This window comes from Pholis gunnellus (genome assembly GCF_910591455.1).
Source record: "Pholis gunnellus genome assembly, chromosome: 10".
NCBI classification, from domain to species: Eukaryota; Metazoa; Chordata; class Actinopteri; order Perciformes; family Pholidae; genus Pholis; species Pholis gunnellus.
The window spans coordinates 17,223,818-17,366,379 of NC_136537.1; the positions used below are offsets into that span (position 1 = coordinate 17,223,818).

At 41.3% G+C, this 142,562-nt stretch overlaps 9 protein-coding genes across 13 annotated transcripts; 3 read left to right on the forward strand and 6 right to left on the reverse strand.

Annotated features, from left to right (window-relative positions):
• The first annotated feature begins 7,903 nt into the window (after nt 1-7,903).
• On the forward strand, nt 7,904-24,690 carry bcorl1 (BCL6 corepressor-like 1). 2 transcript variants are annotated; one of them, XM_079168121.1, is made up of 12 exons: nt 7,904-8,002; nt 11,445-11,529; nt 11,631-14,234; nt 14,517-14,649; nt 14,985-15,449; nt 16,414-16,601; nt 16,859-17,125; nt 17,230-17,396; nt 18,665-18,810; nt 20,472-20,549; nt 21,704-21,875; nt 22,653-24,690. In XM_079168121.1, exons 2-12 carry the CDS (start codon nt 11,524-11,526, stop codon nt 23,002-23,004), a joined length of 4,578 nt encoding a protein of 1,525 aa, XP_079024247.1. In that variant the 5' UTR covers nt 7,904-8,002; nt 11,445-11,523; the 3' UTR covers nt 23,005-24,690. The 2 variants fall into 2 exon arrangements, with proteins under 2 accessions (XP_079024247.1, XP_079024248.1); XM_079168122.1 differs by having other exon boundaries at nt 14,520-14,649.
• Nucleotides 24,691-35,975: 11,285 nt separating this feature from the next.
• Nucleotides 35,976-37,842, reverse strand: mid1ip1l (MID1 interacting protein 1, like). Its single transcript, XM_079167636.1, has 2 exons — nt 37,704-37,842; nt 35,976-37,263 (listed from the first exon to the last, which is right to left on the reverse strand). Exon 2 carries the CDS (start codon nt 37,167-37,169, stop codon nt 36,666-36,668), a length of 504 nt encoding a protein of 167 aa, XP_079023762.1. The 5' UTR covers nt 37,170-37,263; nt 37,704-37,842; the 3' UTR covers nt 35,976-36,665.
• A 1,679-nt stretch (nt 37,843-39,521) lies between these two features.
• On the reverse strand, nt 39,522-44,908 carry tspan6 (tetraspanin 6). Its single transcript, XM_079167798.1, has 8 exons — nt 44,673-44,908; nt 42,558-42,746; nt 42,394-42,468; nt 42,206-42,310; nt 41,780-41,935; nt 41,555-41,638; nt 40,398-40,482; nt 39,522-40,226 (listed from the first exon to the last, which is right to left on the reverse strand). The coding sequence occupies exons 1-7, from the start codon at nt 44,757-44,759 to the stop codon at nt 40,414-40,416; spliced, it is 765 nt and encodes a 254-aa protein (XP_079023924.1). The 5' UTR covers nt 44,760-44,908; the 3' UTR covers nt 39,522-40,226; nt 40,398-40,413.
• A 1,301-nt stretch (nt 44,909-46,209) lies between these two features.
• Nucleotides 46,210-52,355, forward strand: srpx2 (sushi-repeat containing protein X-linked 2). Its single transcript, XM_079167985.1, has 10 exons — nt 46,210-46,394; nt 48,660-48,737; nt 48,910-49,101; nt 49,518-49,694; nt 50,002-50,125; nt 50,215-50,336; nt 50,433-50,612; nt 50,725-50,858; nt 50,975-51,096; nt 52,170-52,355. The coding sequence occupies exons 1-10, from the start codon at nt 46,349-46,351 to the stop codon at nt 52,348-52,350; spliced, it is 1,356 nt and encodes a 451-aa protein (XP_079024111.1). The 5' UTR covers nt 46,210-46,348; the 3' UTR covers nt 52,351-52,355.
• A 22-nt stretch (nt 52,356-52,377) lies between these two features.
• sytl4 (synaptotagmin-like 4) lies at nt 52,378-62,726 on the reverse strand. Of its 4 annotated transcripts, none has more exons than XM_079167982.1 (18): nt 62,638-62,726; nt 62,475-62,539; nt 60,587-60,772; nt 60,065-60,280; nt 59,596-59,705; nt 59,339-59,453; nt 59,088-59,255; nt 58,303-58,372; nt 58,091-58,181; nt 57,892-57,986; nt 57,158-57,250; nt 56,512-56,690; nt 56,031-56,133; nt 55,376-55,537; nt 54,578-54,683; nt 54,399-54,504; nt 54,110-54,318; nt 52,378-53,484 (listed from the first exon to the last, which is right to left on the reverse strand). In XM_079167982.1, the coding sequence occupies exons 3-18, from the start codon at nt 60,706-60,708 to the stop codon at nt 53,348-53,350; spliced, it is 2,082 nt and encodes a 693-aa protein (XP_079024108.1). In that variant the 5' UTR covers nt 60,709-60,772; nt 62,475-62,539; nt 62,638-62,726; the 3' UTR covers nt 52,378-53,347. The 4 variants fall into 4 exon arrangements, with proteins under 4 accessions (XP_079024108.1, XP_079024107.1, XP_079024109.1 ...); XM_079167981.1 differs by having other exon boundaries at nt 58,258-58,372; XM_079167983.1 differs by lacking the exon at nt 59,088-59,255 and having other exon boundaries at nt 58,258-58,372; nt 62,638-62,721.
• A 1,671-nt stretch (nt 62,727-64,397) lies between these two features.
• trmt12 (tRNA methyltransferase 12 homolog) lies at nt 64,398-67,451 on the reverse strand. Its single transcript, XM_079167673.1, has 7 exons — nt 67,301-67,451; nt 66,932-67,100; nt 66,625-66,823; nt 66,373-66,523; nt 66,124-66,233; nt 65,715-65,872; nt 64,398-64,762 (listed from the first exon to the last, which is right to left on the reverse strand). The coding sequence occupies exons 1-7, from the start codon at nt 67,351-67,353 to the stop codon at nt 64,412-64,414; spliced, it is 1,191 nt and encodes a 396-aa protein (XP_079023799.1). The 5' UTR covers nt 67,354-67,451; the 3' UTR covers nt 64,398-64,411.
• A 2,931-nt stretch (nt 67,452-70,382) lies between these two features.
• Nucleotides 70,383-95,401, forward strand: zdhhc9 (zDHHC palmitoyltransferase 9). The gene is made up of 10 exons (XM_079168115.1): nt 70,383-70,837; nt 70,933-71,132; nt 80,086-80,246; nt 83,667-83,825; nt 85,613-85,750; nt 86,205-86,251; nt 87,400-87,504; nt 90,863-90,966; nt 91,201-91,309; nt 91,891-95,401. The coding sequence occupies exons 2-10, from the start codon at nt 70,969-70,971 to the stop codon at nt 92,071-92,073; spliced, it is 1,170 nt and encodes a 389-aa protein (XP_079024241.1). The 5' UTR covers nt 70,383-70,837; nt 70,933-70,968; the 3' UTR covers nt 92,074-95,401.
• Nucleotides 95,402-97,603: 2,202 nt separating this feature from the next.
• Nucleotides 97,604-104,847, reverse strand: sash3 (SAM and SH3 domain containing 3). Its single transcript, XM_079167301.1, has 8 exons — nt 104,668-104,847; nt 102,727-102,822; nt 101,156-101,290; nt 100,596-100,731; nt 100,125-100,282; nt 99,517-99,729; nt 99,271-99,415; nt 97,604-98,402 (listed from the first exon to the last, which is right to left on the reverse strand). The coding sequence occupies exons 1-8, from the start codon at nt 104,722-104,724 to the stop codon at nt 98,134-98,136; spliced, it is 1,209 nt and encodes a 402-aa protein (XP_079023427.1). The 5' UTR covers nt 104,725-104,847; the 3' UTR covers nt 97,604-98,133.
• A 4,262-nt stretch (nt 104,848-109,109) lies between these two features.
• xpnpep2 (X-prolyl aminopeptidase (aminopeptidase P) 2, membrane-bound) lies at nt 109,110-120,832 on the reverse strand. The gene is made up of 21 exons (XM_079167144.1): nt 120,592-120,832; nt 119,918-119,973; nt 119,526-119,636; nt 119,356-119,419; nt 118,535-118,639; nt 117,884-117,970; nt 117,572-117,715; nt 116,288-116,389; nt 115,296-115,377; nt 114,929-115,130; nt 114,106-114,195; nt 113,691-113,800; nt 113,450-113,527; nt 112,619-112,690; nt 112,465-112,525; nt 112,151-112,220; nt 111,836-111,940; nt 111,025-111,084; nt 110,802-110,878; nt 110,594-110,683; nt 109,110-109,592 (listed from the first exon to the last, which is right to left on the reverse strand). Exons 1-21 carry the CDS (start codon nt 120,641-120,643, stop codon nt 109,392-109,394), a joined length of 2,019 nt encoding a protein of 672 aa, XP_079023270.1. The 5' UTR covers nt 120,644-120,832; the 3' UTR covers nt 109,110-109,391.
• Nucleotides 120,833-142,562: the final 21,730 nt, after the last annotated feature.

A 142,562-nucleotide genomic window follows, 5' to 3' on the forward strand; every position in this document is an offset into this window, starting at 1 on the left:
TGGCTAGGCTTAACCACCCAGCGAGGGACCAAGTGTGGGCAAAGTCAAACTTGTGATTTGTTTTCTTCTTCTTTTTGTACAATAGCAGAACACTGTCTGGTGCACCTTACCATCAGTGGTTACCTTTTGTCAAAAACAAAGAGCTGTCATGAAGCTGTCCGACACATTCCAGAAATTAAACTTGACCATATTTCATAATTGTAGGGCTACATGACCCTTTACCATATTTAAAAAATAACAATCCCATGTAAAGGTTTAAACCTTACCCAGACTAGACCTAGAATTTCTTAAACACATTCATAAAGTTGATCAACAGGTGTAAGCTCCATTGTTTTAGGCCAGTTGAAATAGTTTTCTGACCTACATTTAGTGCACCAGCCACTTTGTCACCTTTTTTTTAATGCAAGGTCATTAGTCCAGCTCCGAATTCAGGCCGTAAACATTGTAGTGGAGGTATAGATCTGCATCTTGAACGTCTCCTCATACAGGTTTCTGTTTGCAAGCTGCAGAACTCATTTCTCAGAGCGTGATTCTATCAGTTGTATCTGCAAGTGTTTCTGCTGTGGTCTCTGGATCAAATGGATCTGTTACGAGTTCAAAACTGAATCTTGGAGCCTCACAGTCACAATTGTCCTGCTTATTCCTGCTCTGATGTTCAGGCTGCATGTTAGTTAGTTAGTTTACTGGTGTAGGGGTCTGAAATCAGTGATGGCCTAATCAGTCCTACAATTTTTCTTCTCCTTTTGTCTCTTAAAATTGTCCTCCTTCGTTCGTCCTTCCATTTTTAGCCATTTTGACTGTATCTCTCTGGCTTCCTTATAGTGAGGGAAGGGCAGTAAGGCTGCCTTGGTAAAACGTGGGGATGACAGTTGCATCTGTTTAGCATGTGGGGTACAATAGCACGCCTTGAGAGACAGCCAGAGCTTGTATTCTCCCTGATCCTGGCTCAAACACCGCAGGGCAGAATTAATAGACGGGGCAGATTCATATGTAGAGGATCAAAATTCAATCCTGTGCTCGATCTACTCCACAAGCTCTGACTGATAACATGTACAATACATACAACTTGTGACAGTGATACTAAGCAGTAATGATTTTTAGCTGTTGTCCTATATCGTATTTGGAATTCAAAATGAACATTTACTGTTAAATATTATGATCCAAGCAAACGTAAAATATCCACGTAGAGCTGCATCTTACAAAGTTAGTTTAGATTCAGTGTTTCTCAACAAAATTGTATCCTTGGGGTCATTTATTACAGACATTTGTAACGCTGATTTAAAAAAAGAAATAACAATTTAAATTGTGCATTACGTTCGTCCATATTTGCTTGTCGTCTTCTTGTTGTTGTCTTTGTCGGTTTGTTTGCACATTACCTTCCCCGGTTGTCAATCAGTGGGGGAAAAAAACGGGATGTCAAAGGTTCTCTTTGACCTCTTGCGCTACAAAACTTGCACTCGTGCATGTGCGTCCTCGTGCACACGCACAATACAATCAAAACATGACCCACTCTGGAAAAAAACTCCACTGAGTACCTTTAATACCCCATTCAGACCGATGCAGAGTCGTGATTCAAGCCCGCAAGAGGGGTCGATCTGTACGGGTCAACCCACGTCAGCCTCCTTCTGACCCGGGATAGACACACGATAAGGTGAGCTTAGCCTGCCTTGTTTAATGCAGACCAGTGCACTCTGTCAGTGGGACAGAATTTATGTTACGGTGGGGCACTCGTGTGCGGTGGGTTCCCAGTTTAACAGGGTACACCACTTGCTGTTACACGCCATGTGGCCATCTTGATGGCCCTCTTCTTGCACACACTCGTGATTCCAATAACGCTGTAGACCCCTGCAGAGAGAGGCTGGCCTGCAGGGACTATCTCAGTCGACACAGAAAAGCGCATGCCATCTCCTATCAGTAGCATCTGCAGCCTCCGCTCCTGAGTGTCTACTATTACTGTCTGTGTGCTCTTACTACGAAGCAACTTAAGAATGATAACCAGCCTTTCAGTTTACTAGAATTACACAAAAGCATTTCATCAATCATCCCTAGTGACGTCTTGCCATGCAGGTCATTTTCAATTTGATGTGCTCGTGTTTTCAAATACCCAACGGTGACACTTCTGAACCCACCTCCAATAGAAGGACGGTGAATGCAGTTTTGCCTGAGCTGCTGAAAGAGTTTGAAAATGATTTGTAAAACTCAGCTGCAGTGCCCCAGTTACTCAGGATAATCCACAGACCTCACTGTCAACAGCTTCCACAGGGTCTGTTTCTTCAGTAGGAAGTATGCCCAATGAAACGTGCTCACAGGTCTGCAGGTTATCCAGAGTAACAGGGGTGTTGTTTCTAGAAAGAGACGTCGCTTTTGAGTTTTTCAATTTATAAATTAAATGCGCTTCCTTGTGTCGGGATGGCAGACGCAAACATGTCAGATGCTGGGCACATAACAGCCAAACTATCTGCATGGCAACAAGGGGGGAATGAACACATGTTGTGTTGTGTTTTGGGTTAAATTACCACAAGTTCAGCGACAGTGATGGTGTGTGGAAAAATGACGGCTTGTACAGGTCAACCTGCAGAATCCTTGCGCTCTCCTCAACGGGGGGGGGGGGGGGGTGGCTTTTAACTCCGCTTTAATGAAAGCAATGTCCATTTATGGCAAAGGACGCTGTCCTAAACGATGTGCTGTATCTGGTTGTCTGCAGACGCCTTCAGCTTGCTGCGGTGCCTCTGACAGCGGTGCTTCGTCAGAACCTTCAGGGAACATCTCAGGTACTTCTCCAGTTTCGTCTCTTGAGGCGCAATGAGCGGTACTCAGCCTGACCAGTGCAGAAGAGCTTCAACAGGCTAAAGAGAGAAAGTTCACTGTGTCAAAAACTTGTTGCACTGGGACATGGCAAGCTCCATCTGGGCCTTTGACTCACTAACAGCGGCCTTGATTTGTTCACTGACTCGGTATCTCCGAGTGTCTCTGTAAGAGATCTGTATGTAAAATTACTGCAACATTATTAGACAAAGAAATACAAGAAAACCTGATTCGGCCGGCGATTATTGGACTTGTTTGTGTTCCAGTGTTTTGTTCAACTTCTATATTTGTAGCTTACTTCTGGAACATCTGATTTGTCTCGTTCGGGTCGTCTGTGCCATGTTGCCAAGAGAACAAGCTGTTTCTGATCTGTTTATCATACATTCTATGAATCACCAATGACAAAACAACACAACATAGACGGATTATTAGACAATTTTCCCCCCTGGATACAAACACCTTAACGCCCTCTGCCCCCCCCCCCACCCCCCACCTCAGAAAACTGCACTTGCACTTTGATTCACACAGGAAATGAAGAGAGGCTGTCTGACACATGTCCAGCTTCCTGCCACAGCAAATCCACACCGACAGCCCTCTGCAAAAATACTATACTAAATATACACAACACTACAAAATGTGTGAATACGCTATAGATTAGATCTTGATGCGTAGGTGGCACCTATTCTCTGCCATCATGTGTATGATGACATGTTAAAGCGCTCTGACCAGAAAGGCACGATATCATTTCTGAAGCCCAATCGATAGAGGAGTTTTGAGGCCGATATTGATATTTGAGAGTATAGGTGGAGTGTTTATTTCTGATGGTATGGATAGATACTCAGTATTGAAAGACACGGATCAGTAACAAAAAACATGTCCAGACATACCTATAGTTTGCTTGTTCACTCTCCAACAATAAATGTTGGTAACAGTCACTTCAGACAGATGCTCCGTCTTTGTTGCCCCCCTGACGTGTTGGCCCCCTGAATCTGTGCCAGGCAGGCCCATTCAGTAATCCAGCCATGGTAATAAAATACCAAACATCGAGGTAACTGTTGCCTCAGTTTGGCTTTAATATTCCAGTGGGTGTACCTACTGATTGTTGGACACTTTGATTTTAAACACGTATATTATCTTTTTTTTTTTTTTCACAAAGATGGCCCCATTTGAATTTCAATTTGAGTTGTTGTGCCATGATAAACTCGTGCTGTGTTTCCATGATAATGTTGACGACAGACCATCAATATATTGTAATGTCTCCCTCAGTGTAATTGGACTTGAAGACATTATTCTTTTCTTCTTCTTTTTTTAAATCCTCCAAGCAGAATATCTGAATCTTTGTTGAACCTTTTGGGGGATAAAAAACTCTGCCCTATAAGGACTATTTATCCGACTCCAGCGAAGAACCCTGCAATTAAAGATTCAGACCCACCGAGCAGCAGTCTGCTTGTTATTCACCTGTAGGGCTTTACCCGGCGCTAGGACCCAGGGTGCGCGATTTTCATCTCCAGCTGCTGCAGACCGAAAACTGGCAATAAGGGAAGATCGCGAGGACAAACCAAAATTGCATACTGTATTCATTCTACTTCAAAAATCACATCCCTGGCCCCCACACGGAAGCCTCTGTGCGGACAACAATCGCTTGTTGCGCTGTGTGCAGGCTTTGTGGCTGCGGACAGCTCGGAGCGCAAGGTAAGACGGTGCAATACCATGCGATTACTAATAACAAAGGCGTTACGGGCGAGCAGGGGGCATTAAAGGGGGCATTGCACAACGCTGTTTGAGGGCGAGTCAAACTCTGCCAAACTTTGACCTGGATCGGTGTATTTTCTCCTAGTTGCTCGGTGTCTTGAGGGAGCCACGCTCGTTGCGGCGATGTCTCGCTGTTATCCCACGGCATTATGTAGGATCGTGTCACATGCAGCCTACGGACAGCCAAGTTGTGTGTGTCGAGATGACATACTTGAGTCCGCTGTAGCGGCTGTGCATGCAGTCGGCTGTCCAAACGACCGACACGGTGACTAAAAAAGGCAACATGAAGTGATGCATTTTCAATTCCAGATATATTTAACGTCATGTGGACGGCGCATCGGGCCATCCATTAACCTGGTAAACAGGAACATCACCCGCCACTGTTTCTGCGATCGGCTCCCATGCTCTCTCCTTCGTATATTGTAGAATAATTCATCACTTGTACCCAAGATGGAAGAATAACACGCTTGATGTTTTATTTTTTTTTACTTAGCGTTCGCTCCCGGCCGCCTTCCCAGCCTCGACATCCAATACTGACCAGGTGAACCACGAACTTAGACGGGACATCCTCGTCGCTGTAAACCATGGCGGCCTAAATAGGGTCGATAATCTCCAATATGACTCACAGACAGATGAGCGTTTATGCCCCCCTTTTGAAGACGACAATCTTCACACACACACACAACAAAAAAAATCAGGCCCTTGAAATAAACAACGTGCCTCCATCTGTGCTATCGCAGTTGTCATAGTGCATGTGCGGAATACCACATCCCTGCTCGGGGGATTTTTAATGGCACGCATAACAAGTTTTTTTTGTTGTTTTTTTTTAACCCCCCCCCCCTTAGGCTTCAGACATCCGATGTGGACCATGTGAACCAAACTCGTCTATAATTGGTGAAGCCCCGAGCAGCCGGTCACTACCGGGATAGCTCGCGCGGTCGTTGAGGTCTCCGGGTTACCCCGGCTCAGACACAATGCGATGTGTCAGCTGCCGACTTTGAAATACTCCTGCTTTATGCAGACACGGTCGTCCGCCGCGGTGTCCTTCTTCCTTTCTTTCTTTTTTTTTTTTTTTTTTTTTACCGATCGGCGTTTTGGGTTTCCCTATTTCCCATTTTGGCCATCTGTCAACGATTTGGCTGCTTTGCACGCAGCCATTACTGAGCGAATGGCGAAGGGCACGTTAGAAGCTCTCTCTCACACACACACACACACACACACACCCCGATCCAGTCCGCGACAGGAGAAGCAGCTGAAGTAGTTTCGGCTCGGAGCCTGTACCGCTCTTTCGGCGGGTGGACAGGATCGTTGCCCGAACTACACCGATCGTGCGTTGGTATCGTAAACAAACTCTGTGGGGTCAGCCTCGCTCTCTGTGTGTGCGTGTGTGTGTGCACGGTTATTTCCTCACCGCCGCAAGTGTTGAGAAAAGTATGAAATGTGTTGGCCTACAGGAGTGGATACCCTCGTAAACAGCAGGCCTACACAGCTCTCAGGACTCAGGTATGACAAGTGGCCTGATTACAGCTGGGTAACCCGTAGGCCTGCTGCCCAAATGTGATCATGGCATTTAGGAGGGCTAGATATTCTGTGGTTTGTTATCTTTGTGGGAGAATCAAGTGCACATCCCCAAACAGACTGATTTGAAACTTTATGTTCACCTGTGTGTGTGAGTGGAAGTTGCAGATGTGTTGTCATTCACCTCTTTACTGTGAAGATATGAGCTTGGTCCTCATCGAGTCTTCTGGTCTTTGTTTTCCATCGTTTGAGTCATAGAGGGAAAAGCTGACCCGGCGTGTTTAACCGTTCACTTGTTCAAATGGTGAATATAGAAACAGTTGTAGGTCAAAGTAGATTTTATTGAATTACAAAGCATGTCATGATGTACACATGATATTGCAAAGAGAGGTTTCATTGTATCACATTACCTTCAGAGCGGCTTCATCTTCCTGGCTTGTTTTTATCTGTCTTAGACAATAAGCATGTTTGGATTGTTTCAGTTGGCCTTTACGTTGACGGCCATTGTCTTTATGAACTGGCACCGCATGTCGTGATCTTTGGTTAAGTCAGAACTAAGGACTAAAATGATCCAAAGCCCATCAGTAGGAACCTGTGTGTGCATGCTTCTCCAGTTAAAACCTGATCTGGTGAGAACAGGAAATGTGATTTCGAAACACTGCACTGCAAGACGTGAATGACAGTGAACTGATGATGCACCACCGAAATGTCTCCACAACTTCAAAACCCAGGCCTGGACAAACCAGGAGAATCATGAAAAGTCATGCGGCTCAGCTGTGATGTGTCAGCCCACGTTACTGTCAATCATCATGAACATTCAATATGAATCCAAGGGAGTGAAGTTTTCTTTTTAGTTATTTTGGATTGTTGTTTTTTTTGTTATTGTCAACGAAAGAGAGTCAGGATTTGGAGGTAAATATGAGAATCATAATATTGTCTCAACGGATTGCTAATATCAGGGTTGCTCTGGCAAACGAATGTGGAAATGGTTCCACCGCTCACATCATACACGTCAGTCTAAGTAAAGGAAAGACACAAGTGAGATTTTATTAAAAGAAAAACCAGCTGATCAGGTGTTCACTCAGGTCCACCGCATCTACACCCAAGAGCTGAACTTACTGAAACAAGTCTCACATAGTTCTGGCTTTTGAAATCCCATTTAGAAATCAGTAGAGGAGGCATTAGTGTGCTGCATCAGTCTGCAGCTTACAGCATGCAACTGGAGAGCCTCCAGCAAACGGAGTCTTGCTTCCGCGTGTTAATTCCACTGCAACAGACCCAAACCTCTCCCACTCTCTTTTTTTTGTGTGTGTGTGTTTATTTTGGCAATTCTGTTTAGCAACCATCACCCGCTGCTGTGACTCTGTTAATTGACTTGACTGCCACTGACACGCACACACCCGCGTAGTAATACTCAGAGCCTCCATTTGGTCACACGAAATACAGTTTATTACTTCGTTACCCCGATAAGCCCTCTTCAGTTTAGCGCACCGTTACACTCTTTGGTCGCGATCCCCCCCCCCCCCCCCCCCCCCCCATATTCCCCTTGAGCGGCAGAAAGCTCGCGTTGCATGTCGGTACCTGCAGTCCTTACCCCTCCCAGCCTCTCCAGCGTCTAATCCTGGGCGTGGATATCCGAGCACTACATCTCCCATGCTGTCACCGAGCACCCTTCTGCCCCACTCTCTCCTCTCTCTCTCCAACCAGACTGGAGATACGGAACGGACTGTCTTAACCCCCCCCCCCCCCCCCCCCTCTACCCTCCCCTCCTCCTCGCTCCCTCCCTCCCTCCCCCCTCCTCTCGGACTTTTAGAACCGAAAACCGTCGAGATTAGTGAGCAGCCACGGACGGCGGAGGCGAAAGGCTGGACCCGGCCGTATCCGAGTCGTGCCTGTGCGCCCGTTCACATGCCATCTGGACGAGCGGGTTCGTAACTGTTTCTGTATCACTAGACATCTTTTTGTATCTCCTCGCCCGCTGATTAGCTCGGGAATTATTCAATATTTCTGCGGAGAGAGAGAGAGAGAGAGAGAGAGAGAGGGAGAGAGAGAGAGGGAGAGTCTGCAAACGGGGGACCGGGAGCGGAGAGGCTCGGTGAAATGCCTTTCAAACGCCGAAGTGGTTCAGTGTGTCCACCAGAGAGGGCCGACAGGAGAGAGGCTGGAGCACTTCTCATTAGGTCGGCTCGGGATAAATAACAGTAGCCCGCCTCTCAGCACGCAGACCGACGGGAGTAGCGCGAGGGCTTCGCGGAGACTCCGCTGCGCATGGAGCCGTAGAGGCTTCCCGTGGTGGTCCGTGGAGTTAAATATATTGCCCCCCCCCCCCACACCTCTCCTTTTTTTTCGGTGGCCACTCCAGCAGCTCAATTGTGTGCAATAAGTTGTGTCACCCACCCAGTTGTTGTCCAGCTGGCTACTTTGTTTTTGCGAGTAAGAGTCAGTGCAGCCTGCCTCTATGTTATCAGCGCGTGCGATTGATTATTTGTTTGTTAAAAAATGAAAACACGTCCACTGGCAGACTGTGTTACTTTGTCGGGTGCTCGTGAGAGTTTTGTTTTTTCGGGCTCTCCCCTTCGCATCGATGTTGACTTACCTTATCAGGCGGAGATGTGACACATTGCCACATTGTGTTTCTCCGACGCAGCCACTCGATGCTGGTTTTAAATGTAGCTCCTGTCACTCCGCGTGCCCCCGAAACAACCGTCCTTATATCCGCGTTGTCCACGTCATTCAGGTGATGTTAACAGAGGGGAGCCGGGCTCCCTCGTGCAGCCCGTGACCGTGTTTAGTGTGTAGATGGACCGAGATCACCTGAGAGCCATTTCTCTCATCATGGAGACTGTTCTCCATCTCCGGCGACGGAGCAGCGAGCCCGGAGCTCTCCAGAGTTTTTCCGTGCTGATATTAACAACAGAATTGTTTTCAGAGTGTCCCCCACACAACGTGCATTGTGCACTTTGTTTCCCCCGCACACATGACCGTGGTGCGCGTGTCTATTGTGCCGAACAGTGGACTGACCGGTCTGAAGTGGGGCTACAACAACAACAACAACAAATAATCTGCTTCCGTCGAGGCTGTTTTTCCTCAAAATGTAACGTCAGGCTCGACTTTGTTTTGTCTGAGCGGTGTTGCCCACGGCGTGTGTGCCGGACTGCTGCATACATTGAGTGGTCTACATCGGAGCTGATGAATGCAAATGTTGTGTCGGAGGAGACCGCGTATGATCGCGGCACAAAGACAAACTAGCTGTAAGCAACTGTTGTGCGGTAATGAATGCAGACCCTCCTTCACACTGAGCGGCATCTGCATCGCTGGAGCCCCTTTTTTTCAGTCCGTGCTCGCAGATTCCCGCAGAGATCGGCGTGTCAGTCATTATGTGCATCATAGTCGTTATGTTTCATTGGCTCCAGGGGGGAACATTTTCCATTCCCTCCCACCAAAAAAAAGCTTTGACAAAGATTTTTTGTCTCTAGTAGCTTTCATGTAGTCGTCTCATTTACTTGCAGATGCGCTCGCCTGCGCTCACCTCCACCTACACAGCCTACCAGGGGCTGTGTGTGTGTCGTATTTGAGGGTATTTCAAATGATAGCAGGATAGATGGAACTGTTTGATTATTATTCATAATTGTGTGCATGGTTCGCATTGTTTGGTGAGGGAAGGTATGAATTGTGTTTCTCAACGGAGGAGCAATGGGTGGAATTTCATGTCTAATTTTAGATCACACTGTGTGAACCCCACACTATGACTGCTTTCAACTTAGGTGGGCTACTTTATTGTAATCATAAATAATTACCTGTCCAGTGATAGTTGAGAAACTAAACTTTGGCTCTCTTCCCGTCGTCCATATTTTCATCCATATTTTCTCCGCTCTCCAATAAGAGATCATTTGAGCAGTTACAGCTGATTACCTCATGGATTACTGAGTGGGCCTACCAGGGTCCCAGGGGTCATAGGCCATGAGCCACACGCCCTGTTTTTGACTGTTCTAAACATTTTTCATTTAAGTCATAGGACTCAGTCAAAACTGGGGATGTGAACTTTTTTTCTATCCTGATCCTTTAATGTTGAGTATTTGCTGATACAGACCCTCTCTTGTATTTAATACCAGCCACCATGACAGCGAAGCTGGTATTGTTTTCACCTTGTAAGTCTGTGTGTGTGTCATCACTGCAAAATGTGGTCCTGGATTTGGCTTAACTGGAGCAGGAACTACCACAGAAGCGGTTCTGAGGGGTTTGCCAAGAGTTTAGAGTTCTCTCTGTGCTTCTGTGGACAGATGTTGTCGCTGCGATAGCATTATAATTTTTAAAGGTGCAGTCACAAAACTTTACAGGTGTGTAGTTGCGATCAAAATGGATGCTGTGTTCATAGGTGGGTGTGGTCCAAGGGTGCCAGAAGTAGGGGGGGTAACAAGTGGCGGAATGGGCCATTGGCCCCCCAGTTTACGCCCCCAATTTGGCATCGCAAAACTTAAGAAGAGTATAGTTAAGATTTCAAAGATGGGTGTGTTCAGAGGCTCCAAGACGTAGGGGGTAGGAAGTGAGGAAGGGTCCATTGCCGGCTAGTGTGATCCCATCGCAAGATGGTCTCTACAGTATTGTTTTTAATCCTTAAACAGCTGCACACTGCATACCAAGGCTACAGTAAGCCGTATTTAAAATAAGCAATTTAGATGTTTGACAGCAGAACTTCCCTGCTTGAAGAAAGAGAACATGCATCACAGATTTAATATCTTGTATCGTATGGTGTTTGGTATGATTCGTGTGTGTGTGTCAGTGTGGATCTGTTGTAGCAGGAGGGTTTGAAGTGGATTTAGGAAGCCTCTCTTCATCACTTTAGAGTAAAGTTTAACCAGGAAATAAAGCAGAGATTGGCTGCGAACAATGCGAAGGGGCGATGTGGTATTTGGGAATCGTGGCCTTTTATTTGTCTCCGTCGGGGACCCGTTGGTTCATAATCTGTCCGTATTGCAATGCATTAGGTCTCATTTCATTCACTGAATATCCTATTTTCAGTTAAGATAAATCACTCTCCAGATTGATCACACTGACAAATTGTTAGTATTCCCCGCAAGCAAGCAAATAAAATCAAAGGGAACAACAGAACAATTCCCCACACTTCTCTCAGCTACCCTAAATTGTCTCTCTGGCTCTGAGGAAATTGTAACATATCTGGCCTTCAAGCCTGTCTCAAAGAAAGGAACTTTTCAATTTCCCAATGTTGGTAACTCTGAATCGTTTACTGTTGCATTGAGTAGGTCTTATTCCTTCATGAAGAATTGAATGGAAGTCTCCTTTTGTGATTGAAACCAGAACAGCACCAACAGTCCTTTTTTTTCATCTTCTTTTTCTTGTGTGTTCTGCAGCATATCGCTATATTTCAAGGAAAACTCTCACCCGACTGACTCAGCTACCCCTGAGGCATGTTGTGTTGAAGAAACACCTATGCAGGTAATTGTTTTTCTTTTCATTACAGTTAAATTTCTAGATTAGGGCATCCTTTTTCTTTTATCCAATTAACATCGACCTCGTGATCTTCTCTTATTACTCAGGTGGATCCTACACTAATGAATGTAGGGGATGGAGGCACGGTGAGCAGAGAGATCAGTGCTCCAAATAAAGCGTCTGCTAGTATGGTGGGAAACCCCCCCCAGACGCTACCCTCTGAGTTTAGAGGAGATGTTACCCTCAGTCAGCAAAACAAGACCACACCAACAACAGACTGTAAGACAGCGAAAGCCTGCCTGGACACTAGCAATTACAACCACAGCCCTGAGCTGTCTCCACCTCAACAGCCCAACAATGCACCGACGTCCGGCTTAGCCCTCACCGGCTCAGAGAAGAGAGCAGACAAAAGGGCAGAGGCCCCTAAACTCAAGGCGGATGGTGCCGGGCTCCTCCCCACTCCCCAGTGGTCAAGTGGCGTGAAAGTCAGCCGGGAGGACTCACTCAGCCCCTGTCACAGCACTGTGACATCCAGTAAGAAATCGCTCCCGCAAACACAATCTGTGCAAAGTGTACCACCTGGGTTTCAGTGCCCCACCATGTTTAAACCAGCCCAGCCTGTCACCTTTCTTCCTTCCACAAATTTTCCCTCTCCACTTTGTAAAATCACTCTTCCACCAGCATTGGGTCAGATCGCGGCACTGAGAGAAGTCACAGCCAGTCAGTTTCAGAAAGAAATCCAGCCTCAAAGCTCGGGTGTCGGCGGGACACCTCTCATGCGGACCTATCCCTATCCGTTCTCGGTAGGCAGGACTCCAGCTGCAGAGAAAAAAGCCGGCGCATCGTCGTCGAAACTTAAATCGAACCATTCATCTAATAAGAATTCTAAATCTGTGGGAGAGCATATCTCTTTAGCCTCCGTGGTGGCCTCACCAGCTATTGCCCTACCATTGCAGCACCCTTCATTAACTCCTGCAGCACCCACCCGCTACACGCTGTCCCCCACTGCTGCCATTTGCTGTGGCTCTGCCCTGGCCAGCATCACCTCTCAGAGCAGACTGCTGAACCATGTGGAGAAAAGCAACAGCCTAGACAAGACAACCACGGGCTCTCTTAAAACGACACCTCCCTCTGCTTCAGATGACCACACAGCTTGTTCGGTTGAACCAAGAGATGTACCCCTGGATTTATCTGCTAAATCGAAACGTCCAAAATGCATAAATGACCCTCCAGTTGCGATGAGCGAGCCTCACAATAACGAGTCAAATCAGAGAGATTTTCTTAACTCAAAGAGGGCTCATTCTACAACGTATAGCTCAGCTGTGCAATATCCTATCCTACCCAACACCCACAGAAATGGATCCCATCAAAAGCAATTAAATAGGCCTCAGAATCACCAGGCCCAAGAGCCCAAACCAACCTGGGGTAAGGGATCTTCTCAAGACTCCGTAAAGAACATCCCTGGAACATATGTTGGTGTGGCCAGCCCGATACTGGCTTCTACTCTACGGGGCAAAGACGGAAAAGGGACTTTTGCCGATGAATGTCAGAGTTTTGCAAAGCAGGAGTTTATATCTATAATTGACCAAGGAGAGCATCTGGCATCAGGAGGAAAGAAGCCATCCTGTACGATGCAGGGCAACCAACATGCTCACAGTGTCAAGCATGTTAAAAACACCAGCATAGCCATAACTAAGAACTGTCCCTCTAAAAGAGCCCTGACTACCGCCCTGTCGAGCTCCGCCAGCGCTCAGACTCATCAGAAATCTCGAGCCGGCAAAACCGCGGCGCCATACTCCACCGCCGTTGTCAGCCCAGCTTGGCAGCAGCCACCCAATATGCCGCACCAAGCCTCGTCTGTTCAGAGAAAAATCACACAAGGATCTCCAAAGACGAAGGGTGCCGCGGCTACAGAAGGATCTAAGGCTCAGAGTGGCCATCGCAGCCCGTCCAACCCTGAGGATGATAAGTGGGAGAGGATGAAGTCTCCCCTGTCGAACCTCGCGTCCATCGTAAAGCAGCAAGCTCTCGACACAACAGCACAGACGGCCGAGGGCAACACTCAAGCTTCACCTGTTGCATCAAGAAAAGCTGATGGTCTGAATCCGCTCTCTGGGAGCCAAGACACCCAACCCAAACAAACTGCTGCGTTTGAATACCCAGCATACTGGTCTGTGGAAAAATGGTCTGGTTTGCCATCTCAAGGGGATTCAACTCCAGCTAAGAAGAAGCACGAGAAGGCGAACGCCACCGAGCCTCGGGAGAATAATACGGAGTTAAACACCAGCCAGGGAGAACACGTGGGACTACCGGCGAAGCAAGGCTTCTCAAAGCCTGCTGGCCATCTCTTTGGCAATGCATCAACCAATGGGAACAGGCTGGAGAGCCAACTGGCCCAGGTGTTAGAGGGGGAGATGTTGAAGAAAGACATTGGGGCGTCGGACGGTCCTCCCAGTGAAAAATTGGACAGCGTGGTAGCATCCATTCTGACAGGCCAGTGTGCGACGGGAGGCGACAAGTTTGAGAAGAAAACAAATGGAACCAAAGAGGAGTTGCCAACCAAAGCAAAAGCTGCCGCCGTCAAACAAAAGAAAACCAGTCCTAAGAAGCCAGCGAAGGAGAAGTCACCACCGGACCCATCAAAGAAGGCCGCGGGAAAGAAAAAGCAAGACATGGAAAAAACTCCAACCAAAGTGTCTTGTCAAAAGAAGGTAGATTACCTCTATGTGTAAAATATCTTTGTTCTTTTCTTATTATCTTCCCATGGTTGAATTTTAGGGAAATATTTTAGGCAGCAATCTACTCAATCTCTTCAAGATTTTAACAATTGATTTGACGACACAGAGCTCCTTTTCATAATATGAATCTACGACTGATGCTTTAACTTTTCAAAGGCTTATTGTAAGACTGTTTCATGCTCTCTGTCATCATGAAAGCTTTGTGATCAATGGCATCGAACACGACGCGCTGACTCTGTCCCCTGTGTATTCCAGCAGAAGAAACGATGTGCACCTGTGCAGGAGCAGAGTCTGTCAGCGGGGAAACTTTCTCCACAGAGTAAAGAGCCAACTCCGAGGGACAAAATCAGTCCCAACAAGGTTGAGCAACCAACCCGCAACAAATCTGGTAACGTCTTTTGTTTCTTATAATCCTGTGACATTTACAGACCGGAGAAGTTCTCCCTGCATGGACATATTTCTGATATCTCTCTCAGATTTAATGATGCTTTCAGTTGAGTCAGACATATAGCATTTTATTGAGCTCACAGGCAGATTACTCTCTCGCAGCTTTAGTTGTGGAGATAAATAGCCCGCAGTCAGTCTCGGTGGCATGGTAGTTTATGTACGAAGCAGACAGAAAATGTCACACGTATTGTCTGGATGGCGTTTCTTTTACGTCTCAGCGAAACTTCTATGCACAGAAGCTTGTGTAAATATGACGATCAAATGTGATCTAATCAGTTGCAGATAGCGGCAGCAGCTCTCTAGAGACTCCGGAGTCTCTCAATCGCTCTGCTGTATCCAGTAAGGAGGCCGACACTACAGGGAGCTTCATCCCAAGGCTGAGGAGAGGACGACGGCGGGCCGATGAGGCTCGACTCGACCTCTGGGGCTTCGCGACGCCTTCCCCTCCCCCCCCACAAATGCCTCCTCCCCCAGTTTCCCCGTCACCCCCCGTGATTCCCACCCAACCCACCCGCCGTCCGAGAGGAAGGCCCCGCTCGACCCCCCTGCCAGAACGAGCGATTCAGGGAAAGGGCAAGACGGCCGGTGCAGAGGGGGAAACGCCGGCTCCCAAGAAGCGCCGGCGATGTCGTAGCAAAAAGTATCAGACTGGAGAATACATCACTGAGAAAGACAAGCTGGAAGATGGAGAGCACCTCGAAGAAGCGGATTCCCTGAGACGGGACAGCGGAGTCCCAGCGGGTACGCAGTTTCTCCCTAGAGATCGGTAGTTTTCAATTAACAGTTTCCAGCCCAAGTTTTAATCAAAAGTGCAACTGTTGGTTACAGATGTGACTAAAAACCATAATGTTATAGTATGAATCTGTAAGAGTGGCTGGTTGACAGAACATTTAGATGAAGTAACCATTTTGAGAATTGACTAATCGTCTTCAGTAATTTGTTGAACATAAATGCCAAACATTTATTTCCAGATTCAGATACTGCTTTTATCTGTTTAATAGTCATGTAAACTGAATGTTTTTGGACTGTTGTTAAGACATTTGAAGATGTCAACTTGAACCCCCAGTAGAGATGATGGACATTTTACACTATTTTCTTAAAATGTATAAACAATCGATCGATTGTGGTGAGCCCTGAGTGTTCATAAAAATATCTGTTTAGGAAATAAAGATAAATAATTCAGAATGAACAATAAGAAAGCTTAGCCAGCGTCTTCTATAGTTTATACATATTAAAATAGACACAGACAAATTCGTTTTAAGAGGATGTACATCTTTGTAAAAAAGCACATAGGAAAGTATTAATAGGATATTATACAGTATATGATGACAGACAAATATTTAGATACATTTAACATCTGACAAACGCCAAAGATTATGAAGACAGCATATGCAAATTTCAGTTTATGTTCTTGAGGTGCCGACTGTGTCGTGTCCATATTAGCAACTCCTCTCCAGGTACCTGTTGATGTGGATGAACAATTGTTCCAATAGGTACCAAACAGTCTGATGTTGGCACAAAACAGCACCTGAAATATTTCATGCTCCACGTTCGGCTTAGCAGATAATCAAGAGCATGAGGCTGCATCAGTACATCAACGCTAAGATGGATGATGTTGAAACATCAAGATTTTTTGTGGTGTTTTCACTGTGTTCATCTGTTTGGTACCAGCCCACATAACCTCCGATTCTATTTATCATTTTAGATCCACGGGCGGATCAGTGTTCGAGTCCCACCGCCTGCAGTCCAGATCCTCCTCCGAGGAGACCCACGTTCACTCGCTCCGGGTCGGCCCGCTACCAGGAGAGCGAGGTATCTCCAGAGTGCGATGACAAGCCTTCAGGGAAGAGGAAGTTCAAAAGCAAGCACTTAAGTGACAGTGATGAGCAGAAGGTAAGATGTTTGCTGAGACTGCTTGATGTATTATAGGACATTTCAAAGCCTACAGGCTTCATAGGAGTAATCTACAATGTCCCATGAATATATTAGCTTACAGTGCCCCCCTGTGGCTAGATAAATACCACGTGTGTCACTTTCATGACGGCAGCTGCACAGGTCCTTGAAGAGAAGAACCCGCAGCCTTAACTTGGCGATGCATTACAAGAGATTGCATTTCACACACTGCTCTAATCAATAAATCTGTATTTTAGGTTAAGACCAAACGCAGCAGCCTGGGCAAGCGTGCTGCCTCACTTGCCCTGGATGGTGATGGTGCTGACGTAAAAAGAACAGAAAGCCTCCCACCCACTCCAAAAAGTTTGCCATCATCTCCACCCAATAAGAAAGGCTCATCGGGGAGAATTTGCAGCTCAGAGTCTCCACCCAAAAGGCCCGTTCCTCCGGAGGTTCGGCGGCTGATTGTCAATAAAAATGCCGGGGAGACTTTGCTGCAACGCGCCGCACGCTTGGGCTATCAGGTAAAATCCACCTGTTTCCTCGTGGAGTATCGCTAACATGACAGTGTTCCTCTTTGAATCATAAAGTGACACGGTCCGTCTGTGCTTCTACCTCTGCTGTGCAGGATGTAGTTCAGTACTGTCTTGAAAAGGACGTCCGGGAGGTCAATCGGCGCGATAATGCCGGTTACACGGCTCTCCACGAAGCGTCCTCTCGAGGCTGGACTCAGATTGTCCAGATGCTGCTGAACCACGCCGCTGACGTCAACTGCAGCGCCCAAGATGGGACACGGTGAGGCCTCGTGGTGCATGATTTACAGTCGTGGTTCTAGTTAGTTGAATCTATGAAAAGGATTGTTTCTCATCTACGTATTTATCTTGGGTGTAACCTTTGAAACACATTTGAGCACAGAGATTACTAGCTTTTTGTAGCCAACCGTCTCATCTCAAAGTCTTTGTTGAGCTTGCTAAAATGACAAGTGTTTATATATAGATAATATTATTGTAATGGACGTAATGTATACAGTGTCCTGCAAAAGGACCCCCATAGCGTTTTATGAAAGAAAACATGTTGAGTTTGCCAAAGGCCATGCAGGAGACATCAAGCAATGCCTTTTTTTCTGGCCACATGGCTTAAAATGTTCCTAAAATGCTTTCCAGCTCCTTCAGGGTTCTCTTTGGTATTGCCTCTTTGATTAATGTCCTCCTCGCCTGCCGTGACTATTAGTCCTCTCTTGGCATGTTTGTTGTGGTGCCGTATTCTTTCGGTTTTGTCATAATGGATTTAATGGTGCTCCGTTAGATCATATGACAGATCATGTGATTCTTTGTTTGCACTCAGGTGAACTTTATTTAAATAATTATGTGACTTCTGGAGGTAAATGGTCACACCAAATCTTATTTGGGAGCTTTATAACAAAGGGGAGTGAATACATACACACACACACACACACACAGCTTTTCAGTTTATTTAAAAAATGATTTTGAAAGCATTTTTCTTTTTTTACATTTCCCTTCATCAGTATTGATTTATGTGTAGCTTCATTACATACAATCCAAATATAAATCAATTATCCAGGTTGTAATGCTAATGGAGGGTGAATGCTTTTACAAGACAGTTTATACTGCATTCCTTATACATGTTTTTAATGGAATAATGTACATTTTGTGGCTAAAAATATAAATGCTCAAAAATCATTTCATTGTTGTTACACTCCTGAAAAGATACCCACTCTACAGGTGTTAGGAGCAGTAATGAGCATACTCACCGACAGGTTGGATTTCATGATTAAGTGAAGATTATATTCTCGCTGCATATCTTAGTGAGGTGCTTTTTTAAGTGATAATAATTCCTGTCACCTGTTTTAGCATATTAACTTTTCCAGTCAAATGAGTTTGTCTCATAAAAAAATAACGGTTACACAAGTTGTAATTTATCCCAGAAAGTACTAGTTTTACTGAAGTACATCGTGATACTCCATATACAGCAAATTAGCAGACAGATTCAGGCATAAAGTTGTACAATCCCTGAAAGACATTTGTGTTTTGTTCTTTCTTTAGGCCCCTTCATGATGCAGTGGCGAGCGATAACCTGCCGATCGTCTGGTTGCTTCTGAACCACGGTGCAGACCCGACGCTGGCCACCTACTCTGGACACACTCCGGTCAAACTGGCACATAGCCCGAGCATGAAGACCTTCCTCACAGGTAGTCCGACCTTTTTATTAGCCTATGTTTCCATCAGTAACTATTTTGATGAAATACACATATTTCCAGATTGTTAGAGTGCCGTTTTTACCTCTGGCCAAATTCATTTTTTCGCATCGTCCACAAACACTTCAGACACAATAAACAGCACATCACAAAGGCTGTGATAAAGATAATTGCATTGAGACATGTTGTATTTGCCAACTTAACAGTCACCCATCAAGCAATGTGTCAACACATTAATAAGCCTGTGCCCACTCCCACTGCATCACATTTGGCACGGTGAGCACTAAACAGCTTGCATGCAGCTGCATACATGAGAACTGCAGAGTGTTATATCCACACAGGGCTCGACAGTAACTGTTTGAGCCACAGATTGTTTTGTGGTCTTAGAGCTGAATTTTGAAAATGTTGCCGTGGTGAAAGGTACCATTTAGTTTTTAGCTGCTGGACTTGGATTTCCATACAGTTTAGACACTTTCAAGTGGTTTTATATGGTTTTACTGCTGAATTTGTATCAGTAAAGAGATTGAGCAGAGGATAGCCTCATGTTATTGAACACAGCCCATGCCAGTTTAAATATAACTTTAATTGAAGGAAAAACATGAATTTAGTGTTTTAAAAGCTTCCATTGATTTCTCAATTAATGATCATTGAGGAAAATGCTTTAAATGTCCTTCCACTATGATCAATATCGTTCCATAACTGAGCCAGACAAAGTGATTAATTACACACCGGGCTTCCTGCGAAACCTCCGAAACGCATGACTTCCTCTTGCTTGTCATATTGAACCCAAAGAGAATCCTCCAGCCAGCTTGTTAACAGGAACTCTGTCTTTAGCGTTGTAATTAATTTACTTTCACATCACTGTTGATGGTGTTTTAAGCATCCATCCCAGCTCTTGGCCAAGCTGCGGAGAGTCAGGAAGCACTCCCCGTCAACTTGGCTGCAGTATCAGCAGTATCAGTGTTTAGTGGAGTGTGTTAGTCTCGCAGCACGTGTCTCAGGTAAACAGAGAGATGAAGGCTCCGTGATGCATTGAAACGTACAGCTCCGATGACACAGACGCGCACAAAACGAACCGCAACATCAGCTACTTGCCCGGAGTCAATTGTTACTCGCCCCTTTACAAATTGTGTTATTGATTAGTGGTTATCTTGTGCAAACGGCGCAGTACGTTGTCGGGAGTTTTCTCGCCACCCAACTGAACTCCCGTTTCCAGGATAATGCATAAAGTAATGCTCACTTTGTAAGGCGCTGCTATTTCCTCCTGATCCATACTGTGCATGTGCCACCTTTCAACAAAGATGATAAGGAAGCGAGATGGCTCAAGTTTCAAGTTAAGTTCCTTCATAGTGAACATTTAAAACAACAGTTGGCCAAAGTGCTGCACAGTTTTAAGTCAACAATACAATAAATATGAAAGCTCCTGAAAAGAAAGGCCTTAGTGAATCCTTATTGTTTAGCCCTGTTATACTTGTTGTATTGACAATTATTTTGCTCAGACAACCATCACAACTATTAATCATACGTTTTGCTCAGTCTTGACAAAGTGACAAGCATTAATGTGAAGCCCTGACTCATAGTGCAGATCAAGAGATGATCTGTAAATGAACTGTACACTCAAAATATCATCTATAATATTGTTTTTTTTCCCCCAGAATATTTCACAGACCTGGAAGGACGTAAAGAACAGGATCTCGGCTCACCCTGGGATTTCTACAGTAGCTCCCTCTTTGGTAAGAAACCTTGCAACGATCTGATCTGTGTTTCCGTCTGCCAATCCATCAGTCCACTGATCAATCAGTAAGCTGGCCGTGAGGGAGACGACTGGAGGCCTGTTGCAGAGATGACCAGGTGGCTGCAGGGAAGTCATTGTAGTTTGTAGGACTCGGGCTCGGCCACTGGGACACAAAGTGGTGTTAGCCTTGTGTACCAGCATCAGAGTTGTGCTGTAAACAGCCACAGGGAGCCAGTTATCCAGTGGAGGATGAACAGGATTAGAGTTGCATGGAAGAACTGAGGGAGACTAAAGAGAAAGGAGACTGCAGCTAAACTGAAGTGACAAAAAATGTTGGTAATGTGTAACAAAAAAGCTTTTATATGTCCATCCCAACGACGAGAAATATCTTTTATTATATTTATCTGCGAGTGGTGATAAATAGTATATATCGTAAGCTTGTCATGGTTTGGTGCAATTTATGTTGCCACTGTAGAGTGATGCTCCACGACAGATTCAACTTGTAAATTATTCTCCATTTATGTGTTGAAAATATAATGTTTTCCAAGGAGCACGACCATCACTGGGTTTACACATTTTAAATCAGCCGTAGTATGTTCTGCATGTCCAGTTCTCCCAATTCTTACCTCCATTATGTTAATGTTGCAAAAGTTTCTGTCAAATATGTTTGATTTATTTTCTCTCCTTTGTGTTATTTCTGTTGCTGCCTTCTCACAGTGGAGGGAGGGAGGGAGGATCATTTATCTGGCTTTAGAAGCTTTTGTGCCGTTCATTATTGTAGAGTTTGAGAGCCTTGCAGACTTGAAGCGTGATAGTCACATGAAACATAACGCTTTAATTAGTATCTGTGTCATTGGGCCAATGTTTTTATATCAGTAAATGCATTGATTTACACTCTGCTTACTGTCCATCATCTTAAACAGTCCACCAGTAAACAATCCTTCAGAATGTGTGTTATTTTCATATGTCTCTATGTCGGGTGTTTTTAACTTCAAGCTGCGACTGACATCATGAAGTTTGTGTTCCTTTAACGGATCACAGCCTCACCAGCCTTCAGTCGTAGACGTATTATAGTTGTTGTGAATAGACCGTCCACTAGGAGGCGTCCAAACTCCATGTCATCCAGTTTGTCTGCTCCTCTTCATCTCACAGAGACGGACCAGGAGCCGTGTTGGGACTTCCTGCTGTCTGAGCAGAACCAGGACCCGGAGGAGGATGCGACAGGAAAGACTGAGCCGGACTCGGACAAAGATTGCCTTGTGTTTGAGTTCTCCTCCGAGCCTCTCTTACCCTGCTATCACGTTCAGGTGTCATTAACCCAGGGGTGAGTTCACGAACGTATAATGTGTATGTATGTATCTCCCATACGTTTTTAGTCTGGATCCAAAAAGTCTCACTACTGAGTTATGGCTATTTAAATGCATCCATTGATTCTGCACCGCCACCCATAAACATATCGCTGCTAAGTTTAGCATGCGTCGCCTCAGTTTGAATGCTGTGAACCAGATTTAAAGGGGTACTCCAGTGATTTAGTAAGGTACTTTTATAAAGTTGGGAGATTTGTCATGAGGTTTATTAACAAGTGTGGGTCAAGCTGGATTCTACTATTCTCATAATGTAACCCTATATTGTCTCAGTTTGAGTCCTCCCTGTCGGGTATGTAGCCACATCTTTCAAAGTCCTCACTGGGCTGGATTACTAATGTGGATGGAGTTTCAAGTCTCTGCTAGTTGCTTTATGTACCATATTAGCATCAACCTAAGCCAAAGTCAACCAAATCAGTCTAAAAACGTAGAATATGGTCAACAATAATTTCAAATGATTTGTTGGCTAAAACCTGTAAAACGTTTAAATGATTCAGTCCCAATTTGTGGGATGGGATCATAATGTGTGTAGTTTTAATTAATGTGTGCGTGATGACTTTCTGTCACTGGATTGTTTTGTTGTGTATTTACACTCAGTAGTCAGTTTGCAATAAATCCCATCTTCATCAAGTTAATACCTCTGATATATTCAGTGGAGCTGTTGTGGGAAGAATTATGTTAATTGGAGGATAATTTGAGGACAGTTGGCTGATATCCGGCATATTTCTCTCTCGCAGCTTTTGCAACTGGTTCCTCCTGACGGACGTCCTCAAGCGTCTGAAGATGTCGGCTCGGATCTTCCGGGCGCGTTACCCGCACCTGGAGGTGGTGAGTCTGTCGCGTACCGAGCTCTTGAGGCAGGTGTCGATCAGCCAGGTGAGCTCCACTTTGGCTTCACCACACAAAGGCAAAAATAAGGAGGAGGAAGAGAAGGAAGAAGAAGAGGCGGGACTTGTGGATCTGGTGCGATGTGTACCGGAGCTCCAGAGACTACTGGGATCCTCCATTGACATCCTGCAAGAGGAGGAGGAGGAGGAGGAGGAGGAGGAAGAGACACTGACAAACACAGGGAAGCCTCGCAGCCGATAGCCTCTCTTTCACCGTGCAAACTGTTGTCAACCCAAGTCCTTCCCTGCAAGCAGCAGCTCAAAGGAAACCTCTCCGTCCAATGTAACGAGGGTCGTGGGTTTCAACTCCAGCGACAGTAATGACACTCCACCCATAACCTTTGACCTCAGAAAGAAGGTGATTAAGTCATCACAAGGACCTGCACATGGGAGTGGTCGGTGCTGAAAAGCAGCTTTCAGGTTCCTATCTATAGGTATATTTGAATACACGAGAACTATTGAGCAAACCTTTTGTATTGATTATGTATGTACATGGTAGTGTATATGTGTATCTTGCCATCAGGGTTAAAACATTTGGTTATATAAATGTATTCTAGTGGCAAAAAGGACAAATTATGTTGAGGACTTTTTGTTTGAGTTTGTTCCCGTGAGAAAGCGGTATTTTTTCGACGGGAGATCAAGACTTTTATCTTGGTGAACTCTTGCGTAAAGCTACGACGCTTAAGTCAGGGAGGCCACTGGCCCGGATGGTTCTGGTTCTGACAACCTGGGAGACCTGGAGACCTGCAGAGGAGAGACCACGGCACATAATATTCAAATTGTATTCAGAGCTTCATTTCAATTCTTCTCCTCTGTATCGTTTTTTTCGCTTTTATCATCCTCGAGAGATCGTTACTGGACGGACCTAGTATCTTGCGGCGTTTATTTTTCCTCCACATTTCACAGAGTGAGCGTGGGCAGCACGGAGCTGTCGACGTCCCTGCTCAAAATATGAAATAACGTCTTTTTGGACCTTGAGATTGAGCGTTTGTTTACAGAGCTGGACAGATAGTAGTGTCCTCCACTCCCCAGGTTGCACTCCTCCTGAACTGATGCAGAATCCTGTGGATCTCTCTCAGAGGAAAAGTAGTCCCACCTCTGGAGTCCAGAGGCTGCTCCCGTTGTCCGAGGAAGCGAGACGCCCTCTTAACTGCAGCCACGTCCCGATATGAGATCCCAGAGTGCTTTGTGTTGCAGTGTTTTATTTACACTGTTTGTTGTGCTTAATTTAATAGTCATTAATATATTTGACCTCTTGTGTATCTGACAAGCCTATCTATGAAAAAAAATTGCTTTGTATGGTTGGTGCTTCATTTTGAAATGTACTTATTAGGATCCCTTTATTCTGACATTTTCCTCCCTCATTCAAGAACAGTATTTCAACAAAAAAAAAAAAAAAGCTAAAGTACAGTTTTATTGTACTGGTGCTAAGACAGATTTTGTGTTGACAATCAATGATGTTTTGGTTTGAAGTCACAAACTAATAAAAGATATTTAAGATGAAGAGACTTAAGGTGTAAAGAAAAGTATAGTTTAGTTAAAGAAAACGGGAAACAGCACGACTGAACGACTGAGCAGTATGGGAAGAGCCTTTTATTTGATTCTTTTATAAGAAATCAACAAGAATAAAGCATGATTGTGAATTATAGTTATTTCCTCTTTGTTTTGTCAGTTGGATAGTTATGATGGTAGCTGAATTGAATATTCAGGGACGAACTCCCTCAGGCGTATTTCAAATGATCCGTTCGGTTTCAGACATTTTACTGGATAAATGTTTTGTCTTTTCTTTTTTAATCACAGATAATTTGCCCCGCAGAGGAATCGTAGGAAGAACCATTACATTAATCTGTGCTGCACCTGAGGAAAACCTTCTTGCATTCAAACCCAAATGAGCTTTATCTCACAGCAGGGTTGGTCGTTGTGATTCAGCACTATGATGGGTAAACACCATAACTGGGCGTCCCGGGGGAGTAGTGGTCGAGGGCGCACATTACGTTATCACTAGGCCATTGGTTCAAATTTAGATAGTTCCCTTCGATGCACATCATCTTTTTTTACTCTCTCCCCATGTTGCCTGTCTGTCTCTACTGTCAAGCTTTTGAATAAAGGTGAAAATGACACAAAAACGTATAGAAGGTTTAGTGAAAACCACTGAATTCCATAATAATTTGCCTTGAGGACCAGCCCGCAATGTTTGTAACGTTTTGCTGAATCAGATCTTTTTTCAAGCACAGACTGAAAAATCCTTTTGTGTGTGCGATGTTTGTTTGTGCCTGAAGAAGATCTGATTGTTCGAAACATTTAAGAGACACTGACGAAGCGGAGAACAGTTTACAGATTCCACTTTTTGTCATGATGCCTCTCGTTCTGTTTCCTACATAGTAATCAGCCTTCCCACAGATAGAAAGCAGGATTTAAGTGTTGACTCAGCAAATCTCAAGGTCCATTTACTCGCTTGTGGAGCTTTCGATCGCCTCACACGTCTTTATCATCAGCAGAGTGACTTTTTGATATTGTGTATGTTCTCTGTTGATTCAAAGCTCTCAACTTACAATATGGCACTTTTGAAAGGAGAAATAAGACAATCTTCCTCTTATGAATGAAAGGGTTAATTATTAAAAAAACAAACACACTCTTGCTAACTTCAACACACAAAGTGGTTTTGCTGCTACAGCCTGGAGTGACCAGCAGTGTTTGGTGGCTAAAGTCTTACATAAAGGTTGCTATGTAACTGGCATTACTGCGTCAGTGCGCCGCTATATAGAAGGATTTAGTATTTATAGTCTCACTTTAAGCCATAGCGGATGAGACATGCTCAGAATCTACATCTCCAAGTCAGCTGTGCTCAACTCAATCTGCTGATAAAGACAGTTTGGTTCAGTAGGAATCTACAGGACAAGGGGAAGAGTTCGTGGACATTTTGGTTGAGATTGTTTTGTACAGGGTGAAAAATATATTCTCAGGACTGTAAATGTTCAAATGACTCAATTTTATATCCGATAACTCGGACATTGATTTTATCCACTAGAGGGAACCAGTGACAGTGACTGTTAATACTAAAAGTGAAAGGAGCAATTTGCTGCCTGTTTCTCTTACTCTATCTGATCTCATAAAGCTCAAATACATGAGTTGGTAGTGACTTTACTGTCAAGATATTTCTAGTTCTATTGTTTTCTTATCTGAAAAAAAAAAATACATAGATAACTCAGCTTCAAGCCCTTGTGAGCGCTTGTGTGGTTACAATCTCACCTTTCCGAAAGACCATGTTGTGTTTCCTTTAATAAGAGAATATGATCAAGTAACAGTAACACTAAACTGTGTGGTATCCGAAAGATTGAGTGTTACGAATCTTGGTGATTCAACTCTTTCTTTTCGTCGGCACAGTAAAATTCTGAAATTCTTTCACCGATGCAATATAAAGATAAAATATGATCTTTATCCATGGCTGCTGCAGAGATCCTAACTCAGGGCTTTGTATCAACCAGCCTGGATTATTGTAACGTTTTGTTGTCGCGCCAAAGGGCCATTTCCTATCCTACACCTTTCCTCTGGAACAATCTTCTCATGGACATCAGTCTGATTCTGTTGAGGCCTTTCAATTAGTTGTTTATTCTCTACTTATCTGGCTGGCGGGTCGGTCTCAGTCTCAATGTATAATTTAAGCCTAGTAGTCCTGCAGACTAAAAATACATTATCTTTCTGAAGTGCTTCTCAATAACCCTCTGTTTCCTTGCGTACCTGCGACCTCTCTTTCTCTCCTGGCTGTCTGTGCCTCATTCTACATGTTGAATCTCTCTCCCTTTGTGTGCTTGTGCCATTCTCACGTCTGCATGACGGATGTGCTTGAGATTTGCTCATGTGTGTTTGTGTAGCCTGTCTTCTTTCCAGGTTGCGTGGTTGAGAGGAGGCCGTGTAGGTCAGGCTCTAGCCGTGTGGAGACAACCTGGATGCTGCTTGTCATCCTCCTGGATCTATCTTTTTAATATACAGTATGTTCACATTCTGTGTATCACTTTGTCACAAGGATTGTCTGTATTGTAATTTTATTATGTTGGTTTTTTCTGTACACACAGTGTCCCTCCTCAGTTGCTCTTCCTGAGGTTTCTTCCATTTCCCCCACGTTATAGGGGTTTTTTTTTATTTGGGGAGTTTTTCCTTTTCTGAAGCGATGGTCAAAGGACTTTTTACTTTCTACAAACTATTTTAAATGCAGCTTGTAACTGTTGCTGTTCGAGACACGATGGAGCCTCATGCAGTGAAGTAACGGAGCCAAATACCAGAAGAGGGCATCATGTGAGACAAGTTACAACTTCTGTTTAGCCCGCAGGGCAGCTGTTCATCTTCCATGAGAGACTTAACGCACAAAAAGTTAATGCCCACGTAAAAGTTAATTTACTAAATGTATTATTGTTACCCATTACAATAAAATCATCAGTTTAGCTAATGACATTATTTTTTTAGAAGAATGGCACAAATGCTTACCTTGTATTTACTTTCTATTTTAAAGCTGCACTTCAAGGATAAAATTACGGAATGCATTTAAAAAATAAGTCAAGAAGAAGAAGCATATTTCTCCCAATGACACCACTAATATCTGAGCCGCCGTAATATTCCGTTATACAACATTTTCCCTGCAGCATATGGGCCTCAGTTTTGAAGTCTGAGTGTGAATGTGATGTGTTATTGTACTGCGATGTGACATACCAGCCGTTGCCCCGTACAGGCCCCACGGTGCAGATGGTCCGACCCTCAGTGAAACCTGTACAGTCCCCATGAGGTTACTAGAGTTCAGTCACTGATGCTGCTGCAGCGCTTTGTCTCGTGGCAGTGAGCCTGTGGCCAGATTTGAGGCTGTTTAATATAGATTTATATCTGATTAAAGTATCTTCATAACCTATTTCTAATTGCATATGATGATTCTAAAATACAAAATTTGAAATTTGGCACCTCAAACTAGAAAATTCTGGCTTTTTTTTGTCCCGGTGAAACTTTATCCAGATTGTTCAAACTATTCCAAGTGAAGGGATCATGTGTCTGTGAGTTTTAGGAGTCTTTGGGAAATCTTGACTCTCCTGTAAATCAAGCCTCATTACATCATACATGGGGACGGGCTCTCGGGGCCGCCCCCTTCACCGAGCCCCTGCCATACCTCACCGCTCATTGGCCACCTGTTGTGAGGCAGTGGCATCCGATTGGATGAAAACGAGGGCAAGTCTGCACAAGACCTACTGACAGACTGACATGGAAAGAGGAAGGGAGGCCAGCCATACATGGAGACAAAGGGATTATGAGGGATAGCAACGTTTTGTACAACAGCACATTATATAAGTACACTAAGTGTGTGTGTAAGGAAGATGGGTGGTCATTATATATACTTTACCTTAAACTTACCATATGTCATATTCAACCATATTCTGTTTCTTTTTACCAAATATTCCAATGAAATTATACCCTGTCTTTTAAATCCAGTCAAAGCAACACATGCCATCACGCCTCAAAGGGATTTTCAGGTTGTCAATGGTTATTTTGTACCCGTCTGTACATTATTTGTTATGATAATGAGTGCCTCTCAGGCTTCAGGTTTACTGAGGTCATCTGGTGTAAGAGTTATGTAACAGTCCTCTTTGAAAAAAAACATAAAGAAAACACAGAGAAGGGGGAAGTCCAGCTCGCTTAGCTTGCATCTAAAGCTCAGCCTCGATACTTCCCTTTTCTCTCAGTCCCCATTAACAACTCGCCCACCAGAATCTTAAACATACCAGAATAAACGTTGTAATCTGTCTGAAATGTCCTTTGGGGAATGTTTTAGTGCCTGAGACAGATCAAACTAGCTTTCATCCCGTGAGACTACACAGGGCTCTTTTGTTAATATCAACAGGGTTTAGATGAATGTGCTCTCTCTCTCTCTCTCTCTCTCTCTCTCTCTCTCTCTCTCTCTCTCCACAGCCAGTTACGTCTGCAAGAGTCTGTTGAATGTCTGTCCACACATTGATGAATCATACAAGCTGCAGCACTGCTTTGAAATAACGCTCTCGTAGGATGTTCAACGTGCTTTGTTCGCGTTGATATCAAGAGATCTAATGGCGTTTAATCCGCTGCTATCTCTGGCTGAATGGTTTCACCCCCTCAGCTCTAAATATAACCCAGGAGCGGAAAATAACACTGTCATGTATCGGCCATCACTATGTCACAAGAAACTTGACCTCGTCCAGACATCGGAATTAGTTTTGGGATTTGTCCAAACATTTCAGCCAGCCTGAGAAACGCAGTCACCCAGAGACAGTAATGAAATCTGATTGAAATCATTTGCACTTTGAGTTTACAGCCACATGACCGATAAGCAAACTAGAAGAGGACTACATTAAAATGTGCAAGTGCAGACGAAAGCAGGCTGAAACCTCAGTTGACATTAAAACACTGAAAGCAGTTGAGTGTCAGTTGCATGATAAATATTGTATGGGAGCTGCAGTTTAATTTGAAGTACTTACAGGAGTTGAATTGTTAGTTGAATGTGAAAAGCAGTAAAAAAGTTTGAAGTGTGATCTAAAATTGAGTGTTAGAGCTAAAAGCAGTTGAACTGCAATGGCTAAAAGCATGTTCATTTGTAATTTAAGTGCTGTAGGAAGTTGAGGTGCCAGTTTGTCAATAAGCACTCACACGATGAAGAGTCAGATGAGGAGAAACAAAGTTGCAGCAAACCTGCATGTGCCTAAAAAACCCAACGAAAGCTAGTTTGATCTCAATTGAAATGTTTAAGTGAAAGGAGTTGAAGGCATGTTCATTTCCATTTTAAGAGCTGTAGGACGTTGATTTGCCAGTTTGTGTTTAAGCACTGAGAGCTGAAATCAGTTAAAGTGTCAGTTGAAATGTAAACATTGGAAGGAGCTGACATGTCAGAAGTGTGTTTGCTGACAGCAGGAGCGAAATTTTAGTTGACATTGAACACTGAAAGCAGTCGAATCGTCAGTTGAAGTGTAAGAGTAGGTGTTGCCTTTGTATGCAGCCAACATTTCCGCCAGCCTGTACATGCCTTTAAAACGTGCCCAGACATGAAATCTGGTTAAAATGGAGAAACTCTTCACTTTGCATTTCTTGCTACTGAAGGCAAACATTTGGCTTCATGTTGATTTCTCACCAACGACAAATGATAACAAAAGACCCTGTTAACCCTGATAACCCCAAAGTCCTCTCGCTGAAAGGTAAAGTTTTAGCTGTAAACAAACACTCTGACGTTGGAAATTTGATCACTGTAATTTCTGTGGATTGCAGCGATTTCCAATAGCTCCACTAACAACAGAGGGCTGCATTGTTATTGAACGCACTCACACACAGCCATTGTCTGGCCGCTTGTCTTGAAGAATGGATTAGATTCAGCGACCAACCAGAGATGGACACTGGCACTGACCTGCAGAGACCTCATGTCTTTACCTGTTTGTGGATCAGACCCGGAGGACTTCAGTTGCAAGGGATGGCCCTGATGGTTATCAGCTACCTGATAATTACAGTTAACTGAGGACCCGAGGAACAGAGGGCCATCACTGTATAAACATACGAGGGCCAGTGTTGGAAAGTAGTTTTAGATTTTATTCTATTTCATACTTCTACTTCAGTATATTTAGGAGTAAATATTCACTTTTTTCGCCACTATTCATCTGACAGCTATACGTAACATTTTCCGGAATACATTTTTCCATACAAAACATTTTAGCAACTTCTAAAATGTGATACATTATTATAAATCCCACTTGACCAACACAACACTGAACGGTTCTGTTGAATGAATACTTTTACTTTTGATACTTTAAGTACATTTTGCTGATAATACATGCATACTTTAACTTAAGTATTTTGCATGCAGGACTTTTGCTTGTAACATTATTTTTTTTAAAGTGGTTTTGCTATTTGTTCATAATATTGTACCTAAATAAAAGCTCTTTGTGCTTCTTCCACTTCTGCAAACGACTCACAGAGATCATCTTTGGAAAAATATACTGTACACACAAAGAAAAAAACATATGTATGCAAAGCTCCTGATTGCGTGTGTACATTGTGTGCACGACAGAAGGTTGTATTGACCTATATTAGATACACATAAAGTGTGTGTGAGCAGCACTCAAGGCCGGGCGGAGGAGATTGTTCGCTCTCAGAGACGCTCTGTGTCAGGCTGTAAGCTGCTCCAGCTCGACTCCACACCCACTCGCCTTTTAAATAACCTCATACATCCCTCCCCTCTGCACGGAGCTCGCACATACTGATCCTGGTGTGGTGTTCACCAGCGATGGCAGAGGAGTGTCGGGTTTGCAAGTGTAATGATGTGGGTAGATGGGTTTTCTTCTGTAAAAAAGGAATCCCTTTGTAACCCAAACAACAGAGCTATCAGTCGAGGCCAGAACGTATCACAAAGACCAGGAAGAAGGAGGAAGGGGGGGTGGTGCTTCTGTGTTGTAGGAGTTCAGCTTCTGCCTAAAAGAGAACATGGTGTTCCTGGCTTCACGTCCCTGTCTCCATGCTGACAAGACAACAGAGCTGAAGCCAAAAGACCTGACAGAAAGACATTTAATCTGCAATATTTTGTTCCATAATCAAAGTTTGATACAGAGGCCTTGTTTAAATTACAAAATATTCATGGTGGAATAGTTACCGAAAACATTCTGGCTGTAGAGAACACCAGTCGGTCTGCAGGAGTGGTGGAAGAAGTGTTCAGACCCTTCACTTAAGTACTAATACCACAATGTAATACTCATTTAAAAGAAAAGCTCTGCATTACAAATCCTACATAAGTAAAAGTATTACATGCAACTTGTACTTAAAGTATTCATCATGCAGATGGGCTTCTTTTTTTAAATTATTGCAAAACTACCATTGAGACGATAATGGTACATTTCAAAATGTTATGTGTGTCTTTCAGTCTGGTTGTCTCGCTCCAGGTAGAAGGGTTTGGGGGCCCATTACATGTGTGTACCAGCTATTCATTGATATAGTTTTGTATTAGAATATATAAAGGACCAGTGTGTTGGATTTAGGGGGGATTTGTTAACTTACAATGACCAGTTTATATCTAGGAGCAGGTCCTCTTCAGAGTCCATCATGTTGCGCCTCAGTGATTCTACAGTAGCCCAGAATGGACAAACCAAACATTGGCTCTAGAGAGAGCATTTGAGAGAGTCTTTTTCACTTCCTTTTATGTGGTTGATCCGTTTCTAGTTATATTGTACTTACTTTTAACTACCTTCTTTTTGTAATATTACTTTCTTATTATATAACATCATGCAAAGCCTGAGGAGAGACTGAGTTTTCTTCACGGATGTTTCTGCTGCTCTTGTGCTGCAAGTGAGATGTTGAACACACAGAAATGTTAATTAAATCAGTGAGCGTGCTGGTTATCATTATCTCTGCAGCACAACAAGGCAGCGTATTGTAAATCTGAGCCTTGCACAATAATGTGGGCTTCACCGTCTTTCACATGAGATCATTTTACCCCATGGCAACGCTGACTCCACTGCATGCAGGCAACATACAACGATGACATTACACAACAACAAACCTGTTTTAATCACAAGCAACAGTTACCTGGAGACCAAGTTAAACCCCTGAGGTCACCTTCTAGTTTCCCTGGCTGAATGTACCTGAGTTAATTTACTCATACTCTACTTAAGAACAATTTTGAGATACTTTACTTGAGTATTTCCATTTAATGCTAGTTCTACTGGACTGTTTTTTAGAGGGAAATATTGTTCTATGTTGGAAACTTTATTTTTACCTTGAGAATACATTTACATTATGAGAAACTCAAGGTTGTCACACACTATCTTATACCGGAGCTCTCGACCATATCCAACAGCCACCAGAGCAAACTCCATAAACTATTGTCAAATGTTTGCATATTTAATAAAATACTGCTTACATAATTCAGAAGTGAATGCACCAGTAATAGTGATCCAGTGGTGCCTTTATAAACTACATTTTGCAGTAATAAGTATTAATATCTTTGTACTTAAATAATAAATGCAGGATGCTAGTAATGGAGTATTTTTAATGCAACTAGATACTACTTTCACCCCTGCCAGTAAGTGAATTGCCTGCTGCAGTAATCCTCGAATTAACCTTTATTTAGAATCATGTTTTTGACCCTACCTGTGTCATGTCAATTTGACCTGCCTCACAAATTAATGAGTTGGTTGTCTGAAGCTTTATTTCTGTCAGGTATGAGTTTACAGCTGCTGAGCAATAGACAGTGCTACAAATGTGTTCTTTATTAAATCCAAATCTTCTCACAGTTTCAAGCAAACAGTCACATATTTGTCTCTTTTGTTTGATTTCACAGTTGCCTCAAAGGTTTCACTGGGTATTAAAGCAAACAACACAGTGAATGCACTCCGGTGTTGACTCAGGGAGCAGTGCTGTTACCGTAGGAAAGTGCAGAATATGGCTGACCTGAGCAAACAGGGTTTAGGCGTGACTGCCAGGTATATATTGATACTGTAAGAGCACTGCTAAAAAGGTATAAATCTTTATTTAGAATCACGTTATTGACCCTTAGACATCACCTGTATCATGTTAACTTGACCTGCCTCACAGATAATCTCTGCTCTGTCTGGCTGTCTGAAACTTTATCTCTGTCAGGTAGGAGCTTTACAGCTGTTGAGCAATAGACATTGCTGCTGAAATGAAGCCTGGAGACGCTGCCACTGTCTGCCAAGTCCGTGATCACGCAGCCTCATGCTGGCAGGGAAGGTGGGCCAACCACAGGAACTTCAAGAGGCCTTTCAACACCAAATGTCTCCCATGCCTTAAGCTCTGTCGGTCACATTGCACTGAACCCGAAACCCCTTTACGACACGCCAGCACTGACCCACATATCAGACATCTAAACTCCTGTTTACGCTTAGGTTCTGATACATTACATGTAATATCCCACTTTCGAATATGGACTTTGAAACAGTTTTATTAACAGCTGCTGTGCATTCTGATGAAACAGCACAATTTACTCTCAACTCTGGAGCCATTTCAAATGGGTGGTTGCAACAATTAGCTCTCCGGTTTCTCAAGACATAAACGTGACTTGGGAGACTCGAGCATGCAGGCAGTCGGAGCTGTATTACAGAATATCAATGTCATGGTTCAAGCTCTTTGAGATCTTGTTGGAGCGTGCAATGAAAAATATGATTTCAAAGCATATATTTGAGGAGATATCACTCATTTAATGTAACAAATATCTAAACAACCAAACTCATATATAAGTATCTTTTATATTTTTCTTAAAACCATGGTTAAGATAGTTCATATAGTGTAAAAGGAATAGTCTGATAGGAATAAAGATAGATAAGAAGATTGATACTATTCTCATGACTGTCAGTTAAAGAAAAGCCCAAAGCCAGCAGCCGGTTAGCTTAGGTTAGCTTAGCATAAAGACTAGAAACAGTGGGGGGGTGGGGGGGGGGGGGGGACACAGCTACCTCACTGTCTGAAGAGAACCTCTAAAGCGAATACATATTGTTTGCATAAATTAAACAAAGAAGATGTAACGTTAGAGTTGCTGTTAGGTGCATTTTGTGACCATTGGACAAAGTCAGGCTAGCCGCTACGTCTTTTTAGTGTTTATGCAATAAGCTAACCAGCCGCTGGCTGAAGCTTCATATTCAACAAAGATGAGTAGTATCTATCTCTCTCTCTCTCTTCTCATCTAACTCATGGCAACAAAGTGAATAAGCAGATTACCTAAAATGTTGAGCTTTTGCCTTAAGTTCAGGCTCAATAGTAAATCAAATTAATGTAAATCTGTAGATTTGATTGCTGTGTTTTTTTTATCCGTTTAAAATATAATAGAAAACCCTTTTTCTATTCACATTCACTGTCTGGCCAGCTGTCACCAGTTTGGTTGACCCAGTTTATTTAAGTGGGCTGAGGCACACTGACCAGCACAGCCATTTTGATTTGCAGCCATTTGTTTGGCCCATTGTAAGTGAAAAAAAAAAAAAAAAAAGACTGCAGCCTCCCACCACAGGGCTCCTGCAGCTCGTTCTATGCAAACTATTTTAAACCGCGGTGTGATCGCTGCTGCTGGTCAGAGCAGCTTTAGTTCGTTTGACCATGTCTGCCCTCGACTCCCTTCCTGGATGCCCTTCATCACGCCACAATCTCTTCATCACCGCTGTGCCTTTGAGAGGGAAAAAAAAAACATTGCAACCGGATTGGCTGCTTGTGGTGGAGCTGTTGCTAAGGGGAGGGTTTCACGAGGTGATGGATAGATGTGGCAGCTGGTGAGGGCCCGTTGGAGCAACATATCAATTTAATGTTTCATTAACACTGTACTGCATCATGTTTACTGTGGTAAAGCGTAAGAAATAGGTGATCATTATCCAAATCTAGACTAAATCCTGCAGGTTTTGAAGATCATGTACTGTGCTGTCTGGTTTAATTAAGTTTATTGTGTCACCTACATAAAGTCTTATCACTTCTGATGAGTCAATGCACTTTACAGCTGTTATAACCCTCCCAGTTGTTCGCACCATTTGAGATGATTAGAGGATGGTAAATGTCAACAAAATTAGATTAAGTTTAGTCAATAAATAAAAAAACAGGTTGTGTGCTGAGGGATTTGTTACCACTTTGTAATGTGTATAACAGCCACAATTTCATTTTGTTTGTCTTAAAAAAAAGCTCATCTTTAAAGAAACGTGTACAAAACTATTCAAAAGTACAAGAATTTAGTTTGTAGCCATTTTCTAAGATTAAAACTACAGTTACATGAGTGTTAAAATGATTTGTGCTAACATGCATCGAAATTTTGGTCAAAAGCCCCACATAAATATTTGCTTTACTGCACCCTGAAGGTCAAACAAGCTGCAGGAGAGTTGCATTTTAGCACAACTGCAATAAAACAGTGAACCAAAATGTGTTTAGCTTACAAATTCTGCTTTAGAGCCACAACACCTTTAAATAGCCTCCTTTAGGTAAATCCTCAGCAAAGCACTTTAAAGCCCTTTACATTATATAAGCTGCTAAACTCGCCCTACATAACAGCAAGTCAAGTAACTAGCTTACATCTTATTGCACATCAAAATGCATCATTACACATTCCTGTGCAGCCTTCGGCACTGAAAAGAAATGTGTTCTAACTGAGCTGCAACACCCCCAACATCCTTCCTGTTCGCAGTGATAAACAAAAGCAAATGAAGTTTCCAATTATTTATTTCAGTTTTACCATTTCAATATAAAATTTGAAATATCCAAGGACAAACGAATGAATAATTTCATCATGAACACCTTGATGAACCATTTAAGCAGTCATACAACGGGGAGTAACTGAACAGGGCATGAGGGTATAAAAAGAAAGAAGTCAAGGCACACCATGTCAGTAATACCAAGAGGAAAGTTTTAAAAACCTTGCAGGTTTAAGAGCCCTTCAGCTCAGCGTTACAATTACATTTTTGAAAAGGAGGGACAGAATAACCAGCATTCAATTTCTCCTACGGTCAGAAACCTTTTTATTCACAATCTGGTGACCATTTCATGTCCAAACTAGAAATGAAAAGACAAAGAGGGCAAATTTCTCCATAAACCAGCGCTTCACGTGGCCTTATGGAACAGATTCAATAAACCTCAGCCACACAAAGCATCAACTCTGCACTGAGACAGGCAGAGGGACACATGCAGGCGTCACTGGTTCCAGGTATGTTTTGGTCGGGAAAGTTTGAGTGTCGCTTCTCAGGAGTGAGAGAAGTCGCCCTGGTCATTTCGCTGACCATTGAGATCTATCAGGAAGCGATGGGGGGGCCCTTCAACACATCCCATAGTGCAGGTCAAGCAGTCCAGGGGGGTGGGGGAGGGGGAGGGGAGAAAAAAAAAAAAAAGTAGTGACTTCTATCTCATGAAGTTTCCACCTCCAATTTCTCTCTTGTACCGGTTGGTGAGGTGGTCGGCTTGCAATGTGAGCTTGGAGAGAACTCCAAACAGTCCTCTGAGGTGATAGTGAAACTGGTTCTCCAGGTCCGTGTTCTCGTCATGGAGGATGTCTCCAGTGACAGTCTGCTGCTGCTGCTCCTCCTCCTCCTGCTTCACCGCCATCTCCAGGAAGCTGGCGCCGCTGCTCATCTCCCTCTTCAGCAGACCCCACTCCATGTCGTTCTTTATGGACTTGAGGAGCAGGTAGTGCTCGTACATGTCCCTCTGCTTGTTGGGACACGGCGGTTCGTGATTGCGGTTGTTGTTGGGCTCCAGCTCGCCGGCGGCCCGCTCCTCCAGCGGCACGTCCCGCAGCAGGCTCGGCACCATGATGGTCTCGTCCATGTTGTTGGCGGCTGCGATGAAGCGGTGCATGACGTTGATGAGGGAGTGCTTGTTGCTGGCGGAGTCGATTTGCATCATTTTGAAGGCTTTTTAGGTTGGCTTGGTTACGGTGTAAGAGCTGGCAGGTGGCGATGTTAAGGCAGAGCTGCTCGGTGGTTTAGAGGTGGCTGATCTGCAAGAGGGAGAGAGAGGAAACATGAGGATGCAGCAAAATAATACATTAAAAAAAAAAATCCTGGGCTGATGCACCTTGAAATACAGGTTTACAAATTCAGCATGGGCGCAAAGGGAACCAATTCATAACCACACACACACACACACACACACACACACACTTTAGTGCAGCTAGGCAGGAAATAACAGAGGCAGCTTGTGTCTCATCCGCAGAGCATACAGTAGCCCAACCCCCCCCCCCCCATACATACACTGCATTTCAACAAGTTATCTCCCTCAATTTGCTACATTGCAACAGCCGACTCGCATCATTACGACCTCGACTTCCTTATATTAAATCGCATCAATAGACGACATTATTCGCGTCAGAGGCCTTACATATAAAACGGACATTATTCGCGTCACAGGCCTTGAATCTAAAAAAGGATGCAGACTGACCTGAACCACGAGGTAACCTGGGGGAAATGGTTCTTGGCGTGCTGGTTAAATATACCAAGTCTTCTCAGGGTCTGCACACCACCCGCCGGGAAGGAAAGTAAAAATTTCCTCAACAGTCTGCCGGTTGAACTCAGAGTTTATACCAGACAGCCGGGTTGGGGCGGACGATAGACTATACAGTCCGCCCTTCCTGGATTTTTCTGCCCAGCCCATTGGGCCAGCATGGATTTAGGCGGGCGCTTAATAGCGTCTGATCCAAAACTGACCAATCAGACGGCAGTTCAGAGCTGCCAGTCAATTACGTTTTGTTTGCAACCATCTGCAGCCGCTCCTTTGCAGACTGAAGGCAAAACCGACTCAAATTTGCACAGGGAGTCACGGTGTATTTGGCTTTGTATTATTAAAAAATAATAATGAATGCAAAGTACCCCGTTTAGTATTTTAGCTTTTTCCTCCTGTATCCACGGTCTCTACAGCTGCCTTCATTTATTAAGTTACACAGCACTTCCACCTGGTGGTTGGACTTTGTTAGCTAAATCTTTCCCCCCACATGTCTGAACAGAAACTAATATGTTTTTTTACAATATTACCCTGTCAATCACAGTAGATACAAAATAATAATTTCCATCTACAATCTTTAATTATGCCAAAGGAAGGCGTTGGTATTACCTGTTAGTTAAAGCTTGAAATTGCAGTTTGTCCACGTTCAACATGAAATAGTGACACTGCGGTGTCACGCCATCATGTTTATCTGCGTGTATGCCAGCAGTGCACAGGTGTATTTAATTTAGTTCATTATGATGATAAGGCGTGGCAGTGTCAGAGCATCATTGAGGTTATTAGTTACACCTGTGACCATCCTGCTTTGTGGAAAGTCAAACTCTGGAAGCTGCAAAAGTCTAGCAGTCAGCTCAAGAATATTCTTTTTATTGGCTTGTGGAGGGATGTTTATCCATTAGGTTACAGAAAAACTGCAATGATTAGGGCAAAGTCTAGAAAACGTTGTCATCTTTTGCAGAAATAGATTTAATATGTTATATTAAACTTGTCAATCGACCCTTGACATTTCTTTTGCGGGCCTTTAGTGGAGCCCAACAAGTTAATTAGTCTTGACTGTAAGATTTATTTTGTCAACATGTACACTGTCATATAACCAGAGTACTTTGTTATCTTTGGTGGTATTTAAGGGAAATACAACATGAGTACACACATGCCATGTTAGTTTCTAATCAAATTACTGATTGTAACAGAAAACTTTAAATCAAAGACTAATATTGTAACATTGAAAACCTCAGAAAACCTTTGTTTCATAACTTACTTTTGGCTTCATATATGAAAAGTGCATCGTTTCAGTCCCCTCTCCAACTATAACATCAGGAGAATGTGTGTATATAAATATACACTGTACACATATCATGATAGACTATGTGAATTGTTGTTGACATATCCTGCTCTAGATTAGGATGATCTGAGTGAATTAAACAGTGAATGCATTTCTAGATTTTCTCCAAAGTTGTCACATTTTCATTTACAATACACAATATTTGAGTTAGTAACAAACCTCAATCAAAATGAATTCATACTAACAACTCTTGACAAACTGCACTGAGGCATCTAAACTATGCATCTATATTACATCCTTAAACATTGTGCTGAAGTTACATGAAAAGTTGCCCCGCATATTGACTAAACTAAATTCCTGTTGTATTTATATGGAGTCATGTTCATCTGCATCTCTTCACATGACTGTAGCCCACAGACATCTGTGGGACAGACGCATCCTGAGCTGCACGCAGATCTCAGAGTACACACACGCTGTTGAAGATACTATATTTAATCTTTATTTTTTGTTGTCAAGTATTTCACATGCATCCACAAAAGAATAACAATTTAACACCGACGACTGTGATATGAAGTTGGCCGGCGAATGTATCTGGCACACATGAATGCTGTTTGTTTTTTTAACACTACTGGCCTACGTAATCAGTAAGGCTCATTTTACAAGTCTTGACTGTGAATCACACAAACTTGATTTCAGGTTGGCGACCTCTTCGTCCATCTCTCAGGCTTATTTTGGTTTCACACACAGACAGAAATTCACTTCGTGTTGCAGAGACGTTTAACATTTGTCTACAGAGGAGTTGTTTTTAAAGCATAATTACAAAATAAGGCAGCTGCATTATACAAAGACACAAATGGAAATGCTGACAATTGGTCAATTAACTGAAACAAAGTAACATCTACGCTTAATAGAAATCCTTATTTAAATCTCAGGAGTAACAAATGATCTCTTAAATGTTCAGGTCCCTTTAAACTTTTGGTCAGACTACACTGCAGACAACGTCCTGTTTTGAGTTTCCTTCTCCATTTCTTCCCCTTCTGCTCAGTTGTCATTGGTGAATAAAAGAAGAAGCAGTGAGTGTTTTTCCCTTTCTAAAATAATATCAACTAACACGCACACAATATTAAAATCACAGGAGATTCTTTCAACTCTATTTGCATCAGGAGCTGCTCATCAGAGACCTGCGCAGACAGAAGGAAAACATGTCAGACAGGTTGTTAGTCTCCGGCATAAAGCAGCTAATTCATATGCCCGGTACAATCTGTAGATGATTTAGTCTCCCAACTAGGAACAGCAATTCAGAACAGCTCACTTCCTCAATCCTTTATAACTTTGCCGATAACAAGTCTCACCTGTGGAAGGTCACCGTTAGACCATCTCATACTGGTTGTTGGTTATGTATCGAGACAAGCAGCAGGACAGGAATATCCCAATGAGCTGAGAGGAAACACGTTTAACAAAACACAGATTAATCAAAACAGACCTTTCCTTAAGGGAAACTAAACGTTTTATCAGTTCTAAGAAGAAATGTCCCTGTATAACTTAACCGCAGATACAGCTGTGCATAGGGCGACTGCATTGGTGCTTAGACAGGCTATAAATAACTGTACACAGACTATATTGCATAAACCATCATTCAAAAGCAAAAACGAAGGTTGTAAATGTTACTGGATTCTGCACAGCAACTATCTGGTTCAACTTTGACCTCCTGTACTTAGTTGTACAACGCGATGGTGATTTATAATCAACATGTTGTTGTGGCCACGTTTGCTTTCCAAGTCATAAAATCATGGCTGTGAAAAACTCGTTCACTACTCAATAAATAAAAGACAGATAATGTATTCTATAGTGAGCAGAAAACTGGGATTTTAAATACAGTGCACTACTTTAAATAATGGTGTAGTACTAGTACTGCCTTATGAGAGGGTCCCAGCTTTGTTTATTCTTGTGCACCAGGACGCAAGAGACACGATTACAAATGTAACGCTTTAAGGAGTCACAACTATTTAAGGGTAACTACCCCCTCAAACCCTGCTAGAAGCCTCTCTGTCGGCATAAATGCAACACGGTAGTGAGGGAGTGACTGGAGCAGGTGTGTTTAGTACGTATTAATGGTCATTTTCACCTTTTAGACAGTATGCCATATATAGCAGACAGAAAATGAGGGGAGAAGGGGGGTCAGTGTCTTAAACAGCCACCAGGACGCCACTAAAGCTGGAATTTATTAAGAATATGTCTGGTTTCCTGCTCGCGTTATCTTATTTACTTATTGGTTAATTTAACAGAGACGGTGCACACTAATAAAAATGACCGTCATTGCGACAGAATTAGCCAAAAGGTTAACAGATGTTACAAAGTCATCTGCCCAGATGTTGCCCGACTAGACTCTTTTTCTCGCCTGTGTCACTGCATCCTAAATGCTTCTCTAACCAAAGCTACAAAAACAAGATACAATGATGCAAATAAACAAATTATACGTGCACGCAGCACAGTCCCATTTGTTTTGTACCTGGAAGAACGCAATCCCAAAAGAGATCCCTGCGATGATTCCCAGGTTGGACTCCATCACATGGGTCACCCGTTTGAAGCAGCCCTACAGCAGAAATACACATTTATAGATGTTTTAAAAGCTTTCGAGCCGACTGATTGTTCCTAAAAAACACAATCGTAAAGCCATTAAAACTACACAAAGTATGGAGTTGTGCGTCGTCGTGGTGTGAGGCAGTGAACTCACCACTGTGTACACCTCTGTCGCAGCCTTGTTGAGGTCTTTCAGGGTCTCTGGTGAGCAGTTGGTGTTGTCTTTACAGCAGCTGGCAGGGACGCCATTCTCGTGAAAGTAACTTGTCTCGCCCCAGTCGGTGTAATTGTTCACCCCGCAGCAAAGCAACTGTATGGAAATAAAGCAAAATGATTAGTGTCGCAATAAATCTCTTTAAAGCTGCAGAAAATGGGTCAAAACGTATTTTTAAAATGATGTTTTGAAACGCCTGCAGTGACGAGAGCAACATGCTTAAACGTTAAACTCTATGTGGGTTTAGTGTTTGGTTGCCCTTTTACAATGTTCTTATATAAACTAGAGTTCTTTGGTTTGTACAGTGAGTAACAAGTGAAGTGATAAGAGTAACACCATCAGCGTAATGGGAAACAGCCCACTTACAGTCCTCTGGATGGCGTCCACTGCAGCGCTGCTGCTGCTGCTGCTGTCCGTGCTATTGTAGGTCGTCACCGCGTTTTTATAGGCAAAGCCTAACTTGGCCTTGATCTGGCAAAACACATATATTTTAGAGAGCGGATGTGATCCATTTAAAAAAAAACATATTTGAGTGTTTTGGACGGTTAACTGACCTCATGTCTGAAGATAAAGCCAGAGACACCGGCCACGAGCTCAGCCAGGAACACCAAGGTGAGAAACATGGCATACTGAAGGAAGCAGTGCGTATGAAACAATCAAACAAGGTCACATCTCAAGGGGAATATTTCGGGGAACTTGCTGCTGCACCTCCACTGACCAGTTTGAGCATCCATGGGCTGCCGCGGCATGTAGCAAAGCATCCGAACAGTCCGAAAATAACGATGATGGCTCCGGTCCCGATGAGGACGTATGGCGCATTGGTGCTCTCCTCGGAGGCCAGAGAGAAATAGGCCTCCAGGCTCACCTTCCCCCACACGCCCACGGCCAGCAGGATCACTCCTGTGAACTGAAGGCGACAGCAGGGAGAGTCAGCAAAGAGCCAGAGAGAAAGACGTGCATGCACGAGAATAAAGGCTCAAAACCACACTGGAACAGTTATCGCTAAGCAGCATTTTATCAAATCACAATCAAATCTACACTATTTAGCTTTTTCTTTACCAGTGATCTGCACTAAATCTGGGATACTTTAAAAAAAGAACCATGCTGGGGTGTGAAAAACACAATTTCCCTCATTGATTTCCTTCATTAAACCTGTTCTCAGTGGAGGAAATGCAGGTGAAGAGAAGCAGACAGGTTAAAGTGGGATGTTGGAGCTCTGACTCACATTGTGTATCGAGTAAAAAAACCTCTAATATGGTTCACAATCATCGTATATTTGATAACCCCTCCTTGTATCAGTCTTCAGATGCAGAAGTTACAAATTACCGTTCAACGTTTTTAATAAAAACACACCTGGGATACCCCCCCCCCCCCACCACCACTAGCCTCAGCCTGAGGTTTTATCATCTCAGCATCTTTTGACTGCCCACACAAGTCATTAGCCTGAGGGGAGGCATCAGCTCAACCAGCCAAGAGCAATAAATTGACAGATAAAAGCACTGACCTGAACTTTGTGTTAGCAGCAGCAGCCTGAGAGAGATGGCTGTTTGCTCAGTACAAAGATGAAGGGGGGGGGGGGGGGGGGGGGGTCTGCTCATTATCAGTTTGCTGAGTTTAGATGTTCCTTACATGTACTTACGGTTGCAACTAGCAGTTATTAGCAATTATTCTGACGATTATTGTCTAATTTAATCATTTGGTTAGTAAAGAATGTACTGCTAGTTAATTAACTGACAAGGCCATCAACAGAAAATGTATAATTTTTCCAGTAGAAACACTAAACATTATCTTGTCTTGGCTTCTTAAATATGAAGATTTGCATCTTTTCTTTGTCTTATGTGACAATAAATCTGAATATATTTGGGTTTTAGACTGTTGGTCGACATTTGAAGATGTCAGCTTGGGCTATTAGAAAGTGTTGATGCTAAAAGTCAAGCTATTTAATCAACTTTGATTAATTTCTAGCCTAACATATGTTTTAAGTTAGTACCCAGTACTGTAGATCAGTCGTACATTAAAACCTCCTACAACTACCTCACATTAACGTAAAAAAAGAAAAGTTAACATTGACATTAAAAAATGTTGTGAAATGTGCCTACATGAAAGCATACAATGAAACATCTATGGAGAATAACGTTTCCAATAATAAAAACTTTTCAAACAATCAGTAAATAATGGTTTGAATTCCTGTTTTCCCTCAAATTAGTACCAAATTTACAGTCTGTTTCTGACATATTATGGACCAAATGATTAATCAAGAAAAGAAAGACAGATTAAATAGTGACAATAAGTGTTTGTTGCCACCCTATAATTAACTCTTTACAGGAAGTGATGTAACTGGAAAATAAAGTGTTACATCATTACCTGCCCTGACATTTTATGTAAATCGATTAATGGACTAATCCTTGCAGTTTAACATTGAATTAAGTTGGTTTATAGTAAAGTTTTTTTTAAAAGTGTTAAATCTAACCTTTACTTAATAACATCACATATAATAACTAAGTTAAACTGTAGTTTGTACGTTAGGTGGAACCTTTTTCTAAATGAGTGATAAAAAGTAGCTAACGGCTGTTTTGGACACAGAAACGTTGACAAATCTGAACACAAACAAACGGCTCCAACGGTCGGTACATTTTCAACAAGTGGTTCTTTGTGTCAACAGACAACCAGCTCTACTTAACTAAACTAAACACGTTTACTCAACGTATTTAACTCCGTGTGAGTGTTAGGACACTACGTTAGATTGCCGTGTTGGCAACAACGCCGCCGCCGCTTTTAGCCCCATTGTTGCTCCTTTAGCTTGTTGTCCCCCATTACGTGACACGCAGCTCACCCAGAATATGAGGCTGTAGGAGATGAGGAAGGTCTTCAGGCAGGTAATCACTGGCTTCGTCTGAAGCCGTCGAGACGGCGGCGACATGATTGTTTTTACTTTAAACTACAAAAAAAAGGAGAGAAAAGTTGACTTCTCACTGAGGGGAGAGGGGGAGAAAAAAAACTTGAGGGATAAAGGGAGAGAGAGAGGGGGGAAGTGTCGTCACTAACCCAGATTCACTTTCCTGACGGGAAAAACAGATCCAAACAATCCAGAGTGAAGTCAGCGGAGACATTCATACCACGTCGTCAATTACAACTTTCAGAATAAAAGCTTTATAAAAGAAAACACTTTCATTATTGTACGCACACAATTCATTTCAATCATTTCCCAATTCATGGTAAATCAAAAGTATGATATACTTTGTCAAAATTATGAGAAACCTTATTATCTTGTACTTTTTAATGGAGAGGTAAAAAAAAAAAAAAAGAGTTGACTTTCCATCTTATAATTTAGCATTTGGCTTATGTGATCATTTTGCTAAGTCAAAGTCTAATTATGATTTAGTAAATAAAAACTGTGGCTCACTACTAGCTCCTTATTTTGAGTTGAGTCAAGATTTTTTACTTTCTAGCTTACATTGTGGCTTTAAATGTGACAGTAATCTAAATGATTTAACCAAAATGATGACAAGGTATACTTACTCGATCTAAAAATAAATGCTTTTATTTTTAGTGCAGTAGCGTTGTTTCCTGTCTGGTGCAGTCTGACTTTATAATAAAATGCTTTATTCCTCTGGTGATTTGACACACCTGAATGGGCTAAATCAGGTAGTTAGGTAAATAAAATTATCACAACACGGCGCTCATAAGATAAACACAAATATATCCTTTATTTCTATTACAGCATTATATCTTTTAGGCCTCCTGTGGGACACATTCAAACTAAATTAGACTTTGAAATTACTACATTAAATCCTGTAAATGGACATTAGACATATTACAAAAGACCTGTGGGATCCATTATGTAACGGTACAGTGTATTTTCTGTTTCTTAAGCACTTTGTATATTGCTTTTAAAAAGTACTATATGTGCATAAAGGGTTTTATAGATTATTATTAAAACAACAAAATTACCATTAGGAATGACTGAGGATGGGGATTATATGAGTAGCCTATAATAATCAGGGGAGATTAAAAATGTCGCCCATAAATCACTACAAACCACCAGTTTATTAGTGACACAATCAGTTAATAAATAATATTAAAGAGAACGATTCTTCCAAATATGAATGTGTATCTATATTTTCACGTGTGGTCTTTAATAACCTTCACTTTCTGGGTTTTATGGGATGTTGGAGGGGCGGGGTTTAATGACGTGACTCAGTCATCATGTTTAATGCAGCGTTGGGAGGAAACATGAACACAGGAGATCCAATAGCGCCACCAAGTGGTGTTTGACTTTGATAATGAACTAGAGGGATCCTCTTCAAAAACTGCGGAGACTCTGGTATGACAGGAGCGCTCATTGTCCTCAGCGGGGATAATTTAAAAAAAGTCAAGTTCTTTTAAAAAGTCGTTTTCTAAAGCAACTGTGAACTTTCTCTGGATTATAACTTTGTACTTTTTCGGGGGGACTTTGTGTTCTGAGCCAACCTGAGCAAAAAAACCCTTTGTTTTTCCAGGAGTGTCAACATGATTCTCAACCGCCTTGTTGCTGTGCTCATTTTATACTTCAAAGGTAAGTCCAACAAATAAGGAAACACGCATTCTTTAGTCAAAATATCATTTAATTGTTCGTAAATCTTCTCTAAAAACAACAACAAAAAAAATCGTATCACGATTGCTAGCTAAAGTTACTCAAACATAGAAATCCCCTCCAATCCGTGCAGTAGGGAAATGCCTTCAGCTCAACAGTAATAACAACTGTATTAGATGCAGATGTGCTGAATTGTTGAGGCCACTGGATGAATGCAAATGGATTCAACTCCTCCCTTTAGGAATTAAGAGCTGAAGTGATGCAGTAGAATCCAGTCAAAATTAACTTAAATCGAGCTCGTAGTTGAGCTGCCTGCCTCTTCAGGAGCCCCTCTGCTTTGCTGACCAGGCAGTTTAATTACAGCTCGGCTCCAATCACTGCCAGTTAATTACTGAGCAGTCTTCCCTCTGGGCCAAGTGTGCAGAAGCCTCTATTTAATCCTGCAGCGATAATAGCGTGACCTGAGATCCACCCAGAAGCTCAGATGGTACTGCAGAGTGATTGAAAGGATGCTGGACACCTTTGTCATTAGAGATAAATGAAGCCTTTGTAACTCAAACAGGCAACATTTTTTTCAAACTACACACCTTCCTCTGGTGTGACTCATTCCTGCCTCATGGACTCACTCTGCTCACAGCGTGTCTCTGTGTAAAGTCAGTACTGTGAGAGGTGCATGATGCACCATGTGGCTGCAGTGTCAGTGTCTCAGAAGTATTCAGACCCTTTACTTGAGTACAAGTACCAGTACAACGATGTAGAAATACTGCATCACAAGTGCTTAGATTAAAGAACAGAAGTATTATCAGCTAAATGTTATCAAAATATTTCAAAATAAATTAAAAGTAGGCCTACTAGTTCTGCAGAAAAAGGTCCCCTGTGACTGATATATTAGTATTAAGCATTGGCTGCTTTGGGCTGTGGCTTTGGGACATTTGAACAGAACTATTTTCTGACATTTTGAGATAAAATTATTAATCGATAATGAAAATAATCTTTAGTTGCAGCCCTGATTTTTTGTAAGCATTCATGAGCCGAATCCTTAATAAACCAGTGGTTTAATCTCTAACAATGCACTTGAGCCATCAGTTAAATGTGGTAAGTAGTAAAAAGTACAATATTTCCCTGTGAAATAGTAAAGTAGAAGTATCAAATAGATCAAATGGTTTAGTTAATTAAGTACCAATTATACAGTGATTGGGTAAATGGGCTTGGTTACTTTTTAGCGCTGAATTAGTTTTACCTGCATGTAATTAAGAATACTGACTTTTAACTGCCATCCATGATGTCACCTGAAGTAATGTCTGCCTCTACTTGGGCCCTGCAATGAGCTTAGCTTGTTTTTTTTACCTCTGTGACTAATTCTCTGTGAGGGGGACTTGGGAAACATTAGTCTGGGGAAGTGTTACTGAGTGGAACATCGGGCTCATTATGAGAAAAAAAACGCTGACGATAGCTTTAATTTGCACATTGCTGGAACAATCTGAAGCTGCTTCCAGAGAAGAGAGAGGGGAAGTTGCATGAGAGGCATCATTATTATTATTATAATTAGAAACTGTGTTAAAAGTGAACCCTGTCTGTTTGAGGGCCAGAAAACAGAAGGGTTGAGCTGCAGCAAAGGAAGCAGCACAGGAACTGCCTTGAGATGGGGGTGGAGGTTGACAGCCTGGAAAGTTTGGCACTCAGCTCTAAACATGGAGTCATTTCTTAGGGATTGCAAAATGGATTATGAACCACAACTGCTGAGAGAGGAGGATAACAGTGAAAGGGATTTATTGTGCAGAAAGGCCACATTTTGAATAAAGGCCACAGTAACCTACAGTTGGCAACGCACGCCTTCTGCTTATTACATGAAAAGAGATGAGTAAGAGGGAAAATCTCCAAGTGACTAATGAAAACATCCTGTGTGTCCTAACTTGCGGTGAATGTTATTGTCGATCCAAAATGCCAGAAAACACTGGAATATTTAGCCTAACATGCTTTCTCTGCACTCATATTGAAGTTAATTCTTGTCCCTTTCAAAAAGGGAAAACAACATCAACTTTACGCGATTCAGAGGATTTCCATGTTTAAAACCCTCAGGCGTTTCTGTTAGCATCACTGATTGCAAATCCAGGTGTCTATGGACTGGAATGTTATTGAGCTCATGTTAAAGGAAACCTGATAGGAAGTTAAGGAAAAGAGATTGTGCATTGAGAATCATGGTCACATAAGAAATGTTAATGGCATGTCTGATGTTTGTTTTTTCAGCTGGCTCTGGGACCACAGTGTATGACAGCGAAAATGACTTTGTCGAAGAAGACAATACTCCTCAGCTGGACTACAAAAGTGCGTATGGAAAAACAAACACTCACTAGGGGAGTTGGGTGATATGACAATATAACACCAGTTATTATACCGTTCTGCTGTCTACTATCAGATGTCCCTTTAACACTAAGTATAGGACACTTCAGTACCATTAGTGCTACATACAGATTTGGGCTTTACTCTTTGAACACAGACCCACACTGGTGTCATTCTCCGGGTCTGACCAATGGGGAGGTGACCTGCCACTCCCCTCGAGGCCCGGCCTACAGGAGCACGTTGGACACCCGCTGTGAGATGAGCTGCGACCGAGGATACCGACTGCTGGGGAAGAGCTCAATTCAGTGCCTCGCCAGCAGACGCTGGTCTGGCACTGCTTACTGCCGCAGTATGTGGAAGTTGAGACTTTAAATTCATATTTGAGGGGGAATCTGGTGATATTCTACTTTTTCCTTATTGAAAACACACCATTGCACCGGCTAATATGTTCATTGATTGCCATAAACATGGACTACACCATCCTGCTGTTGTAAAATCTCAACAGTGCACAGATTATTGTGTATTAATCCACTGCTAAAAGTAGTCCCCAACAAATGCACTATTATCTGGTGTTTGAATTACATTTGCAGAGACCTACAGTGCCCTTGTAACAGCCATTGTTGGTTTTCGTCTTTCACAGGATTTCTGACAAAAATATAGACTATCACCAGCCTCATCATTTCAGATAAACTGTATATTGATGATATGATTGTTTCGTCCTTTTCACTCAACACACTGTGTGCATTTTTGGTGATGTTCCTTCAGAGATGCGTTGCCATGTGCTGCACCTCATTCCACACGGCAGATACACCTGCACTCAAGGCTTCATGGTGGACTCCAGGTGCGACTTCACCTGCGACTCCGGCTATCGCATCGAGGGGCAACACTCACGCGTCTGTCAGCGCACCGGCTCGTGGAGCGGAGCACAGCCGGATTGTGAAGGTACAAATGAAGGTCTTGTTTTTGCAGATCCATGAAGCTAACCAGATGTTTAAACTCAAAAGTCTGTGTTGAACTGTCAACTAGAGGTTCAACTTGCTGCCGTGAAATGAACCTGAAGTCAGGCCATCTGTATTGCTGTCTAGTTTTTCATTATTCTTTCACAAGCCAGTGTGTATATTTCCTGCTCCTCTGTTTTTTTTGGACTGAATCCAGAAATGTGGCCTTCGGTCTTTCAGTCTTCATCTTCTGCTCTATGACTGCTACAGTAAGAGGAATTTCCTTCCTGCAAAATCTCTGTTTATTTCAGATACCGATCCTCCAAAGATCAAGTGTCCTCCATCCAGACTCAAGGTTGCCGAGCCTGGAAAGCTCACCGCTATGGTGACCTGGGACTCCCCGGCTGCTACGGATACGGCAGATAAATCACTTGAGTATGTCGCTCCTTTCCTTCGCTACCCTTTCCTGCTCACCTTGAAACGCAATTAAACACTCAGCCTTCACTGCACTCGTCTCTCTGCAGAGTGATATTGGTAGGCCAGAAGCCAGGCACCGACTTTAAAGAGGGAGCGAGCATTATCCGATACAAAGTGTACGATCAAGCCAGGAACAGAGCGGCCTGCAAGTTTATTGTACGTATTGACGGTAAGTTGACTTATGAAATCAATTTAGATACACATTAACTCATTATAACTTGGATCACACATTGGATTTCTTATTTGCATTGTGTCCTCCTTCCAGTGAGAAGATGTCCAGATCTACCTCCACCTATGCACGGCTACATCACCTGCTCCTCTGATGGGAACAACTATGGTGCAACATGTGAATACTACTGTGACGGAGGACATGAACGGAGGGGCGTATCTAGTCGCGTCTGCCTGTTCAACCGCAGCTGGGGAGGACATCCTGCCGAGTGTGTTCGTGAGTCTGCGTGAAAATTCCAATCATGCTTATGAATTTGCGGCATGAACACAATAGTGTACATGTGGGAGGTATCAATGCAGGATGCAATTGCAACTTTGTGTGTTTCTAGCAATGGAGATTAAATCAGACGTAAAGACAGTCTCTGCTCTCCTGGATCAGTTCTATGAAAAGAGGAGGCTGCTGATCATGTCTGCGCCCAACATATCAGACCCAGACTACCAGCTGCAGAACATCATGATACAAGTGAGGAAAAGCTGTGCCGCTTGTGACTTCACATGAATATTCCCTCCCAAAATGATAAGAAGTTTAATCAAACAAGAGCCTAAAAATCAGTTCCTTGTTTTCTTTGTTTCAACCAGAAAGCAGACTGTGGATTAGACCTGCGACATGTAACCGTCATCGAGCTCCTGGGCTCCCCGCCTCGAGAGACGGGTCGGATTAAAGAAAGTCTGCTCGGCTCTGAAGTCATCGAAGGTTTGAGGTAAGAGTCAGATACCTCCTCACTTGGCCTACTTATTCAGCAGTTGTATGGCTCATCCTGTGTGTGTGCCTGTATGGCTTTATAGAACTCCCATTAACAGTAAGGGGTTGTTTCTCCTCACTCGCTTAAAATGTTAGAAGCCTCCTAATAAAAAGGGATCCTCTGTGGAAAAAAATCCACTTGAAGGATTAACACTGTTAAAAATAGCAACATAATTTCAGGGTCGCTGTAATGGGATTTTGACGAGACTGACGGAACATCAAAAGTAAACACCTGGCTTTGGTTCTCATGAGAATCAATGTGTGAGGGATTCTTTAAAAATCCACATTTTGCACAAACACAAGTATGTAGGTACTAGTTTATCTCAGAAGAGAGAAAGAAATGTGTAATTGGAGTAAGTGGCGCTGCTCACTTTTTCCAGACTGGAAAATCTTTTCAGTCTCTCCACTGACACAAATCTCACAGCTCTGGCATATTGAGGTACATTTTCTGAGTGTAATGCAAAGCACTCTGAGAAATGCAGACAATCAGACATCACTAGAAAAAGTAGAGGGAACGGATTACATCAGATCAACGCTCGTTAGGGCTAAAGGATATCGCCATAAATGTAAACAAGAGAGCATTTCAGTTAAGATTGAATGCATATTTTAATGTTAGTAATGCATTAGGTGACTATTATAAAAGAGAGAATTATCTAATTAACTATATTATTTTTATACATTGTATTTTCTTCAGCTCTACAGACTCCTTTTAGCACCTTTCAGCTAATTGTTTCGGTTTTGAAAGCCGACAGCTTTACTGTTAACTTGACTTTAGAAGCAACATTATCTTTTATTTGTAGTTGTGTTTTTGTCCACCTGGTGGATTTTAGTACAATTATCACTCTTCTTCTAGCTGTTATGGTCTCCAACTCCTGAGGGAAATATCTGTCTCACAGGTGATAATCATCTGTGGATCGGTCACTACGAGCACCCCCCTAAATCTTTGTTTTAAAAATATTGCAGCTTTAATGAGATCAAATGATGGGATGTTGGGAGTGTTCCTCTAACAATCCAATGTGTGTCTCTCTGTAGACAAGTGTTCAGAATCTCCAGATTCTACTTTAGCATGTTGCTGCTGGACGAGCGCGGACTGGACCGAGAGCGCTTCATCATGCCGATGGCGTCGGATGAGCTGTTCTCCTACGTCGATAGCTTCCTGCTGGATGAAGAGGAGCGAGAGAGACTGGAGCTCCACAGGGACTTCTGCGACTAATTTAATAAAGCTCTCCGGTTGCCACAGCGATAAACTCATCAGCTTTACTAAACACAAGATGAGGAAGAAGGACAAACAACCAGACACCGGGTCCAGACGGACATTAGGAGGGGAAAAAAGGACAATAAGGCTGTTCCTCATGTTCAAATGTGATCACTTAACACTGAAGTTCTAGCACTGTTTTCTCTCTCAAACAATCCAGAAAATGGACACCACAGCTGCAGAAAGTAAAACACATTATTAAAATAATCACATATATTTTTAACCATAGATAACATGTTGGATACATGATGTGGATTAGTATTTTTGTCAAAGAGCCGTTGTTCTGATCTGATGTTGAATGAGAACTAAAGACGACAATCACTTCAACAACAGACTGCTGAGGAAGTCTTGAGTGGACAGATTGTTTTTAAATCCAGCCGGTATGGACGCTCAAGAACAGCCTTTGGGTTTAGTACATTTTTTTATTGGGTGAACAGAATATTCATGGCAACCTTGAGGGAAACACGACATGTAGTTAAAAGTTTAAAATCTACATATAAACCAGCAAACAGATGAATTTAATTCATTCAAAGTAATAAAATAAGGCTTTTCATGCAACCAATATAAATATAATTTTCACAGAAGTATTGCAATTTGGAGCACAATTTGTTGGATACAATACCAGAACTTTTGTATAATACCAGATTAAAACGACTTGTTTTCCCACGCATCTGTGTAATTCTGTACATTATGAGGAAAAAGGTGAATCATTTCAACACTTTTTCTGTGCAATAATATATACAGCCTGAATTTTAAAACATAAAGTGACTGTAAGTGCTCTTAAAAATCAGACCAAAGTTTAGTGTTGTGATGTTTGCAACACTAAAGAAAAGCTTCTGGTCTGATAAAAATGGCCAATAATAATAATCCACAACCTCATATTTGTCAGACCCCACAGCTTCTCCTCTTTTTAGTCTCTGGTTTATATTCTAGTGTGCAGGCCTGTGAGCGATCCTCATTTGCCCTTCACCATAGTCGAGCGCAGTGGAAGAGTGCCCTCTGCCCACGAGTCTGGGTACTGAATCATCTTCTCCCACAGACTGACTTCCTCTCCAACTGGGTCCATTTCCACTTCTCCTGTTTTTACAGTGCCTGCAGGAGCGAAGATTACATGAATGTAAAATTAAGTGCAGAGTCTTTTTTACTATTAATGATGGCAAATTCCTTTTACTCGCTGAATTTTCACACACTGGAAAACAAATGGAAGCCTCGCAGGTGCTTAAACAGTAATCTAAAATTAAGCGTGTCTTTCTCACAAAAGGCAAAAACGCTTTGGCAATGAAACGAAAAGGGTAGACATGGTATTAGTTTCTCTTTTTATGAAGGTTAATTACATTTTCCTTCCCTCTAGTTTTACACCTACAGTATGTCTAGGGTACCAAAAACAAACGATTACTACTACAAAAAGGTTGAAGCAGTATAAATCAGGATCAACCAAGGCCAAAACAATAAACAAAATAATCTACCTCCTCAAAAACCCATTGTGAACCAGACAAGCAAAAAGTCGTTGATTAAATCAGAATCCCTAAAATAAATGCATGCTCACCCCTACAAATGTCGTGGCATTTACAATACTCAGTTAACCAATAAGCCTAACAAGACCTCCCAGACTAACAATAGTAACACAAAAAGGAGAAAAATCCAATTCATTCTCACATGTAAGCCCTGAAAGCCAGGTGCAAAAAGAATAAAGTATTTATAGAGTTCTATCTTTTACCTTTTCTTGAGCCGAGAAGAAGTCCTCCCAGAAATTCGTTGCTCGACATGGCCTCTCTGTCCCACACCGTCAGCTCCAGACACGTCTCCTCCAGCTGCTCCAGAGCCAGATCCTTGTACACAAATGTGTGGTCGTATTGGGGGTTCAGGTTCTTCTTCACAACTGAAGTCTTCCTCTTTGTGGTCTTTCCCTTAGTTGGGAACAAGTACCTGCAGAACCACAAACATGTTAGGTCTTTTAAAAGAGAAATGCAATATGCTATTTTAAAACTGCAGAGTTTGTTACTCACCCTTTTACAAAGCTATCTGAGGTCCCTCCTGGTTTCATTGCAATCAAATTCTTTGCCTCTTTAATAAGGACATGTAGTTCTCCTCCCTCAGTCACCGCCTTTTTTCCTGAGGAGAAGATGGACACTTAGAAAATTAAGGCAAAGTGCATCACAGTCAGAGTTTCTGGTCATAGTCTTACCTTTGATTTTCTCGGTTTTGGGCTTTGTAGGTGTGACATACTTCAAGGAGACCACCAACTCTCCTTTGTACTGAGCAAACGGTGAAGCAGGCCCACCAGAGGGCGACTGTTTAAGAAAGGTACACCATATTTAGGACACAAAGCCAAACAACACATACCGACAAGCAGCCCTCAACACCAAAACCTGACTGACACTGGATGGCTGCGGCAGCAAATGTCAATATTTGTGTGTGGAAGGAAATTGCATTAACACAGCAAACCATATTTACAAAAGGTTTCTTTGAATTAGGGTTAGTACTTATACAAAATTACGCAGATTAACAAAATGATCCAATCTGTTTGAGGTTAGGAGAGTTTTCACATCATTTTCAGGTTTTCTTTAGCTCACTTTTCACTTTTTTGGTAACAATATTTATAATACATATGAATGAGTTGAACAGGTGCAGTTTTTAACCTCCAGTAGTGCTATGCAGCAATATTTTACGCATGGGTCCCCTTTGTGTTTGACTAGTTAACATGTATGCAAAGAATGCAGGCTCTAAATCTTTAAGAAAAATAGCAAATAAAAACTTTTCAAACATTTTAGGAGGAAGGAAAGACATTCGACACGTTTGTTGAATCATGAGGATAAAAAAAACACCTTTAAGTCCTTTTCCTTGAGGTGTTTCCACTATGTTAAATCCATCAACAAGAGGTACCCTGTAGAGTTCCTAACCTCTATTAGACTGCTTGTTAGTAAACAGAACATGGTACATCCATGTTTACTAAGTCTTTTATGCGTCTTTCATTCTGATCTACCTTCCCCATGAGAATCACACGGTCCATGTCCGGGGAGTCGAGGTCTCGGGTGTCCAGAGCGATCTCCACCTCTCCGAGGAAGGCGTTGCGGCTGAAGCGACCGTGATGCCAGACCGATATCAAGATGGAGCGAGTAAACAGCTGATTGCGGCTGATAGAGTACTGTTAGTGGGAGATGAGGAGGACAAGACGACAGGATTGATCAAAGGGCCGTCTCAATACTGAAACCTTATATAATTTTAATGCTCTAGTGCCGAGGGAGTTTTAAATGAATCATAGATTAAAGCAGAAGATGAATTCAGATCTTATCGGAAGTGCCATTAACCATCTTAAAATCTAAATAATTACCTTTCTTCCTCTTTTACAGAGCAAATCTAAAAAAAGTCATATTTCACAAATTGTTTCATCCAGCCGCTTCCCTTTTAGCAGTATTGTTTGTCACTGTATATAAGCAGACTACAGTGGACCAAAAGCAATATTTGACAACAGCTTTTCTTATCTTTAATGTCAATATAAATCTTATAGTCTCTGTAGGTGTGGTCATTATTTGCAGCTGGTATTGCATAAGGTCACTAATCAGGGAGTGTCATTAAGTCAACAGGATAAGGTCAACAGTTGCAGTACAGTTAGGGAAGTGCACGCTATAAACCATCACCTTCAGTGTTTCTTCGTAGACGGGGTTGACTGTGTTTCTCTTGATGCTGGTCTTCCTTTTGCTCTGGCGAGATTTGTCAGGGAGCAGATAACATTTGACGTAACTGAAACACAAAAACAGAACAAACGGTGTTTCTCCCGGACGTGACTGCTGGTTCTTTTGCCTTATTTCCTGACTAAATGCTATGAAAATATCTGTTGACATTCAATTTCCTGTGAAGCTCAAGTAATCACCTCTGGGGCTGAGTATCAAGACTTTTGTAAACAGAGCAACTTCTTATCTGCACAGATCAAAGCTGTGTTATCAACACTGAGGCGTGTGTGTGTGTGTGTGTGTGTGTGTGTGTGTGTGTGTGCGCGTGCGTGCGTGCCTGTTTCAGAGCCACAATCTGCCCTCTGAAAGCCAAAATTTGAGCAAACTGCGCTTCAAATGATGTGTTTCGCCTTGCGGAGCTCCACATTACATCTATTTTAATATTTACGGGTGGGAAAGCTGCTTCGAGACATCGCCGTAGGCCAGCCCGTGGCACTCCTTGATGAGGATCTGGAGGCTCTGGGTGTGTTCGTCGTAGCTCAAAGAGAAGATGAGGTCTCCGCTCACCTCCACACTGTCAAAGTCTCCTCCTTCACTGTAAATGCTCATCAGGCTGCCCAGTGTGCTCTGGAGAAAAATACATATATACAAGGTTCATTAATACCAAATTTTAACATTAAAATAATGTTTGGATAGGCACGCTCTACAGGTTTATTGCTGCAGATCAGTTAAAAAAACGAGAAACGAGAAAAGAAAAAACATGGAAACAAATAAATCATACATTATATATAAATACTGAAAGGGTTAACAGAGATGGACAAACCAATTAGCAAAGATCAGGATGTTTCTGTCAATATCTGAATCCAGATTGGCCTCGGCTTTGCTTTCCCCTGTGCCTTTGGTAACTATAGAAACACTTTGGTAGACGCTACACATCAATTTCACACTTCCTAACTTGCTGCAGGACATCCTGAGGTTACAGATGCTCGTTCAGATTATCTAACATTAGTTCCGTTCTGAGAGACATAATGAGCTGCTCTTCAAACGAGCCTTTAGAGGACTAATGCGAGCTGTGAGAAATGTCAATACTTTACCTTTGAGCTATTCAGGCTGTAGGAGCTTGATGCGACTGTCCTTTTATGAAAGCTAACCAAGCTGTCAATATCTTCATCCTCCTCCCCGTCTTCCTGTGGCAACATAATAAACATTTGAAAGCCTGATCAAAGACACACAGTGGGATTTTTATCCTCATTAGTTTTTCGTTGTAAGAAAAAATAAGGCTTGTGTTATTCAGAAAACGTCTTTTTAATAGAATTTATAGTCAATTTAAAAAGCAGAAAACTGTTAAACTATTTAAAACATCAACTGTAAATGCCAGGCTTTAGTGATATTTCCTACAATCAGAGGATGGTCTCCATTTCGCAGTGATGTTCAACGAATAACACAGGAAATAAACCACCACAGGAGAGGCAAAGATAGCATGCAAATAGCCTCAAAAGACCACAATTAAAATGGAGCCACTAAACATGTTTCGTTTTGATTAGAGGCTGGACTGTCACTTTTTCTCTGTTCGGTTGCTGCTGGATAGCTAGATCTACGAAAACCGCCTCCTAAAGTATTTTGTAGTGCTGGGAAAGCTGAAAAATTTGAATTGAAACAATTTTTAAAAAATGTAATAGTAGACGGATCAGTTGCGTGTTGCTACACTGAGGTTTCTTCATTATGGTGCAGAATGTAAAGAGAAAGAGACAAATGTTTTACTAATATGACAAAAATAAATAACAGATTCATGACAAAACAGTTTATAAGTGCATGAAAAGATTCTTACCTGTATGTCGAGGCCCGGTACAGACTGGCTCCTGTTGCCCATCGAGGCCTCCGATTGGTCACGTGCTTCACGCAGATCCAGTGTCGACACAAACTCTGTTATAAAACAGTCAGACCAGCAATTAAGCTGCGATGCACACAATGTTTTTCATTTGGTTCTGGACGAAGAAATACTGCACATGGTAACAACATATGCTAACCAGAAGGTTTTGGGTCTCGTTTGATGCTCTTCTTGAAGAGTCTATCGACATCTGTCTCCGGGTTCGGGCTGACCGGTTTCACTTCTGGGGCCTGTAGTGACAGAGTCAGTCAGAACATTGTTTTTTTTAACAATGAAACATGAACCTGTCACTTGAAAGAAGCATACATCGTTAGCTTCCGAGTTGGTGCTGTCAATGCTAATGATATCTACTTTGACTGGAGCGGTCGGACTGGAAACAGTGGACCCTGCTGGGCTGGATGAAACGAAAGGGTCCTCTGTCCTGTGTGATGACACGAATCATTATTAACTGCTACAACACTTTACATTCAAATAGAAGTAAACTAACTTTTTCAACTTGTGTGTGTGACCCCAGTGTCTACATGAGTCTCATCCCAATTAGACTATCTGGCAATTGGGAGATTTCAGCAAATTCTGTCTGCAACCTGTGGGTTTTAGTAGAACCCGAATAAAGACGAACAGGACAGCACTTCAATTAAGTTATTTATTCATGCACGGACGTTTGAGGCAGACGATTACGCAACGTGCACGCAGGCAACAGTTTTTCAGCCAAGCCCAAAACGTCCATGCATGAGTAAATACCTTCATTGAAGTGCTGTCCTGTTCATGATTTGGGAGCTTTTGCTTCTCAGGATATTCCACCGCCATCTACATAATGAAGCTGAATGTACTGATTTAATAGTATTATTCTCAATTTTAACAGTGCAATCACAAACTATAGGGTCAGATGCACAAGACAACACATCACCCTTCACAAGATTTATTGAAAACTACATAAACACCAATCTTTTTTTCAGTTTGTAATTAAAAATGATCTGAGTCGGACATGTCTGTCTCAGCCTTAGACTGGACTCCTCCTGTACACGGACTGGCTATGGGGAAGGAGGGACAAACAATACACCTCCTGCCATTAAAGTGGGTCTCTGAAGTCAACGTGTAGTGTTTGGACGTTTCAGAATAACTGAAGGCGAGTTTACCTTTGCTGCTCAGGGGTCACATGGCCAGACTCAGTGTCTGCTTTACTGCTAGTTATACTGTTCTTTTCTGCAGACTCCGAGTCGCCGTGTGTTGACTTTGACAAAACTTCCTCCTTTGATTCAAATGATTCCTTTGAAGCAATCGATCCTGAATTCTCGTTTGAATGACTGTAAATATGACGAGGTTGAAATGTTCTTAATCTGAGAACCCATTAACATTTCTTAAACTGACGAGAAGAATGATGACGCACCCTTTGTTATCCGTTATCTGATTCTTCTGTCTGACCCGTGGCACAGGAATCGGAGGATCTGGGTTCATTTCAGTACTTCTCAACAGTGTTTCTCCCGTTGTCTCATGCTTCTTCCCTATAGCACAGAACAAAAGTTAAAGCGCACACCAGTTAAACAAAATCATGACATCATGTTAGTGCAGTTTTTAACATTTCTCTCCTCCTACTGTTGGACTGGGACTACATTCCAGATACCCACTTCCTTTTCCTGCACTCACCCTGAGGTTTCTTATTCAGGGAGGCTCTCACGAGGTCGTGTACAGGCGTCAGGACGAAACGGTTGATCCTTTCATCGTAGAACCAGTCACCTGTCCTCTTCTTTAGATCCCTAGAATCCAACACAAATACTTTTTTTTTTAAAAAGGTGTAAATTGAACAGAAGTTACACCCATTCATCAGTTAATTAAGTTACTTTTCAGATATACATCCATTAAAGTCAGGAGCACATGCTACAGTTGCTAATTGTGAGGGACGTTGGCACTTTTTGAATATTTGTCGACAGATAACACAAATTTAAGATTATAAATAAAAGCACAATTTATGTGTGACTTTTACATATTCATGAGGCATGGATGGGCTTTTCAGGAATTGTTGACAATCTGAACAATATAAACCCTTAAGACACACTGATTGTATCCAGACACAATTATTCTGGCAAGTTAAAGGATAAACAAAACAATCCCTTACGACTCTTTGGCACACACGTTGCACAGCCAGGATCCTTCGGGGAGGTCTGTTCGGCACTTGCTGCACACATGGTGATTGCAAATCTTACACTGGCTGGAGAAAATAGTCAGTCGACTCAGAGGCTGCTGGCATCTGCCACAACTATGGTCACTGTATATTCCACTGCCACGTTTGGCCCCTTTCCTCTTCACATCCAGCAACTCTGTCTTCAAACCCCTGAGACACAACACAAATATTAAAGGAGAGAAGTTGTCCTTTGAGAAAACTCTTGAGTTGTCTAGTGTCTATAAGTTATTTTAAATATTTACATTTCTCTGTATTACAATAAAACCATTTTTGATGTGTATGTTTTATAGCAGATACAACTTGTTGAATAATCAATTAACGGAAGTATTTTATTTACTTTTATCATGTAGGTAAAAATGCCAAGAATTCACTGGTTTCAACTTCTGTTCCGGTTCCAAATCTGGAAATGTGTCTTATTTGAAAATATATTATTAAGAGGAAGTGCTCTGTTCTCACCGCACACGCTGCTCCTCAGCCTGTCTCAGCCCCTCGTCCCGTTGCAGCACCTCCAGGATCAGCTCCCGCTCAGAGTCGGACAGGAAGACCAGGTTGATCATGTCAGCGGCCTCGGGCATCATGCCTTCAACCGTACACCCTCAGCGTAGCTTAACTGGCTCAGCTCAGTGGCCTCGAGGAGCTCTCCTATAGACGAAAACAAATCCTCAGGAATAAACTCTCCACTGTTTTCCTACTGGAGAGGCTGTTTTAATAAGAGTAAAAAGCAGTAAAACGAGGAACCCGTTGACGTGGTGCTCTGCAGTGATGAAGATACTGACGGGCAGAAACAGCTGTGTGGTCCTAAACAAATGACTAATAAGCGTTCCAGTGAAGCCTCAGTACAGCAACTTTGTGATGGATAGTTTTGGAGTACAAGAGTTGTAGCCTCCTTCTTGTATTTAAAAAGCCTTATGTCCATCTGTCAAAAAAGGATTGCCCATGGGAATCTAGATAGGAAGCCAACAGAGACTGACTCTGAGGCATGTTTTCCATTTTCAAGGACAGGAATTAGTCTACAGCTTTGGAGCAAACTACTGGCCTCATCCAGTGTTCCAAACATGATGTATGACTCAAAGGAACCAGGATGCAAGAGGATTAAAGACTTCCCACAGAAAGCCTCTGCCCGGGTGAAAGTTTGTTTTAAGTGAGACTGGAAAAACAACATGAACTTGGCTACTGTGAAGGGTTCCCACCCTCTAAGGATACAGAGATCTGGGTGGAGTTCAGTATCTTCACAATTTGTTTAATCCCAATTTCGTCACCTGTCATCATGGATGTATTACTGACCAGGCCAACCTGGCACAGATCCAGGGGCCCAAAATTGTCAGAGACCCCCCTGACCACCTAAAAAATGTCAGCCAAAGAGACACGAATCAACCAGGAAGAGACTCAAAATGACCACAAAGCAACATAAAACGACACACAAAAAGACTACAAAGAGACCAAAGCAACTACTGAGAGATGCAAAACAGCTGCAAAGAGACTCACGACTATGAAAAGGGGGAAAACAACCATAAAGAGACAATATGACAAAAAACAACATCAAAACAACTAACATCAGTGTATCTTGCTCCATGTAGGAGAGGAGATGGGGCCTTTTGAATATCTGTGGCCATGCAGGGGCCCATTGTCTCATAATCCGCTCATGTCTGTCAGGCTCCCTTCAGAAACTTTACGCTCCATTTGAAGTGGATTAAAATAAATTAAAGAGAGGAGGAAATTGTGCATCAAGTAGAACAAGTGGGGAAAGCTGTAATTCAAAACTGCTTTGAAAACTTTTTCCTCATTGTTTGAATGCCTGAAGCCAACTAACTGTAGCAGAAGTTCAATAATACCTGTAAGGCAACTTGATAAGGTAAAATTTAACCTTCAAGGAAATGGCGCATGCATCTGCACCAGATGACAGAGATAGTGCACAAACTGGAAACATCCTTTACAAACACGAAACAATGGATAATAAGGAAGGAATTTCTTTAAAACAAACATTGAGACATGTTTTTTAAAAAAAAACTGCATGTCATTGACAGAATGGATTTAACAAGTGCAAAAACCACGACAGCAAATAATGCGCGTCTTGTTCTTGTAGCTCAACAAAAGTGCGACAAACTGTTAAAAACCAGCTGTAAACGGCTGCGACTCCAACGGTCGAACGTTTAAAGCGTTACGTTACCAACTGAAAATCAAACTAACGCTACTCCACAATAAGGTCACGGTGTCTTTATTAAAACGTTTGCTTTTATCCGATTGTGAAGGATGACTATTGATTATTTTACCACATGAATACGTTTGAAATCGGCTGTCAATTAAAAGAAAAATAGATCTACGCAATATAAATAAAATGACCCACCTGTTAAAAGTCGACTTCACCACCGCTACACGGATTGCGTCACTACGGGCGACAGCGAGATATTCCTGACAGAAAACACAACAAAAAGGGTTAAAAGTAGCAGACGAGCTAAGTGCATTTAAGATTATTACATTTCCGTGTGTCCATAAACTGCTTCACTCACTTCCCACGTTGGCTGTGAGCACAGCCCCGACTCTTCCACTTCGTCTTCTCCTTCTTGCCTTCCGTCTCCAAAAAAAGTGTTGACTTTTTGTGCGCTCGAGGAGTCCCGAGTACCGGAAGATAAGGAAAGTTTGCAGCCGAGAGGCAGGAGCGCCTCTCCACATTTTCCATGACAGGTGCATTTCCTTGAGCCGTGTTCACCACAGGGGGGCTGCACGTGGAACATGTGACCCATTGAAACACTCCATTAATTTTTATCATCTCACTTTACCCCCTCGAACGTGATCGGTAACAGTTTCGGGAAAGTGCAGGCTTTTTACTTTTGAAGAAGAAAAAAAAAGTCAAGTGAGAAAAGCAATATGTAAACAAAGAGTGAGCCATTTATTGCTATTGAGAAAATAATGCACTATGATGGTGTGCCTGCGTGCATGCCATTATTTATTATCAAGGCCTATGCAAAGTGATGGTGGAGCACATTGTTAAGCAAATAATTACCCGGTCTGTAAATACAGTTTTAAAGTCTCACCGAGACTTATAAACAAATCTCTGGTATCTAAGAGGTCTGTGTGAGATATTATTTCTCTCAAAAATGAATTAATAACCTCCTAGGGTCTCTTGTCCCCATTGTAAATATAATCTTATTTAAGCAGGAGAGTCTTTGTTGATTTAAATATTAATATTCATGTCTTAATCACACTGCTTTTAGTCCCAACTAATTAAATGTGCACAACCAGGTGCCTCCATGAATTTACACACAGAGATGAGCCTGGATACTTCTGCTGACTTTGTATTTCATTGATTAATACAGCAACTCATTTAGGCCATCACTCACTAAGAAAATCCAACTGTGTGTGTTGAATATGGCTCTTTTGGCAAGTTGTGCAAAGACACATTTTGTACTTTTCACCCCGTTACCCCAAAAACAACACCAGCAGTCTTTGTAACATGTTGGTCCACCACAACCAGAGCAGCTTCAGTGCTTTCTACTGGAGGGATGAACACCAGTCATCCAGAAGACGTTCCCTTATTTGGCTCCTAAAGCTCCCATCGCTGTTCAATTGGGGTCAGACCCGCTGACTGTGAAGTGCATATCATAGGATTCACATCATTTCCATGCTTATGAAACCATTCAGTAACTCCCAGGTATGTAAGCAAAAGGCACTCCGTCTCCACTCATGCAGTTTCTTTTCCCCCTACAATTTGTCACCTGGTTACAGCTCATAGGTGTACAGTCATGTAGGATGGATTCAATTGGCTGCTGCCTTCTGAGGTTCCAAAACATAAACCGACAAACCAGGAAATACTGTATTTTTATATACAGTATATGTGCTGTTTGGGTGTTATTACCAGCACACGGATGTGACCGTCTGGAGCAGTGATCATGTCTCAGTCTAAAGCTTTTCATTTCAGCCAACCACAAGCGGACTACGGTTCAAACAGCGGAGGGAAATTCAGTGAGTATAACACGACAATGAGGTGCCCTTGAGCAAATCACCTCAACCCACCACTGTTATCCGGTGGCCGACAGATAAGGCTGTGGTTGTGGTACAGCTTGGCAGCTTCCAGATGGGATTATATTTGCAGGGCGTTTCTTAAAAAAACAGAAAAATAGCATTTGTGCTCAGCAAACCTGCCCTGGATAAATAAAGGTTTATAAAAACACAGCATCAGCTGATTTCACTAACTGACAGAACAACAACGTTTGTTATTCCTTCTCTATACAGCAGCACATTAGAATCATGAACGCACTAAACATTTGTGTTGATCTTCTCAGCTCAGGGTGGTCTGCACTCTAAGTCCAGCACCATGTGGTGAACATGAGGTGCGTACGACTTCACATGTTCTATGTGCCGGTTGTTTGTTATCCACCGTGCGCCAGTGGTGTCCTCTAAAAGAGAGGCGATGCGGTCTGCTGTGTCATCAGCCCAGGCCTGCCACGCCTCTCCGGCAGCTTTCTTCCCAGAAGTCCTCAGGGTGGCATCGCCGATCGCTGACGTAACGTTCTGGTGAATGTGCAAAACGCCACCAGTTGTTCTCTTCAGCAGTCGACAGGCAACAGGCCAGCCGTCCTCAGAGCTCGGTATGAGACCCAGGTTCACTCGGTCAGCGATGTCACACAGCTGGAGCTAAACAATACAAAAATAAAACGCTCGTGAATGTTAGCTCTTTTAGACTCAATTATTTTCCCAAAAAATGTGTATAGTTTTGTGTCATTATTATTCATTCTTGTGATAAAGCTGATTCAATTTGTATAGCTACAGTCAGAGTACAAAATATTGATGATGATAATGATTTGAGCTATTCAGAAGAAGATGCAGATTAAAACGATGGCCGATGGGATTTTAAAACCAAGATACTTGTACTGTGCAAAATGATATGATAAGGAACATTGAGATGTGTTGTATTCCACTGCTGTGATGCATTACACTGGAAGAGAAAAAAAAACAAAGTAGTCCAGCAGTTTTTGCAGTCCAACTTTCTAATAGTTAAAAAAAAGTTTTTAAATAGTAAAAAGTATCAAAAATGGCAGAAATCGCAGATAACCATTAAAAATCTAGAATGGGCTTTTTTTGTTTTGGCTCGATCTAGTTCAAGTTGCACGACATAACATCTAACTTAAAGGGCTACCAGAGGTTAGAACTACGAGATATAGTTGAAATCAGATTTATAAAATCACAAAGAAAGAAACAACATTCAATTCAATATTCCTCAAACTGAGTTGAAAGGAAACAAGTGTGATGTCAAAAATATATCAAAGATATTCATGTGTACAATATTGTGTTGATGTTTTGAAATACAATCAGCTTGTTATCAATTTAAATGACAGAATTGTGTATCAAAATATCACAATATTCTTCCACAGAAAATCTATTTATGACAACAGTGATAGACACAGTAATAGTTGATTTTCCTTATTTTATTATTGTGATATTACCTCATCAATACCACTAATATCTGAGTGAACCTCACTCAGACCTCAGATGAAGACAACACAGAGATGCGATCTATTAATACTAAGCAAATATCGTAACTTATCCACGTCACATAATCAGTATGGGACACATATGGAAACATTACTTGTCGGTTGTCTCCGTGGTGAACGGTGCAGCGGTCAGACACCCCGTTTGCCTCGAGGTTTCTTTGTAAAGCTTGAACTGCGTCAGGGTTCCACTCACAGGCGTGAACACGACTGGCCCCCGCGTGGACCAGATATGGGAGAGTGAAGTATCCAATACCTGACACAAGATACAGCGGTGATACTTAATAATTCAAATTATGTTTAATTACCACTGAAGAGTACAAGGGTTGGACACATGACGGGGCAGGAAATACACCTGGAACCTGGACTAAAGACGAAATCCACCAGAGAAATCCAATGAAACATCTAGGGTTGTGCATGTTATCATTTCTCCTTTGTTGATGATTTAGTTAAAAGATAATTATTCATCAATGTCAAAACCATGTCACTCATTGTCAGTTATCCCACCTGCATACAGATCCACCACAGTCTCCCCTCTGCAGTTAAATCCAGCCACCCGGAGCTTCTCTGTTATGTTTCCAGCTGAGAACATGCATCGGGTGACATCAAACTCATAACTGAAACAAAAAGGTGAAGAAATCAAAAGTTAAGACGTGTTTCAGTCATAGTCACATTTTTCATTCATGTGCCCAAGACCCCTTTCATGTTGCAAATCAACAGCAAACGAATGACTGATGGATTAGGACTGAGACTTACCTGATCCTATTGTCCATATGTTTCACCCAGCTGTGCTCTCCGAACAGCATCGTCACCACGGGAGAACGAAAACCATCTGTGGATATTCGACTCATCTTTGCCAGCCGCTTTGCCCCCAGGCCTCTGGCCACCGCACTCCATATCTGTTGATCTAAAAAAAGAAAGTCAAAAGCGATCAATAAATGTCCTTGTGATTTTTTTTGTTGTCCACATATTACTACAGAAAAGTGTGGATGAGTTTGGGAACAGTACCCATCTTCTTCCAGAGTGGCAGGGATAAGCAGTTGTCTCCCAGCAGGAGGAGGTCTCCATGCCTCTGGAAGCTGCGAGGGAGGTCCCCCCTCAGCTCCTCTGTCCATCTTTCACCGTGAGATTCCAACACCTCCTGGAGGATTTTCTCTAGTTTATTGCCACTTGTCCTTCCTCTCTTCATCTTTGACTGCAGGTGGGACTGTGGTGTAAACAGGACAGACAACAGGAGATAAATAGAAATACTTTAAAGCTGTACTATAGTACTATCTGTTACTTATTGTATTCCAGTGAAGCTCAGCTTAATTACCTGACTCCAAACTACTTCACAAGCATCATCGGAAGCCACTGTGGCTCTGAGAGACAGCAGATCAAGTTGTGGCAGACAGGATGGTGAAATGGGCAAGAGGACTGTCTCATCTGAGTCTTTCAGTAAAGACAAACTGAGATCAAGAGCCCCTTTGGACTGTAGACATCTCCTGTAAAATGAGAGGTTCAACCGTCATATAAGATTATAATCTTATTATTTGAAATAAAAAATATTATTAAAATTACTATAGACAGCCACAGAAAACATTTGTTTCAGTTCACATTGCTCTTGGTTCCAATCAGTGTATCTGGTTCCCATGCTAACTGCTAGCGAACCTACTTTAAGCAGCTAAGCTATATGACTGATTACCTGTACTGCTGGGCATGACACTGCGACACGCGAAGGCAAGGCACACCGTCCATTTACAAGCACGCAAACATATCTTAAGTATTTATGTATGACGGTTAAAACTCGCTAATTTAGCCTGCAACGAAATGACAGATACCGGAACAGGTGTTATGTCGAAACCGGTTCCCTCATCGAATAGTGCCTCCCTTCAGTTAAAGCGATAGCGTCCCCTCGTTCGTTACGGTTAGGGATAACTGTAGATACAAGTTTAGGTGTGTGTGTGTGTGGGGGGGGGGCACACATATCGACTGGGTAACAGTATTCGACACAACACCTGATACTGTTCAATCAACGCGTGTTTCTAGTCGGACTATTTTTTAGGTCGGACGTTTCAAATTACAAAATATTTATTGTAAACATTGACGGATAGCGCAAACTCTTTAGCTTGCTTACGTGTGAATTTAAAACGCCACGATTCTACGCCCTTTTGACGCCAAAGAGGTGGAATTTCTGAGTAAAAGATGCTGAATATGTCTTAATTTATGTTACATTTGTGTTAGAGAACGTCAGGAATAGAGCAGTAGCAGTTTGGACAGAGTGGCTCGTGGATGTCGATAGATGGAGACAAACGGCTCAAAACCCAGGAGGGTGCGTAAACTTACGCTAACTAGGTTACATAGTAGCGAGACAAAGAAAAGTAACGTTGATATACGGTTAATAAAAAGGTGACCCGTGGTCATCTACACGTATCATTCTTTTTTTGTGCCAGACATTTCATTAAAGGGTTCACTCCTGGGATTGTTAAGGTTGTTACACTTCCATGACGTTGGTTGTACTTAAGGGAGACACTTTTTAAATAAAGAATAGTCAAAATAGATGCAACAGAGGCCGAAATATCCTGACTTTTAGTCCAAAAGTTATAAAGTAGATCAAAATACTTGCACTTTTTGTAGTGATTGCAAGTCGTATTTGAAATTGTTTCATACAAACATCATGCTACTACACTACAGTATATGTTCTCTGTAATACTGGATGCATTTGTGTCTTTCTTCATTGGTGGTATTGTAGAGGTGGTATGGAAAGTCTTTCATATATTTAACCATTTTCCTTCTTAGGGGGTTCAAGTTATGTGCACCTTTATTTATATTTTATGTTAATTGGTATATAGACTTTTAGCAGTCTGCAGTCACGAGTACATTTGAACCTGAGTTGGCAGGTTGGTCAGAGGAGTGTCTGACAGGTCTTGTATTAATAATGTTCTCTGGAGTAGACCAAAAACAGCATAGGTCCTGAGTAACGGAGACGTGCAGTAGCTTTTCTTACCTCTGGTCCATAACTTCATGACACACTGAGGGATATTTAGTGCACTCTCCAGGTCATTTGTGGCCCAGCCTTTCCCTGCGTCAGCTGTCCTATGGCCTCTGTGTAGCCACAGGGAGGGTACATCAGCTGTATAACTGAGCTGAGCCAATATTGAACAATGATAGTATCACTTTTAATGTCTTTAAGGAAACTTAGCAGAGGCTATTATACTGCTCGTCAGTGCTTGGTCAGTGTAAATATAGTTTTTATAGCCAAGAACACATAACTACACAGAATTCAAATTATAACCTCATGCAGAGTTTACAGTGAGAAAGAATCAAAGAGGTTGAGATAAATACTGATGATGACTGCAGTGTGGCTTCTGAATGAGACGAAACAAAAGGGACTGTTTAAGAACAGATATCAACAATATAAGATCAGTAATAATAACCCTCCGTAGGCCTGTAGCAGAAACCCATTTTCTTGGACGATATATTGTCACAGAAATAATTGTAAGAAAAGATATTGTCATTTTAAGACCATTTTCTGCCACTGGTACAATGATATTATAAGGCAAGTATACACCCTTTAAAAGAGCAATGGACTTTTAATTCTTAAGAATATTAAGACATTTAAATTGGAATTTGAAAAAAATATATATCAACATTTTCTAAATAAATGAAATAAAACAACACAACCAAAACAATAAATACAATTAACTATCAGGCTCTGTAACAATATGTGAAATGTTTCACATTCTTACGTTAAACATGTAAACACAACAAGCAGCATCGAGGTCAGCAAAAATGATTGAGGTCATGTCGATATATCGTACGATAAGTTGCTATATTAACTATTGGGACAGGCATAACCTTCTGTTAAATGATCGTATCAACTGAGAAATATTTATTAACTGGAAGAAACTTCCCTGGCTGCTTTTGACAAAAAAAAACAATACATTTCTTTTAAGGGCTTTGTGTTAATTTTGTTATCAATTAATATTTTAAGTTTTAACCCAAGCCTTTCATGGCTGTTTACAAATGTAACATATCATAATTTTATCATCTTTATACAACAAATTTGATCAAGTAAATATTTTATATATATATATATTTCAAATCAGAATGACCTCTTATGTTTTAACATCATTGCAAGGAATATGAGGAACATTTTTGGGAAAGAATATCCAAAACTATCTTTGCTGAGATCAACAAATAAATCAGGAGCAAACTGACTCTGTTGTGTTTTGAAAATACACTAGTTTAGTTTTATTTTATTTTATTCTGACATGGAGCAACATGGAGCCTACACACACATATACAAAAAATGAAAACAAAGAATACAGATTCAATTAAGTTGAATGCTGAATATGAAACACAATAAATATGCTATCCATGAAATTGAAAGTGAACACATCTTATCTCCTTGGTGGTTTTAGTGAAAAGTAAAATGCTCTGAGGAGCTCTGCAGTGTTTACCTTCAGCTCTCTGGAGCCATGAAGCAACACTTGGGGGATTAATGCATCTGGTGTCTTTAACTAATTATCTTCATGAATACACTCCTTCACAGTGATCTCCCTCGGGTAATACCACAGGCGAGCGCTTCAGCATATTAATGTGATCCATACAGGACCTTCATCTGTGTCCTTTGTTCCTTCTAGTTTTACCTGTCCTGCCCCTTTAAGATTAGACATTTCAATCTAGGCGTGTTTCCTGCTGCCATTGACCAAAACCGAGAGCTGGCATCCTGCGGGGAGAAGAAGAAATAAAGCATCAAACAGCTTTACACGTTTGCGTCCAAACGGGCGGTTATTTGTTATTCCTGAAGGATTTTTATTTGTGTTATTAATGAAGGCAGGCGGACACCTTCCAGCAGCATGGCCACAGTCTAATGTCTGTGAACGCCTGAACGATCATTTATGAATTTTTCCGAGATGATATGAAAGTCAATCGGTCAAGGTCCGTGCTCCCAATGGATTTTCTAGCTTCTGGTGGGAAACATATGACACAAGCATTTGGATGATTTTTTAATTAATATATATTTTGTATTAAATGTTAAAGTGGCTGGTGAGAGGACTGAGATTGTCGGTGTTTTGAGCAGCGTGGGAGCTTCGCTGTGGGGAATGACATGCTGCAGTGAAGACGGGAATCTGGAAATAATAATGGATTAGAAAACAATGATGTGACTGCGACACTTTCAACCAAAAGGAAATGCTTTACAGCCACCGCCTCGTGCAGAAATCTTTAATATCACTGAGTAAGTCGTCTGTTTTGTTTTTCTGGACTGTGTCACGTTGTGACTGAGCGGTATTTGTGAGACGCATCATCTTTATTGTGGGAATCGTTTCACAGTATAGCAAGCTGACATCCACCCCAAAGAAGGACACCATGTCGGCGGTGATGATAACGCGAAAGGTGCGAAAATGGGAGAAGCTTCCGGGGAAAAACACCTTCTGCTGCGACGGACGGGTGATGATGGCCCGACAGAAGGGAGTCTTCTACCTGACCCTGTTCCTCATCATGGGGACCTGCGCGCTCTTCTTCGCTTTCGAGTAAGTCACTCACTCCTAATGACATTATGAATTATGATTTGCTCCACAAGGAGCTCATAAGTCACTTTGTGGCTGCCTTTTCCCAATCCCCCAAAATTCCCAATGTTTCTATAGTAGCTGGCAGTATGTTGTAGTGAGTGAAGCTTATCCAACTTTAAAGCTGCAACAATCGATGAATCAATGAGTTGATTGACAGAAATCAGTTGAAAGCCATTTAGATATTTGATCAGTTTTTGAGAAAGAATATCGAAATTCTCTGATTACAGCTTTTCACATGAGAATATTTTCTGGTTTCCTTTGTCCTCTGAGATAGTAAACAAAATATAAATAAAAAAATAAAACAAGACGTCACCTGGGGCTCTGGGAACTTGTGATGGCTGTTTTTCAACATTGTGTTGACCAAACGATTAGTAATTTAATCATAGTAATGTACACAAATCGTGGTATTTTTGATATAGGGCTGCAACTAACGATTATTTTCATTATGGATTGATCATTTTTGACAATAAAATGAAAAATAATCTCCTTTCCCAAAACCCAAGGTGGTGCATTGAAAGTCCTTGTTTTAGTGTCATACATTTAATAAGCTTGAACAAGCAAATATTTGCTATTTTTGTATGAAAAAGTAATGAAAGTCTCATCTCAGTAATCTCTGTTGTATATATTTGATAGGCAATCGTTTTTAAATGAGTATTGGACATTTTGAAGCTTCTCAAATGTACTTAAATGTAATGCGATTCGTTGGATCAGTGTCTTATCTGGACTCAGCCTTGGTCCATGGAGCACCGGTTCTACCAGGTGAGCTACCCGAGTGCTCCATACCTTCATTCGTAACAAGCTAGAATTTCTGTCTCGATAAGCTTCCAGAGACACTGTGGATCCATTTTGGCTCAAAATCCAGTCCATGACAGAGAGAAGGTTTATGATCGACCACATACTCAGGTGTTCAATATTTAATAGCCCTGTAGCGGTTCAGCTGTTCCTCCGGTTTAAGTCCGGAAAGCTGCCTTTTTTTTTAGTTGTCTCTGCGTTTCTGTCTCAAACCACTACTCGCACAGACCCAGTGGACTCATTAGTGGTGTGCTAACACTGGCTCGGATGCAGCTTGTGAACCCAGGTCCTGTCAGCTAAAGCTGCACATGAGATTGTTTTTTTACAGTGAAGAACACGAGTTTGAATGATGATCATAAAGCAGTGCTGCTTTTCATTTACATTCATTTTCTGTCTTTGTCCCACTTTTGTTTCCTCATTCTTCTCTCTTTTCTCGCCAGTTTTAACTGACAAATCAAGAACAATGATTTAGCTCGGTAACACAGTAACCCCTCTTGACTGTGGGCGTGTATGCATATCGGGCCAAATGGATTTGCAGCATATCGGAGAAGAGAAGCAGCTTCTCTCATATAGTGGCTGGCCCTTCCCATCTCTGTGTGCTCTGCACTTTAATGGCCTCCTGCTTTCATTTTGAGTCCGGACAGAAAGAGCTGTTGTCCGGCTCGCAGCAAAGAGAGAGAGAGAGATGATACTTCTTGCACTGAACATCCAGAGCCCAGAGGAGGCATTGCGGTGACTAATGGCTGGAGGGTTGTTAGTATGATATGTTCATATTACAGTTGAACATCATTATCTCTCACGCGGGGCTGGATATTAACACGGAGATTCGGCCCAGACAACATGGGAGTGATTTTCCAACTCGCCATTACACGGCATGTTCATACCTCTGACAGAGTAATAGCCCTCTGCACAAGACTCGAGGTTTAATGCATTCTCAAACTGCCCATTGGCAGCTATGTTTAATAGAAGCATTGCAACTATATAGTCTAGTTCTTCTTGCTATGAATATTGTAGACTGGAATGTTTTCAGATAATCTACCCATTGATGTGCCTTTATTCTCTGATTCAATAGATTAATCGTTTTCTTTCTATTCATGTCAGAAAATAGTGAAAAATGCCCATTATGATTATAGGTGATATATTCAAATGACTTGTTTTCTTTCATAGCAGCCGTCTAAAACCCAAAGATATTCAGTATAACCTCATTTGTGACAAAGAACCAGTGAATGACTGGCATTTTTTGAAATATGTATCTTAACAACTATTAAATGGATTTGGTACAGGCCTTTATGGCCCACTTCAGAATGAATTCTAATCACTCTGGTGACTTTTCATCGAGCGCCACCATCTGTCAAAATAGCTGCTTTGGTTTATGGCTAAATACCTGCAAACCTAATGACGTGCCCATCAGCTTTACTTTGTTGTTTCACTCATCTTTTGCTAAAGACGAGGGAAACAATCGGTTATCAAAATCGTAACCAGTCAGTAAATGGACTAATGGCAGCTCCAGCTCATAAGGTTTATGATATCATTACTGTTCCAAAACCCCATGCAGAGGCCATAATTGATTAAAAAAAATCAATTTGTAAAAAGGCTTGGCATTGATTTTAAAACGGTATGAGTCTTACTGCAGAAAATATGCAGGGCTCTGCATCATTCTAAGCTATTTTTAAGAAGCAAAGCTTTTTGTCTGGGTTAATTCTGGTGCACTTAGCTGCAGTTCATCATTCTGACATCACATACTCTCTTTGTAGCGTAGTTTCCTTGTTTTGGAGGATTCGTCCCTCACATGCTGGCTTTAAAGTTGCACTGTTAGCTGCAGGGGGCATTGGTGGGAGAACAGAGAGGGCAGTGTCCTGGCGTGGGTTGGCTCACGTCCAACACCAGCCGAGCAGACATCTCACTTTTATCACCAGCCATCGGCACCCTCGTGCAGGGAGACCTCTCTGTGCTTTAATTTGTGCTAAATTGCGGAAACGAGCAGCCGAATACACAAATGGAAAGACCCATTAGGAACGACTAAACAAATTATTCAGGGGCGATGTGGGCCCGGCCTGTTTTTCTCTTTACTGGCAGAATTCATTTTAGGACGGTGTGTCCTTACCCTGTTGGCTTTCTGCCCATTTAATATCCACTGATCTCATTTTAAAATGGGATTTTACATATTTATATTTTATCTATGCTGGATAATGGGCAAAAGACTTCCTCACAGTTTGATGCTCACTGGTTTATATGTTTGTTTAAATGTGAACGTGGTTTGTGTGCATGTTGATCGCCACCTATGGAGATTGGATGAAGGAACAAGAAACTGGAACACAAGGACGGTGTGTCATCTGTCCGTCCACCCCAGGACGCTGGGCTACGGGGCCAGGGAAGCATATGGGCATGTAATGAGACCGAGTCCTTCTCTTTGCCTACATGTTTGTACTCCCTCTACATCCTTGCATGTGTTACGTTCAGTGTTTCCGGCTGAGACACCCGTGAGCTAGTCAGCCTCATAAAACGTTAAGATGTATTCAGCAGAAGTGCAGAGCGAGCGGCTGCATTCGGAGGAGATCTTGTAACCGACCCCTGAGTCTCCCTCAGCATCTAACCCCACCCTGTCTCCCCGTTAGCCAATCGGCAAACGGTTGCCAGGCCCTTGCTAAATGAGCAATAACATGATTTACGCCCTCTTCAGAGTACATGCGCCATTTACAGTAATAGGGATCTACAGGCTTTGTTTGCTGGATGCTCTGGCAGGATGAGAGAGCTGCTTTTCTGTGGAGGGTGAAGTGATAGTTTTGGCCACATCCTGTGCAATACAGTGATACTTTACATGTTTCCTCACTTAGTCTTCATCTATTTCACTTGAAATAGATGCTCTCCTAATGGAAATGTACAGAGATGACTGCATCTCTAATCATGCTGTTAAATCACCAGTATTGTTTTTCATGTAGATAAAATCAAATCATCAGATTTGTCATTATTCTTCATTTCACTTAGTGAATATTCTATGACGCAACATCTGTAATCCTGGCTTTAATCCTGGTAAAAGGACGTTGATCCTGGCTCTCATAGTCATCTCTCTCTCATATGGTGGTTTAGTGTTGCATAACAAGGAAGACTGATTTAAACTGGACAATGGATTGCACCCTCCGGAGCTTTAGTGTAGCTTCTTCTTTTTTAATTCCCTTATATATTGCATTAGGATTTCAAAGACTTTTCCTCGTCAGATATGTATGGTACAATGAGAGCCTCCTCATGTTATACCATTACATTCGAGTTAAAGAATTGAGTGTTACATTTTCTGAAAAGGAAAAAATACCTGAAAAAACACTTACTGCTGTTCTCAAGATATTGCCAGATTCCTCAAATACTCTTTAAACCATGTGGATGAATCTCTTGCACACTAAAATAGATTAAGTACCTGGTCAAGGTGGAGCTTATTTTGAGTATTTTATCTACAGTTTGGTAGTTTAGTCCAGTGGTTCCCAACCAAGGGATCGGCCCCCGCCAAAAGGTCAGAAGATAAATCTGAAGGCTCTCTCAAGCACAACACAATTTGCCTTGCGCTCCCCACTGGGTTCAGAGCACATCTGATGAGGTGTTTTGGGAAGTCGCAGAGGACAGAGCTTTTCAACATTTCCAGAGGGACTACGCTATTTTGCTGTAGCCAGCAACGAAGATGCATCCACCCAGTGCCAGGAAGCATGTGATGTTAGCCAGTAATGACATCTCTCATTGCGCAAAGGGACATTTGTCAGTTCTGGCTTCCTGGTTTTGGAAATACAGTACAATACAAGTACAGTGGTTAGTCAGTACATACGGAATATAGTACAGTAAATCAAAAAAGACCTTAGGGATTCTGGAAATACCTTCAGAAAAGGGTTTTATGTATCCTTCAGAAAAAGGATAGGCTCTGCGACTCAGATGTAATGTTAGAGGGACAAACTGCAGAGGCACGGTTACATCTGTGGAAAAGAGCAAAAGATGTCAAATTTCTCTGCAGAGGAACTTGAAAATGAAATCCCCCTCTACTCAGAATATTTACCAAGTTGGGTAATAAAGTGGTTTACTTACTGCTTTGAGGAAAAGGAGGAACAGGGCAAGTAGAGTTAGTGAGTTTTTCTTTTTGGCAGTGCTCTAGAAACAGTCATACAGATGTTTATGTGACAGAGGGCTGTTACTGAGGCCCACTGTGGATCTGCCTGCACAGCAAGTGCATACTTATTTGTACTACTATGAGTCATTCGGCTCTGCTACAGCTTACAACTGTTAAATATCAATAAAGGGACGGCTTGAAATGTTCCACAAAGGTAAAATGTCACGAGTCCCTGAGGCGGGACACGGTGACGTATTAATCCTGGGTTCAGCGGTTTTAAAGCTGAGAAGTTGAAGTGATTTTAATTCAGCGATATCTCCTTACTTCCTCTCATCTTTGAGCTTGTGTCGTACTGAGTTAAGAGGAGAAATCCTCGGGATCAAAGTCTGCAGTAGACGCACCCTAATGCATCTAATGCCCCCCCCCCCCAACACACACGCACACGCACACGCACACGCACACACACACACACACGAAAGTGAACTTTACACTTTCTATGCGGAATCTGCAGAACTGAATGCCCCTATCTCTTTCTATTGTATATTTCTATCTATGTGATTATTGTAATTTATGACCAGCTGATTGCAGGTTTTGTCAGCTAATGCAGTCCCAGGAGGATCGGGCTACAGAGGTCTGATGAGCTCTCTCCTTCATAACTCCACACCCCCAGATGTTATGCTGCTTTCCAAATCTGATACTGTTTTGTTGACACTTTTAGTACGTACTGCATGTTACACTACATATTGTTGTATTCGTTATGAATATGATTAGGACATACTTCTTTGTCATGACATAGTGCTTTGTGGCTTCTGTTCATGAGCTGTCAATAATCTGTCATCAGGCCGTCACCTGTTCGTGCTCTCTCAGCTACTCAGTCGATGTGATGTATCTTCCGCTGTGCAGAGGATTGTGGGTCAGAAAAGCATGCTGGCTTTCATACTACAAAATGTTACCAAATGCAGTAGGACATCCTGGTATTTTCGGCATACAGCATTTGAAATGCTATTTATTCCACCATTTTCTGGTATGGTGCTATGATAGTTTGGGTATTGGAACAATCTCAGTCTTCAGCCCCATCCGACGCTGACATTTGAGGCAATTTATCAGATTTCATACAGCTCCCCCGCAATTTCTTCTTTTCACATATGCAGTAGTTCTGTGAACAGACTTTGATGGATTCCCCTTCAACATTAAGTAGCATTTTAATGCTGTAGCTGGCTGGGGCACTTGAGGAAATGTACTTCGTTACTTTACACCACGGGAACTACTTTATTGTGAGCCTCAAAGATTCAGAAAGAGAGGGAATGTCTAAGTGGCATGCAGGTCTGATTGATCGCCTCACTGATGAAAACATTTTCCCCACATGGGCACAGAGCCTGATTGATTAAATCCAGTTTTTTTTTTTTCTGCTGCCTCTGTGGTGACTGATGAACAAACAGCGTCACGACGCCAGCACCAACCTGCTCCTCAACAGCAAAGGGAAACGGTCACATCCAGGAAGGACGTGCAGAGCTTAATGGGAAGCGATGATTGAGTGTGCCTCCGAACCTACCAGTCATCATTACGGGAATTACACTTCATCGGCAGACTTCCTCTCCTCGGTCTGAATCCTCTGGCTGCTCTCTGCTCTAACAAATGGGCCAAACATACTTCACAGGCTTGGTCCAGTGGAAATTTCTATTGATTTGATTTCTGCTCCTAGTTTCCATTAATGTGAAAAAAGGCACTGCTAGACTAGTTCAGTGTGTGTGTGTGTGTGTGTGTGTGTGTGTGCATTGTGTGTGTGCATTGTGTGTGTGCATTGTGTGTGTGCATTGTGTGTGGTATGTGTGTGTGTGTGGTTTCATCAGTCCACAGGTATGCTGACGTACCTGAATGGGTGTATCTAGCTATATGAACAGGTGCGACTAAGCAGGTGGACTTTGTTCTGCGCCGTGTTGTGCTGACTGACAATTGTTTACTCAGCTACATTATTTTCAAACTTTCTTTTAGGTGTGTGTGTGTGTGTGTGTGTGTGTGTGTGTGTGTGTGTGTGTGTGTGTGTGTGTGTGTGTGTGTGTGTGGACAATGAATGAAATGCCACCCAGAAGAAGACAATATTATGGATGGTACTCTAAATGATGAAAAAGATGATTGTCAGAGTCCAAAACTCAAAGATAATTTAATAATGCTATAAAATGGAGGAAAGTAACAAATCCTCTTTTTTTTAAGAAGGTGAAACCAACTTGAGTGCTATATTATTAATCACAAATAGTTGCTGATTCATTTAAATGACTAATTGTCTCAGCTGCTATTATGTTATATGTACAGTGCAGTATTTAAGTACTTGTTGTGTCGGCGCTGTACCCCAAGAGATTTGGATTGAAATAAAAAAAAATGGCTACAAGAGTAAAGTCTGATAAAACAGTAATAAAAACATCCTCATGCAGTACTGACGCTTTCAAGTAGTTTTGGCCAGCCAGAGTAATTTATAGGTCATGCTCATTTATGTAACTGTATCTGCAGTGTTTTGGCTGATATGTGATACAGATAAATGGCTGCTGTCCATATGGGATATTATGTTCCACGCGAATGAACCTCGTCACCTTTCTACTTGTACTTAAGATTGCTTCTAATCATTATTTCTTTATATATTGATCTGTTGATTATGTTCTTGAGTAATCGGTACACCATTTGGTCTGTAAAATTGTGAATAATGTCCACAATGACTTGTTTTGTCCAAACCCCAACAATATTCAATTTGTTATCATTTAAGACAAAGGAAAGCAGAAACTGGAGACATATAATTTATGAAATTTTTCCTTAAAAAACAACTTCAACAATCAATTGATCTTGAAATTAGCTACAGACTTATGTTTTTTTCAATCCACTAATTGATTAATTATAGAATTGTTTTAGCTCTACTTATACAGTATATGAATAATTTCCTTGAACAAAAAGAGAAAAATATATAAACATAATGTAGTCTGATGAAATAACTGATGTGCGTCTCTTCAGAGACTTTCACTGGTCTAAATTTCCATCCTCCATCTAATGAAGCAGAGTGTGTGTCATCTGTGTGTGCAGGCTTTATGCATGACATGCAGTACAGAAGTTAGTCTTGTACAGGATATGGCACAATAGATTTCTAACCTGTAGTGCAACATTAGTGTTGCATTATGAATATATGATCCCGGCCACTTGGGAGGGAGATGAGGCCGCACAGTTTAACTATTAATAACTTCATGCTGAAGCCTTTGCTGCTGCTGCTGCTGCTGCTCCGCTCTGTCGCAGCACTTTGCACTGCAGCTCACATCTGTTATCGCTCTGAGCAGCAGGCCTTCTAATCTCAATGGCCACGGCAAACGGAGTTATGCTAATGTTTCTCCGCTCTTCCTCCAGAAGGCGAGGGGAAGTGTTGGCGTTGCGTTGTTTAGTCACGGCCATGACTTCTGCACGGTCCAGAGAAAGGGCGGCTCACACGGTTCACGACCTTCTGCTCAGGACATCACTTCAGAATATGTGCGATGTCGTGTCATGCCCTCTCTGCACATGCTCGTTTTAGAGAGAGCTCTCCCACTTCTGCAGCTGTCATTGTGTAGTTATGATGCAAAATATAAAATACTTTAAGTCAGAGTATTTCTTTTGGTATGAGATTTTTAAAGCTGGCAATCAAGGCTTCAATTTATCATTGCAATTATTAATCGTTTGGTCAATGTCAAATATTTGAACATTTTAAAATCATATTTCCCCAAATCAAATTTCATATTTTGTCAGCAATGGTATAAAACAAAGCAGCAAATGCTCACATTGGAGAAGCTGGAACCAGAAAATCATGATTGATCAGTTACGGAAATAAGAACAAAGCAAGACACAAAAGATTTTCACTGACAGTTCTGTTTTATACCATAATAAAGACAGACAGAGGAACTGCAGACAGAAACTGTGGTTCGACGGCTTATCACTTGATAAAAAAACCTGCTTTCCCCTCCTTTCTGAGAAACTTTATCTGCTTTTAGATTGGCTCTTTATCTTCTTTCTGTCTTCGTTTTCCTACAGATGTCCCTACCTGGCGGTCCATCTGTCTCCTGCCATCCCAGTTTTCGCCGCCCTGATCTTCCTCTTTGTCATTGCCATGTTGTTGAGGACCAGCTTCAGTGACCCCGGGGTGCTGCCACGGGCTCTTCCGGAGGAAGCCACATTCATCGAGATGGAAATTGGTAAGTCGGTCAGCGTACCTAATAAGCCCAAATAAATCTTTCTCTGTGATATTAAATATTCTTGACTGAATTAACCGAATCAAAATATGAAAAAATAACTCAGTATGTATATCACATCCTGTGAAATAACAATAACTATTCTAACGTTGTCAGAAAACAATGTGTCCGTGTAGAATCTCATCACTCATCGTAAGAAGGACATTGACAAAATAAGAGTTTGTGGCCTTTAAGGATCCCCTTAACTAGCTTTCCACACATTTAACCCACACTGTGTGGCAGCATCACATTCTGTGTTGTGATAGTGTCGGTGCTTTGAGGAAGACATATCTTAAAGCTGCTATAATCAATATTATTATAGTTACAATGTCTCAAATGACCATACCTACAGAGAGAATTATAATCTGCATCTCCAGTGAGTTTCAGCTCATTGTTTAGCTGTCAGGCTGCAACTTCAGTGTTTTGGTCGCTCTCATAGTGTTTTTGTTTGAAGTGTACACCCGCGGCTGTGTACTGTACACCTGCCCAGCATCAAACAGCAGACCGACACAGCTAGAGACTAGCTGGTGAACATGGTGGAGATTTTAGCAGCAGACAGAGATATTTTTCTCAGGAGTTGGTGGGGTCCAAAAAAACGGAGCTAAATAGCAGTGAATATTACATTCATCAGGTGGTCAGAAACGTGATAATGTTGCTCCGTAACTGCTGGATGTGTAAACAAGCAACTGTTTGCTCACGGGTTTGCCACATGATCTAGAATATGTCAATGTTGTGTTACTTGTTTTCGCTGCCCTGTTATTGCAGGTAAGTATTTATTTCTATTCATGGAAACATTCAAATCCTTGACATTATTTATGGCTACACCATTATATCAAATGGAATATTTAAAAGTTTATAAACATTTATAAACAAATCATGTCATTTTGAATGAAATATTTTGATATATTAATAGAAATAGAAATATACAATGGTTGTGTTAGCACATTTGTGTATGATAACACCAATGTGTTGCTGTTAATAGAAGAAAAAGCCCAGTAGCATCCTTATTCATGCACCTTCAGTAATAATGCTTGGACCCACTGCAGATTGTTGCCAGATTTGAAGTAGCATGTGTTCTCAAATCTTGTGTGATTGCAGTCCAGCTCCTCACCTTGAAGTGTGCATTATGTACAATCAGTACTGATAATGCCACGCGGCACAAACCCTTATCTACATCCATTCAAATGTCCAACAGGACAAACGATTATTACAGTTCATGTGCTGTGACATCATCATCATCTAGGTTGTTCTTTTTGCATAAAATGACTTCAAAGTAGCTCAAGTGAAAGTATTTTAGAGGCATAAATACTTCAGTATATCTGCTAGTTAAGCAGTGAGCAGACAGCCTCAGTCCTGTTGGTTTATTCATGTTTGTTATTCTTTATGTTGCTGAAGGTTGGGTGTGCTCACCCGTGAACACAGAGCTCAGTCTAACACACATTCATTACAAGGGATCCTGTTGTCTTATTACACAAAACAAACTATACGCTGCATCATAACGGCAACAAAGCCTTTGCAAACACAAAATAAACAAGCCCTGTTGTCTGAGGTGAATTTTATTTTTTTATTTTTTATATCTGGAGGAATACGCGTTTATTCTGCAATATTCCTGCAACAGCCCCGTCTGCCTGTGTGGCTGTTCAATGTTCACTCTTTGTCTCTGTTAAAGATTCACAGTGTCCTTCAGCCATCACTCGTGCTCTCTCGCTCCAGTCGAGAGGCATGGGTGGAGACTGGTCTCAGCTCATGACAGAGGAGGGCCGTAAAAGCAAGGCTGAGGCAGTCGGTCCTCTGAGAATATGGGTTAGCTGGCAGCCAGCGCTGCTCTCATCATTCTGTGACTCATACCGCTCGCATCACAGGGTGACAATGGCTCTCTGCTCTGACTGGCTGTGATGACCTGTACAGCTCCCGCATGTAGTTTATATAAGGACTAGTTATTGTTCGGACTTTTAGTTATTATCATCATCTCAAGTCCCTAGAGAGCCAGGTGATGCCTTCAAGTTTCCTTTTTTTGTCAGCTCGACAGTCAACAACCCAAAGATAGTTGATTTAGGGGAGTAAATAAATATGTGTATTCAGATCCACTACAGCACTGCAGTCACCTAATGGCAATGGTTATAGCTTTTTTGGAGGAGAAATGTTTTACATTCCACAAAACACATCTTCCAAAATGGCAAGAAATTCATCACTTAAATGCTAAAATGGGTCACATTACCATGTGAAGAATATGCACTGAAGCAGCCTAAATGAAGCGCTTAGTTTAACAGCTTCCATCCCACACTCGAGGCTCTTATACAGTATGTTTATTTAACGTGTTAGGGTAGCTGCTTGCTGTTATGGGTGTGGGCGTGCTAACAGATAGCATCCAGACAAGGGAGCAGGTGTGGCTGAGGCAGGCCTGTTGATGAAGCCGCCGCTGCCTCGGTGCTCTGTCCCCTCAGCCTGTTAGCCACAGTTCCCGAGGGGGAATGCTAATGGGAGGAGAGGCATCCTCTTGGAATACCTAATGCCACTAGCAGACAGAGCTTTGCTACCCCACGGGAATGATGACTCATTCATTTATTCTCGGCTGGTTTATCCTGAAAGCCACTAATCCTACATTTAGTAGAATCATAGTGCCGGGCAGTTTGTGCTGTCGGATGAAGAACATTTGTCAATCTTTATGTCGAGATGTATTGTGGATGGTTTTCATTCGAGCTTGTAAGCGCGGTAGTTCACTGATTTATCCATGCAGGAGCTGTTTTGTTTTACATAATAGAGAATGTGCATTCACAGAATGGAATTTCCACAAATCCTACATTTCTTGTATGATTGTTTCTCCAGAAAGTCAGATGAGCATGGTCGCTCTTTTCTATTAACTCCGCGTTCACGCCTTCCTAATGCAGCATGTTAATGGTAGATTTCTCCTAAACGGTTACTCTCTTGGGAGATTCCAGCTAGCAGCCCTCTGGTCATTAGTTAGCCTCTCTACCGTCTCACCTAAGAGATATTTTAGCGTTGGGAAGGTTATCTGAAGGCCAAACAGAGCAGGATTTCGTGTTATAGTGTTACAAATACATAATATTACCTGCTCACCAGTGATTACACATAAATCCATCATCATCGATACTGAATCGAGCCAATGTTGTCGTTCACTGACACCCTCAAGGTTCAGCTGACAAGATTTACGTCCTATTTTCTTTTTCTTGTCCTTGTCACTGAATCTCACATTTCTCACTGCCTGTTTAAGAGCTGTACATTCTCAGCTCATAATGTTCATTATTTGTGGTTGACGGCATAGTTTGTGGGGCTGTTGTTGTATTAGATTGGGATTCGATTACACCTTCATCGTGTTCTCAAGATTGCCATCACCTACTAATGAATGTTGTTGTGTTTCCACAGAGGCTGCCAATGGGAACGTCCCCGCAGGGCAGCGGCCCCCACCTCGAATCCGCAACGTTCAGATCAACAACCAGATCGTCAAACTCAAGTACTGCTACACCTGCAAGATCTTCCGACCACCTCGAGCATCTCACTGCAGCATCTGTGACAACTGCGTCGGTAAGAAACGTCCTCTGATCTGCCGTCAAAGGCTTTACAAAGTGAGAAGACGGCTCATTGAAATCGGTTTATTTCAGTTTTTTCATAAATAGAAAGGTGAGTAATGATCTGTGGGGAAAAATAGCATGATGACGCGATGATTATTACTGAAGCCTCGATCTTAAATACCTCTGCATTCATTTGTCACAATAATTAAAATAAAATTGAAATCATAGCTTTATAAATGAATGTTGGACAGCAGACTGAATCAAATGAGCCAAAAACTTCACAGGGAGTGTTTTTTATGGAATATGCTTTGAATTTTGAAGGCTGTGTGTGTGTGTGTGTTGCTGTGTGTGTGTGTGTTGCTGTGTCATCTCTCAGCCCTGCAGAATAGCAGTGATTTGGCTTCTGATGATTGAGGAATGCGTCTGAAGGGAGTGTAGACTCATAGGCGATATGAGAGGAGACAGTGGAGGCTCAGTGAGGGAATAAGCGCTCAGTCATTGTGAACACTGGTTCATCTGTGTCCACCTGCTGTAGAAACACACACACACACACATAGTCCAAGCATCACAGCAGCATGCTTCAGTCCCTCTTTTACTGCAGTCATATCTTTTCCTCCTCAACCTGACATTGTTTATAGCGGTTAAAGTCTCTCACAGGATCTGCAGCATAATAAAAAACAGCCAAACTGCTTCACAAATTATATTTGTTTATACCCGCAGCCTCCTCTGGTTAACATATTATCAGATGTCTGATGTACCATATAGTTATGGTTACAAATGCTGTGTCTCAATTAGGATACTTCTGTTAGTAGACTTCCATGTAGTACACTATGTACTTACTTAGGTAATGCGTGAATTTAGATTCCTCCTTCTTCTTCTTCATGGAAAATTGCAACTGGGCGGAGCATTAGCACCAAGATTTGGTTGTGATTGTTGCAAAAATATTAAAATTAAATAAACATGAACGCTAACAGCTTTGTGAGGCTGCACTTGGTGGTGCTTTGAGCTAAATGCTAACATTGTCATGCTAACACGCTCACAATACGACCCTGATGTTCAACATCTTTGTTGAGCATGTTCAAATTTGATTTTCAGTCATTTGCTCATGAACCAAAGCATTGGATTCATTGAAATGTTGACCTGATGGTGGCACTAAATGGAAAGTCGGGGGATCACCAGAGTCCGTGGGATTCATCTTCTGGAGACAATAAATGTCTGTAAAAAATTACAGGGCAATCCATTGATTAGTTTAGAATGAAAGTAGTGGACCAACCAACTGGCAGATGCTGCCATCCATAGAGCTATGTTGCTCGTGTGGCTGAAAACAATATTAGGTTGACTATATAAAAAGCTTCCTTAAGTGATTCCTACACTCTTTACCAAGTATTTATGTTTACACCCAGAGTCGGCACTGAATCTTCTCTACTCTGTAGATAAAGACACGATCCATTTACTTTGACCTTATATCAAGGAGCTGCTTCACGTCTTGCATTTCTGCCTCGTTGTTTACTACATCGCGGCAGTGCAGCAGACACTGCACTGCACACTGCACTCCCTTTTGTCAGTTTGACCCTGCCCTGCTTTCATCTGGCTCTCCAAATTATTGAAGAGGAGAGGCAAAGAGGAAGTGAACCCTATATTTAGACTGCAAGTTTTAGAAGCAGACGCACAAAGCAGTCTTTGCCTAAAATACTGGTGTATTTATAACACTTGTCTGATTTCCAAAAGTGTCTGTTTTCTAAGAAGCTTGTGTGGTACAATTGACATATTTCTATGGTGACCTTTTTCTCTTTCTCACAGACCGTTTTGATCACCACTGTCCATGGGTAGGGAACTGTGTGGGCAAGAGGAACTACCGATACTTCTACATGTTCACCCTGTCGCTCTCCCTGCTCACCATTTATATCTTCACCTTCGACATCGTCCATGTGGTGATGCGTGAGTATCCCGTCAGTCGTTTGTCCAAACTGAAGGAACAAACCTGTAGGAGATTGGTACATGAATAGATAAAAGAATGTGAAAAAACAAGAAGGATGACCTGTGACCCACATGCACCAGCGGCTTCTAACGCATATGCAAATACCTGCACATGTGCTGAAACTATGACCTAATTCAGATCAGGTTTTTCCTGTAACGTGACATGACCCGCAACCGCAACTGACAGCGTGACATGATTCCTCCTTCATCATCATCATCCTGCCTCATTGTTCTACCCAACGCAGACAGAAAGAAGACAGAGGGACAAGGAAACCGTGTCTTTCTAGTCAGGATAATTAGCTCTGGGCTTGTTATCTTAGTACTGGAGCAATTGTCTTTTCAGTATAAAAAAGGGAGAGTGGGATTTTTAGAAAGTCTTTTCTTTAACTTCTCTCTGTGTTTGCTTTGTTCACAGGTTCAGTGGATAATGGCTTTTTGAACACTTTGAAGGAAACACCTGGAACATATCCTTTTGAAGCTCTGACCACAGTATACACTACAAAAACAGCCGCTGTGTGGGCCATGTTTGTCAGACAGAAGTGTCACACCCCGACTATGACTGTTCCCTAATCCTCTCCCCGAACAGTGATTCTCAAATAATAGCTTATCATCTGTAACCCGGCACAGCAAGCCCCTCAAGCTTGGATTTCTTAACATGTCCTTTTGAAGCCTTTCCAAAACAGAAAACACAAGAGCAAAAGTGTAAAGATAGGATAAAAGAAAGTGTTTATCTGCATCCATTAGCTACACTAGTAACCAATTTTCACGTCCAAGGCCATGCAGTACAGCTGATCACTTCTTCACCACTGTGTGAAAGCCAGTGCTGAATGTTGTAGGAGTTTAAAACGCAGGTTAATCTTTTTCCTAAAAAACATTTCTCTTGTAACACTGAAAGATAAAAAATATGAGTAATTATGTAAGCTATGCTGCTAAACAGGGTCATGTTGGAACAAAATATCTTAATAATCATAATACTTGGACTAGCTAGCTCTACACTGCAATGATTATTGTCTTCCACTCAGATAACTAACTGGCGAGGAAGCTCACTTTGGGCCTGGTGCTTATAGCTTATTATTATTTTGCACAAAAACATGTTTGTTGCCATCAAGTGCACATTTAAGACCCCTTTTTACAAGATTTTAGTTTTGTAACAAATCAGTTGGACACATGAAAAAGTCCCGAGTCATTGAGCTGTCGTTAGCTTAGCTAGATTGCTAGCAACAGTTGTCATTTCAGTCGGCATAATCGTGGTCAATGGATAGAAATACTAAACTGATTTGATAATAATGCCACAATTACTGCGGATCAACCGCACTATGTAAAGTAACTAAGGGGTAAGCGGGCCTTATGATCAGTTGAAATTAATTTGACATTTTATTGATGGAACTGTAGTTTCTCTTTGCACAGTAAAAAGGGTAAAAACCTCCTGCTTTTGATCCTTAAAAAAAAAAGATACTTTTTTTAGGCTTTGGCTGCTTTCACTGACCGTCACTGGCTTTAATCATGTTGCATAATTGTCTGCAGTTCTGCCGTCACTTGCTGTCCACTGTTTAATCAGTGACCACGTGTCGGGCAGAAAACATCTGTTGCTGTTTTCTTAACTGGAGTCCACTGTGCTGGAGGTTTTGGTGTGTTTCTTCACCCTGTGGTCAGTAGTGGGACTGACCGGCTTCCACACCTACCTGATCTCTCTCAACCAGACCACCAATGAGGACGTAAGTGCTTCTTACTGCATGACTAATGCTGTCATGTATCCTGTTTGTTTTGGATTTGAATCATCCCGTGAGGCACAGTGCTCTACTTTGCATCAAGTTTGTTTAGGTATCACGCAGTCTTTATGCAAATGAACCAAGACTTGTCAACACGTGACACATGTCAACAGGATAACTCGTACCTCATTCTTTAGCTAATTTTGTTTTCTTTGATAGGATGATGATGATTATTATCAAAGTATTGTATTCCAGTTACATGCATTTTTTAAATCATGCCCTCTTAAAGGCTTTATTTGTCTTGGTCTTACCAACTAAAAAACCTTGAATATGAGTGTCCGTAAAGACTTAATATGCCGAGTTTGTTTCATGTTGAGTTCCCACCACAAGTGAACTCTCATTTACACTTCTCATTTCAAGTGTTTGGCTAAAATCCAGATGTTTTTATCACACTTTTTAACATTAACAATTCATATGCACATACATGCAACCCTCTTGGCCAGGCCACACAGCTGATTGCATAATGCACCTGAACCAACCAAGAAAAGAAGAAGAATAACATGTGTAGTTTATCTACAACACGAATAGTTTAGCTCAGTAGCTAAAAACTATATATGTAAATAGAGACTCATACATTTACACCTTTTCAACATCTGGCTAGAAACACTAAAATGCTTCTTGTTTGCATTTGAGCTTCTTTTTCTTTCTTTTTTTACATCCGATAGTTCTGCGATTTGCAGAAACGCATGAAGTGGTTCATGTAAATAAAGGAGAACTGAAACCCAAATATTCTGACACTTTCGACACTGCTGATTGCTGCTCAGCTGAGTAGACACCATTTGTACCATAAACATCCTGTCAGAGCAAAGTCTTGATCAATCAAAGAGTGCAGATACATCTCTCGTCCTCACATATGTTTTAGGATTAGATTTTGATTAATGTAACTCTTGACGCTATAATAGTCATGATGAAGATTAAGTACAGTTTTAAGAATATATGTGTATAAATGTTGTGATCAGGCAGCCTGGCTTCACGTGTCTGGACAGACAAACGTACATCTCGGAGGTATAAACACTAGACTTTCTAACACTGCAGAGCTGTTTCCTTGACAACGTTCTCGGCCTCTTTCAGCACCGAAGGACGGTGGGCTGGTAAACTGTAGCTTGTTAAACAAGGCTATTATATTGTAAACGACAGTAAAGCAAATACAGAAACGGTTCAAAGAAAACAGAGATTGTAGAAAAACAAGATCTCACCGGAAACTAGGAAATCTTTTTATAGCTGCAGTTCAAATGGAGACGCACATTCTGTCACATTTGTTTGTTCGCGGGAGGCAAAATGGATCACACAGAGGGACTGACCGATTTATTTCAAAATGTATAATATGTCCTGTTTTTATCCAGTTCAGCCACACTGAGACCAAATGTGGCCGATACATCAGGAACACTTTTATTCTGCTCCGAGTCTGAGCCATATGACAAATCGGCTGGTTTAGGTTTGGACTCCTCTCTGCCCAACCTGTCGACGTCGTCTAATGATCTAAAAATAAGCATGAAGAGCTGCTATAAAAGAAGAGCTTAATAAAAAGAAACAATGATAGAACTGAGCTGAAATGAGAACAAAACAGACCCGCTGTTTTCTGACTATAGCTACATTTAGAAGACGCTTGTGAGGCTAAATGAGGAAAAGAAGTATTGATTGATTGATCGCAGTACCGTTGAGTCATTATTGAGTCACCACACACGCGCATTCAGGCTGATGTGAAGCAGAAGATGAGTGGTGCTGATGCAGGTGGATGAATCCACAGAAGGAGTAAATCATTATTATTATTATTATTATTAATCAAATTTATTTAAAAGGGACCATGTACAGTTTAAACATAAATGTCTCCATTCGATGCACTGTACCAGATTGTAGCTTAAGCTAATTTGCATCTGCAGTCCCTTGGCAGGTCAAACAAGGACAAGACAATAACACAGTAAAAGGAAAAGACATAATACAAAGATATACCATAAAAAACACCACACACAATCATGTCGTCTGTGTATGCTGGCGTTAACGGTGTGTCTACTTTTGCAGGCTTTGTTAGCCCAGATCTGACTTTGAGACTCTGATGAGAAGCAGAGAGCAGTGGTGGTGGTGGTTGGAGGTTCTAGATGGCTGAAAGCAAGAGAGTGCACTCGTACTTTGTTGTAATGATTAATTTATAATTCCCCTTTTTCTTTCCAGTGGGAAAGCTGGCCTCATTTTTTTTTTCATTTAATCAGCTCTGCAATGTGCACCTACAGTACAGTGTAATGTTGCTCCAGGAGATGAAACAATGGCTGTCAGCCCGGCCGCTTCGATATCTGTGATTGGCCTAATGGATGCACCGATACCTGCAGGGGCCGGGCATGCTCCCAGATATACTGCTGTGGCAGAAAGGTGGGGGGAGGGAGAGTGGGTGAGAGGAGAAAAAAAATAAAGGGGAAGATAGAAATGTTGGAATAAAGGCGAACAACTGAAGGCACCTTAAGTGTTGTAGCTGCTCTGGTCTCTCCCATAGGATACCAAATGCTCTGTCAACTGTGTCTCCTGCACACACACACACACACACATACACGCACACATAGATGGTACAGGTAGACATGCAGTACTGAAGTACCAGACTGTTGACCTATATGTACTGCAACTAAAAAAAAAAGCAGTTTTCTTTGAATCGATCTACTTTTTCTTCTGCTGCATGTTTTTTCATGCAGTCAATCTCGCACTTAAGAAATTACGATGGAATAATTGGTTATGGTGTTTTTCACATCAATGGTAATATAACAAAACAATCAAATTATTAAACATTAAAATAAGCAGTACCTCTGCTTAAAATCAAATTTGTCTTGATATAAATTATACGGTTGTATTTGCATATTTACTACAAGGAGCAGCGTCTATTGTATTATCTATTATTCTATTCTATTCCGTCTGTGTACATATTTTCTTTAAAAACGTGGTACATTTTTCCATTTGGTGTTAAAATGTGCCTCCTGTTAGACTGAGATCACACATACAGTACGACGTGGAACGACTTAATTTATTGCTTGGGGAATCCTTTGTATTAATTCTCAGATTTTTCGATGAATTCTTAAAGTTGTTGTCATCTTGCTGTGCTCGATAGCACCCATTGGCACATAGAGTTCCCATTAAACTAGGAATCATTAGATCCATGACTAGATCCTTTTTTAGTAGGTCAAAGCCCAGCCTGTGGGAATAACATCTAAAAAAGGAACTATGCTTTTGAATAAGGTATAAGCACAGGGAAAATCGTGGGATGTGTTTTGGGAAGGTTTGCTGCTCCGGTGATGAGTGTTGTGCACATTTTGTTTTTGCCCAGATTAAAGGATCCTGGTCGGGAAAGAACAGAGTCCAGAACCCCTACAGCCACAAGAACTTAATCAAGAACTGCTGCGAGGTGCTCTGTGGGCCAACGTACCCAAGGTAGCTCTGTCAGATTAAGTCTTGAACTAAACAGAATCAGACATCCTTTTTGGTTAATTTATTGTCATGTTGTCTGTATTAGGTTTGTGCTTCTCTTCCTGTTATTATCAATGAGCTTTATATCGGTGCCTTTGATAGATTAAACTTTTAGATTTGTCCCCTATCCTACACTTTGTCCTGGCGAATAACGAGCAGGATGCAGTTAGTGACTGATCGCCTTGTCTCGCTCTCCAGCGTCTTGGACAGAAGAGGACTGATGCAGGAGGATTCGCCTGTTTCTTCTACGTCTGCTGCACCACCCTCCTCCTCCTCCAGCAGCAGCAACCCAGTGTCACAAACCACGGTCAGAGGACACACACACACAAACACAAACACACACATACTGTAAACTCTCCGACCAAGCACCTCTCTGGCTCTAAAGTGCAGTGAGGCTGCAAAGTGCAGTGAGACTGCAAAGCACAGAATAGTGAATACAGAGAAGAAATGAGGTGTGTGTGTGAGAGAGAAAGTGGAAAGCATATTTCTTATCAAAGATTGATTGATAATCCATCTTGAGACACATGGATGTGGAGCCATTTTGTGGCTCTTTACATACCTTTTGTTGGGATCCATTAAAAAAAATGAAAAAGTTAATTTGTCATATTTTCTGCTAATAGATCATTAGCAGTGTTTGTGCTTCTTTTACATGTAGAATATAAAAGCTATAGATGACGTGCAGCTGATGTCACAAACGCGTCAAACGTATTGAGCCACTTGGTGTTGTGTCACAGCCACCACGGTCATTTTTTTGCAACATCCACTGGCTACTTTCTCATTCTGATGTTTCACTGATTCTATGACATTGCTTGTTGTTTGCATGTATTCCTCCCTGTAATGCTTTGCTGCAGCTCAGTTTGTCAGCGTCTCTTTCTCCTCCGCCTACAGAAAACCACAGCTCCACTCATCCCCAACGAGCACACGCCTGATGATGCCAAGCCGAGCATCGGCGCTTCAACTGAGAAGAGCGACTCTCCCAAAGAGGAATTATCTCCTGCTCCAAAGGTCCCGCCCCTGGCTTCACCCGAGACTGATGCGGAAGCAACCCTCGCCAAGGAAAAGGCCCAGTAGCTGCATGAGGGGCGTGGCTCTTGCCGTAGCCACTCCCCAACTATCCTGCCTGGTCAGGAACTGAAACATTAATAATCAGTGTGTGATTACTGTGCAGGTGACTCAGTTGTTCTCTGACACCCACGCTACATTCAACCAGAAGAGCAGAGCTTCTGCGGCAGCTCCTCCCATTCTCTCCTCTCTCCACCAGTAGCTGCAGAGCTGTTTGATTGACAGTTACTCCTGCAGGAGGAGGAGTGATTTTAATGGGAAGTCAGCAGCTTCCTCTCTGTCTCCTGAACACTGCATGGAAAAGACACGCAGAGGGAGAAGCTGCTGGAAGAACTGCAGAGACAAAAAAAGCTCTCCAAGCGTATGACATCCCCACAGGTCACCCGTGGGTCGCTCTGATAAAATTGATTTTAAATCACATAATGACATTTATTGTAAGAGGCCAGTTCAAATATATTCCTTGCAAGTGTCTGGCAAAGACGATATTACTTCTGGACATGTATAAAACTTCATACATACAGTTACTTTTCTGTTGTGTGCACATTACATGCCCTATGCAAACCACGAGAAGGCTGGACAAGCAGCTTTTTGATGTGCGGAAAGAAGTGATACCACCTTTTGAGTCTTTGAGCTCACATGATGTCCATGCAGGGGAAGATGTGCAAATCCTTAGCTGAGATATCCTAAAGGCTCCTTCCAGGCAAGTCAAAATCTACCTTGTATTCTGATATTGCTGCATTCAGTACTGTTGTTACTTACGTGCATCTATTTTTTAAAGTGATCCAGACCAACGCCTGTCCTTCCATTTTTATAAAACAAGGATGTATTATGACGTCGGTGCTCTGAAACAGATGAAATTGCTTGATGTGCAGTTAAAGTCTTGTATTCAGGAGACGCTCAGCCAGAGATCCAGTGAGTGAGAGAAAAGGCCTGACTTCTCTTGATAGTAGACACTGGTAGTAACAGTGCCTTATCACAACAGTTGCACCATCAAAGGCAACTGAGGTCGACCATCAGAGAATCCCTTGAGATCCGTTCTAACCACTGGTACAGTGTTAAATGAGAAATGCCAACGTTTATACAATTAGTCCAGTGTTTCCCAACCTGGGGGTTGCAAGATAAATCTTAGGGGTCACGAGATGATTTAAGGAATAGTTAGACATTTTGAGAAATCTCTAGTTTATTTACTTTCTTCCAGAGAGTTGGATGAAAAGATCGATGCCTCTCTCATGTCTGTATAGTAGATATGAAGCTACAGCCAGGAGCTGGTTAGCTTAGCTTAGCTTAGCATAAAGACTGGACACGGCACCTCGAAAGCCCACTAATTATTATGCTAAATCAAATTTGATTGACTTGAATTTTTTACAGATTGAACAAAAGAATTAGTGATCTTCAGAGGTGCTGGTCGATGCATGTTTTAACTTTAGACAGAGCCAGGCTAGCTTTTTACCCCTGTTTCAAGTCTTTATGCTAAGCTAACCAGCTGCTGGCTGTAGCTTCATATTTAGCGTACAGAGAGCGCACAAGAGTCTTATCGATCTACTCCTCTAAATCCCAGCAAGAAATCAGATAAAACGTGTGTCTCAAGTATTCCTTTTACCAGGACAGGCATAATACACATACACCTAATACTACAAAATGGTGTACTTATGAGATACTGTAAATGTTTGTCCTTTTTAGAAGGAAAAGAAATACAATCAGAGAAGATAAAATGACTGGTTGAACAGATCACACTCAGTAGACGTGTGAAATAGCTTAGTTTCAAGGGGCTCACAGGTCTGAAAGGTTGGGAACCACTGAATTAATCCTTGTGAAACAAAAAACTAAGCAAAGCCATTGTTGAATTGTACATAGTTTTAGAAAGTAAAGATGTACTGAAAACGTTGTTGCAGTGGGGCTGGTGTTAATTTTGCTGCCTGTGAGCTTGAGCACTTCCTCCTGCGAATCACACCAGAGCTGATCTTCCTCCGAGTCCTCCCTCTTCCTGCCATCTTTTGCCTCGTCCCCCGATACGAACCTATTTTACTCTTCTCCTATTCCTTGCAACTTTGCAGTTTGTGGCAGGCTCGTTATCTGCAAGAATAAAGCCACGCCAGAGAGAGATCCTTTCTTTTCACTCATCTGTGTTTTTCAGCATTTAATGTGGCTGGAGACTGTATTTTGGTGTCAGATTGCTCGAGGGGGCAGCATCCACAGAACGGAAAGAGGGAGAGAGAGAAAGTGAAGCTAATTCTTAGTATTTAAATGATGTTAGCTGATAGTGAGGGTTTGTAATAGTGATTGTGTTGTATGCAAGACAGAGTTAGTGTTTGTGAAATATACTTGTGTAGAAGTTCTAGCGTGTCAACAGCTTCGTATCAGACTCTGAATCTGACCGAGATTATTTATTATTCAGACACAATTAAAATCAAGACGCTTTTTCTCCTATGGATTTAAAGACAAAGAGTGGGAAAGGCAATTAAGGATCCTGAGATTGTTTACAGCTGTTTGATTATTTTTATTGTACCATAATATTGGAGAAGTTTAAACCTGAAGAGATTCCACACTTTGAATGATAGAAGATGAATCTAGGCCAGTTTTATTCATTATTGGTTCATCTCTAGATAATTTTCTTGATTGTTTGGTCTATATAATGACAGAAAATATTGAACATCTAACATTTTAAATTTGATATAAGTGAGTCATTTGAGTCCAAAACCCCCAAATATTCAATTTATTATCAGAAAATATTTACATTCGAAAAGCTGGGACTAGCACACTTTGGCCATTTTTGTTTTAAAGAATAGCTTTTTTTGGCGGTCGACCAATTGATTAATTGACTAATAATTTCAGCTCAAGATTTATCTCTACACTAAGAGGAACACAGGAGAGATAACTGAGTATTTGTTTGGAAAACTTATCAGTAAAAAGTACGAAACAAAGACCAGTTTTTTAATATTGAACTTTCTTTGTAGAAGGTATTTGAAGACGGTGTGTTTGATAGCTGTCACCGAGAAGCAAGAATGTATGTGAATGATATTCGATATAAAGAAGAGACGGGAGATTTTAAATTTAAAGGGACGATATAAGTTTAAGCTCTAAAGGTTTTGCAGACTTAAGATCTGAGCTGATTTCTTGTACTTCTGATTCCTGTGTTAAAATGCCATGACGTGGTCAGATCTGAATGCTCTGATCAACCTATTACATTGCATTATGTATACAGATACAGTACTATACCATTGATGGAACTCTTAATTTATGATCACATTGTTAAGTATCAGCACTGTGATTATCTGTATTTCATTCAATTTACTTCACTTCTTTTTACATGATCAATGTGTCTGGTAAATAAACAATATTGTCTTATTATTATTTGTCTTTCAAAAGAAGTTTTATTTTTTATTTTTTTAGAAAACGTTTGTTAACACATGGCTTCAAATAGCGAAAACATACAGAATATAAATACAGAAACGTGCTGACAGCAGCGCACACATCGACGGAAACCACGAAACATTATAATGTGATACACACAGTTCAAATTAATGCCATGAAATGTCATTAAAAAATGCCTAAAAAGTAATAGTAGGCCTATAGTTTGTCATAAAAGTCATGCATTTTTATGACAAACTATACTATGACTTTATTAATTTGACTGTAGTATCAGTTTTTAAGACTTATTTATAACTACATACAAATATTTCTTATGACTTATTCATGCTATATTATACTGTCAAAGGTGAAAAAGCCATGGTATAGTATTTTTAAAAAGAAATCAGAATATAGTATGTCTAAAATATTTTTTTTTAAATCACAGTATAATCATAAAAAAGTAATTCGTAAAGTATGTCCATAAAGTTATATTTCAGTATGCTTTTTTAAAGTCATAGTATAGTATGACGAAAAAAGTCAAAGTATAAAGTGTAAGTTATTCAAAAGTCATAGAATATCATGTCGAAAAAAGGCATAGTATAGTTTGTCATAAAAAGTCCTAATAAGTCGTAGTATATAGTATATCAAAAAAGTCATAATAGTCGAAAAAGGTCATTAAAAAAATCACAGTATAGCATGTTGTAAAGTGTAATATTATAGTATGTCATAAAAAGATAAAACTCATATAGCGTGTTGAAAAGTAAAAGAAATATGAAAGATTTGCATGTCAAAAAATGTCAGTATAGTAGTCATAAAACCATAATTTATTATTTTTTAAGTCATAAAAACAGTCATAGTATAGTTTGTTAAATAAGTCCTATTAAAGGAATAATATAGTAAAGTATGTTGTAAAAAGTCATTAAAAGTAGAAAAAAGTCATAGCACAACTTAACAAAAGAAACATCATGAAAACAGTATAGTATGTTGTAAAAGTCATGAAAAGTAAAAAAAAACGTAATAATATACGTCAAAAGGTTTATAGTATAGCATGTTAAAAAAGTAATAAAAAAGTAATTATATAGTACATCAAACAAAGTCATAAAATAGTCATAGTATGTTAAAAAAAGTAATAAAAAAAATTTATATAGAACGTCAAACGTCATTAAAAATCCTATATATATATATATATATATATATATATATATATATATATATAGCATCTCAAAAAAGTCTTAGTATAGCATGTTGAAAAGAGTAAAAAGAAATCGTCATAGTATAGTCTGTCAAAAAGTCAGTCATATGACGTGTCAAAAAATGTCAAACAATATAGTTTAGTACGTTGTAAAGAGTCATGAGAAGTTAAAAAAGGCACAGTACAGCATGTCAAAGTAAAGTAGTTCGAAAAAGATATAAAGTGTAATATAGTATGTCGAAAGTCATATCGCATGTCAAAAAGTCATCGTATAGTAAGTAAAAAAAGCAATAGTGTAAAATCAGTGTAGCATGTCAAAGTAAAGTATGTCGAGAAAGTCATAAGAGTTCTAGTACAGTATGTCAGAAAAGTAATTGCATAACATGTCGCAAAAAGTCAGTTAGTATAGTAGGTCATGAAGTTTCATAAAAATAGTCATAGTATATTAAAAAAAAGTAATTGTATATTGTCATAAAAACAAAAGTCACAGTATAGCATGTCGAAAAACGTTATAAAAATCATAGACAACATTTTAAAAAAATACTATTTTCGACATCCTACATCGTGATTTTTTTAAACATACTATACTGTGACTTATTATGAAACAAGTCATAATGTAGCACAGTAATATAGTTTAGCAATATAGCAACTTGAGGTTCAGCGTCTTGCTCAAGGACGACATGATGAGAGGAGCCTTAAAAGAAGACCAGCTCTACCTCCTGAGTTACAACCGCTCCACCAGAGAGTAGTGTGGCACAGTTGATCAGTTAAATAATTAACTGCTGCTAAAGACTGTGAGATATATAAAGCCGTGGAAACAAGCTAGTGAGTGAGATTGAGTTCAGATTAGTAAAGCAAAGTATTTACTATTTACGATCCAGGAATTATAGAGATTTAATACAAAACTTTGATTAGTTTCTATTTTCTGTTAACTTTCTTAAGATAAAGCATTTAAAACTGGAACAACAGTAATTCACAGGTTACATTATCAACAACATCTCAGTGAATTTAGTTTTATTTAAATTCTATTTACAGCAACTGTTCACAACCTCCTCATCATGTGACATAAATCAGTGAAAAGTACAAAATGTCACAAGTTAAAAGCAAACTACTGAAAGTTACAATTCATTTCAAGTTGCATGAAAAATATTTTACATTCATAATTGTGTATAAGGGTGAACGACACAAACACTTTTAAAACCGGGTCATAATGAAGAGAATGCTTTGCTGGTGCCATCACAAACAAACAGCCAATATGATTTCCTCAAGAGGAAACAACAACAAACAACACGGTCATTTAAGCAGCGCTCTGAGCTGTGGAAGACAAAGAGAAACTCTTGACACTTGCTTTACAGCACAAGCTCGCTGTGGAAAACGAAGACCATCGTCTTCATACAGTATCTGAACATTACATTGTGTTCCAATCACCAGTCCATTCTCTTTTGATGAAGAGACATTTTAATAACCTCCGTCCACAGAGTCCCTGAGAACTAGGAATACAAATAAAAGAAGTATTTTCCCATTGCTTCTCAAGATCCTTCGTCCACCGTCAGCTCCTGCAGCTGCTCCTGCAGAGCGTCCAGCTGCTCACTTTGCTTCTCCTCCTGCTGCTCGTGTTTCTCCGCCTCCTCCATGTTTGTCTGCTCCTCTGATGCTTCATCCTGGAGTCCCTCCTCCGTCTTAGGCTCCTCACGTCGGCTCTCCAGGTTCTCAGAGCTCTCGAAACAGCCTGAATCCCTCGGCTCCTTGTCATCCTCCCCAGATCTGTCCTCCTCTTCTGGCTCTGACTCGTCCTCAGCTACACGGGGCAAAGAAACCACATTTAAATACTGAAAAACAATCCATCCTGGACTCTGAGAGGCCGCTGTTCAGCTTCAGAGACAAACTCTACAGTCAGATAGTGTGAGCCTTTTTTAGAAATGATTCTCCAGTAATGTCCAGTATAGGGGACACTAGGAATGGTGTTTTCTGTTGTGTTCATGAATCAAAGTCAATTTCCATCTTTGTGGGAATTTCATAATAAAAAGGGTGCTTTTTACTGCCGAATAGAATTAAAACCCATTCCACTAAAAGTTTAAAAAAGTTGACATTTAAAATTCAGCATTGCAGTGATAGAGATTGAAGTACTTCTATTATTGAATATTTCTGAATAAATAGTCAATCTTTGGAGAATACGCTGCATTATTTTATTATGAATCAGCTCCAACTCTTAAAATAATTAGTAAGAGAGAGAATACTTCATCAAAACAAGAGATGGATGCTAAATTGGAAAATGTCATTATAGTTGAGAGTCAGGAATAATTGAATGGGTAACAGATGGGTAAACTAACAGATAATAGAAGTAGATAGATAATAAATATTTAATCCTAAAAATAAAGTGTTTTTGATGTAGCGGACGTTTAAAAATACCTGTTTTTTAATGAGAAACTGTGAGTGTAATGCTGTGCAACTGAGCCAGAAAATGATCCAATTATGCAGCTGAGGAAGAAGAAATATGATGGAAGCATGAAGTATTCCCCAAAGACATTTTAACGCTGCCTAAACCTGAAGTCTGAGAGGCACAAAGTAACTCTGTAATTAGCAATACTGTGACATTTCTCTCAGATTTGAATGAAATTCTGGATTAGAGTTTATTTTTATTGCAGCTGTACAGCGGGTGCACCTACAGTCTCTCAGCAGTTCAGAGGTATTCAGGATCTTGGAGCGCGTGTCTGGGTCTGTGATGTTCAGATCGTTGAGGTGAGACTCCTTCAGTCCTGCAAAGTCCTCCAGGCTCTGAAAACCATGCATGGACAGCAGAGAACTCAGCTCCTGAAACAAAAAGATCATAAACACGAACATTTAGACAACGATATCCACCATCATGATGTACAGTAGTCCTTCTGCAGTGTAACAAACACTGTGAACCTTACAGTGAGACCGATGCTGTCCAGGACCTCCTCCAGGGATTTGGGTTTGGATTTGGATCGGCGGCTCTTGCTGTCGCAGCGTCTCCTCCTGGCTGGAGGGGTGTCATCGGGCATCAGGTTGACGTAGATGAACTTAAAGGAGCCCATTTTGTTGTTGAGCTTCCCCGTCCAGGTTCCTACAGGAGGCTTATCAATGATGTAGATGATGTCTCCTTTCTAGAAGAGAGATGACAAATGAACGCCAGGCTCAGTCATGACGGTGTTATCGAAGAGGAGATAAAGAGGAAAAGGTGACCTTGAGGGAAAGAACCGTTTGGTTGTTTATTAAATCACTACAAATATAACTATTTATATGTCCATACTGTGTAGAAGCACAGCAAAGAATTTGAGAAGCTGAATGACTAAACATTAGACATTTTTATCCCCTTTAACAGATGTTTTCTCTCTGAACTCTTGTATAATCTGCAATGCAGTGACACAATCACTACTGAAATGATCTTATTTTGTCGTGGAGTTCAAACTCTGCTTTGAGGAATACGAATCAAAACGACCCGTCTTGTTTTTACTCGGTCAACAAGCTCCCTGGAGGACGACTTCTCCCCGAGACTCACATTGAGCTTGAGTGACTCCACGTCGTAGGGGCTGGGAGTGAAGTCGGTGTGGACCAGAGCGCGACCACAGAAAGGTCCGTTGTAAGAGACGCCGTTCTCCTCCAGCCTCATGCTGTCCCTCTGGCAGTATCCACTGTCCAGGCTCTGTCTGTCGCTACCTGAGGTCAACAGACAAAGAAGCCGGGTCAGATTCATCCACCATGTCCACAGGTTACACACTGTAAATATCTGCATCTGAATGAATAGAGGAGAGGGTCAGTGTTGGAGAAATTACAGAAATATTTTGATGGTATCTTCTTACTGATGTTGAAAAAAAAAAAAAAAAATATGGTTTCTAAGTGGATTTATGGACATTTATTCACTTATGGACATCAGAGAAAATGATATCCTCTTGAAGTGTTAGTAACACTAAAAATAAAATATATACAAACATGTGTATCATGTGTATATATATACATGATGGACACTTACTGCCTGAGAGCTGGCGGCTGATGAGGCTGGGCGCTGTGTCCTCGGACCCCGTGGAGCACACAGACGTCCTCTGTCCTGCACTCAGATCTGGAAGCCAATCAGAAGAGACCGGAGACAGCTCCTCACCACTGTCAGCCTGGAGACGTCACAGGACAGCAGTGCAGGTCAGAAGTCTATTCGCCTTCAGTTCACTCAATTCATAATGTCACATAATGATAGCATAAAGCTTTACATTTGTTTCTACACTCAATTTGACTTTAATAATATTCTACTTAATAATATTACTTTCCAACATTGAAAATCAAACTGAGACTTCCTGCTTTTCTTTTCATAAACACAGTACATACATTTGTCCACTAGATGGAGACAACTCAACTCTTTTATAACAACAACAACAGCTCTATGTAAAGGTGTCAAGGTGTGTTTTTGCATCAGCAATCCTCTTTAGTTCATTTACAGCCATTATAGATACTGTTATATAGTTTTAGAATATACTGTTACGTGTTATTATACGTGATCATGTCACAGTAACTTAAATGTAACAGTAAACAGGATTTTACCCCCTCTTCAGCCAGAGCCTTCTGCACCATCTTGGATGTTTTTCGGGTCATGGTACGAGAGATGACGTTGCGCCATTTCTTTCCCAGTTTGCTGCCACTTTTCACAGCTTCCTCTGCCGTTACACCCTCTGCCAACTGAGATGAGAGTAAAAAAAAAACATATATATCGACAGGTGTTGGGAGATGAGAGGATATGTGGTAAAACCTTATTCAAGTTAAGTAAAATCATTTTAAAATATGCGAAAACTATATATGGCTTTGACATGAATTAAGTCTCACGGTGGTTCCCAGTGTCATCACTTCTTGCTATTCACTTCTCACAAACTAGAAAACATACAGATTTTGCGGTAATGGGGTTTGCATATTCACACACATTGCTGATACCCACAAAGTCACATGCACACATTCACACATTCTCACACACACACACACACACACACACACACACACACACACACTTGTACTCTATTGTGGGTAGGTGCTTCAAAGCTCAGTTTAACTCCGTCTGCAGACAACACTGTTGGCCCAGTAATTAAAGCTAATGATGTTTTCAGTATTTTTATGGAGGCACTCAGTTACAGGAATGTTCTGTGCGACACTTACACACAAAAGGAAAAGGCCCCTGTAATTTGCAAAGGACAATAAAGCCTGAAGCGCTGTTCGATTTAGAGAAAATAGAACATTAATTCAGAGGGACTGTTTGTGTTGTAGTAGACTTTTTAAATATTGAACATCATTCTGTTGCTTCTACAAACTGGCAGCTAGGGATTTATTTTATGATGGTGAATGTAAATAATAAACTATAACAGAGTGTATTATAGCTGTTTTTTGTGTGTGATACTGATACAGAACTCAGCACTCAAATTCTCAAGTCTTTCTCTCACTAAACTAAATTGTGTTTTTGATTGAGCACAAAAGTGCAGAGTTAACTGTTAACCCAAAGAGACAGAGAGGGATTAAACGATTGAACATATAAATACAAATTCTTAAAATTAAATTGAAAAAAAAGCCTAAATTCTCTGGGGGAGGACCTCCTGGTTAAATGCTTGCTGCTTCTGCAACTCTCTGTCTGACACAGAGGCTCTCTGCTTGAGAGACTAGCGGACATCCTGTCTACATGCTGCTGTCATCTGTGCTCTGTGCAATGCTTCTCGTTCTTACTTCCTCTCTTCTTCTATGCTTATTTGTCCTCCAACTTCTACTCGGGGTACGCAGAGTGTTACTGGGAAGTTACTGAAGTTCTGTGAACTTTTAAGAGTTAAAACATTTGCCCACACGTGCAGCGGAGTGTCGAATCAGGAAGCACAAACTGTGCACTTCTGTAACGGCCGTTACTGATAACAATTTCTGCTTGCCCTCTGTGAACTTCTTTGCTCTATTCTGGATGCAGCGTCATTTATGTTCTGGGTGACGAATGAGGAAGAATGTGATAGAATATCTTCCATTTAGGAACTAAAAACACAAAGACTTTGAGAGACATCTACTTCTACTTTTCAAAACATATATGTATTGTATGTTTGAAGATGTGTTTGTTTGTTTTTATGAATATGTTTGAGAGGAGTCCAACTTACATTCTCCTCCAAGGTGAACTCCTTCTCTGATGTAACAGGAGAAGTAGGTTTGTGCTTCATAAAATCCTTGAAGCTGCTGGACCTCTGCAGAGTGAGCTGGAAACACAAAGAATTGCATCCATGTCAAAATCATAATGACAAAAGCCATCAAAGGGGCAGTACTAAACTTTCACCACAAAGCAAACGGTGTAAACAAAAAGGCATTAACGTGTGTTTGTTACAGCGATGCAACACTGAGAACGCTCATCTCACGGTTGAGCACATATCTTCTTATCTCGTTATCTCTTCAAATGTGTGAAATGAGGGATTTCTCAGAAGTGTCTGTCTTTCCACCCAGTTATCAACGGTGAACTCATGAATCTGGCTCATGTTGCAGACAGTAATGTGTTCTGTAAAAAGTTTAACATGCAGTTGAGTAGTTTAGCAGCAAACGATTCATGGTGGTGTCCCTGTATAAAATAGTGTGACATTATTTTAAACTTATCAAAGATACATAACAGGAACAGAAACATCTAAAAATATTCAATGTAAATCAACAACTAGAATTCATCTTTGAACTCAATGCCAGTGGAAACAGTCTTACTGTAAAATCCCCTATTCTGAATCTGTACACGATTCATTTTCAGTATCGATTTGTCTGCCAATTATTTCTGGATAAATCGATAAAATGTCAGAGAATAGTGAATACTGCTTCTTTCACTTTTCTGACACCCAAGATGATGTCTCAGAATGTCTCCAACCAATTCAATTTACAAATCTACAAAACGTAATCATCATAATTGAGGTGGAACTGGGAGATTTTGGAACTTTGTGCTTGAAAAAAATGACTTGAACGACGAAGAATCATCATGAGAATAGCTGCTGATCAATTATCTGTCAGCTAGTCAATGAACTGATCCTTTCGGCTGAAGCCAAACCTTTAAAATTAAGTTTTTACTCTTTTGCATAATATCCACACCCTATAGTTTCCTCCAGTGGAAACTTTTCGTCTCATTTTCCATATAACCACGTCACTCTGTATGATTTTATCGCTGCTCATCCTTCTCGAGTCTTTGTCGAAACCACAGGAAACGGGCAAAGCTTGAGCGACTGCTGGCAGACAATTGGTGCAGACATCCAGTCAGTGCTGGCGGCTGATGGTCTCTGTCTGAGTCTAACTTGAAGAATTTAACCACCAGTGCAGCCGAGGGAACAAATTACCTTTATCATTCTGAGGCTATTACAAATGTTGCTGGTAAATGTCTGTTTTCCCTGCCACAGTTGTGCTCCCTAAAAAGCCACAAAGCTTTAAGATAAATCAATCTTTCATTGCCGCAGAGTAGTGACTAGTGATGTGGAACAATGATCCTCTCCAGCCTCGATTATCACCGTTGATAATTGTGTATTAGGAGATGATTGCAGAGGACACAGACAGCGAGATGTGTAATGAAAAGGCCTGAATTGGACGACAGGAGGGGAGATGTTAATGGTAAATAAGGGCACTGGTGTCAAGCGTAGGAGGCTCGCTCTCATGTTGGCTGCTGGGGACGAAGAAGCCACAAAGCTATGACTCAAACTACATCTGCAGCAATGATTCACCCGGCTAGAAAAGAGGAACTTTGCTTTTGTAAAAGAATATGTTGAGGCCAGAGAGTATTTAGACACGTAAAAGTTGTTTAAACTTTGAGATCGTACTGAACTTTTAGCTGTGTGTGTGTGTGTGTGGGTTCGTTCAGCTTCACCACAAAAATTTGCACTAACTTGAGCAGACATCCTGTGTTGACACGGTGTGCACACAAAGACAGCTGTACTAGATGTTGAAATGCAAACATCAACACATTTAACACTATGTGATATAGACCTCTTCACAATTCACTGTCTATAATATTTACATTCATAGAGGCACAATTTGAGCAAATTCACTTTAAACCTTCCAAAACAAACTAATAGCCAAAAACTCACCTTCTTCTTCTGCACTTGCTCCTTCTCCGAGGCATTGGAAGGCCTTCGCCTCAACATTTTCTTCTTTAGTGGTCCTTCAGAGATCTCTTTGGATAAAAAGCAGCGAGAGCGATACACCGGTCTTAAATCAGTGAGGGTTTCTGTCACCGTGCTGTCGCTGCCAAAGTTGTCAGATGAAAAAAAAAAGGTAGCGTTGCACTCCGCTGCAGGCGCACGAAGTGCAGAAGCTGAGAGGAAGTTACGTGGCCACAGAGAAACTGGAGAGGCAAACCCTGTTTTTAGTCCTCTGGTGTTCACACAGGCCAGTGGGTTCGTTACATGTATCTCTCAGTCCTGCGTGCCACAAACTCTCTGTGGCAAGCAGAGCTGACACACAAAACAGTTCATGAAAATGTCATCATCAGTGTTGACCGTCACTACAAGCTGATGAAGGTTCAAAAGAAATGATTGTTATGATCGATCGACCACTGGTTACTCATATTATATTCATATGTTCAGTCAGATAAAAGCTCAGGATAACTTGCATTGTCACTGTTTTACAACATTTCTACTCTCACAGCAAAATGTTGAGGTTAAAGTTAAGTCAGGAAAGATCTTCAACACGGCAGCTCTTGAAGTTGCCAACCAGTTCGGTGTCAAATTATGTTTCTTGATTTTACAGCTTGCTGTTTAGCCATCCCGCTCAAAGAGCACATATTTGCCATCGCATCTGAAGTGTGGAAGTGAAAGAAATCTAAGGATGACATATTTAGAAACTCAGTAACGTCTTTGCAGCTGCAGCAGAGGGGCAATCCGCAGCTACAGGAGGACATAACAAAAACGCACACTAGTGATCAGACAGTCCAGCTCGTCCAACACAGGATATTTATACAGAATTTGGGAGACAAATGAGTTGCAAAAGGCCAGACAAATGCTGACAGTGTAAAAACATCCAAGACAGACAATTAAGATAAAAAAAGCTTGCGTGAGTCACAGAAATGTGTGTGCGTTTGAATGTACACTCCGGACAAAAACCAGGCAAACATTAGCAGTAGAAGCAGAGAGGGAAGTAAAATGTAAGTCAAGTTTAGCTTGTTATTTTAGTGGGGTAGCAAACCACATGATGAGAACATGCCCTATTTAAGTTTCCTGTCACTCGACTGAAGGTTGGCAACAAACTGATCCGTCTGCAGATCTTAAAAGAGACAAAAACAATTGGCAACATATTTTGATTTCACCTGAGGTTACCTGAAACCTCAGAGGTAGTGGTGGAAGAAGTATTTAGATCCGTCACTAAAGTAGAGTAAAAACGTAGAAATATTCCATTACAAGCTAAAGAAAAGCATTCAAAATATTACTTCAGTAAAAGAACATAAGTATACGAAAGATATATTTAAAGTATTAAAAAGTAAAAGTACTCATCATGCAGACTGGCGCCTTTCAAAATGTTAAAATGTCATTATAATGTTAGAAAATACATTATTATGAGTGCTGCATTAATGTGTAAGCAGCAGTCTGGTGTTGTAGTTTGTTAATGTGGACTAATCCACTATAGTAAATATTGTACTTTTTCTAGTCACTAGTTACTTTAAAGATAAATATTTTACATTTAAAAGATATGATCAGTTTATAAAATATGATGAATTGTTGTAGATTAAATTGCCGGTATAAAGAAGTATAAGATGTAGTACTTAGAGGTACCCTGTTGAGTGTTTGACCACTAGTTATGAAGCAATGTGTTGACAACAAAGGCAGCTAGCCATGGTAGCTAGCAAACACAGATGTAAACGATATATAATTTCAAATACTTAACAGTAACTACATAAACACATGTTATATGTTACATATACAAAAACACAGCAGAAGAGACGTTTGTTCCCGGAGAACAATGATCTCATACTTGTTATTCCTCTTTTTCTGGGCCTCTTTACCACAAACCCCAACGCAGAACGGATATGGATGAATATGCCTTTTCTGAAAGCTGTTGAACTTTCTGTATCAAATGTTTCTTCATGCACGTTTCGTGATGTTTGACAAGAGCATGCAGATACAGGGTGTGGTGTGATGGCAGCACATTCACACCTTCAAGTCGCTCTGTCGTAATTGCCAAGCAAACGTCTATCTGCCGGCACGAGCTCTTAACAAGTGGAAGAAGTAAAACCGCAACGACTGCTCTCGGCTGTTTAAATGGTGAGTTTCAAAATGATTTTATGTTTAATGTCTTTACATAAAGTCTTTACAGAAAAACAGAGTTATGATGAATTAAAAAACACGTCCTCAAGTAAATGAAGCTAGTGGCTTTTGGTAATGTTAGGCTTTGATATGATATGCTACAGATGTGCTTTTGATATGCTACCTCTAGCAGCCAGCTAATTTAGCTTAGCACAAAGACTTGACACATGTGGTGTTATGCTGTTTAATGTGACCCATCAGATTCTGTCACCTGAGGGCCAAATCCAGAGTTGTTTTCCTCTGTTCATGTGAAGGAGCCCGAGAACGAGGCTGGGCCGAAGGCTGGAAGGCGTGGTTAAAGGAAACGCCATCATAAGCTCCATGGATGGGGAAGACAGCCGGAAGAACCAGAGAACAGGGTATTGTTCTACTCGGAAGTCAAACTTTTGTTGCTGCATGAGCCACTAAACAACTTGCATATGAAACGCTGTATCCAGGTCTCTTTATACATCCTTGATTAAGCTACACACATCCACAAACTAAATGTCAGGTAAATGACCTAAAGGAGTATGCAGCATCTAACCTGTCCCTGGCCGTCAGAATAGAAAAGCACACGCATGCACGGAAAATTAAGAGCCAACTCACGTTAACGATGACTACCGCCCTGTAGCACTCGCACCAATCACAGATAAATGCTTTGACAGGCTCGTCTAGGACCGCAGCAAATCTCATTCACCGACCTCACTTGACACCCTCCTGTTTGCATGTATACCCAACCGGTCCACATGCCATCTCCTCTGCCCTCCACCTAGCCCTTTCACACCTGGAAAACGAGAACAATCCTGTTCAATGAGTTCAGCATTTAATCATATTATAAATTTGCAGACGACACAACCCTGGTGGGCCTCATTCGAAACAACATAGGTCAGCCTATTCTTTGTCGATTAGTAATCTGAACGGTCGCTTTGTTCTCAGTCAGCTCAGATCTCTTTAGTCTATTAATCATTTTTGTATGCTTTTTCATACTAAATGTTTTTTTTCTAATAAACTTATAAGACACAACATTTGAAGTGGTGCTTTTGTGTGATTCTTTGAGGAGAAACTCAGTTTTACTGTTTATTAAATCAATTAATCGATTAGTTGACAAAATCATACGACTAAAAATGTCATTGGTCGAGAACAGTCCTGGACAGCATACAGAGGCGAGGTGGAGCAGCTGACCGGAGCAGTGTCTCAATGTTCATAAGAAGAAAGAGAAGGAACTTGACTTCCACTTCTCATCAACAGATCATGTCTGGAGCAAGTTTCTAGGTGTGCACATCGGTGCTGCTGACCTCAGCTGATCGCGCAACTGCATCTCCCTGAGCAAGAAGGCACAACAGCGCCTCCACCATCCTGTCCACCATCTAACCATAGAGTGCCCCGACCAGCTGCATCATATGGGAACTGGTACCCCTCCAAAGGACTTCTCACTCTGCTGCCTTCTGTAAAAAAAAGTACCGGAGCATCTTGGTTCCTTCAGACTCAGAAATAACTTCTTTCCCCAGGCTGTCAGACTCCTTACTCCTAAGCTTAACATTATAAGCACAGACGTTTTTGCAGTTGTTGTACTTCCTGATCCGACCCAATCTAAAGTTATCACGTCGCTTGTTGGATAAAATCACAATCTATGCAACTTACTGGAGACTCTCCAGGTTATTTGGCAACCAGAGCAAGTCTGTGGCTAATGTTAGCTTCTAGTTCAAACTACGGCTAGCCGAAGAATATAAACCTCTACTTTGTGTGGCCTCATTAGTCGGACGAGGTTGGAAGTAGTTGAGTCTCTATCTGTGATCTTTTAGCCACACGTTTAGCACGTTGCCGTCTATATTTTAATGAAAATGTATAAAAGTAATAGTCCGTCTTTGAAGTAGAGCCATTGGTGATAATGCAGGATATTATTGTGTTTGCTGGTGTCAAACCAGACGCACCTTTAGCTCCTGCACACGTATCATGATTGGCTGCTGGGTGATTGATTTAAAGAACCATTGAAGAGTTGATCAGCTGCACCATTTTTATCAAGTTTTTTTCTTTGGCCATTTTGGTGAGTTGAACAAAACACTTTATATGCTCTTAGGCCAGTTAATCAATCAAAACATTCATCATAACCTATAAACTGATCCTTTTCTAAATATAAAAAATATTAATCCATAAAATAACTAGTAATATTAACTGTAGCTGTCAGATAAATACAATTGAGTGAAAAGTACAATATTTCCCTCTATGGATCCACACCTTTGTTTTAAAGACTGTTACTTTAATAAAATAGAAATTATATCAGCTGGTTATACAAATGTCCAGATTAAAAACAAAAAAAGCAAAAACATCAAAAATCACACAAAAGTTAAATTAACTTTATGTATAATACCAAAATATCAGTCATTTACCCACCCAATTAAATGATCAAACAAATATATCCTTTAATTGAAAATCGCTAGATTGCAGTGCATCTCTCAGCCTGGCTCAATAGAGACTGCATAGGAGTAACATCAGTGCGCAAGTCTGCTGTGAAAGTGCAAAAGAGATGCAGATGCTCAGGTGATGTTGTGGAGGAGAGCGACAGCCAGAGAAATGAGGGTCAGCGAGGAGGAACAGACAGATGCAGAAGATCCAGACTCCACGAAGGACTCTGTGTGTTTGAGCATCCAGTCCTTCTCCTCTTGTAGTCCCTGTTTGTCCAGTTCGGGACCCACCAGCATCCGTATTGTCTTATAGTATTTATTCAGCCACTGAAGCTGCAGTGAGAAAAGACCACTCTCAATGACAGTCACAGGTGAGCCTAAATATGTACACTGCTGGCATGTGAAAACAGGTATCAAGGAAAGAAGTAATCAGAGGATAACAGACAAAAATAATTAAATAAATATTATTATACTGTATCTTCCTGGTTTAAGGCTAAACATGGTGTTCCACAGGGATCAATTATTGGACCACTCTGTTCTGTTCTGCCACTTGGTCAATAGTTTAATCCTTAACAATGCATTATATTTTGCCATTGTTTAAATATAAAATCTTAATCTTAAAAGTATTTAGCAACTATAGCTGTCAGGTAAATGTAGTGAACTGTAAAATACAGTATATTCCTGTAAAATGTAGTGGACTAGAAGGATAAAGTATCATAAAATGGAAGTACTCAAGTCAAGTTTAAGTACTTCAGATTTTACTAAAGTACAATAATTGAAAAAATGGTTAGTTACTTTCCACCACAGATTTTAAATCTGCAGGTGATGTTCACAATAAATAAACTGAAGTTGAAGAAAAAACAGGAACTCAATTTGTGCAGCCAAAAAAACTAAAGTTTTTTTTTGTGCTTGTTTGAAAAGTTAATATTTTGTAAACTTGTTATTTTCCGTACAATGATGCTCCAAAGAAATCGTATGTGTAGTCTTACGATGAAAACAAAACAGAAGTTGATTTCACACGTGGTTTTATTTTTTGAAAGAACATTTTGATCTCTGAGCTGCAGAGAAGCTTTAACCTGAAGTGTAAAGAGGGGATTTTAAGAGGAAACCGCCACTCGTAAAGCAGGAAAACGAAAGACTCAGTTGATGTCACACTCTTATATAAAGAGGTATTTACAAATTAAATCAGGAAACTGATCATATCTTTTGGGAAGTAAACTTACGTTAAAGCTTGTTAATGTGCATTTATTTAATGTGTTTAGTGGGTTAACACCTTTTAGTACCAGTAGATTTTCAACATACAGCTCATTTTGCAGTTGAATACAATTACATACCTGCTCTGAGCTGAGGAGAGTGATGTCAATCAGTTTTCTGTCATATGGAACCATCGACACAGTGTCAAAGGTCACATAGTTATGACCATACTGAGGGGAAAAAAACAGTCACAAAGAAGTTATATTGAATTTATATCATTCATTAAAAGCAGGTAGGTAGGTATTGACATGATTCTAGATGATCAATAAAGCTCTGTTTTCTAGCTACCTTTGTATGTACGGGTACGATCACAGCGACATCTTCAATCCGGATCCCAAAGTCATTCTCCTTGTAATATCCAGGTTCTTATGTAAAGAAAATCATTAGCCGTTTTTCTTTATCTTAACATTTGAGGCACTCTAAATGCAAAGTTAATTTCCTTTCAAATGATCATAATGTTGCGGTATCTGTAGTGGACGTGCATTCATTTTGAGAAAGAATAAAATCTCACCAATAGACGTGAACATGCCAGTTCTGAAGGGAATGTTGTTGCTCTGAAATCCAACTGGCCCTGGAAAAATATTACAACTTTACATCATTAACATACAGATTACACCGCGCAAAACCAAGTAAAAACAAATCTTAGAAACATTTCATTGGTGTGCATTCATTTTTACACAACGAACTGGGGTGTTTTACTCTACAAAACATAAATTAATTTTTAAAGAGAAAACTAACTTCTATAGTTTTCTCCCTTGTATTTATCACATACCAGACTTTGGACTGTCACTTTAGGAAACTGTAGTGGACATTTTTCACTATTTTCTGACATTTTATAGTTATTTGAGGGAAAGTGATCTGCAGATTAATCTATAGTGAAAGTAATAATTAGTTGCAGCTCTACATCAGAGAATCAGCTACTTCCTTGTGGCTTGTTTTCGAAATCATTGCAGATTTTTCAGCTCCTTTAAGTGTATTTGGTCACACTAGATTTGATACATTGCTAAATTAAATATGTGCGCTGACATGCAAATTTCTAGCCAGTTCATCAAATGTATCCCTCCCACTTACGGTACTAGCAGCAGAGTAAGATGAAGTACAATTTGATGCAAAACAGCATAAACAACATCATAGTAATGATGCTTTTAAAAACCATAGATCATTGATATTTGCATTTGAACTCTGTTTTGGTAAGATGGATATATGCTTTCAAATGAGCTTTTTATTGATGGATGAAGATGTCACTACACTGGATACGTTTGTCAGTTTCATACTGGGGTTGTAAACTTTGAAAACATGTGGAAAATAAAACGAGCGCATACACTCATGAACTCCAAAGTAGTTTCCAACACCGTGACCTGTGCCGTGGCCGTAGTTCAGGCCCACCTCCCACAATGCCCGGCGACCCAGCATCTCCATGTTTACACCTGTTGATAAACAAAAGCCACACAGAGAGCTCAAATCAAACATCCTGCTGCAGATATATTTCTGTAATTCATCCACTTAAAACTGGTCAAAAACACTGTTGATCAAAAAGTGGAGAAACAGGGCTCCCTAGTGGTGAAACTAGAAAATGTTTCAGGGTGGAATCCTTGTAAATCTCATTTTAAACATGTATGAAAGTTTTTCATTCCCACCTCGTGTCCCTGAGGGAAAGATGGTTCGAGATATCTCAATGTTTCCCATGAGCACTCGAGTGAAGGCCTCCTGTGAAGCCAGACAGCTGGTTAATGACAGGGAAGAGATATCTAAAAGCAATATTGTGCATTATGGCTTGTATAATGCTAAAGAAAAATAAAGACTAAAGAAAAATATACACAAAGAGATACAGAAAAACTGGACTGATCGGCTGCAGTGTGTTTGATTGGAAATCTCCTGTGTTAGAGAAAATATAAATATACCTTCAAACATTCACAATTTCACACTTTCACTTTGAGATCTAATGTATTACCTTTTGCATCGCTGTAGGGGCTCCCCAGTGAACTGTCCGAGTGATGTCAGTGGTGCCGTCTCTGATAGTAGTGAGAGACATGATGACTCATTTCAAATGCAAGTGATGTGATGTGAAACTGGAGAGTCTGTGAACAGAGTGTGTTTTTACTCACAGATACTGGCCGCCAGAGTCCACCAGGTACATCTCATTAACTGTCAACTTCCTGCTCGTTTCTTCTGTAGGGCTGCAAAGAACAGAAAAACAGGAAATAATCGCAGCTCTGCAGATGATCGTTGTAGTGCATATAAAGGACCAAGACAGTGTTTTAAAGGTTTTACATTACTGTGGTTCATTTTCTAAACAATGTAGATTGATAGTGGAGAGCTCACAAAAAATGAGCAATGAGAGAGAGATGGTGATGATACTTAACGGTCCGCAGAGGGACATTGCGATTATTATGGTGGAAAGTAAGTTTTACTGATTGTTTCCAGGTACTGATTACTCAAGTACTGTACTTTACCTGAGAATAATTGTTCAAATATTACCTTTATATTTATATCTGTACATAAGTAGTTAATAATAGTAAAACAACAACACAATGAAACTGTAATGCAATGCAACAGAATCCACCCAGTAGCCTAAAAAACATATAAACACAGAATAACTTACTTACTAGTAAAATACTTTCGATACTTTAAGTAGATTTTCCTGATAGTACTTTTACCTAAGTAGCATTTTTAAATAAGGACTTTTACTTGTAATAAAGTATTTTTAGATCATGGTATTTCTACATTCACAGTACTCCTTCCAAGGCCACCACAACGCCTCCTCTCAATACGTTTTGTTTTCTCTAAATCAGTTTACAACTTAATGTATGCTTTGAAAAAGTTTCATCAATAACATGAGGAACCATGATCCAAAACCACCACTATATGGTTTTATACACGTTTGGCATGAAAAAGAAAACATCATTGAGAAGAGGAAGAATATAAATAAATCTTACCTGTAATGCGCAAGTGCAGCATTAGGTCCACTTGCAGAGATGGTCTCAAAGCTTGGGCCCCTGCTGTCTTTCTGTTTGCTGTAATGATGTTTATATTAGCCGTGAAAGGCAACTTTGAAGTCAGTGTATTTATAACTATTCTAATTATAAAATGTTTTTTACTCATATTCCTTGTGTAGCAAAACACTACCTGTTCAGCAAATACACTATCTCAGCTCTCCTCCATCTCGTGTGCACTCACCCGCGACACTTATTGACGTATTCTGCAGCAGTCAGCTCGGTCTCTTTCCCCTCTGGCACTGCCTTCTCCAGCCACATCAGCAGTTGGATGACCGCAACTGCATCCCTCACCTGCACAGAACCAAAAACGACACAATGACTAACCGGGAGAGTCTCTGCATCAATCACATCACCCCAAATCATACGGACCGATGAGTCGTGTGGTATGTTGCAAGGCTGTTCAGACATCTCCGGACAGGAGAATAAATCTTACATCTTATCAGGGTGTGTGCTCACTGAAGTGTTCAAGCTCTCGATGAAAGCGATACATAAATGTCCCACCAGTCTGACAGTGAAGTCACACGTAAAGACGGGACCTGTATGTGAGGAGGTGAGGTAGTGTATAACTCGAGTGTGTCTGTGTGAAGATGACATACATGAGCATCCCTCAAGATTCGCTGCTCAGTCTCATCTTTCACCGCTTTCGTCGTCAACACAGGCGAGTAGGAGCTTGTCATCAGTTTCTCCTAAATGATGCAAAAAACAGCAAAATAAGCTGTAAACACAATACTGACATATTATCACCTTATAACGTTTTGCAGCAAAACCTGTGACAGTTTACACATTCAGCAGACACAAAATAACATTAGCCTTCATATGGAGTGGGGGGGGTGTCTACTAATGGTGTCTACTCTCCTTTCAGCTCTGTTTTGATCTCCACCAACTCGCAAGGGAAATATCTCTTTAGCTGCTGTGTGCAACAGATCAGACACTAATTTTGTCTGCCAGCTGTTAATTGACAAATGAACATTTAAGAGGAGATTATCACAGGAAGATTGGAACTTTGAAAAAGTATTTTCCATTTCACTGTCTTTGAAGATGTTGAAACGCTCTGTAGAGTGGAGGGGAACTGCTGATAGATCTTGGGTATATGTGGGTTCTTCACCCCGAGCGACCCCTTTCAAATTAAACAGTCACTTCGTCCATTGTTTATATAAAAATATTCATTAGTGCAGCTTTAAAAACTTGGATTTCGTCCACAACACGCATCACAAATATAGGAGCAGCAGCCAGCAGGTGGTGACTCACTACAGCTGCAACAGTACAGGTGGTGACTCACTACAGCTGCAACATGATAGCAATACAAACTGTTATACTGTATGTACACAGAGCAATTCATTCATGGTAAATAATAATAAAACACTAAAAAAGAACAAGCTTAGAGTACAGTAAATATAATGAAATCAAACATCTGCGTACCTCTGGTGTAATGATCTCATAAAGTGCGTAGTTTGTGTATTCTGTGCCGATCCACACTTTAACCCCACTCTGTGCCACATACTTCTTCAGGTGGTCTCGGACGGTGTCGTAGCTTTTCAGCTGCACACAAAGTGACCCGTTACAGGAGGCGTTCAGGTAACCCCTCAATTCATCCGTCACTCTGTCCGTGTGGAGAAAGAGCCTGGGAGATGTGGATATGCAGTAGAGGGGAAAGGTTTGTACAAGAAAAATGCTATATGTCCTTATATACCTAGTATATGTGATGGGACAGAACAGAGACATAATAAAGACAAATTCAAAGGAATCACACATGTTCACACATGTAATCCCTGGGAAATGGACTTACCAGATCTCGTCCATTGTAAGCAGTGTGTAGGAGTAGAAGAAGGGATTGTACGGGATGTCGTTGCCGCGAAGATTGAACAGCCCTAGAGATCAAAAATATACACCGACCCAGACTGTCAGCTGCGGCTCGCGCATTCATTTACATCATCTGCTACCTCCACTTGATTGGAGACATGCTGTTTATATGTAATGTTTGTGTCTGATAGACGTGACTTCTTCTGTGTTCCTGTCATTGAAAACAGACTTGCTAATCCTGAAATCAGAAGTCAGGGAAGGTCTGAGACCTTGGAGTGCTCCTGTGTGAGTTGTAAGAAAGATGCTTTCGAATAAGACACTGTGAACTGAACATCCAGTATGCAAACAGTGAATCAACTCAGTTTAACAATATCATTACTGACGATAATAAAGGATTATAGGAAAGTAATGTTATTTCTGTCTTTTTGAATATCTTGTTAAGAAGATGAGAGTATTGCCCATTTAAAAACATCTGTTGACTGTTTCCTATATCTTTATAATTTTGTGTTACATTTCCTGTCATTTTATTTTGATGCAAACTGTCATTTCAGATTACCCTGAAGCAAAACTAAGCATATATTTAAGGTCTGCAGCCACTAGGTGGCCTACAAAAAATACTGTATCCTGTTTTAATATTATCCATCTTATCATCAGTCTGATTGTGCATCTTTTGTGTTTGCGCCTTCTGTCAAGGTTATATTATATACATTTTGTTTAAAATCATCAGACATGATCTTCCTTTTGTAATGTTTTAATAGTGGGATGTGGAATATAAAAAAAATATCTTGAGGGAGAACTCAAGTTCTGTTTCTGTGGTGAAGAGCTACAACTGCGTGTTCAACAAGATGCTTTTATGAACTGCAATACATTCACATTTATCAACGCCGTCTTTCAGTGAACTAAGCTGTGGTTTGATATCCATTTTTCTAAAACAGCAACATAATTCATAGAAAGCTTCATGGAGTTAGAGTTACTTACAGGCTGTTTCATCCAGAGCCGACAGCAGAAGAGCTGTCGGTTCGTATGGATTGTCTCTTATCTGATTCCGTATGTGCTCCACCTTCGTCTGCCAGGACCTTTCTGCAAACACACACATTTTGCTTGTATTTACATCCGCATGAAAATGTATACCTTAAATAGACATTTAGTTATACTATGCATGTTCACCATAATCTTATTAGACCTGCGGTACATTTGGGCAGCGCGACAAGCTGAAAACACAACAATGACATATTATCTTATAAAGTTGATGTTGTGAACTTCAAAGCCAACAATTTTCTACAGTATTTACACATTCAGCAGACACAGAGTAACATTATCCTTCATTTGGAGTTGTATTTGTGTCCAAAATTGTCTCTCTTCTTAGCTCTCCTCAAACTTTAGAGGGACATATCCAACCACTGAGGTTCTAAATGTTGCACTATGTTCACCAGCTAGCCGCTAACTGTGCTGTTTGCCATGTGGTGGGCATGGTAGCATACAGCGGCCTGCTGCGGCTAAAATGAGTTTGATGAGAGCGGTGGCAGTGAGGCCTAACAGAAAAGTTGCAGGCTCTAAATTCAAAACAATTAAGCTTAAAGATGCCAACAGGCCCTTAGAGGGTATCTGTAGAGAGCAACACCTTTTAAATTACACATTATCTAACCCATTGTTCCAATAAAAATATTGATTAGTGCAGCTCTAAGGATGGGAATAGTAATGCCTCCTGTTAATGTGATGCTTCCTATGTGCAGACACGTATCCTTGATTTTAGTAACTTTTCTTTGAAATTCCTGTTAAAAACTACTTATCCTATTATGAACTCTAATGCCAAATATAAGAGCAAGATTTCATAAAAAACTATGAGAAAGCATTTATAAAAGACTCAAACACACACACACACACACACACACACACACACACACACACACACACACACACACACACACACACACACACACACACACACACACAGAGACCATTGTGTTTATGATGCTCTCCATTTGTTCCGCTTGTCGATTCTAATACCATAAAGACTAAAAGGCCTTTGAGCGTCCAGACAACTTCCTTTTCCAGATAATTTTCCACTCTCTCAAAGTTAGCGTTTGATCTTTCAGCCAGCCATAAAAACATAAACAGGCTGTTTATGGGTGTGTTTGTGGAGCCGCTTATTGCTTTCTGTCCAGTTTACAGGTATTTATCAGCACAAAGATAAGGGCACCACGCAGGCAGACCAGCAGACTGCAGAGTGTGTGTACAGCACAGACATAGAAGGAAACCCACGTATGACTCTGTCGGGCAGGCGGGTGAGGTTGTGAGGAGGGAGAGGCGGTCTTTCCTTCCACACTTCGTCAACCAGGTTAACAGGGACGGACTTGAGGCTACGATTGCTCGAGTCCAGATTGAGGCTGTAGCCCTCCTGCGTTTCTAATGGAGGAAATTGCAGATGATTACACACATCGAACCGAATCAATCGCAAGTAAACAGTCTGTGTGGCGTCTGGAGGCTCCATTAATAATTTTCCATCTACTTGGGGCGAGCACTTTATTGCTGTTAAACCTGGACTGACAAGAGAGATGGAGAGTAGAGACTCACTGAGGGAGAAGAGGAGGGAATCAAAGCCGATCTCGCCGCCTGGTGGGACCTCAGACATCAGCCACTCTGCTACACTGCTGATGGACACTGGGGGACATCACACATGACAGGATCAAGTTATCATTGACTTTAGAGGATGCATTTGACTTACCTGTGGTGAATATTGTGATACATCATAGAAATATAGTTTTTTTTAGATCAGCACAAATTGCTTTGCAACGAAATGTGTCAATTTAATTATGTGTCAGATAACACATTCTATACTAATACAAACCCTATAACCACTATAAACCTACACACGACCAGAAAGCTCAGTGCTCGGCCTTGAACACATTTGTCACTGTACCAATCCTCGATTGACGACAGGTGCCAACACAAGTCATAAAAAGCTGCTCTCTAGTAAATTTTGTCCTTTACAAATGTCTAAACATCAGCATCACATGTCGGTGTTAAAAGTGTTTTTGCAAGACAAAACATGCAGTGACTTTTAGTTTGTTGGTGAGCTATTTTTATCATGTAAGTCCTGTGATAACGGGTGCAGCATTTGTCAGGGTATTTTTAGTCTGATCATCAAAACCAAAAATATTTGATTGGTATCCATGTGTCCTGCGTTGTCATAACAAGCAATTACAATGTGATCACCCTCCCCACCATCTTTTTCAAGCTCCCAGTTGCAATCCATCTGCCTCTCGGCTTGAACCCAGTAGCGGCTGTCTGTCCACAGAGCGGCCTTGGTCTGAGTAACTACGGCGGTGCCTGAGGAGAGACAGGACAGCAGCTGCGTTAGGGAGAGCTCGGCATCGACAGTAAATTACAAACGACTGTAAATGTTAAGAGTCTGCGTGATTGGCCAGCTAATCTTGAAACATGTGAGCATGTGAAGAAGAAACACTGAGGAGATGGCAGCCTGGTGGAGAGTGGTGGATGTATTGTCAGGCCTGACATTATCATTCCACTGTTGTACCTTCACATGAGATTGAAACACTTAGGTAACAACTGCTGAATCTAAATTTTGTCCGATTTCTAATGGAGGCCCAGAAAATGTTGGCATAGGTTTGGCCTGGTGAAAACAGCACTTTACCGAAATGTCATCTGTCCTCTTATCCTTTCATGCACGGAACAGCTGAGTACAGAAATATCGATGATCATTAATTTTGTTCTCCATTACTGCGTGAAAATATATCTCATGATCTAATGGTGAAGTTACTCTGCGATGGAGAACGCAGATGAATGACAAGATGCAATGATGCAGTGAGTGAAAACAATGAAGCTAAATGAACGATGAGATGGCTGTGTGGTGAGGATGTGGGATGAAAGTAGAGGAGCTGCATGACCGCAGCATTCAGACGTGGCGAGTTGAGTCATGGAGGGGGAGGAGGACGACGACAAGGACGACAAGGACGACGATGATGACGACGACGAAGAAGAGGAGGATGAGGCAAAGAAAAAAAGGAGGCAAAAGGGGATAGTACCTGCAGAGCCTGTAAAGCCGGTAATGAAGGCCATCCTAGCATCACGTGGTGCGATATACTCACTCTGACAGAGAAACAGAGGTTAGCATCTCACACACACACACACACACAAACACACACACACATGGTTTAAACCCAGATGAATTGATTATGACGGACAGCAGATGTACCAGGTGAGCGTCAGTGCCAGGGATAATGTAGGCAGAGATATTCAGGGGAAGCATTAGCTCTCGTAAGTCCTGCAGCCGTAGAGTGGTATTTACTGCTGTGCTGGGGAGGTACTGTAACACACACACACACACACAAAGGCAGAGCAAGAAAAAGAGTGTGAAAAGTCTTTAAAATTTAATTAAAACCTGCAGAACTGCTGATTCATCCCTTGCTGTATCTCCCACTGTAATCATTAACTGTAGTGCATGTGCAGTAATCATTAACTGTAACGAGATAAAACTCGTGCAACATGTTTCATAATGGGAAAACGCTGTGTGACTTCTTTGAGGTAACTTTTATGACATCATTTCTGTAATTATTTATTTTATTCACAGTGCTTCCATTCACTTACCGACAGGGAGCAGTTCCTCTCAGTTCGCTCATATGCAACAGCACCAATAGTGTTTCCTGAAATGAAAAAAGCGCACAGTGAGGAAAAAAGACCTTGGAAAAGTGACACAAAGTAGTGACCGAGCTGAGCTGTCTAAGCACATTTTCAGATAACCCTAGAGTGCTGCTCTTTTATTTATTTTGGTGATTTATCGTGTTGAATCTTTTCAGACACCGTGCTTGTCAGAGTGGAATCAATGCAACTCAGGATTTATAAGCACGCAAAAAAAAACCTTCTCAGTCAAGGACACAGGATGAGTTCAAACAAGGCAGCGATGCAAAGAAATAATGATATCGATCATAATAACCACAACCTGTCTAATGAGAGTAATGCAATCAATCAAGAGACTGCATTTTAATCATGTTAAAAAGGATTTGTCCAATCTGAAAAAAAAGGAAGATTATGAGACAGATCTGTTACATCCTTTTTACATGAAATGTTGTGCAAAGAAATCCTGATGAGTAAACGAACAGGCACAAAAAAGAGATGGCAGATGCAAGCTATTTTTATGACATGCAATCAATTCTGACTGCATATGATCCGTTTTTTAAATAGCAGCAAAGTCTTCACACAGAGATCAGACACTTGACACTCACACTCCGACAGATCAGCGAGGACAAAGAGGAACTTTTTACCTGTTAGTGCTGCCAGAGACAGAGCCAACAACATGCAGCCACAGGAAGGCATCTTGGCACTACGAGCCCGTCGCGAGCAGATCCAAAGACAGAGGCTACAAAGCAGGTGCTCCGATGTGTATGCAGCGTATGTGAGAAAGTGTGTGTGGGTGTCTGATGAGAAATTGTGTGTGGGTGCCTGCTTGTAAGTGCATGACTGTCGTCTCTCTTTCTCTCTCTCTCTCTCTCTTCCTATCTCTCCTCCTCCTCTGCCACTATCTCCTCTCTCTGCGGCCCTTAGATAGGAATCATGTGCAGCGGCTTTGGGGGTGGATCTTGGTGCTCAGAAACATTGCTTTCTGGCCTAAAATACAATGTGTGTATGTGTGTCAAATGACCTCCCACCTGATTTTTGTTCCCCCTGCATTTCATTGTGTTGCCCAATGTTTTTTTATTGCGTCGTGATGCAAGTCAGCGGCTGTGGGTTGGGTATTCCCACAATGATGGCGCGTCTTCTGGCGAATGTGTTTTTGATCAAATAAAAAGAGACTTGAGTCGTTTTTATCATGATTATTTACACCAATGCGACATGAGAGATGCTAACAGTGCATTCAAAAACACGGACAAGGCTGGTTTGTATGCAGCGCATAAGTGACTGGAGAGTCACATGGATGTGTTTGTGAATTTTCATCTTTTGCTCATGAATGCATGCATGTATGTATGAGGCACGTCCCGGTAATCCTGCAGAGATTTCCATAGAAAACATGTTTTTTTTAAATCCTTCTATTCAAGTCCAATGTATGCTGCCATCTGGCAAAAAGAAGAAGAAGAAGCGGGAAAGGAAAAGGAGGAGGAGGATGTCTTTTATCGTACTGGAATTAAGTTTTTCACTTAATTCTATTCTTGCTCAGTTTGACATTTAAGGAGAACCACTTCGAGTTTGTCAAGAGTAAAATGGGACGGTCTCATGTCTGACTGTTAAATATGAAGGTACAGCCAGCAGCTGGTTAGCCTATTTTAGCTTAGCATAAAGACTGGAAACAGGGGAAAACAGCTATCCTAATTTGCCTACTCTAAAACTCAATACCTAACACATTCTATCCCGTTAGTTTAATCCGACAATTCAAATCCAAAAGTGACAATTCCATTTTTACACTTGCTTTGATTATTGTTGGTGTTTAATTTGCTGCCTTCTGCGAAGCTTTGTTTTAAATTTTTTTTTGTTTTCTACAAACATTATAACATTATAACAATTGTTATAATTATCATTATCAGGACTCTGGGAACTCCTTCAGTCACCATGCCAATTAGTCAGTGCAAGGAAATGATAAAACATCCATTTATCCTCAGAGTGGCCTGGTTTATTAATCCGGAGCAGCAGATTTATGTGCGTACAGCTTGGGATTTATTGACATTACAACTACCTACAAGGCGAATATGTGAATATTTTCTTTTAGGTAACATCTCTTCTGTGGATCCACTGGCTTTGATCACGACTTCAAAACCAGCAGAACTTCTGACTGCAGTGAAATAAGACATGAGTAATACACAATGATCACAGAGCTGTGCCTCTTAAATGACCTCTTCTTTCATTAGGAGGTGATTGAAATGTATCTTAGTGAGTTATAAAGGTGTCTGTGGGCCTGTAGGATGAGCTCGGCTAACCCTTTTAATTAAAAACAAGAGATATAACGGCTTCCCTGTGTTTTATGAACAACTAGATGATCCTAATGTCCTACAAGTTATTGATTGCTTGTATTTATCAAAGAAAAGACATGAACATTATAGCACCATAAGTGTTGTTTTTTTATAGTGAGATATTGCTGCATATATAACAAGACTTCCTCATTTCTGTCCATGATTTAACAACAGAAAATTGTAAACCATAAACCATGTTTCACCCTTAAAGCTTTGTTACTGCTCACAACATATTTTTAGATATAAAGTGACCCAGCTATTGTGTTGGACATTTCATTATCACAATCAGTAAACCAATTGATGCAAACCATCTGATAAGTAATAATAATAATAATTGTCAGTGTTAAAGCCACACATTTTAAATCTGTAAGGCTTTTGAAACCAAACTAAACATGGCGGGCAGACCATGTTTTATTGACTGCAGTTTTCTTTCGCTCTTGGCTGCTGGATATACTGACCGAACTCTTCTTTTCATCCCTGGAGTACATAACCAGAGCTTATTTCACCCGTGTGATTCTGAAAAGCCGCGACTGGGTGTGTGTGACCAGGCGGCAACCTCTGGTTCTGAAGAGTAAAGCCAATGCTGAAGTGTCTTAATTAAACTTGCATTCTCTCTACTGACCAGCAAGTGAAGAAAAAGACTTCTTCAAAAAGAAGAAGAAAGAAGTCCGATTGTACGGCAGTCCAAGAGAAAATGACTCTATTTCTCTCTTGATTTATTACCTCAGTAAACATTATAAACATGAGTTTATGGTCTCAATCTCTAGTTTCAAATATTTTACAATACAGCATGATGTTCATTAGGTACCATAAAGCGGAGTATGCTTTAGGGCGGGGCTACCTTGTGATTGACAGGTGGCTACCCTACTACTTCCGTTCATTGGTTGCAAAAAAGCCAAGATGGCGGTGGCCAAAAAGCCGAAATTGAGACTTCGAAACGGCAGTCCACAAACCAATGGGTGACGTCACAAAGACTACTTCCACTTCTTGTATACAGTCTATGTGTGTGACGCAACTATTTAATGGAAAGGTGTATTGCCAAGAACCTAAGGAAGCACATTGTCGAGTGTAAAGTTGTTTTTATAAGCGATTGTCCAGAAAGCTACAAGCAGCAATACCAGAGGCCAAGCATTCCACCCGTTCTGAACAGGGACCTTTTGCACAGACACTGCACAAGTTAAAAACTAAAATATATATAAAGAACTGACTCTTTCATCTGAAGATAGAGGGGGGTAATTCTGTATGTGCATCTGTTTCCTCCATTTTATATTTTGTCACAAGCCTGACTGACTGAGGGTGACCCGAGAGAGATTTGCTGAACAGCTTCTTTGGAAAGAAGGATTAAGACTGTGGAAAGGTGCAGAGCAGCTTCCTTCATCCATGACGCATTTGCAAACACCTGTAGTCCGTTTTAAGCATTAGAAATAATTTCTACAAGATTCTAATGTGCAGCAGCCCGAGTGGATTGACAGACTGAGCTGCTAATCTTGTTGCGTTTCTTACATTTTTACTTTCAACTGTACAACTGCAAGAATAATCCGCTACTGGCCACCAATTCTTGTCATATCTCCTATAAGTGCTGAGTACAAACCAGAGAAAGGCCAATCTATTCTAATCAATACTGAGGATTAAAAATCTTTTTTCACCCATTCACATGACAATGTATGGTGAATGTGAATGTGCTGTCCAAAAGGCCGTGGTGATGAAAGAGACAGGTGATGAACATCCGATGACAACGCAGTGCAAGTCTCATCCACACTTTAAGTAACCTTGTGATGAGAAAGTGCAAATCAGATCATCAAACTGGAGCCAAGTCCTAAAGCAGCTTTATGTGAGTTAATTGTTTTGATATTATGTCATACCTAACTTGTTCTTAAGTCTCGATGAGATGTCCTGAATAAATAAAGCTTAACGAACAAACTAACCAAAAGCAAAGCCGCATGAAAGCAGTCTTAATTGACAGTGATCTGAGAGAGATTTTGAAGGGCCCTTAAGGACCCCAGCCTTTCTTTGCGGGGAGAGGAGATGTCTGTGCTGCAGACATGACACTGAGGAGGTGGATGACAGATTTGCTTTGGATTCGCTGTATTTCACCCTCTACATCGCCTCCTATACTACTTTTTCCCAAGAAGGAAAGACAAGAAGGCTCCACTGTTGTCAAGGGGGACATTGATTAACGGACTCTGTAGCCATGCAAGTTTGCATCAACTGCAAATAAAAAGATAAATAAAACATGGTGAGCTATAAGCAAGAGCTTGACAAAGACACGTTTCAAATGAAAGCCTCTGCAGTCGGAGTAAATGAAGGCCTCTGCCAATATTTGAGAATCTATGTTATTCATTTGCACTTCAATTTGGCTTGTCTTCGATCCTTATTACATCCTCAACGATGAACACAGCTGTCAGTGTTTGGCCAGCTGTTATTGGGCATTAAAATGTGAACTGGATATGGGTAAATAAAGGCCGCTATTGGCCATAAAGCTTGTTTAGTTTGCATAATTCCTTGATAACACAGTGCACAAAGAAGAGCAGATGGAAAATAAAAGCAATAAACAGTAATCACACAGTAACAGTGATGATTCAACTTTGACTGCAAGGTTGTAAACGGTTGATGGGAACACAGTCGTGAGAAGGAGTCGCATGTTTTATCCAACTCAAATGGAAGGCTCTCTCTGTGTATGTACTGTAAATGTATGCCTTATTATTTACGGATAATTGCAGTTCAGATGTATACTAAAAATCAACACTGACGATCTAATCCAGTTCCACAAGTATTCAATCTTACTCTAATAAAAAGGTGTTTACAGTGCACATATTGAGATATTGCTTTATACTCTTAACAAAGTGTTTCTGCATCAGCATAAACTTACGCAGAGTGACCAGTCGGGGGTGTAAGTGCTCCATAGATATTCACAAAAAAATCATATTGTTAGGAAATGTGAAGCTAATCTGTGTGACAGCTGGTCCAAGTCCATTGCATTTAGCAGAAACGTTTTTTTTTAAATTCATAAATATGCCCAAAGATGAAAATCATAGTAAGACAATAATAGAAGTCATAAAGTATTATCACTGATAAACTAAACACGATAGACTTATTCATGGCCTTCTCTGTTGCTGCCCCCTCCCTCTGAAACACTCTCCCCAGCACCTCAGACACTCTCCGTCACTCGCCACGTTCAAAACTGCACTTAAAACTCATCTATTTAAATCTGCTTTCAACCTGTGATGCTATGTATGTTTTTGTTTTGTTCCTTAATGTCGTGTCATCTCTCTGCCCTTGTTTATATTGTTATTGTGTTTATTGTTTTCTGTTTTTACCATGTAAAGTGCCTTTTTGAATAAGTGCTATACAAATAAAATGTGTTATTATTGTTATTAGTATTTATCAGAGTGCAAAACACAAAGTAGAAAAAACACAAAAACACACTTTTGTCAATAATTGTACAGTGTTCAAATTCCACGCTGTATACAAATAGTATACGATCATTTTCATAGTCTCTTTTTACTATCCTAGCATACATATTTCTTGCAGAAAATGTTAAAAGGACCCACAGACAGATGTCAATCAAGCTGCATCTTTTGAGAATGTCAAAGAGAGAAAGAAAATCGTTCTTTCAAAGATTTAAAGGCCACCAGACTGTCAGACCTCTGCTCAGGTTAAAGGTGTGCAGAGCTATGAAATGTGTGAGGTAACAGCTAATAACAATGATTAAGTTGAAATTTGTTTGAAATCGCATATTAACTCACTGCATACTCAATCAGCTTGTACCTCATACTGCCGACTCAATGAATGATCGAGTATGAGTTTACCAGCTGCTCAGGTTAAAGGTGGGCAGAGCTATGAAATTGCAGTTCACAATGAAGTATGCTGAAGCGACGGCCCCGAGCAGAGAATGAAGCCGCTCTCCCTCCGTGTGTGTGTTCTTATCCGACCTTCCCCTTATTGGACAATAGATACTGATGATGTGTTCATAACTTTAATGTTGCAGCTTGTAAAGGTGGCTCATTTTGATGACTTCATATACTACTGGGTAGTCAATAAAGTGTTATCTTCACCTATAATAATACATCAAAATGTATTTGTTTAATTAACTAAATCGGCAAAGTAACTTAAGTTATCAGATAAATGTAGCGGAGCAAAAAGAAGAATATTCCACCACTGGAAAATCTCAGGATTTTGTGGACCTTATTGTAACGACACACATGACCACAAGGGGTCACTAGTGTCCAACATATTCCACCTCCAACCCTCTCTTCAGTCTGAGTGAACACCCTGTTCTTGAAAAACCTGTCTCCAGTATAGGTGCTCTCATTCACAAGCAACATAAACTGGACACAAGGCAGTGTTTGTGTGTTCTTGTGTGTTTGCGTGCATGTGTATCTGTGTGTGTGTGTGTGTGTGTGTGTGTGTGTCAGGGAGATTCAGTGTCAGCCATCGGCCAAGCTGTAGCCTGGTGATGAGACTCAAAGTTATGGACCAATATTAATAAATGGTAGCCCTGGCAACAGTGTTCAGAGTGTGAGTCAGAGGAGCTCAGGCAGAGGGGAAGGCAGGGCACCGTGGCCGAACATGGATGCTCTCTGAAAACCACCTCCAGTGTCACATCTGTGCCGAACAAGAGTTTAGAGGACGGGCTGAATTATGATCAAATCAACATGAAATAATTGCATCTCTTCCAGCAGGGGAATCATTTTTGGGGGATTCAGAGATTTGTTTGTTTTGTGTGGTTTAAGTCAACACATATCCAACGCACAGCGCTGCAAAAACCAAAGCAATTACATTTAATGACTTGTGAGGCAGTGTTTGAATGGTGACATGAAGGATTGGAGTGCAGTAAACAGTCGAGGAAATACATCACGGGTGTTCCCCCCCGCTGCTCTGGGATTGTTGGGATGTACTGTGTTTGTGATGCACATTCTCCTGGATCTCTGAGGATTGGATGATATTTCTAAAGTGACCATAATGGTTGTTAACTGGGTATAAATCAGTTAAACTGCTGCAGACAATGCACGCCAACCTCCAGAGCCCTACTAGTCCTTCTAATGTGGTCTACAGAGGGACAAAAGATGGTATACAGTGAAAGCTAATGAGGAAACTTTGAGACAGCTTGAGAAAGAGAAAGGCTGTAAATATGCAGAAGAAAAAAGGAGTTAATTAGTACCAGTCTCGTCCTGTTATGCAGTCGTATCAAGGGTTTTGTGACCTCAGTCACGTATACACAGTGCAGTATATGCAGCCGTCAGTCTCTGTGTAAAGTAAACAACAACTAGGACTGTTGGGGTCACTCACTTCCAATCCTCGAACTGCCTTTGTTTGCAGTGCCACTGCAGAGGTTGGGGAAAGCTGATTACAAATCGTACTACTTCCCCAGATTACAGCTACATAACATAAAAAAGATGTTTAGTCTTTTTTATAGCAAGCAATTACAAAGTGTATAATTTGTAAACGTATTGGCTTTTGGTCTATTCCACAATGACCCGGAGGTGTATGGACAGAGTCACACATGGAAACAAGAAAGAACATTCTTGAAAAATGAAAGTGGACAGGTACACTTGTACACCAGTAATAGTAATAGGCAAATAAAGTCGAACATTTTAACTAATGAATAACAACATACCAATAAGAAAAAAGCCCTTTTTGGAAAAATAAGTTAAACATTTAAAAATAACCATATGTTTGTATCAAACGAAGTGCTAAATCTTATTGTATTGTTTAATCCTGCGATAAGTCATTTTAATTCATCATCCCTTGACAGGTGAAACGCGCTATTAGTACATTGATATCTGAGCACCTTAGAAAGTTGATGTGGCTAACTTCTAATCAAACTGTTTCTTACAGTATTGTACATCCAGCAGACCAGCGATCATTCATTTGAGTCGTTTTTGTGGCCACCTGCTCTGTTTTTGGTCTCCACCAACTCCTGAGGAAGAAATCTGTCTCTTACGCAGCTAATTGTTCCACTATGTTCACTAGCTAGTCGCTAACTGTGTCCGTCTGCTTTAACCTACGATGACAGCTTTGTCACTGAAAACCAAAACAGCAAAAGAGCATCCATAAAATATTTTGAATTTTTTTTTATAAAGCTGAAAGACACTATATAGCTTAGCAGAGCAGAGTCAGGTAATAACTGTGTTACTCTTTTTGCATACAAGTAGTCATTACCTCAAAGCTAGGCCAAACTAATATACAATGATACGCGTCACTGTAAATACACTACAAGGTCTTTGCATATAGTCACTCTTACAAATTGGCAGATTATAATTATCACACCTAAAGTTAAGTAAAAAAAATTTCCTAAAAAGCTCAGTTACTACTCTGGGTTATCATAAACCTCATAACACCAAAGATCTAGATCTTTAAATATTAACCTGAAAGTTAACTTCAATTTATATTCTGTATTGATCGTATTATAAATATCACAACACAAATTACTAAAGATTTTAACCTTATAAAGACATTTTGACTGATGTTTACCACTGTCATTGTAAAGTTTCAGTATCAAGTTTAGTATCTTTTTTTTTTTGAGTGATCGCAAAAATATGCTACATTTGGAAGAATTTAACGTCCTTTCATCCGTGCCATAAAGAATCCCAACATCTTGAAGAAATTACGAGATTTCAACACCAGCCATATAAAATAGGTCTTCCCTTTTTTTCTCTTTATGACACAATACATAATTTGGGGCGCTTTGGTCGGGAGGAATATCTCCTCCTCTCGTTGCGTTGACAAACTGCTCTTAAATAGAGCTGGGAGCCCAAGTGAAACCAGATTGTTCAGAGAGATAGAGGAAGCAGTAGATAACAGGCGGTAAATCAAACGCTGTTGGGAGACAAAGGTTTGCAGCCAGAGATACACATATAGAACAGGAGTAACACCTTCCTGCAGTAGCAACAACCAGGAGAGTTATAGCTTCTGTAGAAATCTGCTCTGTATAATGTCACGCTGACGTTTTCATTGCACAGCCATATAGCACTTTCAGGGTAAGTTTCTGAATTTAGGCTGCAGTGATGGCGACATTCACAGCAGATGAACAAGACAAAGAGTCGACAGCCACTAGCAGCTCTGTGAGGCTGTACGTGGAAACAGCAGAGCGGAGCTAAATGCTAATGTCAGCATGCTAACATGCTCACAATGTTGACGTTTAGCAGGTACAGTTTGATGTTTATATTACTTCAGTTTGACATGTTAGCATGCTAACATTTTCTAATTAGAACTAAACATAAGGTAAAGATGAGGTAGATGAGAATGTCGGTAAGATTTAGCATTTATAAGCATTATACATTCATTTATAACACACTAAAAGAAAAGCGTAAATGGAGTTTTCCAGGTGTTTGGCCGAAAAACAAAGTGTTGGACACATTTTTATTTGTGCCTGATGGTGGCGCTAGAGAAGGAGTTACGGGATAATTATTACAGCTCACCCTGAAATCATGAATGTCTGTAACACATTTCATAGTGATCCGTCCAAAGGTCGAACCACATAGTGGTGCTAAATCATATCTGAAATGATAACCAAAGTAATTAGGGTACATCCTCTGGAAACCATGAATATCTGTACTAAATCTAATTCCAATCCAAGTTGTAGATATTGAGATATTTCACTGAAAAAGTGAAAACTTACTGCTGGTGGTGCTAAATGAAAAGTCAGGGATCACAAAAAAAAATCATTAGGATTCATCCTCTGGGCACCCTGAATGTCTGCATAGATGATCACGGCAATCCTTATAATTTTGTAGAAGCAGTCTGGAACAAGCTAATAAAAACTGTAGAAATTTCACCCGACAAAATGGAAACATAGTGACTGATTTGAAGACAAATGAAATTCTCAGGCTCCCGAGATGATATGGACTGGAGGACTCTGAACATTAAAGCAAGAATGCAGATAAAATAACAACAGAATTTGGCCAGTAGCTGATGATGGAGCCCTGAGTGCGATTATGTGTCGATTCAGCTGCAGATGAATGAGATAGCTGGCTTTGATGCTGCGGCAGGTCACATGCCTGCTGTCCCTGCATATGTGTACGTATGTGTGAGGTAATGGGTAGTGAGATAGTGAGAAATACTGGGATTACTGGAAGGTCGGGAGCTGTCAAATGAGATGGATACAAGACTTCTCCTTTGGCGCTCAAATCACACACACACACACTCGGAGGTGGAGGGGTTCGAGTCCCGAGGAGCCAATGCATCACTCATTATGCACAGACACACACACATGTTTAGATGTAAATGCACGTGCACACTTGCTCACAATAAAACCGATGTGTGCGTACAAGTGTGTGCACACCCATACACACAAACTTAAGCCATGCAGTCAGCTCTCAAACGGCATACATCCTACTGGGCTGCGCTCCAATCAGCAGGATTAATGAAGAGGTATCGCATTTTACAGTAAAGCAGCGTGTGGGGCTCCGGGGAACAAATGGCTGGAGTCTGCAATTCCTCAAGTCTGTCTTCAATAATGTCATCGACTTTTAGGTTATGAGATAGTATGGTTAAGGCAATTTGCAGAACTTTGTGGCACGGTTGAGTTATGTTCCTTAACAAGACCATCACATGCAATCTGCTACTTTGCACAGACCGTAGACCCTTGTGAGTACCTACTGTGTAAATACTGTACTGTTGAGAAGAAGCCTGGTGATGTAATATGTCAGAAGGTACTTGGTGAAAGAATCTATGAACCTCTAAGAGGTTTTGTGAAAAGGATTAACTTAAAAGTGTTTCATTTGGTGAAATTGAGATAACCTTGAATAACTAAAACAAGCCTGTAATAACCCCAAAATTGCAGCCCACTAACAGCTTCAATGATTAAATGTCAAAATAACTACCGACCACAGACACAATTTCAGCTCAAGGCTTGTTTGATGGTGAATCTCATGTGTAGATGAGGTTGAAAACACAATATTTTAGGTTAGTTTGACAAAAACCATGCCCACATTCAAAGCGTGGTTTTGGGAAATGAGACTTTGGTTTGATGGAAACTGAGTTCAGTGTACAATTACCAGTACCACTCAAGAAGTAATGGCAAACATTTGAGCTGTTTATCTCCTAAAGTTGGACTTAAATAGTTTTTCTGTACTTGATTTGACTTTTTTCAACAAGCTGGTGGCTCATTCAGTTGTTCTGTCAAGGGCACATGCTGCTGTCGTTCTGGGAGGCTAAAAAATGCTGGCTGATCCAAGTGCAGCTGGTGAGGTGGTGGCATGTTTGGCAGAGTGCAGGGCGATAACAGTGTGTGCTTGGTGTGAGGTGTTCCAAAACTCGGGAGCTCTGGACCTCCACCAGGGAGACTTGTTTCTCCTCCATTTGTCTCTCCGAGTGTCAAATTCCAAACCGCTGAGGGAATAACCCGACTTGTTGCAGGCGAGGGGAGAAACACATCAGGGGAGAGTACAGTAGATGAGTGTCAGAGAAGCAGGTTTCAATTGATAAAGGCTGGAGTGAGTGCATGACATGTTAAGAGTCAGTCGACTAATCCTTCGTTATCAGTGTTTGTCTTCGGCCGGGATGAAAGCAGCAAAGGTTTGGGCTGGGAGTTATGTGTATTGGTGTGTGAATGTGATTTGTGCATTCTTGGGTCTACGGCGAGATAACAGGTTAAAACAAAGGTCATACAATGACGGCACAATCAGTAACCCGGACACTAATAGTGAGAGGGAACCACATCTGAGCAATATCACAATCTGAGGTCAAGAAAGGGATCAGGAATCTGAATATTTGAAGGATTCAAATACTCTCAGATCTGACAGAGTGTTGCATTGAAGTAACACACTGGTACATTTTAAGGCTTCTCAGATGCTAACACACCACCTGGTTTATAATACTCTCAGAAAGGATTTTACACGTTATCATGGCTGCATTTATTCTATATTTTCACACCATTATCTGCAGGCTATCAATAAAAATACAGCATTGATGCTATAAATATATCCACCAAGAATGTTTCCGGACATAGTACAGTTTATTGTAGTATAATAGTATTGACCGGTTTACATTTCGTTTAGTAGTATGGAACAAATCAAAATGTCAAACTTTTAGTTGGCTAAACTTCTGATGCTTAAATCTACAATCAATTAAACTATTTCACACAGCAGTTTGAAAAAACATTCCCGTGTGTGAATCACTGATAAAGTTGTCACTCTCCGGAGAGAATAAATAAATATGTACTTGAAGGAAGTCCTTGGAAATGGCATTGTTTCATTTGGCGATGAATGAGTAGGAGGAAAATAACTACGTTACAGTTGAATACAGCTGATGTGCAGGAGGCAGCTCTGTGGCGCCAGAAATAACTGAAGCCCAAACCAGCACGATTTCAAAACAATGCACCGCACACCGGACTCCGCCAGACTTCCCCTTGCTGATATTCTGAGCTTTTCAAATGACGTCCGGTGGCCAGAAAAGAGCAGTGAAGTCAGGCGAGAGCTACACTGCCCACAGGAAGATATTGACTTAAGGGACCAAAAGAAAATAACCAAAACAAGAAGGGAAGCAATTCAGTAAACAGGAAAATACACAGAGGAAAGCACCTGGTTCAAGTGCACAGTGTCTTCAGGGACACGGGACACACTCCGGCTCATGCTGTGTTGTTTCCTATTGACACACGGTGTTTCCTTACTTTCGGATATCCTGTGTGTGTGTGTGTGTGTGTGTGTCAGTGAATCTGTCATTGTGTCAACTTGTTTGTTCAAAGATATCTATAATTGGTATCATTAATTGCACTTTGGAATTTGCTCCATTTTAATTACGTAGGATGTCACTGCATGTGGAGGAAAGCCATTGTGCTCGCTAATCTCTGTGGATGACCAAGTGATCAGACAAAAACACATGAGCTCTCGGATCATGGCTAAATTCCTGCTGCTTGATTAGAAGTGGATATTCTTCTTTTCTACAAATCCCTAATCATGGATAAGTTGTAAGTAAATGAGGGACAGCAGGTTGGAAGCAAATGGGGAAAGATCTAATGAGAAATCATTGGAAGCATTTGCTGACTGCAGGGTTAATGAGCCACAATTCTGCATAAAGTGGCTATTTAATTAATATTTGTATAATAACAATGGAAATGACTGTGTGAAATGTTGAAGGGGTCATTGATGAACCCACTCTGCAGCTCCTCAGTTTGTTGTTTTGATATCGTAGCTCTTCGGTTTTGGTTCTCTCTCATCGCTCTAATCAACATCATTTTGGCCCTAGCAGGCAGATTTTCAGCCAAAAAAAGCAATAAACCGACTGTACAGTACCTGCCACGCCCCAAATAGTAGACAGACAAAGTTAACGACTACCTGTTGGATATAGCACATTTAGTGGCGATAGAGTCAGTCAACCAAACCTCAGGGCAACCAATCAAATGTAACCCTCATCATCAGTCGCATACGTTGATAGGGAACCAATAATGTCATACATTACATAAATGTAAGGCCAATCCATTATATACATTTAGAGTTATTTCACAGAAAACTTTTACCTGCTGGTGGCGCTATAGAGGAAAACTCAGGGGACCAAAAGTATTACAATTTGTGTTTTGTGGACCACGACTATCTGCACTGACATTACAATTCGTAGAGCCAGCATGGCTACGAACAAAAACAGTTATTGCAGGTTTTATTTGATGTGTACGTGAAAGTTAATGTGGAGCATTAAATACAAAAAACTTGGCTAAGCTACACGGAAAACCGGATATCTTCCAAGTTTCACATATGACTGCAGAAACAATGAGAATATATCAAGAGCTTTGGTTCGACTTACGACTTAAAGTATTTCTCTGCTCGTGCCCGAACATTCAGGAGCTCATAATAGGCTTGTGAAGGGATTAGCGTGGTGCCTAACTTGACCTAGTGACCCTACAGAATAAGGCCAGCAGCCGAAGAAAAAAGGCAGCCACCTCTCAGTTGCGGCGGCTTTTTGCCTTGTCCCCAGAAATTCCTCTTTTCCCTCTGACACTTGTAAACTGCTACACCATAGCAGGCTCTGACCCCCATTACAAAGGGAGGACTGCATGTCAAACTTGGCCAGTCAAGTTGGCCCATTATATGCACTGGTTAGGGGTTAAGCTGAAACAGAGCCGAGGCTGCTGTCACAGCGAGCTTTAAGCCCATGAGCTGCTATTTTGATGCAGATATACGGCATATATTTAGAAAGCAGGGACAAACTTAAAGAGGGGAAACACAGTAAATTCTTATTTTTTTCCCCTTTGTTAGAAAGTAGTTAGAAAGAATGTAAAATATCACTATTATCTTTCATGGAAACGGCTGGGTAACAAGAAAAAGATGACGAGGAGACAACCTTTGTGAGTAAGCCAGAACAACTCTGAGTAAGGATGAAATCTTATTACCAGTGATGAATCATAGTTTTACAGGGAAAGAAAACACTTCTCTTATCTATTTCTGAATAAAATGGAGACAGAAAAGAACTAAAATATGCATGTGTTGAATGTTTAATATGAATGTGAATGCTACAAATCATTCCACCATCCAAACATCTGATACTGAATGACATATACTGCACACTATTAAAAACTACAATGAAAAAGAACACTTTTAGTTGGCTAAACTTGTCACTTCAGTATGAGAGAACAATAGCTTGAGGCTCTGATATTAAAAGCTCTCTTGGAAGGAGAATAAAAACAAACGACGAGACCCGGCTGCAACCCTGTCATGTGCAGGACCTTTATGGGTGTCAGCAGTGACCAATGGAAAAATGGAGCTGCTGCAGTTGGCATGCACTCGCTGACCTAAGTCGACATATCATTGAGTCTGTCTGTTAGCTCAAACACCTTCTTCTCCCATCTCTGATGACAAATGCTATTTATAGCACATTTTAGCTGTGCTATTACTGAGCTATACCTTTCACTGCACCCTTATCTCCAATTCAGAGTGATTAAACCAGCCCCCATTTCCAGGCTTTATCACAGTGAACAAATGTTATTTTAGCCTTTAAAAACTGCCAACCCCTGACAGTCTGACAAACCAAGCATATCGTTGAATACACCATTGAAAAAGAAAGAACAGGGAAAGCATTGTGGCCATGAAACATGTCATTGATGCTGCAGCATTTTGAGGTGAAAAAAAGTCAGATATAGGGGTGCATTGAGCCATTGTTGTACAGGATGTAACAGAGTCAATATGCTTTTGATTAAACTGACTTTGCAAGGAAATTGCGACAATCCCCCACAGTATATACAGCACATGTGTGTATTAACACTTAAGTTGCAATATGTTATTTACACAAACTGTGTACATATTTAATGTGTTATGGTACAGTTATGTGAAGTGTTGCGTAAAGCTTCAGTCTCTTTCTCAACTGCACCAGAGGTTTGCGCATAATGTGTGTCATGTGTTGTAAGTAGATAGAGAATGCCCAGTAGTACGTTTCACATCTCAAGCTTAAACATTTGGTAGCTTGCTTTTGACCATAGATTCAACACCAAGACGGCAAGGCTCTACGCTGTGGTGCTTCGAGCTAAATGCGAACGTCAGCATGCAAACATGCTCAAAATGACCATGCTAACGTGCTGATGTTTAAAGGTTTAGTGTCTACCATCTTAGTTTAGAACGTGATTTTCCTGCATAGAGGACTTTTTGGTGCCTCAAAGGAAAATGACAGCTGAGAAAGGTGTGAATGCCATTAATTCTGTCTTTTAACAAAGGCAAAGTAGAATTGGGACCTGATGGATAGAGAAAAAGGATCACCAAAGTTATTACAATCCCTCCTGAGGGGGATGTGAATCTCTCAGCCAAGTTTCATGGCAATGGCAGTTAAAAATGTCAAGACATTTCACTTTATGTGAACCTTTATGGTTAAAGTCTTTTCTGTTTTGAGTATTGAGCCTCATCTACACAGTAATTCGTTCTAAATTCAAACAAAAAGAGAACAACAACTGTAACTTTACAAAATGGTCAAACCAGGTGACCGGCGAGGAGCAGCTCTCTGTGGATCCATAACCTCGGTCCTGTCTGTTGATTCATTATCTCAACCTGTAGTCTCTAACGGTGCAGCAAAAATAAGCAGGACGCCTTGGCTAAACACAAGCATGGTGCTCATAAATCTACCAGAGGCCCCTCTGAGATCCTCCAGGACATCGCTGCAGCACAGCAGTGTGGTACCCAACTGGGTCTGGGGGTCATAGAGGAAAAGGAAAGGCATAACACACTGGAACAGCGGGGAATCTGAACTCCTGCTGAGCTGTTGCAACCCATCATGAAGAATTTCCTGATTGTATGGCTAACCTTTCAGCAATTGTGGCGACGGCCTGCAGAGCGTAACATGCCTTTTCCCCTGGAGTTTATGTCTGCAGTGTTACGGACAGTGGAGTTCAAAGTGAAGGAAAGATAAGTTCTCATGGAGAGCGATTCGCATTTTATTTGGAATAACCCATCACCATAAAGTCAGTCCACTATGTCTGTCTTGTACGTATGGTAAAAAGACGTACTTCTGTCTGGCCCTGTTTTCAGGTAATAGCCTTGTCTTGAACTTTGCAGAGCTGTTAAAGAGAGGCTTATAAGTCTATTAAGACTCAAAGCATAAACCGCTCCCAGACACACAGGTGTCTATATTATTAAGTGCTAGCTCAAGACTAGATTCACATTACTTCAATAGCGTCTTTTTATTGTCTGTCTTTGTTTTTCTGAGCTGGTTCAACCGGGACAAAGTAGATCAGTAACAGTGATGATCAGACGTACATTAGTAGCTCTTATGGCCAAAGGATAAAATACTAGCTGTCAAAGTAAAATACAGTTGGGTTTCATCTGGCTTTCATTGTCACAGATGCTAAAACTCATACTGACAGGGTTGAAACAGAGAGCTGTACAGCTCATTTGGCAAACCTTACCAACACATAATGCTTCAATGTTAATTGACAACCACAATCAATCTCACCTCTGCCATCGCTCTTGACCTTTGCCTCCGCAGTCCAGTCAAAACAAGGGCAGCAACAATACAATGGAGCTTTAAAGTATATTAAGTCTACAGGTGCTCAATATCAGCGACGAGGAGCCTGTTTTCATTAAACAATGGCTGCATTCTTGGCTGCCCTTGTGGATGTGGAGGCGATGTCCAGGTTGACATTCTTCACCGTTTCCTCGACGCACGCTGCGCTAACTTGAGGGCCTTGCGGAGCCCGCATATTTTCCAAGCAGCACATCCTCAGCAGTGATGGAGCAGAGATTCCAGAGGCTTATAGGCAGCAGGTGTGAGGCCAAGGCGGACTTTCCAAGGATGTTAAGTCAATGGAAGAATCATTAATGTCCTTCCCCTACCTCTGCAAACAAAAGGACTGGAATGCAGGAGGATGCCTGTCGACAGGCCGCAGATGGAGGAGATACGGTCGTCTGAATAGGATCCTGATCACTGGTCAAAGATAGTTTACACTCTGGGGGCTCGCTGGGACTTTTTCAGCTGGGCTCTAATACAAATAAAGATGGCAAACTGCAGGAATAACACCCCTCTACAGGGCTTTAGGGATTCAATGTTTGTCCCACACAGACAATACAACATTTTAAAGCCATCCGGTCGTAACTGTTTCTCAATTTCACTTTGTCTTGAAAAATAAAAAAAATCGGTGAAAAGGATTCGAGGAAGGATGTATGTTTATAAATGTGTTAAACTTCAAGAGAACAAAGAGCGGTCGGCAGAAAGGGGAACATATCACCACTTTCTGTGTCTGCCGTCTGACTCCAACCACATTTTATATATCGCCATGGTGATTGCTGGAGATGGGCTTGAGAGCTGAAATTGCACATAATTGCTCTATCTCAGCTGAGTGAATTTTCAGAGAGTGTAAAGTGCAGGGAACCAACAACGGAGCTCTGAAACAGCAACAAGGACAGAAAAAAGCCACTGCCAACAAACAAGTTCTTTAAAATATAATCATTTGCTTTATGATTTAATTCCTCTTCATAAGACACAGGATTGTTGACCTGCTGGGCTGTAAATAGAGACTAAACTAATATTTCTGTTTTATTAGATGCAAGGTCCAACACCATGGACAATTAATAAAAAGAAAGACTTTGTCTGAACTGAACAGACATATAGACTGGTTCTCGAAATTTACTTTGGGTGGACTGCACTGTTTAATACGGGATCCTCACACCATGGGAAGACACAAGTTAATACAAGCTGACTATTGCACTTTCTGCTGAGTGAAAACTACCTGCCCAGCGATATCAAAATGATAACAAGTACTAAAGGTAGAGGTAGTTTGATGTTGTCTTACTGCAAAAGGTATGAGAGATGAGGCTGGGATTAATGGATGGATGCACAAAGGGTGTGACTTCAGTATCAGAGACTGCAGTTTTTGTCAACGTTGTTCTCTTCTAACAATTAAAACCTCAACCAGATCTTACCCACTGTCATATGAGACATGTTTTAAACAATCAGAAGGACCTGTTGAAACATGGCTACACCTGTGGTCAAATTAATTCAGTCAGAAGTGTCTGTTCTAAAAAATGACTACAGACGGAAACGACAGCATAAGAAGTAATAAATGATTAGCTTAATATTGGCAATGGAGTAAGTTCTTTGTATGTAAACATATGAAATATAATTATCTGCAAGCTCTCCACTCACTCGATAATTGACTTTCTGCTTGTTTTGTGAATGTACTTGCTTCTACATGACACAATACTAAACACTGCAAAACAAATGAACAGATCCATTTCAGCTGTGTTGTATTTCTGAAGCCACTGTGTGAGAACAAACATCAACCTTTAGACTGGTCACCATGGCCACTGGAGTGGCCTCAGCTGGCCTGTCAAGGTGTTTTAATGGGGCCTGTTGATGGATGACTCCATTACTGTACCACAGCATGCTGTGTCACCTCCAGGTGCACGCGGCACTGGCATGCTCCCTTCCCCATCCGAGGACGTCGTCTTATTGTTTGCACTGGAGGAAATGAATTTGTTTAAAAACACCCAAACAAAGAAAAAACATATCTCCTGCAGAAATACTTCCTTATGATAAGAAAAGCGCTTGATTACAGCGAGCGGCCGGGAGATGAGGCAAGCGTTGTCGACCGCAGTGACGACGATGCCTACATCCTGTTGGGAGATGGCCGAGACATGACGCTGAGGATCCAGACCACAGAAACCAGCCTGAAAAGAGGTCAGGCAGCTGCTCTCTCTTTTGACTGAATTGCTGAAGCAGAGCAGCAGCGAGGAGGGAATCGGCTAAGGTAAAGCCGCCACAACAAACAAGGCATGGCCCAGATCAAGGTGCTCCCCCATCATCATCCTGCACGCTATCTGAACCACATTAGTCAAGCTTGAAAAGACTCCCCCTGCTTCCCATAAGACCACTGAAGATGGACGAGCAGCAGGGGGGCAGATGAAATGCAGGTAAAGAAGAAAGGAAAAGGACTGAAAGTTACAACTTTTCTGCTCTGTTCGAGACAAAGGCCAAGACTTTTTGTCTGCATGCAGCCACATGGGCTCGATCGCTAATAAATCCCATGTGTTCATGTCTGGGAGGTGTTAAATCTGAAGGGTCCTGCCCTCTGTGGCCTCGGGGTAGCACTGAGCTGTACAGGGTGGACGACCCAAGAGGCCTGACCGCACTGTCACACAAGATCAGATGTTGCATTTATTCTGTTGCTAGAAATTCTAAGTGTGGGGCTCATTTGTTTTTCTAAAAGCTAAATTTCAAGGGTCTTTGTAGTTCCTTGAATCTTGTGAAGTGTGAACATTCAGAGAATTAGTGTGTTGTTGCCTGTGAAATTGCAGAGGGGCATTCACTCTCAGATTGATACAGCACCACGGCCTACGATCAAGGGTCCTCTGAAAAGGGGTGATAAAAAATGTAATGCTTTACGATACATTTTTAGTGAGGTCTAGCGGGGGAGAAGACGTTCGGGTCAAGAGGATTTATAAAAACCTAAAAAAACTGATTTCCTCAGATATGTTGATGCTTAATTGAATATTTTTCCGCTACCTAAATTGTTCCAGCCATGCATAAACTTTTATCTTACCGTGATTGATTAAGGACCTCCTGTTGTTTGCATACGTTTTTAGAGCGAGAGCAAAATAGAACATGACTGGAGGGAGCAAATATCATTCAAGTTGCTGATTAGATCTGCAGTGAACCAGGATATGAAGCTGAATGAATGTGGCCAGGAGACTCCTAAATTACCTCTCCGTTCAACTCTGAGGCTACAATAACACACTTTAAATTCATTCCTTAAGGCGAATTCAACAATGCAAACATGTAAATTAAGATGAGGAGCCGACTTCCTTTTCCAATTATGCCTTTCATTTAGTTTCATTCCGGTTTGCCAAAAAACTGCCGCTGCAATCCAAACAGAAATCAAACACAAATAAATCAAATGTATCTCGGCGACTGCAGGGCAGGAAACGCACATTTGCTACGGACCACAAACTGTTTAAATTCCACGGCAGAGGAATGTGTCGCTAACATTTACAGTTTTTTTACAGGCTGTTGTAGAACAAGGAAGCGTGAGTGTTACCGTTTCAGTCGTGTTTAGGCTACATGTTGAAGGGAGAAACGTGAGAAACTGAGCCCTACTAAACCCAGCTGAACCCCACTGAGCTGCCCGGCACCTGTTTTCTGCCAACGGCAGCAGGCTTTTGCACCTCACAACATCCCTGCTCTCCCCCGATACTTAAAATCTGGTCCTCAAGGGATTCAAGATTCAAGACTTATCACAATTCCTCTGGCCTGGATTATTCCCATCCTGCTCAGTGAATAGTGGGTGCCGGCAGGCCACGACTGCCGACACAGATGGGAGTCCAGGCCTTTGATGGCTTCCATATGTCACATCGCTCTTGTGAGTCTGTGCTTTTTTTTTTTTTTTTAAATGTTTTTCTTTCCATCTCTCATCTCTCTTTCTGTTTGGTTCTTTAAAATGGCCTTAGCAGGGAAGGAGAGGTGAGTGCCGCTGAGGTTGGAGAGGGTCAACGGCGATGCCCATTAATACATTTCAGCGCAGAGAGAGGATTCAGTCCCAGCTTAAAGACCACCTTTTTGCTGAATGATCATTGTGAGGTTAATGACTGCGAGGTTAAAATGACCACATTTTACTGCCAAAAAAAGCCGACAGGAGATAATTTGTACGTTTTCGAGTGCCCTCGGTGTACACCGGGGTCTTGGAATTGGACCCACGGTGAGATTTCCCACCATAACTCCTTCTCCCATTAACTGTCACGACCCGGGCTCGAGACGCCTTAAAGCTGCACTGGAGACACCGTGACGTGGCTGTGTGTTGTTGTATGGTAAATATGAACCAATCGGAAGCTGAAAAGCTCTCTTTGAGATTGCAACACTGGGAGGTTTTCCCGTCTTGACTGACACATGAGAACACTAATATTCCCTCTCTGATTATAATCCCTTCGGTCGACCTCATTAGCAAGGCATCCGCATTGAACCCTGGCTGGGTAGGGTCCAGGAGCTCGGCTGTCAGTCAACACCTTTTTCTTCAAACTAAGGGCATCAGGGAGAAATAATCCAGTTCTTTCTCTCTGGAGCTTATGCACAGCCTGTTTTGGGATTTGTGCAGACTTATGCATGCGAGCATACACGCATTTATGAGACATTACCTTGATGTCTAAATGTTTTGGGACAAAATCATGAAGAGAAGCTTAACGTGTACATGTGAAAGAAAGAGAGGAAATCAATATGCATGTCTCTAGAGTTTTAAAATTGTATTATACTCAAAATGTGGTCATTATTTTCAGTTTCTTTATGATTTCACTTTCACACCCAGAACAGTTCTCTGCAGGAATGGTCCAAACCAAAACCCTCTCTAAACCTCTCCCATGAGCCCTCACACAAAGTAATTCATTGTATATAGAGCGCACATGTAAATGCAAGTTAACACTTAAACGTTCAGGTTCACATCCTCGAAGAATGCAATAAAGCCTCCACTTTCCATACTAAAAGAATTAGCTGAATTCCTTGAGGTTCAGATTGTGGACAAAGGTTAGATTGAAGTTCCCCTGTGAACTCTGGGCTGTCTTTCTGTAAATGTCCCTCCATTCATCCCAACTTTGATTCAACACATCAGCATTTAAAGCAACATTACTTCTCTCTACGACATGGAGTGAAATAACAACCTATAAAATGACACTGGCTACGGGCAGTCTGCCGCTTCAAAACACAGAGCTGCCAAGGTGATTTACGGCGTGCTCACTTTTCCTGAGGGTGACAGCAGAGACAGAGAGGAAGAGTGATTCAGGCCTTTGTGAGTCCTTCTCATAAATAGGTTGAGCGATGAGACCCCCACTGCTCTCATAACATTCCTTTGTTGTTTGGGTAACATACCAAAACAGAAAATGATATGCCATTTACGGCAT

Coding starts and splice junctions, on each gene's coding strand:
- xpnpep2 (XM_079167144.1), bottom strand. CDS start 120,643: ATGCCTTCCTGTGGCTGCATGTTGTTGGCTCTGTCTCTGGCAGCACTA. Junction 119,637..119,917: donor AGAGGAACTGCTCCCTGTCG/GTAAGTGAATGG, acceptor TGTGTGTTACAG/TACCTCCCCAGCACAGCAGT. Junction 111,941..112,150: donor CTTTCCCTCAGGGACACGAG/GTGGGAATGAAA, acceptor GTTTATCAACAG/GTGTAAACATGGAGATGCTG.
- mid1ip1l (XM_079167636.1), bottom strand. CDS start 37,169: ATGATGCAAATCGACTCCGCCAGCAACAAGCACTCCCTCATCAACGTC.
- bcorl1 (XM_079168121.1), top strand. Junction 17,397..18,664: donor AGCGCCCAAGATGGGACACG/GTGAGGCCTCGT, acceptor TTCTTTCTTTAG/GCCCCTTCATGATGCAGTGG. Junction 20,550..21,703: donor CTACAGTAGCTCCCTCTTTG/GTAAGAAACCTT, acceptor TTCATCTCACAG/AGACGGACCAGGAGCCGTGT.
- srpx2 (XM_079167985.1), top strand. CDS start 46,349: ATGATTCTCAACCGCCTTGTTGCTGTGCTCATTTTATACTTCAAAG. Junction 49,102..49,517: donor TGGCACTGCTTACTGCCGCA/GTATGTGGAAGT, acceptor ATGTTCCTTCAG/AGATGCGTTGCCATGTGCTG. Junction 49,695..50,001: donor AGCACAGCCGGATTGTGAAG/GTACAAATGAAG, acceptor TGTTTATTTCAG/ATACCGATCCTCCAAAGATC.
- sytl4 (XM_079167981.1), bottom strand. CDS start 60,708: ATGATGCCCGAGGCCGCTGACATGATCAACCTGGTCTTCCTGTCCGAC. Junction 57,251..57,891: donor TACCGGGCCTCGACATACAG/GTAAGAATCTTT, acceptor ATGTTGCCACAG/GAAGACGGGGAGGAGGATGA. Junction 55,538..56,030: donor TCTACGAAGAAACACTGAAG/GTGATGGTTTAT, acceptor TCCCACTAACAG/TACTCTATCAGCCGCAATCA.
- tspan6 (XM_079167798.1), bottom strand. CDS start 44,759: ATGTCGCCGCCGTCTCGACGGCTTCAGACGAAGCCAGTGATTACCTGC. Junction 42,311..42,393: donor GCTTTATCTTCAGACATGAG/GTCAGTTAACCG, acceptor GTGTTTTGCCAG/ATCAAGGCCAAGTTAGGCTT. Junction 41,936..42,205: donor TGGACGCCATCCAGAGGACT/GTAAGTGGGCTG, acceptor ATTTCCATACAG/TTGCTTTGCTGCGGGGTGAA.
- sash3 (XM_079167301.1), bottom strand. CDS start 104,724: ATGTTGAGGCGAAGGCCTTCCAATGCCTCGGAGAAGGAGCAAGTGCAG. Junction 102,823..104,667: donor AGCAAGTGCAGAAGAAGAAG/GTGAGTTTTTGG, acceptor TTGTGTTTCCAG/CTCACTCTGCAGAGGTCCAG. Junction 98,403..99,270: donor CTCTGAACTGCTGAGAGACT/GTAGGTGCACCC, acceptor TGCCCCGTGTAG/CTGAGGACGAGTCAGAGCCA.
- trmt12 (XM_079167673.1), bottom strand. CDS start 67,353: ATGGACGGTGTGCCTTGCCTTCGCGTGTCGCAGTGTCATGCCCAGCAG. Junction 67,101..67,300: donor TGTCATGCCCAGCAGTACAG/GTAATCAGTCAT, acceptor CTCATTTTACAG/GAGATGTCTACAGTCCAAAG. Junction 66,524..66,624: donor GCCACTCTGGAAGAAGATGG/GTACTGTTCCCA, acceptor TTCTTTTTTTAG/ATCAACAGATATGGAGTGCG.
- zdhhc9 (XM_079168115.1), top strand. CDS start 70,969: ATGTCGGCGGTGATGATAACGCGAAAGGTGCGAAAATGGGAGAAGCTT. Junction 83,826..85,612: donor CATCTGTGACAACTGCGTCG/GTAAGAAACGTC, acceptor TCTTTCTCACAG/ACCGTTTTGATCACCACTGT. Junction 87,505..90,862: donor ACCAGACCACCAATGAGGAC/GTAAGTGCTTCT, acceptor GTTTTTGCCCAG/ATTAAAGGATCCTGGTCGGG.